The sequence below is a fragment of the Cynocephalus volans genome, chromosome 8 (assembly GCF_027409185.1).
Source record: "Cynocephalus volans isolate mCynVol1 chromosome 8, mCynVol1.pri, whole genome shotgun sequence".
Classification (NCBI taxonomy): domain Eukaryota; kingdom Metazoa; phylum Chordata; class Mammalia; order Dermoptera; family Cynocephalidae; genus Cynocephalus; species Cynocephalus volans.
The window spans coordinates 127,598,928-127,743,106 of record NC_084467.1 but is presented as its reverse complement, the minus strand read 5'-3'; the positions used below and the strand labels follow the sequence as shown (position 1 = coordinate 127,743,106).

Below are 144,179 nucleotides of genomic sequence, written 5' to 3'. Positions count from 1 at the left end.
CGGGCAGAGGCTGGAAGAATTTGGAGGACAGGCTAGGAAAGGCCTAAATGCTGATGAAGGTTTAGAAGACAAAAAGACTAGGGAAAGTTCGGAACGTCTTAGAGACTGGTTAGATGGTGGTGACCGGAATGCTGATAGAAATGTGGACAGTAAAAGCCATACCAAGGAGGTCTTAGATGGAAATGAAAAGGAGCTTATTGGAAGATGAGGAAAGATCACCTTTGTTATAGAGTTGCAGGGAGCTTGGCTGCATTCTGTTTATGACCAGAAGTTTTATGGAATATGGAATTTAAATGTACTAACCCAGGGTATTTGGCAGAAGAAATTTCTAAGCAGTAAAGCATTCAGGAAGCTGCATGGATACTAGCAACAGACTACACTGAGTTATGGCAGCAAAGGCCTGAGGTAAAGCCAAAATTTATAATTAAAAAGGAAGCAGAAGGTAAAAAATTTGAAAATTCTCAGCCTAGCCACATAAAGAGTGAGAAAGTCTGTTTGAGAGAGGAAACCAAGGGTGTAACCCAGCTACCATTTGCTAAGGAGATTAGCACAGAAGGAAGGGATTATCAGGAGAATGGAAGAAAGACCTTGAAGGCATTTCAGAGATCTTCAAGGCTGCACTTCCCATCACAGGTCCAGAGGCCTAGGGAGACTGAATGGTTTCAGGGAACAGGCCTGAGATGCCCTCCCCGGGCTTGCTGCCCAGTGCTGCCTTGGGATGCTGCGCCCCACACTCCAAGCTGCTCCAGCCATGGCTATAATGGTCCCATGTGCTGCTGGACCCTCAGTTTTGAAAGACACAAGTTGGAAGCCTTGGCAGTTTCCTTGTAGTGTTAAGTCTGCAGGCTCACTCTATGCCAGAGCTGTGAAGGCTTGTGAGACTCCAACCTGATTTCAAAGGATGTATGGAAAAGCCTAGATACCCAGGAAGAGATCTGTCAAAGGTTGGAGTCACTACATAGAACCTTCACTTGAGCAATGCCAAGCAGAAATGTGGGGTCAGAGTTGCAGTAGAAAACCCCCATCAGAGCCATGCTTAGTGGAGCCATGGGAGCAGGACCATGATGGAGACCCCGGAACTATGGAGCTACCAGTGTGCAATGCCAGCCTGGGAGAGCTAAAGCATGGCCAGAGACCAAGAAAGCCATAGGAGTTGGACTGCCAGATGACTTTGGGACCTAACCCCTTCATCAGTGCGCAGGGAATGCCAAACTTGGAGTCAAGACACATGATTTGCCAGCTTTACAATTTAATGCCTGCCCTGCTAGGTTTTGGACTTGTTTGGGGCTTGTTACCCCATTCTTTTGGCCTGTATCTCCTTTTTTGAATGGGAATATGTATGTCCCACCTATGTTTGTCCCACCTTTGTACCTTGGAAGTAGATAACTTGTTTTGATTTCACAGTTAAGACTTTGGACTTTTTGAGCTGGTGCTGGGACAAGTTAAGACTTTGGGGCTATGGGGACAAAATGAATGTATTAACATGTGAGAAAGACATGAAATTTGGGATCTTAGGGGCAAAATGCATTGCATATGTACTTCAAAGGTCCATGTATTAGCAACATAATCCCCACTGTGACAGTACTAAGAGGGTGGGAGATCTTATTATAGTAATTGAAAGGTGGGGCCTTGAAGAGGTGGTTATATCGTGAAGATTATGCCCTTATGAATGGATTGATCCATTCATGGAATAATGGGCATGTTTCTGATGGCTTTAAGTGTAGAGCAAGGGAGGAGATTAACTCTATCTTGCTCAGCCACACTCTGTGTCACTGTAGAGCCACCACCACCAAGGCTGTCATCAGATGTGTTCCCTGGACTCTGGACTTCTCAGCCTCCAGAACTGAAAGAGTAAATTTTATTTCTTCATAAATTACCCAGTTTCAGGTATTCTGTTATAAGCAACAGGAAACAGACTAACATCAGCCAAGCATCATACTCTCCAGGAAGGCTTCCCTGACTTTCATTGATGAGGTCAATACCTCTTCTATGTGCACCCATAACTTGCATGTCCTATACATAGGTCCAGTAAATATTGGCTCATTTGTCTGCATACAATCACTAGGTGTGGACCCTGTGAACACAGGGGCAAGGTCTGTCTCATCTACCACTCTACTCACAATATCAAACACAGTAACTGGCACATGGTAAGTGCTCAATCACTGTTTATTGAATGAATGTGGAGTGAGGGCCCCCAGCAGAGAAAACCACAGAAACAAATCTGGCTGAAGACAGAATGTTTGGAATAAAAACACGTACAACTTTACCAATGTCGAAATATCCTGGCCCCTTCCAGAACTTGATTGCAAAATATAGATGATCAAAGATTATCAGGATAATTAAATTAGAAGAGAGGCCAGAGAAAATTGAGGGTTATATAAAAGAGAAACAAAAATGTAATTTTATGAGTATGTTCAATGTGAAAAAAAAGAAAGAAAAAAAAATCCTCAGTAAGATCATAGCTAGTCATTTTGAGTGGGTAGTGATCATTATCAGCTCAGTGCAGGTGTGTGCGGGGGTGCTATGTACATGTGTGGTTATGCGTATGTAAATTCTTGAATGAAATTGTGTGATTAATCATTCTGTAGACAATCAGAATTCCATGTGCACTGGTATTTTGTCCTAAGCTATCCTCCTGAAAGTCTCACACTCATAGAAATAATATTGGCTCTTTTTTCGACATAACATTTTGATTACTCTGGCTCCAGCAAGTCTGGGGTTTGTTCTCTATCTGCATGCTTTTTGAAGAAAAAGCTTTTTGGTCATGACAGACCAATATATACACCTGAAACATTTTTTAAATAATCTAAGTGTTAGAATATGTGCCAAGAAGAGGGATATAGAGGAAGAGTTATAGGAGTCAAGACATGGCAGAGCAGAGTGAGCTGGAATTATTGGTGAAGTCCTCAAGTGTAGGAGAGGAGGGATCGTGAGTGCCTTTGGGGAGCAATTTCAGTGAGACGGTGAACAATTTGCTGGATGTTATGGAGTAGGCAGAGAAAGTGGTGAAAAAGCATAGCAATATGGCAATAGATGCAAGAACAGGGAGAGCATTTTGTGACATGCAGAGACTAGGACGGTGTTGACACTAAGAGTTTTTTAAATTAACATACAGTAAAATTGACTTTTTAAATGTAGTTTTATGAATTAACACGTGTACAGATTCATATAATCACTGCCACAATTAAGACAGAATTGTTTCATTGCCACAAATAACTACTTGTGATATTCCTTTTCAGTCACCCCCTCTCCCCTTACCTACCCCCTGGCAACCACTGATTTGTTTGTCACTATAGCTTCGTCTTTTCAAAAATATCATAACAGTAGAATCATACAATATGTAAAATTTTGAGACGGGCTTTTCTTCAGTTAGCAGATTGCCTTTGGGATTCATCCAACTAATGTATCAATAGTTCATTCCTTTTCATTGCTGAATAATACACCATTGCATGGATGTACCTCAGTTTGTTTATCCATTCTGCTGGTAACAGACTACTGAGTTGTTTCCATCTTTGGGGTATTTATGAATAGAGCCACTACAAACATTTATGTACAGGTTTTTATGTGAACATATGTTTTTGTTGTTCCACAGTAAGTACCTAGGAGTTCTGGGTCGTATGGTAAGTTTGGCTTTATAATAACCGCTAAACTCTTTTCCAGAGTAGCTGCACCATTTTGCCTTCTCAGCAGCAATATATGAGAGTTTCAGTTACTCTGTATCCTCACCAGCTATATAGAGGTATTTCTTCATAGTTTTAACTTGCATTTACACAATGGCTAAGGATGTTGAACATTTTTTATGTGTTTATTTGTCGTTACTATATCCTCTTTGGTGAAGTGTCCATTCCAGTGTTTTGCTCCTTTTTAAATTGGGTTGTGTTCTGGCTGCTGAGTTTTGAGAGTTTTTAAAATATATCCTGAATTCAACTTCTTTGTCAAATATGTGATTTGCACATATTCTCTTCCAGTCTACAGTTTGTCTTTTTATCGTCTTAGCATGTCTTTTTCAGAACAAATGTTTTAAGTTTAAACAAGGTCCAGTTTATCAATTTTTGTCTTTAATGGGTCATGCATTTGGTGTAATGTCTAAGAATTCTTTGCCTAATCCCAAGTTATAAAGATCTTCTGCAAGTTTTATAGTTCTATGATTCCTTTTAGGTTCATTTTTGTAAAATGTGTGAGGTTGAAGTTTATTATTTTTTGCATGTGGATATCTAATTGCACTATTTATTGAAGAGACTATCGTTTCCTTCATTGAATTGTCATTGTACCCTTGTCAAAAATTAGTGGCCAAGTTTGGGTGTGCCTCCTTCTATATTCTCTATTCTGTTCATTAGTCTATGAGTTTATCACTGCAAATATGACTGTAGCCGTATATTGTCTTAAATCGGTGGTAGTGTGGTCCCTCCAACTTTATTGCTTTTTTTCAAAATAATTTTGACTATTCTTGATTCTTTCCATTTCCATATATATTTTAGAATGAATTTGTCAATTTCTACAAAAGAAGTCTGTTAAAAATTTTATTGGAATTGCACTAAATCTCTTGATCAATGTGGGGAGAATTAAACACTGTTTGTTAATGTGAATAGACTGTACCTTCTAATAGAGCTATATCTCCAAACATTGCTTCCAACAGACTTTTGCCCCCTGTCTGCCTGGGGATGGATTGGGCTGTGTTACTAGTATGACTGGTTCTTGAGAAGACAAATCTCCAAGTAATCTCCCACAGGAGATCATGAACACAGACCTACAAAATTGTAGGAGAGATACACCAATCTCATCTCTTTATCCTATGCTGTCAGAGACACCTGAGAAAGATCCTAGAGTTTGCACTCTCTAGATGGAACCACTGATTTTCCACACAAGACTGAATAACCCAAACTTTGAAAGACAGAGTGAGGTCAGGTTACTGTGATTGAGTGGTGTTGGAACCCAAGACCAGATCACATTCTTATGGTTAAGAATTGGATTTTCACATATGGGAATGTTATGCCTCTTGCCAATCTGGGAAGAAAGTTTCCTTGGACAGTAAATATAGATTTGGGGGGCTATTCTTAGACAAAGAGAAAGAAACAAATTTCTTTTGCTCAGAGATATTGCTTAAAACTTAGAAGGCATCATTTTAATATCATAAAAGAATATCATTTAACAGGTCCCCCAGCAATTATTTAATTATCTAGAGAACGTACTTTCTTTGACTCACTATTTGTTATGAATTTGAGGTCCTAGATTTAGTGAAGTTGCATCTTAATTAATAGATTTTTGTTTGGTGAATATGAAGATAATTTTGTCTGTTAAGAAAAGATAATCTCAAAGTTATGGTTTATTCTTGGTTATATGTATATAACCAAGAAATCTTATAATATTCCTTCATTAAGTTGCCTATAAATCCCCAGCTTCTCAAATGCTCTTTGAACTACTCATGTGTATTAGTTTGCTAAGGCTACCACAACAGCATACCACAGATGGAGTGTTTAAACAACAGAAATTTATTTCTCACAGTTTGGGAGGCTAGAAGTCCAAGATTAAGGTGTTGGCAAAGTTGGTTTTCCTGAGGCCTCTCTCCTCAGCTTGCAGATGGCTGCCTTCTTGCTGTGACCTAACATGGTCTTTCTTCTGTGTGTATGCACCTCTGGCATTGCTGCACATTTGAGAATCTTCTTATAAGGATACCAGTCAGACTGAATTAAGACCTACCCTAAATACTTCATTTTAATTTTATCACCTCTTTTAAGACCTTATCTTTGAATACACCTACATTCTGAGGTACTACAGGTTAGAACTTCAACATATGAATTTTGGGGAGACATAGTTCAGCTCATAATACCATGTCACATCCATTCACGTCACTGAATGAAATCTTAGGCACATATTTATTTGTATGAGAGTGATTATTTTAATTTTTTGAAAATTATATTTTAACACCCTTCGATCTAGGTTTTGTGTGATTTTTGACCTTTATTCTGAGACACAGGATGCTTTGAGCATTTCTGTAGTGGAATGTGGAGTCAGGAGTGCGAGAAAACTAAGGATAACACTTTATAGAATAATTTTTCTAATGCATTTATAACTCAGTCTCCACATATCTCTCCAGTGTATGTTGATCAATAATAAGCACGATTACATAGACTTTTGTCTTTTGTTTCTGCCTGCTATTATAGGACCTCAGACTCTTAAAATGCCTCTTAGATGTTTTTCATTGTCCCCAGAGGATGTTACAAATGTTCTGTAAGTAATCACTCTACTGCTGGTCACTGTAGCCCAACTGGGCATTCTCTTTGTGCAGTAACATTCAGTAGGCATTAATGGCACTGCAGGACATCTGGGTCTCCCTCTGATACCTGCTACTCTTCTGAAAAATACTACAGTTTCTTCTGATGTCACCAGTGCTTCCTAGGCATTTGTCACAATTTCCTAGAAGCCCCAAGCTTCTAAAGCTGTAAGATGGCCTGTGGTATAGTAAAGGAGATGCTTTTCTTGTGTTCCGTCTGTCAGAGTAATCCCAACATAGCTTGTTCTGTGCCACAAAGTTCTACAAAGAACTTAGCTAACAGTTATTTTAGTTTTACTAAGGATTTGGTTTTAAGTTCAGTGGAGACTAAGTTGAGAGTTGATTTCTACTGATGAACACCACACTCTATTTATAATTTTTTCTCTTGTCCAATAATTAACTTTTTATTATTTGGCCAAATTTATTATCCCTGGCTCCTTTTTCCCTGAGCATGAGTTTTCCTCCTGAAGACTCCTCATTCTCCTGCAAAAGGACATACGTTGAGGTCATCTAACCATTTCCTCAGACATGCCAGAAGATTCTAAAGCACCTGTGCAGACAGGTTTCTGGTAGAATCCTCCCATCAGTTTGCCAATCATTTTGGACTTCCACTTAGACTCAAGCTAAGATATCCCCTGCTCTGGTACAATTTCCCATAACATAATGTCTGAAGCATCTTGGGGAGGAAGATATTATTAATACTGTCTATACTATAGGAAAGAAAACTGAGGCTCAAACCTATTAAGCAACTTGCCCAATGGATTCCTAGGCCTAAAATTTAAATACAGATCTTGTGACTAAAAATACTATTTCTTTTTCCAACAAACCATACACAAAGCCTTAAAAATCACCCCAGGTGATCACCTGCCAATCTGTCTACCTATTCCAGTGGAGTCAGCCAATCTTTCAAGCTCCTCCTGCATGCCAACAATGATAAAGGCAGAGCAAGATCTGAATACAAGTCTTCTTGACCACAGTATCAATAAAATTTGATATGACAAAGAAACTAAGTCCAGAAAGAACCCTACTTGAATTCTGTCTCTGCTACTTACTTGAATATGTTTCTTAAATTCTCTAAGCCTCAGTTTTTCATGTGCAAAACAGGAGTAATAAGAACTACCCTAGAGGATTCTTAAGAATAGAAAAGGACTCAACATGTACAGCTTTTAGTCCTCAAAATGTAACACTTTCTAAGTAAATAGCAATTGTTGCTATTGATTTATTATTATATTTTAAACATATTTGGTAATATGTTAAGTATATAGTTGAGCATTTTAAGTAAATTATATTTAATTTATCTTTTTTTGTGAACAAAAACGCATTATCCTGGGTAATGTTTCCACAGTTTGAGTGGTCTCCAACATTTGCAATTAGACCAATTTTTAAAACGGCACTCAGGATAGCAGCAAATTGAACTGCAGAGCAGAGTTCAGGAAATAAGATATAAAGAAGAGAGATTCTTCAAAGAAATGAATTAAAATCTGAGTAGGATTTATGCTATTCAGAATGTATTAAAAATAGAAGAAGATTAGATTTCAGCCATCTTTTCTCCAAAGAAATATATAAAGCAAAAAGTTAATTTGAGGTAAACTTTCATTTCAAGAGATTATTTTTAAATTTTTATAATTAGCATCTCTCTCTTTTTATTGCCAGGAAGTAACATAAAGCCATCAACCTTGTCCCTTGTTGCTTATTCTCTTTCGGTCAAAGCTGTAAGTGAAGTTTTTCCCCAAGGCACATTTTCTTTTTCTTTTCTATTTTTGGGAAGAAAAGAATAGATTAAGAAACAAAATACAACTTTTTCCAATAGTCATATTTAGAGACCATAATTATTATAGAAAGATAATGTTGAAAAACCAACCTGAAAAGAGTTTATCTGGTGCTTATTCTATGTTGAGCAACATGGTAAATTTAGATCAATATAAAACAGAATAATTGTCTAGTTAAGACAGGACCAAAACACCTAAAGTTGTAATAAGCAAATCAGTTTCATAACTAAGCCCTGAAGGGGATACGTGAAAGTGACACAGAATGATGGCATCAGATCTCTGTCAATCTGACTTGAAGAGACAGAAAAATTCCTTGACTGCCTATGATAAAACATATTCAAGATGTAACATTTATTAAAGGGAAATTTAAATCCAAAGGAACAGTCTGTTAGAATCATCGAAAGAAGTCAGGGCTAAAACAATTTATTGCATTGGTTTATAGATCAGGCAACAATGTCAAATGAATAACGACTACATTTCCAGCGATGACATTTATCATACTCATTTCTGTATCCCCAGTACAAATGCTGTGCTTGGCTCTGTGTAGGTGTTTGTTCCAGGCACTTTTGAAGGCTCTGAAGATTTATATGTATATGTGTGTGTACATATATATGCAGGTACATAATACTGGTAGATAGATGAGACATGAGCCCCAAGCACTCATGAACAAAGAACAGATCAGATAGTGATGAAAGCTGTGAAGGGCCATTATTATAAAGAAAAACTGAGGGGAGGAGGATGTTCAGGGAAGTCTCCTCTGAGCAGTTGACAGACATTTCAGCTGAGGCCTGAATGGCAGAAGAAGCCAGTCAATGAAGGGTCTGGACAAGCATTACAGCCAGAGGGAACAGCTAATACATAAGCCATACCAGGCAACAAGTTCAGTGTGGTGGTCCAACAGAAAGCAAGCCGGGATAAATTGAGTGCAGTGAGCAAGCAGCAACATGAAAGGGAGACATAGCAGGGGTTATATTATCTAGATCCTTATAAGCCAAAGTAAATTATTCTAAATGTGACAGGAAGGGATTGGTCATTGGACATTGGGCAATGCCCTGATATCACTAACATTTTTAAAAGATTACTCTGGCTGATGTGTAAAGAATGATTATAGAAATAAAAGGTAGTTGCAGTCGTCAAAGGAAAAGTTGGCAGTAATTTGGACAAAAATGATGGCCTGTTGGATAAATGCGGTAATTAACACTTACTGGTACACACATATATAAAGCAAAAGGGAGAAAGGAATAAAAGACCGTGAAAGGATATGGAACCTGGATGACAGACACCTGAAAGATTCCATGAAGGACAGAGTAATGAAATTTGGAAGACTAGATACCATCAGGGATGAAGGTTCAGCTTGGGGTATATTAAGACAAAAGTGGTGATACAATATATATTCCCAGGAATCTGTGGATAATATAAGACTGAAATTATTTAAAACTAAGAAAAGATGAAAATGGTTGTTGAAAGGTAAATATGGGACATAGACTTATCTCCCGTCCCCATGCATACCAGAGTTCCCCCTCTCCCCTGGGAAACTACTCCTGGCCAAGGTAGTTTACCCAAGGAAAGGCACATCTCCTTTAAGACAAATGGAAGACTGGAGGAAGCAGGAGCCCTGAGTAAAGGAATTAGCATGTAAATGTAGTTAGAACACTAGTGTAAACTACTCTGGCGCCAGGAGGGTAGCAAGTAAGTTAACTTATCTACTCAGCCAGATCTCCCACGCTCTGAGTTGGGTGAGGGGCACATAAGCTTGCAAATGATTTACACCTCTACTTTGATCTGTTCACTATATAACTGTTGTATGTATTCCATGGCAGTGCAGATTTCTAGGCGACCGGCCACCATCAGCACCTCTCATTAAGTCTAATAAACCAATGTCTCTACCTATTGGCCTGGGTGAGTTCTTTGGAATAGGTGAACACTATGCAAGTGCTCTTTCAGATCGAGGGCTCCTGCAATACAGTTGTTCACAAATCATTCTGATTAATATGATGGTAAAATCAGAAGAGTGAAAAAGTATAAAGGGACAAGAGGAGAACTTAAGAACCATTTAATAAGGAATGTTAATTTTCACTTATGCCTACAGTCTCATTTCTCTAGTAGTGAGAACTGCAGCTGTATAAACCAGGGTGCCAAACTGACCTTGAAAATGAAACCTGTCATTTGTTGCCTTGTCACTCCTTTACCATAGTCTAAGAGACAACAGGATCACATTACTCCCCAATTTACATCAAGGATTTCCTGTGCCCAATCCCCGCCCCGGATCCATGAAACGTTAAATTCTTTAATCTGCATTTTATTCATATTTATATGCTCTGAATTTTCTAGCCCAGGGAATTGCATATATTAGCAAATAATAAATATTTGCTGTCTAAACAGATCCAGTCTGTTTAAAACTTGTTTACTTATCTTTACATTGCTAGTATCACTTTCCTCTATTATGCTATAAGGAAACAACACACCTTTTATTTCCCTACTCCCCAAAGCATTTGTCACTCTTTGTATGGATAGTTCTCACTCTGGGTATTGTTGCAAACCTAGGCTAGCTTTGATCTGGTTTTCACAGCTGAAGCTGTTTGATAAAGAGAACATTAGTAGAAACCATATGAGATTATTATAGGGATCCTGAATAGTTGGGACTGGACAATACAGAAGAGGAATTAAAGGTCTCTCCTCCTAATGATCCCAAGAGAAGGTAAGAAAAGTATCATGTTAAACCAGGCAAAACTAGTAAACCAAGATTTTTACACACAAGAATCAATAAAAAGTCAAGTTTGCTACAAATATGAATTGATGCAAAATCTGAATGACTCCAATATCTTCAGATTAGATCCTTTGTGACTATCACTAGGGAAAAATAAATCCAAGAAATGCTCAGAAATGTGTCTACTGCTACTTAGAAGTGACACCTGACAAACAGATCAAAAATAAGCTACTGAGAAGAGACCCCAGCATCGCCATGAAATTCAGAGATCCAGATACTGAATAGGAAATGACCACAAATATATTGCCTCAAATCACAAGCAAACAAGAACCTTAAGCCTCCAAAGAAGCCTTATGGATTCCTTCTACCTTCACCCACATTCATTCCTGGCTAATGCCTCCCTTGGGGACCTTCCCATGATGAGGCAGGGAAGAGCTTATGCCTCCCTTTTACAGATGTGGCCTTAGTCAGAAAGCAAGCTGTACAGTTACTTTACTCCTCCTTGAAAGATAAGTGAGCTGAGATGCCGGGTACCGATCAAGCTTTATTAGAGGAAAAGAAACTGCCAGGCTCTGCTCAGAGTGGAGGGCAGCTCGGGGATGCCCTCAAAATGGGGGACAGCACCAGGTGTGGGGGTGCTAGAGCTTATATAGGGCACCAAAGGCTGGCTGATACCATCAAGGAGGGGCATTATGCTAATGCAGAAGCTATGTATCCGGGATGGAGAACTGCGCCCTTGCAGAAGCAAAAGGGTTTCTGTTTTGCAGAAGTCATGAGGCTTCTGCAAGGGGAAGGGGGGAGGGGTTTGGTGCTGGAGGGGAAGACAAGGCTGGCGGCTATTTTGTGCTTATTGTGTGCACAATGGCACCAGTCATGTCCAAGATCTATCACTCCTAAACTTGATAATGCCCAGGGGTTCGTTTGAAAATCAGCTCAACAATAATCTTGGGTCTCATAGTCACATACCTGCCGTCAGATGATGCCTTAGACACCATGCTCCTATCCTATTATAAAACATGTTTTACTTAGCTGGTATTTGGCTTAACTTCCCCTATTTCTCCATTTCAGGAGCAGTTTATCTCCCAAAGAAAACAAATAACACTGTCAGAAAGTTTATCCTAATTATAAGCTTAAATTTATTGCTTGCAAAAGCATTAAATCTTTCTCCTTCATAGACACTGGTAACTTTAAAACATTAGTGCATTATTCCCCATATCCATCTTGAATTATCATTTAATCAGGCAGGGTTTAATCTCTCATTATTTCCTCAACCCATCCTTAAAATCATTCCTGCTTTTCTATACATATTCTGCCAGACACCACCATCTCCGTTGCATTGAGAGCCCCAACCCAATGTGCAGTGGCATGTTAGAAAGTCCTTATTCCTTTTCTGGAACTCTGAAATGCCCTTATTTAGATATCAAATGTTGACATAATCTTTCGTCTAATACAATGATGGTTTCCATAACCCAAATTTCTTTCTTTGTATCAGGATAAGAGGGAAGTGTGCTATACTGTCTTGCTTTAGAAAACTAACTTCTTTTGATATACCTATCTACTTTCTTTTTTAATTCTGATGTGTTTATTTCTTCAGCAAGATTCACATCTATGTGTATCTGTAGCTTTGAAATATTTCTAAAGCAATTGCTCCCCTGAGTAATGTGAGTGATGCACTTCAGTTTGATTCTTTAACCCAATTTCAGGCTGTGTCAATAGACACAGCCAAGTTGAACTTTATCTTTAAGTAAGACTAAGCCATACTGATTGGGACAGACATGTGACAGAATTTATCAAATTCACCAGTATTCTTGGGATTCTACTAACTGTGACTTTTCCCATTTAAAACTCATCCCTTACTGCTGAGAGCTCATTCAATTGATTGGCAACACTTCCCGCTGGGACAATATTGCTTAGTTTTGCTTTGCTTGGCAGAAGCTCTCACATTGTTTGACACCATATGATCACTAATTCAAAAATTGCAGTCAGAGATAACGCACAAGGATTTAAATTCTGTAGCAGGCGGCTATAGTCATTCGTTTAGATCTTCAGTTTGTTTCTCTTGGAATTCTTCTAGTTCAAAATATTCTGACCAAAAAGTTAAAAACAAAGAAAAAATATTCTCTGTGGCCTTCTGTGCTTACCAACAGATAAATTTTTAAAGTGTAGGTTGAATAATAGCTAACAAGCCATGAGTGGAATGCAATCTAAAACACTTCAAGGAAAATAAAATCCGAGTATGATCAGCTTGTTATTTAAGACTGTGAGAACCTAGATTGTGCCAAATGTGGGACTCTTACTAACCCTTACCACACATCTGACATCAGAATAAGTTACTCAGAAAGAGTTTAGCCAACACCATGACTTTCTCTAAACATTTCCCCCAAGCACCCTTCAGTGGAAGTTTAAATTTCACATCTTCAGGCTAAAATGAAATTCCTTAAATCTTTCCTTGCATGACTTGTTTTGAAACAGAATAAGCTTTCTCCTGATTGACCAAAATAATTATGCCTATGTGCAGTTTCCAAGATTTAAACTGGGAATAAATCTTAGCAGGAAAAAAAAAATCTGGCACTGTTTCTTGTAAAGAAGTTGGGTGGGAAATGTGCCCTTAGAAGATTTTAAAGAGAATTTAGTGTTTTGGACACTAAATGCAGCACCATCACCTGAATACCTTCACCACCACTAACTGCAGATCACAAAAGCTTGGGCGACTCCTGAACATTCCTGTGCCCCAGCCAGCAGGGACATTTCATTGCCAGTACACTGTATTTATTTTTTACTTTAATTTATCAATATACAATGTAGTTGACTTTTGTATGCTATTATACTTTAAGAGGCTTTTCCATTCCTACATATTGCCTATATTTTCTTCCAAGTTCTTTTTCTTCTTATGGTTCCTATTTAAACAAACAAACAAAAACATTAACTTTTTAATGTATGTAGAATTTGCTTTGCTTTTTGATGTAAGGTAATAACCTAATTTGGGTTTTTTTTTTTTAAATAGTCAATTTCAACACTATCCTACCTCTAATTAAATAGTATTTTTACTTTATAGGTATTAAGGTTAAAAAAAAATCAATAGTTGGGTAATCAGATGTGTGATTACCCAATGTGATCTATTAATTTATATCACTCAAAGTCTTCACTAATAAAACAACCTAAATGACCACGTATTGACACAAAAATGGTTGAAGGAAGAGTAATCAATAATTACAAAGTGTTATATTACTGTAAAATTGTTTTTAAAATAGGGAAGCTCTATTCATCCTCTTCTCTCCTTTAAATAAAAATACTTCTCATCCCCTACTCATATTTCTACAACCCTAAACCTTCCAACCTTTCTTTTCATGGCCTAAAACTCTTCTCATAGATCAATTTTTATTGTTTAATGCTTTGATTCCTGTTAAAATTCTCTGAGGAGGGCATTTACTCCATCTTATTCTAAACCTCCAGTGATGGAAAGGAAAGACATGGTTTTAGAGTTGGACAAAACTGGATTTAGGCCTTAACTTGAATACTTAGTCATTGATTGCTTTGGATAAAGTACATAGCCACTCTGGATCTCATTTTTTAAGTCTGTTCATTGGAGATCTCTGCCACGTAAGAAGATCAGTACTAATGCAAATGCACTGCACTGTAACAGAAAGCCATGAATGTTTCGTGTTGTGTGATTTTACTTAATCGATAGGCCACCAGGCTCCTGAGACAGGTTGACAACAAACTTAGAGGATAAATATATGTTACTCAGAAATTCTAGACTTGGAGGTGGATGCAGTCTGGGGTCATTCATTTTTGGAATGAAGATGACTGTATTTTCATCATTTGTAGAATATTTACATTATGTTAAGTCAAAACACTAATGAAGGTTTATGTATAGGAATAAATGTGTGGATATCTGGATTCGTCAAAGGCATGGAATCTATGTACATTTGTCATTTTTTCATGTAGCAACTACCTTCCATCCTTTTCCTAAAAATACTATTCCACAGTTTGTTGGAAACATGGGTCAGGGTGTCTGTGCTCCTCCAGCTGATTAGCAAAGAATCCAAATTAAGCTATTTGGATATAAACATTCTAGAACTTGAATCTTGAGCACATTGGCAAAAGGCAAAAACTTTGGAATATTAGGTATCCAGAGTCTAGTATGCTAGAAAAACCATCCATTCTTTCCTGCTTCTTGGAGGTCTGGAGCTTCCCTGGTTTCTGCTCTTCCTAAGCCCAGTTCTACAGCCTTCCCTCTGATTCATGGACTGCCCCTGACCTCAAGTTGATCAGTCAATTTCTATAACTTGCAACCAAAGAATCTGAACTACCAGCATCCTTGCTTGATAGAAGTGGAAGCTGAAACTTGAGAAACTAAGTAAATTGCTCAAGGTTTCAAGGCTAGTTTGTGGTAGTGCCAGGATATGAACCCAAACTGTTTAGTTTTAGAACTATCTCCTTTTTCTGCTGGCTCTTGCCACACATGCTGTTTTTGATCTCCTGAGGTCACTGAGTTGTAAAAACCTCCTTATCCTTCAAGGCAGTGTGCTATATTAGTCTTTTGATTACTTATATTAAAATACCTGAAACTGGGTAATTTATGAAGAAATAAAATTTATTTCTCACAATTGCAGAGGTTGGGAAGTCCAAATTTCAGGGCACATATCTGGTGAGAACCTTCTCCTGGGTGCGAACTCTCTACAGGGTCTCCTTGTGACCAGGGTGTCACATGGCAAGAATGGGCTGAGCAAGAAAGAGTTAATCTCACTTGCTCCACTTACAAAGCCATCAGAACCACTTTGATGACAACTCATTAAACCAACATCTCATTACTCCATGAATGGATCAATCCATTCACTAGGGCATGCTCCTCGGATCCAATCACCTCTTAAAGGCCCCACCTTTCAATTACCGTAATAAGATTTTCCACCTTCTTAACCCTGTTGCAATGGAAATCAAGTTTCCAACACATAAACTTTCACAGGACACATCTGACCCAAGGTTTATAAAACAATAATAATAACATCAACAAGTAATGAAGCAGATGATGTTCATTAGAGAATTCCTTCTTAAGTAGCCTTCTTTCTGTCTGGTTACAGTAGATATTTTTTAATATCTACACACTGTTTTCCATGCCTTTTGTGTTTGAGGAGTTTATGTTTGATTTTTAGCCACAGTGGGTTATTCCCTGCTGGCTTGAGGCCTGTTTCCGAAGCATGAAGTAAAAAGTCAGAAAGCCAAGCAAACTTATCTGTAGGTGCACTTATTAACTCCCTTTTCACACCTCTCAATGAGAAGAGACTAACAATCTGGACCGATTTCTGCACATTCTATGTAAGCTAATTCCTTCTCCTGTATTAATTAACCAATTCATTCAACAATCACTGAGCACATGCTCTGCTGCAGTCACGTTGATATTTGTCCAATCACCATCTGCCTTCTCAGGAATATTATTCCTCCTCCTCTTCTCTCTATCTCTCTTTCTACTGCACAATTTTCTGAATCTTTTCAAGTGTCTCCTCTTTAAAAATGAAAACGAATCTGTCAATCTCATGTTCTCCTTCAGGTGGTGACATTTTTCTTTCTTCCCTTCACAGCATTTTCAACAGTTGCACTCTTGATCTATCTGAAATCGATGCTTGTGTATGGTTTGAGGTAGGGCTCCAATTTCATTTCTCTCCCATATGAATTATTATGTTTCCAGCTCCATTTATTCAATAGTTTCTCCTTTTCCCAGAAATTTTTCATGCCACCTATATCATATATCAAAATTCCACATATGCATACTCTGCTTGGTGAGCTTTCTATTTTGTTCTATCAGTCAGCAACCATCCCTACATCACATCTTCTTAACTTTAAAATAGCTTTGCAATCTTTATATCTGGACATAGGTCTTTTCTTTCTTTCTTTTTTTTTTTTTAGAAATAAATTGGCTATTCTTTGCCCTGTGCTGTTCTACATAAATTTTAGAAACAAAATGCTGCCAACGACAATGCTGTCGAGATTAATCCTTTTCTCTTGAGGATATGGAGCCAGTTTATCTGTATTTATAATTGTTACACACAAGTTATTTCCTCAGGAAAATTCTGATGGTTAAATTTACCGTCATCATTTATCACTAATTCCTCAGGACAATTTTCTAAGTATTGATATGTCTAGTAGAATATGTTGTCTCCTCCACCAAACACTGTGTTATGAAAAATTTTAAATATATAGAAAAGGTTGAAAGAATAGTAAAATATATCCCAAGTACCAAAGATCTAGGTGAAACAACTGTTAACATTGTTCCATTTAAAAGTAAATCATGACAATCCTAAAAGTAATGATATTCCTACATTTCTTAAAAATAGGACATTTTCCTATATAACCACAATATTATTATTGCCTTAGAGAAAATTAAATATAAATCACTAATATAACATAATGCCAGATCATATTTAAATTTCCCGCAATTGTCCACAAAATATCTTACTTAGCTTTTTTTTCTGAACAAAATTCAAATTAAGGTTTACCCATTGTATTCGGTTATCATTATTATTTTTTTTTAGTCTCTCTTAAATAAGAACAGTCCCAATACCTTTTTTCTTTTCAATAACATTGCATTTTTGAAGAAACCGGGCCAGTCATCTTGTAGAACCCCTACAATCTGAATTTGATTGACTGATTGTTTCCATCTGGATGCCACTTATCTAGTTTCTTTTATCTCCTATATTCCTATAAAATGAAGGTTTGGTTTAAGGTAATAATTAGCTTCAGGTTAAACATGTTCAATAAGAATACTTTAGAGAGAATGCTGTGCACTTCATATTGTATTACATCAGGTGGCACATAAAATCAGATTGTCTTACTATTGGTAATACCGTATTTGAGCAGTTGATTAAGACAGTAAGAGTCAGATCTTTCCATTGTAATTTTTTTATCCTTACAACTAGGAAGTTAATTGTTTGACTCCAGGTAAATGTATTATTCTTAATTCACCTTTCTTCTGATGTTTTTAGTACAATTGCTAGTCATTACAGCAGTTAGTAATTTCATTATGGAGTTGTAAAATGGTGGATTATTTTTCCAATTAAGTCATTTTTGAACTCTTGCTTTTCAACATGAAAAAGACCCAGGATAACTTTGTTATTTCCCAAAGCAAGACTGAGAATCAACCATTTCAACAGACCATCTTGATTCTTCTAGTAAGAAATTATAGTAGAAACAAAAATCTGGACACTAAGTTGCTTATTGTTACTAGGCAGTTATTCCTTTGGGTTTATTTAGTGAACAGAGCTAGAAAATATATTTTAAAAGAAATTATGAGTTCTAGACTTCTATTTTTGGCCAAGGTGGACTCACAGGGACCAGATTTACCACCCTGCTTGAAACAACTAAAAAACATACTGCACAATCCATATGAAACAATTTTCAAGACACTGGATATGAGGCAACAAGGGACAGTGTTCTCCAAGAGATGGGAAACGAGCAAGATGAGTTCTGTGATTATCCAAGCTTATTCCAGACTCCTGGCCAGGAAGTGGGGGCCAAAACAGAGTCCAGTGAACTCCCTGAGAGGAGAAAAAGATGAAAATCCAGAGAGAATAACACAGCTAAAGTTTTCAGTTCAGGTTACTGGAGAAGAAAGGGCTGGATGCACAGAAGAGTAACTCAAGGAACAGAGGGTTTTCCTCAAGAATGCAGCTGAGTGCACATATGTAAGATAACTAGCTGCGGCTGGGGAAGATCCTTGCAAAGAGTTAAAGATAACAGTGCCTGGTACACACACAGGGCTAGAAATAGTGCCTATTTCCACCAGGAAGACTGCAAAATCTCATATTTCATGGGTCATTAAATAAGGTCCTAAGAAGGGACTCATCTCAGTATTGGAGAATAATTAGCCCTAAATTGAGCACTTCTTCAATCTCATCTAACACAACTGAAAATTAATATCCAAAAATCTCAAACTCTTTTCATGTAACTTAATGCATACCAGAATAAACTTCAAGACTATTTATAGGAATGTTATAATTTTCACCACCAAAGTCAAAATTCACAATGTCTAGAATCTAATAAAAAAGAAACATGTCAAACATGCAAAGAAATGGGAAAATATATCCTCTAATGAGGAGAATCTTCAGTGAACCAGAATGACCCACAATATACACAAGATACTAAAATTATCAGGACATTAAAACAGTTATTGTAACTGCATTCCGTATATCCAAAATTTTAAGAAGAAATATAGAAGGTATAATATAGAAAAAAATCAAACTTCTAGAAATGAAAAAGACACTGAGATTGAAAAAAAAATGCATTGTATGGAATTAGTGGCAGATTAGGCATCAAAGAAGAAAGATTAATGAATTTGAAGACACAACAATAGAAGCACTCCAGAATGAAGTACAGAAGAAAAAAAAATTTTTTAAATGGTCATCAGTGCACTGTCGGACAACCTTAAATGGCCTTATATTTATATGATTGGAGTCCTAAAAGGAAAATGGGTGACAGAAAAAGTGTTTAAAGAAATAATGTCCAAAATTTTTCCAAATTTGATGAAGAGTATAGATTCACAGATCTTAGGATCTCAAAACAAACAAAACTCTAGCACAAGTCATGATGAAAATGACACCAAGCTACATCATAATCCATTTGCTGAAACCAGTGATGGAAAGTGTAAATTCATCCAAAGAAAAAAGACACGTTACAAATACAGGAACAAAGGTACAGATTTCCATAGACTTCTTGTCAGAAACAATGCAAATGAGAAGGCAACATTTTTAACGTACTAAAAAAAATTGTCAACTGAGGATTCTATGCCTAGTGAAATCATCCTTCAAAAGTGAAAAACATTCATTCAAAAAAGAAAGAGATTCTCAGACATACTAAAGCTGAAAGAATGCATCACCAGCATATGCACACTTCAAGAAATGTTAAAGGAGTTTCTTAAGACAGAAAGAAAATAACACCAGATGAAGTGTGTATCTACACAAGGAATAAAGAGCATCAGAAATGGTATCTGTGTGGATAAATCTATAAGAATCTTTACTTACTTTTAAAAAAATTTTTAATGTTTTTTTAAACTGACATATACTAATTGTACATATTTATGGGATACAGTGTGAAGTTTTGATACATATATACATTGTATAATGATCAAATCATGGTATTTACATGGCCATCACCTCAAACATTTATCATTGCTTTGTGATGAAAACATTCAATATCCTCTTTTGCAGCTATTTCAAAATATACAGTACAATATTATTAATTATAGTTACCCTACTGTGCAACAGAACATGAAAAATTAGTCCTCTGTTCTAACCATGACTTTGTACCTGTTGATGAATCTCTCCCTATCTCTGTTCCTTTCTACCCTCCCAAGCTTCTGGTAACCACTATTCTACTCTCTATTTCTGTGACATCAACTGTCAGATTTTACATAAGAGTGAGATCATGAGGCATTTGTCTTTCCCTGATTGACATTTCATGTAGCATATTATCTTTCAGGTTCATCTATGTTGCTACAGACTACAGAATATCCTTCTTTCTCAAGGCTGAATAGTATTCCATTGTGTATATATGCCAATTTTTTTTCTTTTAAGAGCAATATATGAATTTCTCTTTTCAGGATAATTACTATATTTAACATAACACAATGTAATCATTTTTTTGTGGCCCTTTACCAATTTCTCACTAACCCCCTCCCACTCCCCCTTTCCCACTTGTGGTGGCCTCAGTTCCATTCTCTCCTTTTGAAAGTTGAATGATTTCCTGCAATAGTTGCATCTCTCTTTCTTTTTTTGTTTGTTTATTTTGTTTTATTTTGTTTTTTACCTCCAACTTATGAGTGAGGACATGTAGTATTTCTCTTTCTGTACCTGGCTTACTTCACTTAACGTAATTTTCTCTGAGTTCATCCACATTTCTGCAAATGGCAGAATTTCATTTCTTTTCATGGCAGAGTAGTATTCTATTCTGTGTGTGTGTGTGTGTGTGTGTGTGTGTGTGTGTGTGTGTGTGTGTGTGTGTGTGTGTGTGTGTGGTGTATCACATTTTCCTTATTCAGTTGTCTGACTATGAACATTTAGGTTGGTTCCAACTCTTAGCTATTGTAGATAGAGCTTCAATAAACATGGGAGTTCAGGTATCCCTTTGACATGATGATTTTCATTCCTTTGGGTATGTACCCAGCAGTGGGATTGCTGGGTTGTATGGCAGTTCTGTCTGTAGTTGTTTGAGAAACCTCCATACTGTTTTACATAAGAGCTGCACCAAGTTACAGTCCTACCAACAGTGTAGGAAGGTTCCCGTTTCTACATATCCTCATCAGTATTTGTTATTCTCTGTCTTTTTAATAATGGTCAGTCTAACTGATATGAAATGATATCCCAATGCAGTTTTTATTTGTATTTCCCTGATGCTTAGTGATATTGAACATTTTTTTCATGTGTCTGTTGGCCATTTGTATATCTTCCTTTGAGAAATGCCTATTCAGCTCCTTTGTGTGCTTTTAAATTGAGATATTTGGTTTTTATCATTAGGTTGTTTGAATTTCTTGTGTATTCTGGATATTAATCCTTTGTCAGAGGCATAGTTTGCAAATATTTTCTCCCATTCTGTAGGTTGTCTTTTCACTCTGTTAACTGTTTCTTTTGCTGTGCAGAAGCTTTTTAGTTTGATATAATCCCATTTGTTTATTTTTCCTTTTGTTGCCTATGCTTTTGGGTTCTTATTCATAAAGTGTTTGCCCAGTCCTACTTCCTGAAGTGTTTCTCCTATGTTTTTTTAGTAGTTTTATAGTTTTGGTCTTATATATGTCTTATATTTATTGACTTGCATAAGTTGAACCATCCTTGCATCCCTGGGATGAATCCCACTTGATCAAGGTGTATAATTTATTTTGATGTATTACTGTATTCTGATTGCTAATATTTTATTGAGGATTTTTGCTTCTATGTTCATCAGAGATAATAGCCTGTGGGTTTTTTTTTTATTGTATCACTGTGTGGTTTTGGTATCAAGGTGATGCTGGACTCATAGGATGAGTTTAGAAGAATGTCCTCTGTTCAATTTTTTGGAATAATTTGAAAAGAAAAGGTAGTAATTGCTCTTTAAAGATTTGATAGGAATCAGCAGTAAAGCCATCTGGTCCTGGGCTTTTCTTTATTGGGAGACTGCTGAATATTGCTTTAATCTCATTGCTTGTTATTGGTTTGTTCAGGGTTTCTATGTCTTCTTGGTTCAGACTAAGTAGTTTGTATATATCCAGAAATTTATCAATTTCCTCCAGGTTTAAAATTTGTTGGTGTTAGGTTATTTAAAATAGTCTCTAATTGTTCTTTGTATTTCTGTGGTATCAGTTGTAATGTCTCCTTTTTCATTTCTGATTTTGTTATTTGGTTCTTCTCCCTTCTATTTTTAGTTAGCTTAGCTAATGGCTTGTCTATTTTGTTTATCTTCTCAAAAAAACAACTTTTTGTATCATTTATCTTTTGTATCATTTTTAAGGTCTCTCTGATCTTGTTTCTTTCTATCAAATTTGGGGATTGGATTGTTCTTGTTTTCCTAGTTTTTTTAAGTGTAGCATTAAATTGTTCATTTGAAATCTTTCTGTCCTTTTGATGTGAGTGCTTATTGCAATAAAATTCTTTCTCAGTACTGCTTTTGCAGTATCCCACAGGTTTTGGTATGATGTGACATTATTTTCATTAGTTTCAAGAAATTTTTTGATTTCCTGTTTAATTTCTTCTTGGAACCATATGTCATTCAGAAGCATGTTGTTTAATTTCCATGTAGTTATATAGTTTTCAATGTTTTTCTTGTTACTGATTTCTGGTCTTAATCTGTTGTTGTCTGAAAAGATACTAGAAATGATTTCAATTTGTTACAATTTGTTGAGACTTGATATGTGACCTAACATGTGGTCTATCCTGGAGAATGTTCTATGTGCTGATGAGAAGAATGTATATCTGTAGTTGCTGGATGAAGTGTTCTGTAGATATCTGCAATGTCCAATTGGTCTAAAGTGTGGTTTTAATCCTGTGTTTCTCTGTTGATTTGTTGCCTAGATAATCTGTCCAATGTTGAGAGAGGGGTGTTCAGCTTCCTTACTACTATTGTACTGGGGTCTATCTCTTTCTTTAAGCATTGGGGTCTATCTCTTTCTTTAAGCCTAATAGTGTTTGCTTTATATATCTGGGTGCTCTGGTGTTGGATACATATATATTTATGATTGTTATGTCTTCTCGCTGGATAGATCCCTTTATCATTGTATAGTAGCCTTCTTTGTCTCTTTTTATGTTTTTTTGGTTTAAAGCCTGTTTCATCCCATATGAAATTAGCTACCCCTGCTCATTTTTGGTTTACATGTACATGGCATATCTTTTTCCATCCCTTCACTCTTAGTCAGTGTATGTCTTTACAGATAGTAGGGAGAGTCTCTTGAAGACAACATATAGTTGTGCCTAGGTTTTAATCCAATTCATCCATCTGTGTCTTTTAAGTGGGGAATTTAATCCATTTACATTTAGGGTTGTTATTGAAAGGTATTGTCTTACTTCTGGCATTTTATTGATTTTCATTTGGATGTTTTAAATATCTTCTCTTCCTTTCTTTCCCTTTTATTGTTTGATTTTGATATTTGTTGGTTTTTTGAGGTGGTAAGATTTAGTTTCTTTCTCTTTCTCATTTATATTTTTGTTCTTACCAGTGGCTTTTGTTCTTTCATGTATATTCATGGTAGTAATTATTGTTTTTCAGATTCCAGATGCAGGACTCTCTTGAGGATTTCTTGTAGGGCTGGTCATGTGGTGGTGAATTCCCACAGTTTTTGTTTGTCTGGGGAATAAACTATTTCTCCTTCAATTCTGAAGTCTTGCTGGGTATAGTATTCTTGGCTGGCAGTTTTTTTCTTTTAGTATTTTGAATGTGTCATCCCATTTTCATCTGGCCTGTAGAATTTTTATTGAAAAGCCTGTTGTTAGTCTGATGGGGGCTCCCTTAAAGGGACTTGGTGCTTTTCTCTTGCTGCATTTAAGATTCTCTCTTTGTCTTTGAGCTTTCCCAATTTGACTATAATGTGTCTTGGAGAGGATCTTTTTGGATTGAATCTGTTTGGGGATATTTGGGCTTCCTGAATCTGAAGGTCTGTGTCTCTCCCGATACCTGGGAAGTTTTACATTTTTTCATTGAATAGATTTCAGTGTCTCTTTCTTTCTCACCCCCTTCTGAAACACCCATGATTTGGATGTTTATGTGCTCAAGGTTGTCTTCTAGCTTAGATTCTCTCAATTTTTTAAAACTCTCTTTTCTTTTTTTGTCTGCCTGATTTACAAAAAGACTTTCTTTGAGATCAGAAACTCTTTCTTCTGCTTGCTCTAGCTTGTTGCTTAAGCTCTTGGTTGTGTTTTTTATTTCATTGATTGAATCCTTCAGTTCCATGAGTTCTGCTACATTCTTTTAAAAGGTATTAATCATTTTGGAAATTTCTTCCTTCAAACCCTGGATATATTTTCTCATTTCATTATGTTGTCTAAGTCTTCTCACATCTCACTGAGTTTCCTTGATATTGTTGCTTGCAATTCTTTTCCAGTCATTTCAAGGATTTCCTGCTCTATGGGATCTAATAGTTTAGAATTATTGTATTCCTTTTGTGTTGTTATATTTTCTTGGTTTTTTATATTTCTAATATCTCTACATTGATGTCTAGTCATCTGGTAGAACAGTTGCTTTTTCTATTAATCTGGAGTGGGCTTTGAGAAGAGAGCCTTCCTCTTCTTTTTCCAGTCTCTGCTGGTAACTGTCCTGTGTCAATGCAGTCACATGGGCTGCAGGCCACCTGCACAGTGGCTGTGGCTGGTACTGTGGTGGTGAGCCACCCTTGCGGTGGTAGTGGCTGTGGTGAACCACCTATGCAGAAGTGGTGTTTTAGGCATGCTCCTACCCTCTCCTGGGTGGGGTGGGAGGCTGCTGTGGCTCCTGCCTAGGATTCCAGGTATTCTCCTGCCTTCTGCCATGCAGTGGGGCTGCTCGCAGCTCCAGCCTAGTTCCCCTGGTGTGCTCCTGCCTTCTGCAAGGTGGTGGGGGCTGACCGAAGTTCCTGCCTAGGACCCAAGCATGCTTCTGCCTTCTCCTTTTCTTATTATTTAAATGCCTTTAAAAGATTGTTTTAATTTTAAACACAATTTAAATGAAAATAATAAAAATGTAGTGTGGGTTTCATAACATCTATAAAAGTAAAACATATTATAACAATTTTAGAATGGGAGAAAGAGAAGGATACTATTGTAAAGTCGTTACCATATAAAGGAAGTGATATAATGTCCCCTGAAGGTTGACTGTGATAAATTAAAGATGTATACTGTAAGTCCTAAAGCAACAGCTAAAATAAAAAACAAAGTTACAGCTAGTAAGCCAACAAATGAGATGAAATAAAATTATTAAAAATATTTAATTAATTTAAAAGACAAAAAAAAAGGAGGAAAAAAGAACAAAGAACAGAGTAGACAGAAAATAAATAGCAAGATGATTCAGTAAAAACCCTCAGCTTTATACTCTTTCTGCTTTCTCATCACCACCCAGCTTCCCGATAAATCTCTAGTTTCTAAAATGTCTCCTTCTCTTCCAAAGCCTGTTTCTGCACACTTTCAAGCTCTTTCCTTTTGACTCCCAAGTATCCAGTGCTTTCACTCACCAAATCTTCTCTGTCTCTTTTTTTATTCAGTATCTTTCACTCAGAGTGGATCTGTGTCCTTCTGTGGTGGGCCTCAGTTGACGTTAATTGTGTTATGCCACCGCAAGGACTTCATTACATTGTCTTTTCTTCTGCTCAGTCCATGGCTGGCTCTCAGCTCCACTGTGAGCTCTGGAACCTGTTCTACTAACCTTGGATGTGTATTTCTCCACTTACATGTTAACTGGACTTCTCTGTTTCCTTACTATGGGGTAGGCATGGGCTATGGGTGATTTTATTTTCTCTCTTTGTTAATTTCCATTGTTTCTAGTAGAATGTGTGGATAGGTTTAGTTTTAGGCAGCCGCCATTATCTACAAGAATCTTTTTCTGTCTTTCCCCTCACTTTCTGTTCATTCTCCAATAGTAAGTAAGATGGCTTCCTACTCCACCACAGCTTTCTTATCAAGACCAGCAGTGCCTTTGTTGAAGACTTTAGTGGACAATGTCTCAATCCTTACCTTTTGTACATGTACCTTATGTAAACATACATGCATTTGTACATTTAGATAGTTTTGACTATTCTCCACTTCTTGAAACACTTTTTTCCCTTAGATTCTTTGATATAACACTCACTTAGTTTTCCTTCTATGTTCTTGCCCCCCTCTTGGTCTTTGTGAGCTTTTTTTCTTCTACATACCTCTATGTGATTCAGGGTCCTGTCCAAAATCCTAATCTCTTTACACTCTAAACGAGCTCTCTTCTTTTCATAAACTTACTTTTTATCTCTATGCTAATGATTCTAAGACTATTTTCCTAAACCAAGATCTCTTGCCCAAGCCTCAAACTATACACTTAACAGCCCACTGAATATTTCTATTTTATGTTCCAAAGACACTCACACTCATCATGTCTCAAATTCAATTCATTACTATTTAAACCTTCACCCTTCCTAATCCTACTCCTCCTCTTAAACAATGGAATCCATTCTTTATCACCAACCACATAATTATCCAAACTGAAAACCTGGTACTCATTCCTGGTTCTTTTCCCTTGCTCTTCCTCAGGGTCTTGACAATGCTACCTCTTTGGTATCTGCTGACTCTGTCCATTTACTACAACTACTATGATCACGACCTTGGTTCAAATCTTTATCATCTGTCAACTGGATTATTTCACAGCCTTCTATCTTCCTGCCTACAACAATTTCCCTCTTCCAATCAATTACACATACTACAGTTGAGAAAATTTTCTAAACTTTAACTTACTCATGTCTCTCAACTGCTTAAAATTTTAATGACTCAGCATGCTCTTGGGATAAGACTTAAACTCCTTTAAAATGGCTTACAAAGTCAATAATTTAACCACTCTCTACTAATTTTGAACCTTGTGTAACTTCATGAGCAACTCCAGGACTTTGTTCATACTTCTTCCTGTCCACATAGTTAATTCCTGGCTTATGCCTCATCTTAGATCTTCCTTTCTCTTTGAAGCCCTTCCTGATTTTCTCCTGCCTTGAGAGTAAGGCAGAAGAATTTCCCTTTCTCTCCATTATACCTGATACTTTCCCTAAAATTTTTCATACTGTAATTGTAACTTCTTCATTACAGGTCTGCATCCTGTATTAGATACTGTGCTATTTCAGAGAACTATTTCAGGGATCTTCACTGACTTATCACTAGCACCTAGCACAGAACTTGACATATTACCTGTGCTCAATGGAAAGTTGTTAAGTGAATAAATAAATTCATGCATACAAACACAAATGAATGATTTACACTCAAATTCTCAACTGCTAAGCTTGTATATGGATAATTCCCTCTGTAAAATGTTTAGAAGTATGAATATCATGCTCAGGTGGGTATGTTTCTAAGACTTGTAAAACTCACAATATCAATAAAATTTAAAGTTATCTTTATTATTTTAGACTGAAAGGTTTTCAAATCCCTTGAAGTAGCAAGTGTATATTATTTCCAAATTAAAGTAAAACTTTGCTAGGTTGTGCTTCGTAGATGATAGTAATAGGTTGTATTTATTGAACACTCACTGTGTCAGTCAGTGATCTGATACCTTTATATGTAGTAAGTTATAGAATCCTCGCAATACCCCAATGAGATTGCTGCTATCCCATTTTGTAGATTATAAACTGAGGCACAGTTATGTTTAGTAACTTCTCCAAAGTTATACAGCTTGTAAGTAGAGCTGAGATTTGAACTCAGAAAGTCTAGCTGAAGAATGCTATGAAACACCATGCTTCACTGTCCTTTGCTTGTCATGGTTTGTGAGCCTTTGTACATGAATGCTCTTGCTACCCTTTGATGTATCTCACAATCTTTATTATGTTCTCATGTGTAAATGTGGAATCCATTCCATTCAAACTCTGTGAAACCAGCTCAGAATTAACTTCATCTTTTGAAACCAAAAGCACAAATGCTAACACCTATTGTTATTATAGGGTAAAATATGACTCCATGTCTATGTATTTCTTTCCATAAATGTGAATAAGCATGCATGTAGCACTAAATTTCCTTTCTAAGTCTCAGGACCGACTATGTAATTTGCAGAGCCCAGTGCAAAGTGAAAACTCAGGGCCTTTGTTCAAAAATTATTAAGAATTTTAAGGTGTCGACAGCAGAGTATTAAAAGAAGTATGGGGCCCTTCTAAGGACGGAGCACTTTGCAATTGCCCAGGAAGCACACCCATGAAGCCAGTCCTGCTGAGGCTCCTTCCTGGGAGACACCGGACAACTGGTACCTTGTCTGCGGTTAAAGCTCGCTTGAGAACAATGCTACTTAGCTTTTGCGTATGTAAGACTAAAAATTGTATCCTCAACTTTAAAAAAACAGCTTTAAGTTGTTTATGATAGCAATCCTAACTAGCACTATTACAGCACAGAACTTTTATAATCAAAGAGGTAATCTAGCATATATAAATATCTATGTGTTTTGCTCAACATCAACCCCACTTATTTATAACTATGCAACAGAAATAACTGTTTTTATTTTACAGATGAACAAATAGACTGGGAGATATTAAGTAACTTCTATAAAGCCACTTAGTAAATTGAGGAGCTACTAGTTAAGCCAAGAGCCACCTGCCTCCAGAGCCATGGTTTTTCCATTATGCCATGCTTCTGCTTCTGCAGCAATGGAAAAAAGCACAATCAGTCATGGACTAATAAATAGAATTATGAGACATTTAGCTTTTGACCTAAGAAAATAAAAGCTTACTCTTCTTTTCTCTGTGTGTTTTCTCTGTTAATCCCAGATTCTTCAATTATGGGCACGGATGCACAAGATCATATATGAATTTTTAAAAAGAATAAGGCCATTTTCTGAGGCTTGGTGAGATCCCTACTGGGAATGCTGTCATGGTCACTCTCAAATATCAGGGGCAGATGCAGGCTATTAGGAATTACAAGGCCAGCTGTTGTGTTATATCATTAGACTTTTGCAACCAACTGGGAAAAATCTGCTTCTGCCAAAAGGCATGTCTCCAGGCTCTGTAACAAATATCAATTCCAATTTGGTTGAAGTTGTGCAGGGTTATTTTTTTTTTCCTGTCTTTTTTATGGTTCCAGAAGTGATTCTCTGCACATTGGTCGGAGCTCAACCTGAAGTATGTCACGTTTTCCATCTAGATTGAAGAAGATGTGCGTTTGCTCATGCCCTCTAAAACAGAGCTGGGTCATACAATTTCCATCTAGATTGAAGAAGATGTGTGTTTACACATGCCCTCTAAATCAGAGCTGGGGCATAAAACTTGTCTGGGACTTTGAGCTAATTACAGTGCATGATTTGTAGAACCAATCATCTTGCCTTGGACAAGGAAAAAAAAGAATTATAATTTGTTATTCTCTCTTGTGAACAGTTATATTGTCCAGTCTAGGTTATTGGCCATCCAGCAATTCACAAGTGGCTCAACTTGGCAAAACTTGATTTGGGGTTTGACAGCAACTCTGATGATTTCATAGCATTTTAGAATCATGAAGTGTTAGCATTGGAAGGGACATTAGAGATCACATAATCTAAATATCTAATTTTACAGATGAGGACACTGATGTTCAGAGATGTTTCAAGGTGGCTAAAGTCATAAAGCCGGCATACCAGCTGGTTTTGGAAATCTGAGCTCCTGATCTCAGTCTAGTTCTCTTCATTTCCCGCAGCTGCCTCGTTTTACTTAGCTGACATGTCAAACTCCATTTGCTGTTATTCTGCAGGCAGTTTCCAGTTCAGTAGGAAAAACTCTTTGAAATTGAAAGACTTACATGAATCAAGTTTTATTGAGCACATACTTATTGGTTTTTTTTTTTAATATTCAATACAGCATTCAGCATTGTGCCTTGTGCATATGGAGACTTCAACCATTCTTCCATTCATTTAGTCCATTAATGCTTGCTGTGCTTAAAAGAAAAAAACATAACAGGTGCTTATGAGGATGGAATGCATTGTTCATCTCTACTAAGATAAGGAAGACATGACCTCTGCCCTAAAAGAACTTATAGTCCAGTAGGACAGATACATAAACAATAATTATTTTATATATATACGTGCATATATGTGTATACTGAAATACCTATATGGCACAATAACAACACTGGAGGAAGAAAGATAAAACTTTCCAAAAGGCTTTGTTGAATTTGTGGCATATGGAATCAAGTAATGTTACCAGTAGAGTCATTATTTGATTGATTCTATTGTGAGGAATAGCACCACAGGCTGAGGCAAGACTATGAGTGAAGGCACCGAAGCATGAAGCGTCATGCTATATTCTGGAAACTTGGAAGAGAATAGGCTACACAGCAATTGAGCAGGATATAGAGGTGAAAAGGCAAAATTATGCCAGATCTTGGAGGCTACTGAACATCAGGGGATGTTACTATGTAATCAATTGGAATGCTGAGGTAAGGGAACTAAGATGATCCAATCTGTATGTTTGGGGATAGTGTAAACATTGTACTGGCAAATGAAGAGCAGAACAACAATCAGTAAATAATTACAAATTTATCTCTGCCCAATGTAAATGAATTAATACTATTAATTGTGTTCGATTATATCAGCTTCTCCTTTAGGATCCTAAAATGGCTCCCTATCATTAATCTTATAAAATCTAAAATCTTCAGCCCTTCACCAAGTACCTGCCCCATACCCTGTAAGCATGCACAAAAACAAATGTAATAACATGTTTATGTTTGTACACTGGTGCATCGTTTTCAAGGCACTTCCGGATACATTACCGCATTTGATCCTCACAATTGTCCCCAAAAGTAGGCAGGGAAAGATTACCATCTTCATCTGACAGATGATGAAATGAAGGCTCAGAAAAATAAAGATCTTTCATGTTACTCTTGCCTCCTCCAAAGTACTCTCCATTTAAGTCACATACCTGATTTCTTAGGCATTTTATATCTCAGCCACTTGGAGCAGTGAAATGAAGAATCAGTGCTTTTCTCAAGCGGATCAGCTCCTTGATGTCTTTTGACACTCTCTCCTTCCCTCCATCCATGCCTGCTCCTACTACTTTGACTCCTTTTAAAGATCAGATGGTTTGGGGTAGTGAATAAGGGTAGATAAATAAGGACAGTTAAATTGGGAGCCTTTCTTACAACCTTGATTGGGTTTGTTTTGTTTTGTTTTTACAAGTTTCCTTCTCTCCACTGAAATCCCACACCAATACATTGATTTATAATGTGGCCTTGACCAATGTGTGATGGTGTTTTGGTTTTGTTTAAGTTTCCCTTGAGAGAATAAGTGATAAGAGAGAACTATTTAACAAGGTCTTTGTTTCTTTTGCAACACAATAGCTTAACTTTCCTGCCTTTGCATGCACCTTTGTAGGGGTCAGCTCCATAGATGTTATCCTTCCACCTGCAGAGAAATGACACTTTGGTCTCTTGCTTGCAAGCCCTCCTCCTCACCAATCCTAGGTTAGACACTGTCCAGCCAGGCAGGGATGTTGGTTTATGTGTACTACAGCAGTGGGCATAGTGAATCATTTACCCAGTGGTCAAAAGGTGTAACAAGTGAATTAACTTTAAGTAATTGGCATTGATTGGCTTGTAACTAGGAAGTGGGCTTTTAGAGAGAGATACTAAAGGTTGAAAGGTTTTTTTCAAAAACCATTGATTGTAGATAATGAAAAGGTGGGGTTTGCCCTCTTCATATCTACTGTCCTTCCAAATAGTTGTACCCCCAAAAGCTGGTTTTTCCCACTCCCCTATTATGCCCCCCTGTTAAAATAGAAAAAGAGATTGATTTATGTCCCACTCCTGAATACATGTAAAATTTGTACAAAAATATCTTCTATGAAAATGATTTGTAATCTGTAGACTTAATATCTGGGAGACAGCTTTAGATGTAAAATCCTCTCCTTTGGGTTGTGGGTTTTTTGTTTTCTCCCAATAAACCTGATTTTTAAAGTTCAAAAAAAAAAAAAAGATTAAGGTCAATTCTTTGAGATCCTATTGAGCATGTTATTCTAGGGTTATACATCTCTACTTCTCTAGGGTTATACATCTAATAAATGGCAATGACCTCTCAGGTACCTTGACTTTTCTCCTCTAATGATCTTCTCCCTGAATTTAGCCACACCCTCCCACGGTTATTTCCTGGGCTTTGTCACTACTAACGACCTCAACCTCTCCAATTTTCTTCATTCTAATCCTGTTTTCCCCACTCATTCCCTTTGGCAATCCAAACCCAATAATCTTTCACCCTCAGCACAATTAACCCTACCATGTTCTCACTGGACCTCACTCCTCTGATGTCCTATTCGTTTCCCTTACACAACTTAAATTCTACAGCTAATTATAATCACTCCATTTATGTATTCCCAACAACCTTTTCTCTCGCCCTTTGTCAGAGCCTTGACCTTTGAATCCAATTCTCCATGTATTCCAAATCTGGACTCATGCAGCTGAATATCACTGGGGAAAAAACACACAGACATGTTGTCTGGTCTGACCTTAATTTTATGACCACAAACTTCACGTGGGCCTTAATGTTGTCAGGAAACCAAGCTACCCAGCCCATTTATTCTCTCACTGCTTTAAATGACTATTTAACACATTCTCTCTGCTCAAATGTCCCACACCTCCTCTCTTAGCCCCACGTTCACCTGATGACCTTGCTTCCCACTTTACTTAGAAAACTGAAGCAACCAGAAGAGAATATTGAGATTTCTATCATCACGCCAACCTACCTACCAGCATGTGCACACACATCCTCTGCCTTCCTGCCTGCTGTTACACAAACTCTCTTCATGCTCCTACCTAAGGGCAATTTGTCCACTTGCATAGAGCAGACTCCATCTCTCTCACCTGCTCAAGGGCATTACTCCAGGAGTTCTCCCCTCTCACTCCTACTACATCCGATTTTCTCTTTATACTAGAAAATTCCAATCAACATATAAGTGTTTTGTTATATCTTCCATCTTAAGCCCCCAAACCCAAGTTTTACCCACCAATTCTAGCCCCATTTGTTTCCCTCTGCCGCTAAGAGTTATATATACTTGCTGTCTCTAATTCCTCTCATTCCTTACGCTCATTTTAACCAAGCTGCTACCTCTACCTAATCAAAACTGCTCTTGACAAGATCACTAATGGCCACTCCATTTTGCAAGCACAATGGCCAATTCTCAGGCCTTATCTTACTTGAACCATCACCAATAACTGACACTGTTCATCCCTTCTCCTTGATGTATTTTCTTCATTTGGCTCCCTGAACATCGATTTTTTGTTTTTTCTTCTATGATTGCTCCTTCTCAACCTTTTTTTTTTGTTGGTTTCTTCTGGTCTCCTTACCTCGCAATGTTGCAGTGCTCCAGAGCACAGTATTTTTTTTTTTCTTTCTCAATCTATACTTGCTCCATCACTGATCTCACCCAGTTGCGTGGCTTTAAATACAATTTGTGCGCCAACTCCAACATTTATATTTTCAGCCAAGAACTCTCCCTCAGATTGCAGATTTGTGTGTCTACTCACCTACTTGATATCCCTATTTGAATGTCTGCAAAACAATCCCAAACTCAATTTGTCCCCAACTAAATTCCTGATCTTCTTTACTGCTCATCCTTAACCTGTTCCTCCCACAGCATTACATATGAGGGTACTTCCAAATGTTAATGAAAACATAGAATTAAGAGATAATACAAATCCTTTTGTAAACTTTTTGAAGTACCCTGATATCTCTGTAATGACAACTTCATTTTTCTGTTTACTCAGGCCAAAATTTTTGAGTTATTGTCCTCTCTTTTCTCATATCTTACATTTAATTCATCAAGAATTATGTTTTTCTCTGTCTCAAAATCTCTCCAGAATCTAATGACTATTCATCATATTTTCTACTACCACCCTAGTCTGAGCTGCATTATTGGGAGATATTATAAAATATCTCCCTATTTCTATTCTTGTCCTTTGATAGTTTATCCAAGTGATTCCCAAGTTGGGGAAATTTTGCCCTGCCTCCCCCACCAAGGGACATATGACAATATCTGGAGACATTTTTAATTGCCACAACTGGGAAGGTAGTTTTACTGGTATCTAGTAGGTAAAAGTCAGGAGTGTTCTAAACAATCTACAGTGTACAAGACATGCCCCCAAATAAAGAATTATCTGATGCAAAATATCAATAGTGCTGAGGCAGAGAAACACTGATCTTCCATCATCACAGTACTGAAATGATCCTTATTATTAAAACAAAGTTAATTCTGAGAACTACTCTGTTAAAAACTTTTCAGAGGTTTCTGTTTCACTCAGAGTAAAACCAAAGCTCCTACGATGACCCATGAGGCGCCATGTGATCTGGCCCCCCATTATCTTGCTGATGTCCTCTTCTCCCCCGTCCACCATGCTCACTCTGCTCCAGAGGCATTGCCTCCTTGCTGCTCCACAGACACGCAAGTCTGCTGCCACTCGATGCCCCTGCGCTCATCATTTCTCTCTGGCTGGGTTGCTCCTTCCTCAGACATGCATTTCACTGTCCCTCCCCTCTAAATCTTGCCTACTCTTTTTCTTTAGCATTACTATCTGCTCCTTCCCCTGATATTTCTGATCTTGTTCTGTTTTGTTTTCTATTTTTCACAGCAATTACCACCATCTAACATAGTAGGAAATTTCCTTTGTTATGTACATCATTTCCTATGTCTCTGAAACGTAAGCTTCATAAGGGCAGGAATCTCTGTTTGTTCATCAGTGTATCCAAGCATCTAGAAGTGCGCTTGCATACAGGAGTTACTCAATAAATATTTTTTGGACCGAATGAAGATGGTTGCTTGAAGGCAAGAAGCCCAACAGGAGAAACTGAGTATGTGGCATCAATATGTACATCAGGCTATTCTCACAGCAGATATAAGAGGAAGACATTCTTAACTCTACTGTCTATTGTCCAGGCGGACAAGAAGTTTAGTCGACTCGCCCAAAGTCACACAGCTAGTAAATCTGGGAATCAGGATTCAAATCCAAGTCTACTTGAGTCCAAATCCTCTGCTCTTTAATCAGTGTGAAACTGCACCTAAGTAGTCACTAGGAGGTTAGCATAGGGCTGGAGGAGGGGGAGTTTATATGACTTTTCCACTCAATAGCTGAGCAAAATAAAGGTGGAGAGGAAAAGAGCAGATAAATAAACAAGGCTGGCAAAATTCTTATCTGAAAGAATAGAGGTAATAAGAGTAAAATAAAGAAGACCAATAGGAGGAAAATCTAGTATCCTCGGAGAATCACAGAGCTGGCAGAAACTTAGAGCTCACACAGTCCTCATTTAACAGGTGAGGACACTGAGCTCCAGGGGGTAGGACTATTTTCTTTTTAAGTTTATTTATTTATTTTTGTCTTTTTCGTGACTGGCACTCAACCAGTGAGTGCACCGGCCATTCCTATATAGGATCCGAACCCGCAGCGGGAGCATCGCCCCAGCGCCGCACCCTCCCGAGTGCGCCATGGGCTCGGCCCCAGGGGGTAGGACCATTTAATCCAGGTCAAAATAGCTCTTATTTGGTAAAGCCAGAATGGAAACCAGGACGTCCTATTGTAATTGAATGCCCCTTTTACCTTATCTTCCTCATTTTTCTCTAAAAAATAGAGCTGCTATTCAAAATGAAATTGGCCACTGTGAGAAAGCATAGTTAAAACATGAATAATTTGATTTAGCTCAAGGGTGAGGAAAGTGATTACTCAAAATAATGAACTATTTTTTAACAGATTATTTTCAAATTTATATAATAAGAACAATTAAAAAGTGTTGTTAAGTATTGATGTTTCAGTAGTCTGTTTTAATTAGTAGACTATTATTAATATATTGTTAATATATAAATAGATACAGATATAAATAATATGTTGTTAAGATAAAGATATTTTGCTAAAGTGACTAAAAACGGTTTTCCCTATTAAATTTCTAAACATTTCCATAGGCTCTGATCCACACCTTTAATCTAACACACAGGCATTTATTTACATACATACACGTATTACATATGCATGTGTATTTACTTATCCCTGTCTCTGAGCATGCCAGGAATGTGTTCTAAGTTCCCAAATGATGACTCTACCCCACCCATATATACTTATAGCCATCAGAGTTGTGTAGAGGATGGGTGGGTTCTCCAAGCTCCAGCTTCTCCTCTCCTCAGTGGCCAGCATGTTTCTGGCATTAGGGATTTCATTCCAGCTGTTTGACATACAGCAACGGCAGCTACAGATTGGAAGTAGGGGAGAGTATAAATTGGATTCCAGAGGCCCTTCTCCTGGGGTTAAGTCTTTGGAGCTAAACTACAAATAAACTGTTAAGAAATATGAGTACCTCTTCAATTAATTTTTAATATAATAAATTAAAAAATGCTTTCCTCTTTTTACATTAAATATGCTAACGCATCGGAAAAAGTCATGCTTATGCTATAGCTGTAAGGAATGTTCCTTGACCCCAAAGCAATTCTGCTATAATATCTGCTTCCCTGGAATAGGACATCTGGTCATTTACATCATATAGAACATGACTGTCCTCAGGCCACACTTGAATTATACTGATACACGACTTTCCTGTATTTTGTGCCTACCTGCTCATGGGAACCACTGCCTTCCACAGTCTCTTCCAATTATGTCTGGAAATCTCCCCTTAGTTGCTGCCCCTGCTGTTCATGGTACTGTCACCTGATGCTTCTCCTCAGTCTGCCTATCCTCAAAGTTCCAGAGCTGTCTGTGTTCTAAGTAAGCAGGAGTAGAATACCTTTCTCCTCCATCTGAACCTTTATCTAGCATGTGAAAGTTTGCTATCTAACAGCCTGCACCAATTTCTTTCTTGCAGAGAAAAATGACTTTGTTCAGGAATATAATCTCATAAACAACCTAGGGTGGAAGGTAAGACTTTACAGTCTTGGATGATGCCTGGACAGAAGCCCGGGAAACAAAAAGGTGGCAAAATTACTCTGCACCAAACTGTTTTACTCTGGAGAAAGAAGGAAAGAAGGTAGGTGGTTTGAGGCTGGGAGTTATGCAGACCAAAGGACCAGTGGAAGTCTTCTGGAAATGGAGACATTTTAAGAATGGGAAAGCCTATTGTACTATTAAACATTGTTTTCATTTCTGCAGTGTAAAGCCTTCCTCTGTCTCCTCAAATACTCATCTGCATACTAAACCCATGCATGCATGCTCTGTGAGAACAGAAGCTCTGAGAGGGAAGGAGCTATGTTTTATATCTGAGTCAATGCAGTGTAAAACATAGACAGTTCAAACAAAAGCAGAAGTAATCATTAGAATATCAGTCCAACTCCCCATCTCACCTCTGCCAAGAAATTTACAGAAATCTTAAAGTGGTCTTTTGGATTTCTATGGCCCAGAAGGCTTAATGGTGGCTGAACTACCTTAGGGACAATGCTGAACTGCGTGTGTAACACTGTGAACCCCTTAATGCGGTGTCTCACCAAACCTGCATGAAGATTCACCTTTGCCCTCTGCCTCCAGCCTCCTTCTGTTTTACTGGCCAAAAGAGCCTGACAGGAAACAGAAGCCACCCTACCTATTTAAGAAAAAAAAAAATACAAAATGATATTGTAAAGGGTTATATGAGATAATAAAGTGAGGAGTGAGATGAATCAAATGATGGCCAAAGTGCTGCTAACAGGAGTGGAGTTACAGGAGGAGAGTCTGCTGGAACAAGGCTTTTCAACCTGACATAATAGACATTTGGGGCCAGATAAATCTTTGTTGTGTGGGGCTACCTGGGCATTGCAGGATGTTTAGCAGTGTCCTTGACCTCTACCCATGAGATGCCATTGTGACAACCAAAAATGTCTCCAGACATGGCCAAATGTTTCCTGGGAGCAAAATTGCCACAGCTAAGACTGTCTTGTAGGAAAATGGAAAAAAGATGAATTGTTGAATATAAATTGAGAAAGACTAAGTGCTGTAGACTGGATATACGCCCTCCCCCCAACCTCATTGAAACTTAAATTCCCACTGTGACTGTTAAGAAGGTGGGAAATCCTATTATGATAATTGAAAGGTGGGACCTTGAAGAGATGATTAGATTCTGAGTTCCATGCCTAGTGAATGGATTAAAAATGGTGGTCAGGGGGGTGGTTCTAAGGGCTTTAAAAGAAGAGCAATGAGAGGTTAGTCTCTCTCTGGTCCACCATTTTGTGCCATGTGAGAACCCTGGGTCTCTGTCACCACCACTGAGGTCTTCACCAGATGTGTTCCCTGGACTTCAGACTTCCCAGCCTCCAAAACTGTAAACAATAAATTTCATTTTCTTATAAATCACCCAGTTCCAGGTATTATGTTATAAGCAACAGAAACAGACTAATACAGGGGGAAAAATACCTACACAAAATTGTCTTTGTTGCCATTCTAGAACTTTATTTGTAAGAAATGAGCATAATATAATAATAGTATATGTTTCCTGAGCAACAGAGCTCTTGGCCCCTTTTCAAAAATTTTCTCTTTCCATGTACCACGTGTATCCTACAGGCCTATGTGCCTGGAATTATCCACCCACCATTGGTCTTGTCCATCTTTTAGATTCTACTCAAAGATCTATTCTCTGTATCATATTATTTCTTCATCAATTCAACAGACCATATAATCAAATGCCTACTTCTTGTCTACTGCAACCCAGTCACTTCATCTTAGGTCTTCCAGAAAAGTTTTATACTGGCTTTTTTGGCACTGATCTATATATTTTTACTTATCTTGCACATGTCTTCCTTCAACAGTAGACAGCGGTGTCTTCCAGAGCAGGATTTCTTTCTAATTAATCTTGTGTTCCTGATAAGAGTAGTAAGAGCAATAATTCTTAATATGAGAACAATGTTTCACAATTTTCAAATAACTCATATAGTTTGTCTCATGTTATTCTTATAATTTTGTGAAGTATATGTATTTAGAAATTGAGGTCCAGAGAGTTTCAGAGACTTACTCAGTATCTAAAACTAATAGACTGTGGCTCTTCTGGATCTAGAACACAGAACTTTTACTCTTTCCAATATTAAAAAAAATAATAGTATTTTATAACTCCATGAAATTTGGTCATTACAAAGTCATAGGAGATCTTCAAGAGAATGTTTAGTTCCTGCAGCATAATGAGTAATAAACCAGTTTCAAAAGTCTGTAGCATGTCTTCAGAGTGAAGAAACGGAAGGAGAAATTTAACTTGAGAATTTTGATAGTAGAATTGAGAAAGATAAAGACTAGGTTGATGAAGCTGCAGGACAAGGGAACATTTGTAAACCATAAAGCTATGAGCATCCTGACATCTGTAGCAGAAGAAGTTAAAGAGATGGGCTAGAAAAGCTGTATAAGCAGCTGTCTGGTTACCTCGGTTGGTTAGAGTGCAGTGTTACAGCACCAAGGTCATGCATGCAGACCCCCTACCTGCCAGCTGCCACACACACACACAAATTGGATAAGCACAATACAAGGAGTATCTTATCTTCCTGAAGAGGAGATAGGAGAAAAGATCAAAAGAAAGGACAAAAGTATGGAAGGAGAGAACTTTATTTTATCACTTCTTTTTATTTATTTTATTTTATTTATTTATTTATTTATTTATTTAAATTTTATTTTGTCGATATACATTGTGGCTGATTATTGCTCCCCATCACCAAAACCTCCCTCCCTTCTCCCTCCCCCCTCCCCCCCAACAATGTCCTTTCTGTTTGCTTGTCGTATCAACTTCAAGTAATTGTGGTTGTTATATCTTCTTCCACCCCCCCCCCGGTTTTGTGTGTGTGTGTGTGTGTGTGTGTGTGTGTGTGTGTGTGTGTGTGTGTGTGTGCACTCTTTACAATAGCCAAGAGTTGGAACCAGCCCAAATGTCCATCATCAGATGAGTGGATACGGAAAATGTGGTACATCTACACAATGGAATACTACTCAGCTATAAAAACGAATGAAATACTGCCATTTGCAACAACATGGATGGACCTCGAGAGAATTATATTAAGTGAAACAAGTCAGGCACAGAAAGAGAAATACCACATGTTCTCACTTATAGGTGGGAGCTAAAAATTAATATATCACTTCTTTTTAAATTGCACTTTTGAAATTCACATGTTTCAAAATGAAAAATACAAGCAGATGTTTTGCAGTTACATCTTATATTTATGCAACAACAAATGTTGATTGAATATCTGCTATATACTAGGTACTGTTCATCCATGATCTTATCTTCCTTGCAATGACTCTTTGAAGTAGGATTTTGATTCCCACTTTTCAGTAGGAAACTGAGTCTAATACATCAGTAATTTTTCTAAGATCATTCGCTTAACCCTGGAAGAGTGAATGAGGAAATTCAGATGTATGTCTCATGGAGCACTTGCTCTTCTACCGCAACAGCCTGCCTTTCACAGATGGAAGACAAAGCTCTGTCCTCAAGGAACTTACCACCTTCTGGGTGAGGAAGACAAGTGAACGGCAATTATCACACACTCCTGTCTGCCTGGGTGACCATCAGGGAAGGATTCACAAAACATAACACCTGAAAATACTTCTTTTAAATTTTAAGAAACCACTTCTGATATTCAGTAAATTTTCTATTTTAACTGCATCTGTTTTTGTAAAATTCACACAATGCCTTGGAGAAAGGCACCACAGGAGGGAAAACTGGTTTTAGACATTTTACATTCTCAGTGCAGTTCTTTCTGGAGCCACCGTGTGGTATCATTGTGCAATTAAAATAACTGCCTCTTTTAGCAATCTGGCCTTTACCTTGACTAGTTCTAATCTTGGCATCTTTTCTGAATCTTACGTGTCAGTTCTATAATAGGTGCTTATATTTGCCCCCTTAAGTGGGGCTTTTTAAGTGTCTATGTTGGTTTGTTCAGAAAAAGCCAGGAGGGCACATTTGCCCATCTCATTGTTCCCACAAAGAGACAATTCTATATTTGTTGGCTGGTCACTTTTTATCACAGCACCACACAGGATTGCGATGCTTGGCCCCACATTTCCCTGTGGGGAGAGACCCCATGGCCTGTGCATGGGATAGTATGACTTGGGCACACCAGCCTGAGCCATTTCTTTGACATTCTCCATCTCTTCCATCATGAGAGTCATATAAAAGCATATGAAAAATTGTCTCACTTTATAAGTCCCTAAGGGAGAACTATTACTGAGGGAGAGCAGTGCAGGAGAAGCAGCACACTGAGCTTTGCAATTTGCACGAGAAGTCCTGGGAGCTCCTTGGAAACCTCTGGAAAGTTTCAGGCCTCAAATTTCCCATCTGTGCTTAAAAGATTATCTTTGTTTTCTTATCATCACAATCATCATCATTAGTGTTTATTAAGCTTCTATTGATTTTCACTATTTTGCTGTTACATCTGAATACCCTAAAGACAATTCCTCAGACTTCATCTAAGATTGTGTTGGACGAGTGGCAACTCCTCAAATCAAATATAAAAATGCACTTAAGGCAAACAATAATAATCCCTAATATTTTTCTATTACTTAGGAGTTTTCACAGTACTTTCCCTAACATTATTTCATCCATACAGCAACTCTGTAAAGAAGGTATTAATAATCACAAATCAGAAAACTGAGCTTCTGAGAGGTTAAATGACTTTCCCCAAATCACCAAAGGACAAAGACAAGGTGGCTTTTGGCTCTTGGTGCACTGTGTTTCAGCTACCTAAGCTAAGTGGCAGGATATTACGACCAACTAACTGCACATCCAATAAATGGAATTTGGGATCAAAGGCAAGGACAAGTGCATAACAAAAAGTGGGAAATTGGGAAAACAGAGAACTTCCATGAGGTAAGTGAGATTAATAATTAAATGTAGTACGGGCTTTGAACTCTCTTTAGGCAGAATTCTTATAAAATACAGCTTGGTAGGCAGCCGGAAAGTTGATTCCATGGTTAAAAAAAAGAAAACCTCTCATCAGCTAATGTTTGTCATGGTGTCTTTCATTTGAAAATGTGCTTTGCACATGTGAATGCCTAATAAATGCTAGTTGATAATGACAATGAGGACTGATGAACTGAAATCACCTTTGGCACTGAACTTGTCAGCTTTCACATGAGTAGCAAATGAAGAATGCTGTGTCCCATTAACAGCTTGCTGAGTACTTGGTTCTGTCATAGTAACTTTTTGAACCCACTGTGGTGAGGGTACAAGGGCTAATAACACAAGGCTATATACACACGATGCCAACCATTCCAATGAAAACTGAAAAATGTAGTCAATCATCTGGGGATTTACCCACATGACACCAATCATCTGGATGACTGTTTCCAATTTTCACCAGAATAGTGCCATGTAGATGCTTACATTTACTCTTAGAGACCCATAATGCTCCAAGTTCTCCCTTGGAGTACTATGTGTTGCCAGTTACTCTTTTGTTATAAAAGACCAAACGTGCACAGAGCATTCAGTCTAGTGGAGGAAGAGAGTGATTATAATGCAAGGTAATAAAGGCTATCACAGAGGCCAAATAAAATGCCAAGGAAATGCAGAGCAGTAAGTAACTATCCCTGCCTAAGAGAGTTTGCAATGCTTCAGCAATGAAGTGGTATTTAGACAAGGCCCTACCATACTTGAATAGAGTAGGCTTGGGTGTTAGTCAGAAGTAGTGACAAAGACAAAGAGACACTCAAAAACACCTTTCAGGGAAGAGGAGAAATTGGGAGAGCAGTAGAACATAAGGTATATTAGCAGTACTTGTCCTAGGTTCTGTGCCAGTCTTCAGCTCTCTTCCATGTACATGCCTTCCAAGAAACAATAAGTCCACTAGCAAGAGGACTGGCTCACCCAGAGCTACCCCCACTCCTCTTTGCAGACCACAATCAGTTTCCTGGGATGAAGAATTCCCTGCCCACTTAAGGGCCCGTACAAGTCTTTTCTCAAAGTCTGTCCTCTCAAAGGCAGATCATGTGGCTGATGTGAGCATCTCCACACTGAGGTGGACAGCTATTTGTGCAGTTGTTCATGAGCTTGGATGTGTGAGCTGGAGTCCACATGGTATGTATGAGGCCCCTCACACTGCAGGCTGGAGACAGATAGAAGGAGAGAAGGCAAGCAGATTGTAAGGCTGGGGCTGGGAGCCAGCTTTCTCCACCCCATCATGCTCAAGAGTAGAACTCCCAGGAGTCCAAGAATTCTAAATTCGAAACCTAGCTGTCCAGATTATTATAAATGTAAGATAATCAACATAGGGTAGTACGACGTGTTTTATTTCACAGTTTGTTACCCTGCTTTATAACTTTTAAATATCTAAATACATGGGATGTGAGCCTCCATTGATACTCTTGACCTGGGTTTCGTAAATGTGAGGGACAGTGCTATCTTTGGGGAGACTGGTCAGAGATGAAGCTGGAGAGAGTGGTTGGGACTAGACTGTGAAGGGTTTTATATAACAGGCTTAGCAGAGACATTTCTAAAAATAGATATATGAGCAATTAAATGGCTCACATTCTTCCCTTTCCATCTTCTCCAACTGCTCCTGCCTTCAGAGATGTCTTTCTTTTCTAAACTACTACTATAATCATTACTCACAAAGTAAAACCTAGTTCTTAATTATGGAATATCTAATTGCTTAATGAATATCAACTTCATTTCCCCAACCTAACTATAAGCTCTAATATTAGATAATATCTAATGTTTTCTTTTTTATCTTTCATGGATATCTTGTATAGTTTTAGGATGGTAGTTTTTCTAATAACTACTCAATAATGTATTGTAAAAAACTTTTGATGAAAAACAAATTTCAATACCACAACTGAGCCATGTTCTGATGCTAAACTTTTTGTATTCTTTTACCCCTTCAGGACTGGCTGTATAATTTGCAAGACCTGGTGAAAAATGAAAATGCGGGGCCTCTTGTTCAAAAATGATTAATAATTTCGCGAAGGTGACAGCAGAACATTAAACCATGTGTGGGGCCTTTCTGAACACAGGCCCTGTATGTCTGCGTGGGTCTGCTTTCCTGTACTTGCGTAACACAAGCTGCCTTTCCTTTAGGCTCAGTTACTAAACTCAGTGCGAATGGTCTTTATAAGTCTTCCCAGAGTGTAGCCCAGTGGTTAATGAGATGATTTTACATGGTACCCAGATGACACACTGTTTAGTGTCATAGTTATGTACCAGTGTGTTGTGATATTTGTAATAGTTATGAAAATGTGCTTTAGGGAAATATAATTTGCACATCAATCAATAATTTCATGTTTATTGTTGTTTGGGACAAAGCTAAGTTAAACAATGGGCCGAATTAAAGAAAGATATTAAGTAAATAAGAGTACGGGTGGTATGCAGATGTTGTAGAAAGTAAGAAATGGTGCTTAAATGGCTCATATTTGGAAACAGTGGAAAAACTGAATAGTTAAGGTGTCCTAATGACCTTAAGTATTTGGAAACAAGCTTGGGCCACCCCTGACCTTTGATTTTCTCTTCTGGCTGATACTTTTTCTGTGTTTTCCCATTAGGCTGGTAAAAGACTTTCCAGTATTGAACAAGGAAAGGCCACTGAATTTGGAGCCAAGTTAGAGCCAGTCACTGATAATCTCCCAGACCTCAAAGTCATTCAGCCATTTTCCACACCTTATCTTGCTCATATTTTGTAGACTGGGAAGACTCTCTACTATGGGCAGAATACTTGGAACTGGCCACAAAGCTGTTTCTACCAATTTCCTAGTCAGCCTTAAAGTATTTCCAACATTCTTTACACTCTTTATATATTATTGTGGATATCTAAAAAAATGTGTTTAATAAATAATATTTATTATTCATTATTAACCCCAGTTATTACCCTTCCCAAATTTATACATAACACACAAAATTTAGGAAAGATTACTTGAGATATTTGCCTAGATTCACGCCCTTCATAGCTTGCATAAAAGGGTACAAAGTAGGGCCTAGCCTGTGGCGCACTCGGGAGAGTGCGGCGCTGGGAGCGCAGCGATGCTCCCGCTTCGGGTTCGGATCCTATATAGGAATGGCCCGTGCGCTCACTAGCTGAGTACCGGTCATGAAAAAGACAGAAAAAAAAAAAAAAGGGCACAAAGTAGAATTCCTAATCTGATCTGTTCTTATCAACAATCCAGTTAATATTAGTATTTCCATATCGTAGTTGAGTGTCAAGAGACCAAGTGGCTTGCCCAAGGTCATCTAAAGGTCATGTTTCTGAAGGAGGGCTTATTTCTAGCTCTTCTGAGTCTCACGTTTTCACCATTCTTTGCTCGGGTACTTAACACTGGGGCCCCAGTCTTCCATTCTAGAATGATGTTTCTTTCTAAATTCACCTAGTACTAGTGCTCCAAATTCCAAAAGATGTTAATCTTAGGGATTTAGAGTAGAAGAAATCAGATTTTCTGGAAATTCTCAGGAATTCCAAAAGTCACAGGTTATTCTTAAAGTACTTCCAACATTCTTTACACTCTTGACTCATTATTATGGATATTTTAAAAATATTTCTTTAATAAATAATATTAATATTGACTAATAAATATTGTTTGACAATACTAAAAATAACTATATTTTATAGCTAATATCTGAACACTGGAAAACACCAGAAAACATTACTGGGAAATATTTAAATAATATAACACTCACATCATCTAACAAGGTTAACAGCAGTACAGAGAATCACATGTCAATATTACCAATTTTAGGACTTATTTTGCTTCCCAAACACTTTATTTCTTGAAACACTACTCATAGGATTTGTATAAAATATTCCATGTGGTTAAACTTACTAATATTTATTTTATTTACAAGAATGGATCACCATTAGCAGCACACAGGGTTGATTTCTGGATTCTCTATTCTATTACATTGATCTGTGTATCTGTTTTCATGCCAGTACCATGCTGTTTTGGTTATTATAGCTTTGTAGTATAGTTTAAAGTCAGGTAGTGTTATGCCTCCAGCTTTATTTTTTTTGCTCAGGATTGCTCTGGCTATGCATGGTCTTTTGTTATTCCATATAAATGTCTGGATAGTTTTTTCCATTTCTGAGAAAAATGTCATTGGAATTTTGATAGGGATTGCATTCAGTCTGTAGATCACTTTGGGTAATATGGACATTTTCATAATGTTAATTCTTCTGATCTAAGAGCATGGGATATCTTTCCATCTTCTTGTGTCCTCTTTAATTTCTCTCAACAGTGGTTTGTAGTTCTCTTCATAGTGATTTTTCACATCCTTGGTTAATTTTATTCCTAAGTATTTTATTTTTTTGGTGGCTATGGTAAATGGGCCAGCTTTCTTGATTTCCTTTTCTATGTGTTCACTTTCGGAGTATAGAAATACTACTCTTTTTTGTGTGTTGATTTTGTATCCTGCCACTTTGCTGAAATCATTTATCAACTCTGAGTTTTTTTTTGTAGAGGCTTTAGGCTGTTCAATATTTAGGATCATATCATCCACAAACAGGATACTTTGACTTCATCTTTTCCAATCTGGTTGCTCTTTATTTCCTTCTCTTCTCTGATTGCTCTGGCTAATACTTCCAACACTATGTTGAATAGGAGTGGTGAGAGTGGGCTTCCTTGTCTAGTTCCTGTTCTCAATACCATCCCATTCAGGGTGATATTGGCAGTGGGCTTATCATATATGGCTTTAATTGTGTTTGGATACTTTCCATCTATACCTAACTTGTAGACAGTCTTTATCATAAACAAATGTTGAATTTCGTTAAACACTTTTTCAGCATCTATAGAGATGATCATATGGTTTTTGTCTTTGCTTTTATTGATGTGGTGTATCACTTTTATTGATTTGTGTATGTTGAACCAACCTTGCATCCTTGGGATGAATTCCACTTGATCATGGTGTATGATATTGTGTATGTGTTGCTGTATTCTGTTAGCTAGTATTTTATTGAGGATTTTTGCATCTATATTCATCAAAAATATTGGCTTGTAGTTTTCTATTTTTGATGTATCTTTGTCTGGTTTTGATATCAGGGTGATGTTTGCCTCAGAGAGTGAGTTTGGGAGAATGGCCTCTGTTTCAATCTTTTGGAATAGTTTGTAGAGAATTGGTGTCAATTCACTTTGAAGGTTTGGTAGAACTCTGTTGTGAACCCATCAGTCCTGGGCTTTTCTTTGTTGGGAGACTTCTGATAATGGCTTCAATCTTTCTTATTGTTATTTGTCTGTTCAGATTTTCTATATCTTCTTGGCTCAGTTTTGGTAGTTATGTGTGTCCAGAAATTTATCCATTTCCTCTAGATTTTCAAATTTGTTAGCATATAGTTGTTTATAGTAGTCTCTAATGATTCCTCATATTTCTGAGGTGCCAGTTGTAATTTCATCTTTTTCATTTCTAATTTTTGTTATTTGAGTCTTCTCTCTTCTTAGTTAGACTTGCTAATGGTTTGTCAATTTTATTTATCTTTAAAAAAACCCAACTTTTTGTTTCATTGATTTTTTGTAGCATTTTTTGCATTTCTATTTCATTTAGTTCTGCTCTGATCTTAATTATTTCTTTCTGTCTACTAAATTTGGGTTTGGATTGTTCTTGTTTTTCTAGTTCTTTAAGGTGAAGTGTTAGGTTGTTTATTTGCCATCTTTCCATTCTTCTGAAGTAAGCATTTAATGTGATAAATTTCCCCCTTAGTACTGCTTTTGCAGTATCCCAAAGGTTTTGGTTTGATGTGTCATTATTTTTATTAGTTTCAAGAAATTTTTGATTTCCTGTTTAGTTTCCTTTTGGACCCATATGTCATTAAGTAGAATGTTGTTTAGTTTCCATGTGTTTGTATAGTTTCCAGAGATTCATTTGTTATTGATTTCTAATTTTAATCCATTGTGATCAGAAAAAATACATGGAATAATTCCAATTTTTTTGAATTTGTTGAGACTTGCTTTGTGACCTAACATGTGGACTATACTGGAGAATGTTCCATGTGCTGGTGAGGAGAATGAATATTCTGAGGTTGTTGAATGGAATGTTCTGTAGATATCTGCCAAGTCCAATTGGTCTAAAGTGTTGTTTAGATCTTGTGTTTCTCTATTGATTTTTGCCTAGATGATCTATCCAATGTTGAGAGTGGGGTTTTCAGGTCCCTTATTATTATAATGTTAGTGTCTATCTCATTCTTTGGATCTAATTATGTTTGATTATAAATCTGGCTGCTCTGACGTTGGGTGTATATATATTTATGACTGTTATTTCTTCTTGATGGATAGCTCCTTTTATCATTATAAAGTGGCCTTCTTTATCTCTTTTTATGGTTTATGGTTTAAAGTCTATTTTATCTGAAATAAGAATAGCTACTCCAGCTCTTTTTTCATTTCTATTTGCATGGTATATATTTTACCATTCTTTCACTCTTAGTCTGTGTGTCTTTACAAGTGAGGTGAATCTCTTGAAGACAGCATATAGTTGGGTCCATCTTTTTAATTCAGTTAGTCTGGGTCTTTTGAGTAGGGAATTTAATCCTTTTAGATTTAGAGTTATTACTGAAAGGTGTTGATTTACTCTTAGCATTTTATTGATTTTTGTTTAGATGTCTTAAGTATCTTTTGTTCCTTTCTTTCTGACTTTCTGTTTGTCTTCTGTGTTTGTTGGTTTCTTGGGGAGGTAGATAAACTATTTTTCTCTTTATTGTTAGCATTTTTGTTTTACTGGTAGGTTTTATTCTTTCTTGAGTATTCATGGCAGTGATGGTTATTTTTCAGGTATCAAACCCAATACTCCCTTGAGAATTTCTTGTGAGGCTGGTCATGAAGTAGTGAACTCCCGCAGTTTTTGTTTGTCTGAGAAATATACTATTTGTCCTTCATTTCAGAAGGATAGCCTTGCTAGGTAAAGTATTCTTTGCTGACGATTTTTGTCCTTCAGTATTTTGAATATATCATCTCATTCTTTTCTGGCCTTTAGGGTTTCTGATGAAAAGTCTGATGTTAGTCTGACTGGGGTTCCCTTATAGGTGACTTGCCACTTCTCTCTTGCAGCTTTTAAGATTCTCTCTTTGTCTTTGAGTTTTGCCAGTTTGACTATAACATGTCTTGGAGAGGACCTTTTTGAATTGAATATGTTTGGGGATCTTTGGGTTTCCTGAATCTGAAGATTATGACTTTCCCTATACCTGGGAAGTTTTCTGCTATTATATCATTGAACACATTTTCAATGCCATTTCCTTCCCCCCTCCCCCCCTTCTGGAATACCCATGATTCGAATATTTAAGTGCTTAAGGTTGTCTGCTATCTCTTTTACATTTTCTTCAATTTTTTAAATTCTTTTTTCTTTTTTGTGGTCCACCTGTGTTAATTGGAATAGCCTGTCTCAAGGTCAGAAATTCTCTCTTCTGCTTATTCTCACCTGCTGGTTAGACTCTCTGCGTGTTTTACATTTCATTGAATGAGTCCTTCAGCTCCACAAGCTCTGCTACATTCTTTTTCAGGGCATTGATTTCTTTGTACATTTCTTCTTTCAGGTCTTGTATATTTTTCCTCATTTCATTGTGTTGTCTGAGTTTTCTTGTATCCCATTTAGTTTCCTTAGAATTGTTACTCAAAATTCCTTGTCAGTCATTTTAAGGACTTCCTGTTCTAAAGGACCTAGAGCTTGAGAGTTATTATTTTCCTTTGGTGTTGATGTACTTTCTTGATTTTTGATATGGCTGGTGTCTTTCCTTTGGTGTTTAGTCATTGTGACAGGGGTATCATGGTCCACTCATTCCATCCTGAAGTCTGGCCTGGATCCTGAAGTGACTGCCAATTCTGGGTGGTGAGGACTAGCCTGGGCTGGGGGTCCTATGGCACCTGTGTGCTCCAGCATGGCTGACTCAGGGTGTGTAGGCCTGGTGGCTCTCAGGCATCTCTGGGCGGCTGGCACTTGGCCCGGGCTGGGGGTCTCGTGGTGTACAGCTCCTGCCTGTTTCAGCATGGCTCTCAGGCCTCCTGTTGTTGCTTTTTAATAGTTGCAAATTGGTTGATTCGTGGGAGAGAATGATGCTAGGAACCATCTACTCTGCTGTCTTGACCAGAAGCCTCATTATATTCTTTATTAAGTTTAATTCTGTCAGATGATAATACTTTTTCACATTTTCCCAGTTTCTCAGCTAATTTTGCTTGGGATTCAGGATTTAGAAAAGCATATTAATGTAAAAAACAATGCTGGGAAGAAATATCCACCTGGAAAGACTACCTAGGACAGGCAACCATCTGGGATCATAAGCATTTGGGTGGAGCAGTTAGTTCAAACTTTTATATCCCAAGAAAGAGAAGGGCAACAGCGAACTAAGGTTTTGAACAGCACTTCCTCCTTTCTGAAATAAAGAACCTTCTAAACCTTATGTTAGGTGATGAGTGTTCTACATAGGATTAAAATCTGTTATCTTCCCAGGAACAACTATTATTTGGGATTTAATTGCTAGTTGCTTGTTTAGTCTTTCTGTGGCTGTCAGATTATTGTTGAACGGGGGCCTCATAAACAAGAAGCTGCCTAGCCTGTCCTCTCCAGACCAAACTGACATGTGTTTCCCATTTAAACATTTCATTGCCCGAACTGAAAACAAATCAGCTGTGTCTTTAGGATCTTAAGGGGAGAAGGTTGGGATTTATTCCTGGACAAGCCTGAGGAAAACATTACCCTAATGAATGAAATATGTTTGTATTAAAGACTTCTTAAAAGTGTTGAATTGGTATTTCCCAACCTGATCTCCTCTTCCTTGAAGAGAAAGAAAATGCAGAAAAGTCCATTGGTATTCGTCTAGCTTTGTCTTTAAATGAGCAGTAATAGATAAATCTTGCATTGGTATAGATAAGCATCAAAAGGAGTACTCACTGTCTCTAGGGATTATTCACACACCTTCTGCAATGTGGTCTAGAAGTCCCATTCTCTCTTGGCTGTATATTGCAATAGAAACCCACTTCCTGTTTTCTCAAGCCAAATTCCTCCATCAATTCAATTTTTCCCAAGAAGGCTCTCACCAATTTCTCAATGTTCAATGTGGTCAGCAAGAAAATTGCTTCTGGAAAAAATATTTGACTTTCTGCATAGAAAATAATGGTCTCCTTAAGATTGCAAGCCCACTGTGGAGGAATTTTGGCTTATTTTATGTTTTCTACCCTGATGGAGCATAGGAAATGGGAAAATAGATTATTTTCCTTGGCCAACATGGAATATGTTTGGTTTAGCAATTAGGATAATTTTTAGAGTTCAAGCTGGGCAGCACAGCACGAAGCCACCCTCAAAACGATGCAGGGCTCTCAAGCATGATTAGGAAAATTCATCATCACTAATGTTTTTATTCTAAAATCTATGTAACAGGATTGCCCAGAAAGCAGAACTTGTGTGATTTTTCTTTTTTTACTCTTTTGAGTTTGCTTTCGCCATAAGAAGATTTAGAAGCTCAGAGAAACTTGAGAGTTGGCAAAGTCCACAGTGAACCCAAAGAATAGCACTGTGTTAGATAACTGAAACTGGCATCTTGCTCATGTTGGCGCCATGCCACTCAGGCACCGAAAATACGTAAGAATAGTGTAAAAAGAGTATTTAAAAATTATCCTTATATAGATCTGATTCAAATTTAGTATGAAATGTAGAATTTACTTTTCCATCAGTCAAATTGATGAGCCTGCATCTGGAGAAGAGTCCAGTAAGTCATTCTTTTTATTTTAGGTTTGTGCCTAAAACCAAAAGGACTTGTGTCTCTTAACAGAGAAAATTTTAGCAGAATAGATAGGAGTCAGAGTATGGTTTTATCTAAATTATCTTCTGGCTCTCATATTCCATGGTATGATGTCTATCTTTTTTAATTTTAATTTTTTTAAAGACTCTAGGTTTGTCTTATAATTGTCATTCTGTGATGTAGAGTGAGGTCTTCCTTGACAGGATAATTCACATTCATGCGAAATGTAAGAATATTATCTCATGTTAGAAAAATCGTATTCAGTTTGTATTTGGTTACCCACATTATACTCTTCCAATATGGGACCATGTTTAAATTTCAAGAAATTTCAATGTGAACATATAGATATATTATTCACCAAGACAAGTATAAATATCATAAAATATAATAATTGATATAACAATGATTAACATTGCTTATTTGCAGACCCTTGTCAATGTCCTTTAGGCCTTGAGGGCAATTCTGAATATATGATATTCACTGAAGTCATACTGTGAATTTTGTTTTTGGTATGGATGTTAAATTAATTGAATTAATCAGCATATACCAAGAGTTTGTTCATTGATTTGTAGCTCAAGCCATTGATTAACTTCTGTTCCTAGATCCCACTTCCAACAACTCAGATCATTCATCACAGGGACTTTCTGTTTGAGTGGAGTTTCTACTACTACATACTTTATTGGTGTCTCTTACTTTTCTTAGAGCTCTACAATCATACCATTTTTTTTTTTTTTTTTTTGTGCATGAGCAGTCTGGGGTTATAAACCCTTGACCTGGGTGTTACAACACTGCATTCTAACCAACTGAGCTAACCAGCCAGCACCACCCACCATCATACTATTTTTAAATCAGCTTTATTGAGGCATAATTTACACACAATAAAATGTACATAATTTATGAGTTAGTTTGAAGAGCTTTGACAAATGGATCCCAGTCAAGATAGAGAACAATTCTATCACCTCCTTTGCAGGCAGTCTCCTCAACCTCAGCCCCAGGCAACCCACTGAACTTCTTTCTATTCTTATAGATTAGATTTGTAGTTTCTAGAGTTGCATATAGTTGAATCAAATATATGTTCTCTTTTGTCTCTATTTTCTTGCACTCAACATAATGTTTTTGAGATTCATCTATGTTGCTGTATGAATCAGTAGTTTGTTCCTTCTCATTGCCAAGCAGTATTTTATTTTATGTGTACACCACAAATACATTTACTCATTCACCTGTTGTGGGCATTTAGGTTGTTTCCATCTAAAACTATTATGAATAAAACTGCTGTAAATGTTTGTGTATAAGTCTTTGCAGACAAATGTTTTCACTTCTCTTGGATAGATACTTAGGAATAAATTTTTTCTCCTAGAGCTTTTTTTCAGCTAGATAAGAAACTGACAAACTGCTTATATATCACTCCAAGTTATTATATAATTTTTCATTCCCACCAGCAATGTATAAGATTTCCAGCTGTTCCACATCCTCACCAGCAGTTGATATAGCCAATCTCTTTAATTTTAGCCATTCTAATTGGCATGTAGTGGAAATTAGACAAGTGAAGGATGTTGCTTCAGGGAGGTTTTGTTTCTCCTGGAATTAGGAGCCCACTAGCCCATTATCTAATATATATTTAAACTAGTTATTCAGCCAGTCCAAATTTCTATCCAGTTGTACCATATCATTATCTATCTCACACGTCTCTATTTTTTTCTGCTGAGAACTGAGAAACTTAATCAGAAATCCTCTTGGACATTTTCAACTTTCTAGCTATCAGCTTGAGGATAAAGCCGTCAAGTAGAGAAGAGTACAGAAGCCTTCCATAATGAATTTTCTAGTTTTTTAAGGCTTCCAAAAATAAAGATGAATAAGTTCTTTAGACTCTTGTAATCTACCAGTTTAGCAATCCTACCAATTTAAAGGAATGTAATAAACACATGCTAGTCTTTTGTGTTCATTTTTTTAATTTTTTTCTTCTTTTCTTGAAAAAGCATTGACAATACTTTTCTGTAAAGCAAAATCAGACGCAACTTAAATTTCAGTAAGGGGCTTCAATTGGCCAGAAGACCAAACATAGACATTGCTTCAATAAATCAAGCTGCATTCACTTTTTGAATGGATCTTTAAGGAAGTTAGTGCTGTTTGGATAAACAGCACACTTTCCGGGACAGATAGAAGGGCAAGTTTTCATACCCTAAGATCCTGTACAGTCACATATTTATAATACCTAAGTGAATGAGGGTCACGCCAGCCTTCAGGAAGCTCAGCTGCTATGCTCCCTCCGGCTGTCTTATGTAAGGCCAGCGTGGGCCTGAGCACAGGCAGGTCTGAATATATATGCCTGAGATCATCAAACTTACTGTCATACAATATACTATATGATTACTGGGTGCAGTTCAATATAACATATTTAGACATCTCCCTCAGCCTCCATGGCTAATATTCTTGAACTCAATACAGTGGGTTAAGAACAAGGGTCAATGGCTCTGATATCTCCAGAAGCCAGGCCAGCAAGGCTGGCTGTAGGGCCTAGTCCCTGTCTGCATAGAGGTATAATACCTGCTATCTCCCTTCCTTAAAATGTTGAAATATCTTCCTGGGTCCCCTCTTCTGTAATCTCTTCTGCTGTGAATGATTTTTCAAACATGGCCTCTAATGTTTCCCCCATCATGTTTCTTTTGTTAATGATATTGTATTTAATTAATTTACTATAAAAAAATGGTATATATGCGTTCTTTGAAATTTAAAAATTACTTTGTATTATCAATATTTATGATGGTTAATCTTGTTAATTTTCCTGTTCAACTCTTCTGTAAGCTTTCTAATTTTTAATCTTCTTTATCATTTACTGTCAGAGGTATGTTAAAATTTTCAACGGTGATCTGTGATTTAATAAATTTATAAATGTATTTTTATAATTCTATCAACGTATGCTTTATAAATTTTAAGGCTCTGTTACTAAGTGTTGTTAGGTGTTATTTCAAATTGTAATAGCTTTGTGTTGAATTCTTCTTTCCACCAGTATGTAATTATTCCTTCTTATCCCTACTAGTGGTCTTTGCTTTATTGTCTACATTATCTGTCATTAATAGGAATAGAACAAGTTTCTTTTGATTAATATTCATCTCATGTATATTTTCTCATACTGTTATTTTCAAAATTCTGTCCTTGTGTTTTATGCATCTCCTGTCAGGGGCATATTTGCAAGATTTTTAAAATCCCATCTTACCATCAGCAATTTATTTGGTGTTGGGGTGAGATGAAGAAGTTGCATTCTTTCCCTGAATGCAGGGCTTGAAGGCAGGAAGAGGTTGAGATCAGACAGCAGGACTTATGGAAGGCAGCCCAGATATTGATTTTCTGGGGCTCAGAGAAGAACAGTTCCATACCCATTCGTACACGGTGCCTGCTTTCTTCCTCACTGACATCAGCTGCAAGTGGATCCTGTGAAAACTCACCTGGAGCCAGGAAGCAGGGTGGAGTTTCAGTAGGTCAGGAGAAGTAGGGACTGCTCTTCTGGATGAGGAAAGTTCTCCACATCTGACTGGCTTCTAACACTCCATCCCTGACAAGAAGGGGCATCCCACAGACAAAAAATAGTAGAGAGAAGGGATTGAGACAAAACACTTACAGGGATTTGTCTTCACTCAAAAAGTTAACTCTGTACTACTGCTTTGGGGCTAGGCTATTTTATTACCAAAGGGAAAACAGAAATTCTTAAGACGTCTCCTCAGTTACTGTTGTGTAGAGTTTCTGTTGTGCTGGGGAAAGGGGCTTTTAAACTTCTAGGTGCCATTTTTGTACTGAAGGGAAATAAAAAAGCCAAAACTCTCAATTTTAAGAGTAGCTAAGCAACAGGGAAAACATCTTGTACATACTTCTGAGAAGAGCAGGACAGTCACACACATTCCATACCCTCCCTCTTTTCCTTTCTGAATTTTTCTTCCTCCTCTTGCTGCCACATATCCTCATCTTTGAATTTCTTCTGCTGTAATGCCACCTAGAGAGCCCAGGGCTCCTGCCACTATAGCTGAATTGTCCCTTAGTAGTAAGGAAGGAAGAGAGAACGCAGAGCATGATGGGGTAGCATGTTAATGCTTCATGTATGTTGTCTCATGTAGTCCCCCCACCAATCTATGATGTAGGTATCATTTTACAAAAGAAGGGGAAAAAAAACTCAGGGGATAAACAACTTGCCCAGGAATACACTGGAAATAAGTAGCTAAGCAGGGACTGGAACTAAGGTCCATCCATGTTTTTCTTGTGACATCATGTGTCTACTGAAATTCCCTTCTGTAGAATTCCCATTAATGTGTGCAGCAGGACTCCCAGATACTTGCACACATACTTCTCTTTTGCCCTCCATTCCATGCCTCAAAACTACATTCTATTCCTTTACGAACAAGCAGTAGTGAAAATGGCTAATCATCTCAAGGCATGGATTGAGCCCATGCCTCTCTCACAGTAGAGATAAAGGAAAACTCCTGGAACCCATGAAGTGAAAGCAGGAATAAATCTCTGCTGGTGGGTAGTAAACTGAGGAACATATTTTTGGTAGAAATCTTTCAGAGACACTGACTTCTATGTCTGAAATCCTGATTGGGTGAGTTGAGTTATGCACAGGATTTTTTCCAGTTTTCTTAAACATGTATCATAATATCCTGTCCTCCCTGCTTGGCTAGAGCAAAGCCAAGGATTACGCAAGTCCACCCACCCCAACCCCACATCTCCCCATGCCCAGCTTGTAAGATATACATGACTATTCTTTTTTTCTACATTTAACAAATTTTGAAATATAATAAGCACAGAAAAGTACAGAGATTAATATCATAAACATGCTGTGCTCACCACCCAGCTTTTGTCAAACTTTGATATTTTGTCATATTTGCTTCTCATATTTTTTAAGAAATGAAATATTCCAGATGTATTTGAAGCACCCAGTATACCTGTCCTAATCCTATCCCCTGCCTCCTTGCTCTGAAGTTGCTTTTACTGAAAGTATTTCTGAAACAGTTCAAAATTTGTCTGAAATTGTTTCTCATTCCTATGCATCTTTTCGTATTTTTACTGCGTACATGCGTGTTTACAATGTATGATCATAGAGTGCATTTTTAAACTTTACACAAATTGTCATGTATCTGCAACATGCTCCTCCCTCTAAGTTGTTTCTGAGAGGTATCCAGGTGGATATGTGTAGCTGTGGTTCATTCATTTTTTATTTCTGAATTGTATTCCTTTGTATGAACGTATCACAGTTCGTTTATTCTCTCATTGATGAACACTTCGTTTCCAATATTTTGTTATCGCAAATCATGCTGCAATGAACATTCCTGTTCATGTTTTCCTGTGCCCATGTGTGAGTTTCTTCAGCTGTGCAGGATTGCTAGCTCTATTTTACCTCTGCTTAACTGAATGACACTAAGCAAATAAATATGCAACTCCTAGAAATAGTCACATGCCTTCAATTTGTAGACGATCTGGCTGTCTTCCTCTTAGAAGTGCTGTGTGTTTATAACTACAATAACATTTTGAGATATTTTCCAGGAACTCCAGAGTGATGGGTGTTAATTACTCAAAATTGTTATTTAGTGTATTTATTTACTATAACATTCAATTACTTTACTATGTTATAATCCAAAGGGCAAAAAATATCACAAAACTATATATCATATATTCAAATGTCTGATGTGTGAGAATAATTCCTCTTGATTGGTGAGAGCTATAGGTCTATGAGTTACAACAGGAATCTTAAAAATCTACTGATGGTATGGAAGAAAAGAAAGGAAGGGAGGAAAGAAGGAAAGAAAGTAGGTAGGAGGGAAGGAAGGAAAGAAGGAGGAGGAGGTGAATTAGTTAGTTTGGGCTGAGCTGCAGTAATAAATAGACCTTGCCAGTAATGGTTCAACACAACAGAACTCTATTTCTCTGTCATATAACACTCCAGGAGGGTTCTAGCTCAGTAAGAGTTGAAGCTTTTCTTCATGCATTTTTCTGGTTCCCAGGTTAACTGCTGCTTTAACATCTTTAAAATGTGGCTTCCAAGAGAAGTGAAAACCTATGTCCACACAAAGACTTGTATGTGAATGTTCTCAGGAGCATTATTTATAACAGACAAAAAGAGGAAACAACCTAAATGCCCATCAGCTGGTAAATGGATCAATAAAATGTTTTATATCCGTAAAAAAAAAAATAAATAAAATAAATAAAATGTGGCTTCCAAAGTAGATCAGAGATTGTCATCTCAGGCAGCCAGATGAAAGAAAAAAGGAAGAGTGTAAACGGGAGGTCTGAGCCAGAATTAAAATTGTCAGATACCACTTGTGCTCACATTTCATTGGCTGGAAATTAGTTATGAGACCATGTCTAATGACAAGAGATGCAGGGAAATGAAATCTACCTTTGTGCCCAGAAAGAAGAGTATTCAGACTAGCATTTGCTGGAATGCTAGTTGTGTCTTCCACAGGAAAGAGGAAAGGAGTAGGTATGGTTTTAACTGAAGTCTTTGCAGCAAATATTTGCCAACATTAGTTAGAGGGGATAGTTAATACCAATTGAGCTGGCAAATAATTTACAGTCAAAAGTGCCCTCTCTCTTCTTCCTTTCTCTGGTGGATCTGTGCTAGTTTTGTCTACCTACATTTCATTTCCTCTTTCTTCTGATAGCAATAGATACCCACTACTCAATACACATAGCTTTGATGTGGATGCCCCTAGCAAAAGAAAATAGGGTTTTATCTTAGCCTGTCCCCACAAAAAAAGCAGGGTTGAAAGAAATGACTGGCATGCGGTTTATTTGGAAAACGATCCTACAGAGCAGGAATGAGGGACTGAGGGAATAATATAGGTGAAGAGGATGCCTTGTCAAGGTGGCCACCACTGCTACAAGGACTGATGCTCAATAACTGCATGCCCATAGACGAAAGTGGCGAGCATTTATGTAACGGTTTAATGGAGGTTCTGTCTTTAAGGCTGGTGGAAATACCCTAGGACCAGGTGCTGCAGTAGTGACTGGGCTACAGGTAGGGACAAGAGGAGTTGCACTGGTGCTCAAGCAATGTCTAATATAGACAGGCAGCCCTGGTCTGGCTAGTCAGTACACCTCCTCCTCCAGGGCATGGTGGTCAGGTCATGGATGTGCATAAACCAAGTCAAAGCAATAGAATCCTCTCCCAGGATTATTATAACAGTTACTTATTTCTAAGATTCTTCTTCCAAAGCTGAATGACGTAAGTTTGCATCTTGCAGAAGCCACTTTTCCTACTACATGGAGAAAATTTGCCTGCAGAGATGGGAGACAGAGTCCTAGTGACATCAAGTCTCAGTTTCAGTACGTGAGGTTCTCAGAGTTACTCTGATTCCTATTACTCTTCCTTTCATTCTGAGACTACTGCCTCCCATCTATCTAATAAATCCTCTGATTAAAACATCTTAACCTAATTTGAGTTGGGTATCTGCCACTTGCAGCTGAAATGTGCCTGAACTGAATTGTAGAAATTGATAGGTGAAAACGGAGTGTTTCTAATTTTAGGCTTTCAAATCTAGAACTAGATGACCTGTGGTAGTTTAGAGAACCCAGAGGATCTCAACCCAGCTCTCCAAGACTGCTCAGGGTCAGATCGAGGGTCAGAATCTGCCAAATTGCAAAAGCATTTCTTCCTTTTCAAGCAAAGGCAGAAAGTACTTTGGAAAGTACTGAGGCTTGAGAGGAGCTAGATAAATGACTGGAAGTCTCCTCTCTTGGCCCCTTCCCAAACCTCTCCTGCTGTCCCCACTCCCCATCCCCAGAGGCCTGTTACAACGTAAGGCTGTATATGTATAATATCGTCTGTAAATCACAATCTGCTGGGAGCTGCCTGAGGATATGGGCAGATTAACTTTGCCCCAAACTCTTCTATCATTCTATCCAGAGGCAGAAGATTAGAATGAAGACTTTAAATTGAGGTCCTTGGGATGAATGGATCTCTGAGTCCTGTCAAGAATTTTTTAAAAAGTGGGACTGGGCTGGGTTCATATTCAAGAATTATGACTCAACAACTTTTGGCATTGGTTTCTAGTTATGGAATCTCTGGAAATTGAATCAAAAGGCAGCCAAGCCAGGTCTTAAAGGAGGTGTATGTCATTCATCCACTGGAATGCCAGAGCTCTGCAGCTCTCAAAGGAGCCCACCCCCAGGCCTGGTCATGGAGGGCAAATGCTGAAGAGCAGAGGTTGAAGTAGGAAGAAGCAGGGGCAGGTGGATTGACTGGCCAAGGAACTCACTGTATTGTCAAGGAAGTGAGTCCTCAATGTTCCTAGTGTCATCTGCAACAGACAAGTGAACACTATACATCATTTCCCCTTCTCTTTTCCCTAAATGGTAATTTTATTGTGAGCCTCTCTTCTCCACGCCTATTAGGGATGGTTTGAGTAAATTTAACTGTAAATTACAGGATCATAAGAAACCACCTACAGATCTGATTGAAAAATACTTGTGCCTCAAATTCCTGAACAAGTGATTTAGGGTGTTACTAGTGTCAGGTTAAGTGAAGGAATTATGAATGGGAAAAGGTGGGGTATGTGCTGGGAAGCCCAGCATGGAATGTGTTGGATCCAGATTGTTTTTGTTAGCCCATTGTCCCTTCCCTTCTGGTAATAGCATTTCCTGTTCTTGTAGTAGGCTGCTTCTGCTCCATAACCTTTTGCACAAGGTACTAATGGATCTGCCGATCAGAGGATCCCATATGAAACTGTCTGGCAAATCAGAGGACAACTCCCTGACCACAGTGCTGATTTGGAAAAGCCAATAACCCAAGCCAGGCCAATCAGAATCTTTCCCCTGGATTGCTCTACTTAGAACCATCATGGAAGATTACTTGCCCCCTTGCAAGAATGTGAATCTAAAGCTGCCATTAGCCATATTTTCTGTCTGCTCAAAGACTGATCAGCTGGTAAGAATGAAGAGAAGAATGAAAATAAGGGGCAAAAACAGGTGGAAAAGAGAGAATCCTGGAACATGAACGCCTCTTCAAGTCTGGTACCCAGGGAGCAGTACAAATTGAAAGTCTGCATATTTATGTTATTAAATCAAGCTAACAAACTGCTAAGCAAATTATGTTCTACTCTCCTACTTTCACAAACATACCTTCAGAATGACCTGCAAATCCAGGTTTGCAGTTAGGATTATTAGGCTGTTTGGAGTTCCCTTCCAGAACATGGCAGCATGGGGAGGGTCAGAACCTCCCCCCCCGACCTGCAGTCTGCCTACTTCTCTTCTCACCCCAGCCCATCCTGCACCGAAAGTGTATGTGTGTGTACGTGTGTGACAGCTATAGCATGCATATGCCAGGTCCATCTGTACACCTCAACTCCCACAAATTGACCCCTTGGCTGCCCCTCAATAGTATGAACCAGGAGAAGGGGCCTATGTATGCCCTGAAAGTGGGCTTGGGATAATTTGTTTGAAGAATTCCAAATCTTAAGTGCCTGTATGGTGGTCTAGAATTGAGGGTACAGGCTCCATGTGGGCACATTCAAATGACCCCACAGACTCTTTTCCCAGGGGAGGGGCACAATCAGAGATGTAGGTGGGACTCAGGATAGGGTGCACGCAAGCCTTAACCAACCTCAGGGTATGACTGCTCATTTGTGTCCCTCCCAAATTCATATGTTGAAACCTTAACCTGCAATGGGATGGCAGTAGGAGGTGGTGTCTTTGGGAGGTAATGAAGTTGAGATGAGGTCATGAGAGTGAAGCCCCCGTAATGGGATTAGTGTCCTTATAAGAAGGACTCTCTCTTGCAGGGCTCACTTTCTCCACCCTGTGAGGCTACAACAAAAAGAGGGCCAACCCAGGAAGAAAGTCCTCATCAGATACTGAATCTGCTGGCACCCTGGCCTCCAGAACTGTGAGAAATAAATGTCTGCTATTTAAGCTCCCCAAGTCCATGGCTTCTTGTTATAGCAGCCTGAACTAAAACAAGGTATGGGCTTTGTTTCAGAGTCTAGGATCCCTGTAGCTGTTCTGGCTCTGGAAGCATGTCTTGGCTGTGTGAGCTGTTCTTCAAATCAAGCCTCTTTATAATTCTAACTAGTTGAATAGGTTTCTGCTAACTGCAACTGAAAGAATCCTTATTAATAAGCTTATAATGGCAAGCAAGTGGTCTAGAGCCACTGCTTCCATTTCTTAAAGCACTTATTCTTACCATAACTTGCTAAATCAATCTTCTTTCTCCAGCACTCTAGTAAACTGTTCTCCTGAAAGTCATTAATCCAATGACCTTTTCTTCATCCCCAAGTAGCTGGTCTACTGTACAGCACTTGAGCATATTAAATATCCTCTTCCTTTTGAAAACTTCTCTTTTACTCTGGGATAATAAATATACTTGATTTTCCTCCTATTTTTCAAACAACTCCTTTTAAATTGACTTCAGTCATCCTCTCAGTTGTAGATGTTCTTCAAAGTCTGATATTCCTCTCTGACTGAAATTACTTCCAAAAGCCATTTATCAGAAATAATTATTTGAGTCACAATGACACTTTCTCATCTCAAAGAACCCATTCATTGTTATACCTCGAAGTGTCACCTCCTTGAGATTAATCTCAAACTTGTATCTCCAACCTTGACTTTGGAACCAAGTCCCATTGCCATGTCTTCACTCACCAGACACTTATATTTGGAATTTCAGGTTCAATAAGACATCTAAAACTGAAATTATCTTTTTCTGCATCTGGGTCTCCCATTTTTGTTGGGTTTTGTCAGTCTTTTCAGTGATTCATCCTCCAGGTCTCCAGGTTTCACACTAGTATTCTCTTTTACTCCATTCTTTTTTTCTTGCCATGAAGTCTTATTCTTTCTTTTGCAAAAAGTTTCCTATTCATCCTTTGTTTTCTGTTCCCTTTGCAGCAACTTCTATCTGATCTGCTTCCAGTTCCTGTTCTGCTCTAGTTTACCTTCATTCTTTTACCAGAATAATCCTGCAAAAGTAGCATTTTTTGCATGGTATTATTTTTCTGCATAAAAACCTTCAATGGATCTCTGTAACATGAGGAAAACTCCAGACTCCTTTGTCTGGCATGCAATACCCTGCAAAATTAAGGCTAAACTTCAGTCTCCAGTATTTTCTTTCTCTCTGCTTTAAAATAAACTCTACATCTCATCAGGGCCCATTTTGCCATGGTTCCCTGAACACAAATTCGTCACTCCTGTATCCCTGCCTTCATCTCTTATTCTCCACTCCCCCATTTGAAAGGCTATCACCTCTCTTTACCTGTCCAAATCCTTGCTGATGAAACTCAAGTCCCAGTTCCTCTGTAAAACACTTCATCCACTCCAGCTCACAATGTTTTCTTTCTTCCAATTCTGGATGCCTTCTGTCTGCACTATTTGTTTTCCCTTATTACTTTATTGTCTTGAACTATTGCATAAATTTTTCCATGCCAGAGTTGTCTTTTAAACCAGATTTTAATTGGTGAAAACAGAATCTGTGTCTCACAATTTGGTTTTTCTCATTCTCTCCATTGCCGGTCACACCATGCTATGCACCATGGGTGTTTAAATTTCTTTTTTATTTTGCTACTTCTTTACTTTAAAATCAGTAGCTGTGGCTTATATGAAGTCTTCTGTCGTATGGTATCTAAAATTGTGGATGCTAAAGAAGTTGGTCAAAAAATTGCTAACCTCATAAAAGTTCCACTCTGTACTTGCCCATTATACTAATAAATGTCCCCTCTTCCTCCCACCAGTGTATTTGTTTTCCAGAAACTGTAGATTATTTTCCTTTTTTATAGGAAATATCAAACTCTGATAAAAGTTCTCTTGTTTACAAACCTTTCTTACCTTCCCTCCTCTGAATGTAATCTCAGATTCTAGCAGATCTGTGTTTTTGAAGTTCAAAGAGAAAAGAATCAGCAGACACAAATGTACATAACAAAGGACATAGTAGTATCCTTCTTTTTATTGAAAAGGAATCATTTCTATTCTAGCGCAAACAATGTACATTTTACATCATAAAGCAAGATATAATTTACATATTACATTTCTTATGAGATCTTTATACCCTAAATGTCATTTCCCTTTTTTTATTAGGTCATCTCTTCTGGTTTAATTTAACCTGCCAAGTACCTTATAAATCATCATCTTGTTTGGGGAGGTATTGGGGACACAGACAGTTTGTATGTATTCATCTGTGTCTGGGTATAATGATATGATGACGGTGACTACCAGGGGTATGCCTTGAAGCTTGTGGCCCTGAGGCCCTCTGCTGACAACTGGCGTAAGAGCTAGAAGGCAGTTCCTCCAAATCACATATCAAACTTGTATTTTTTAAAAATATCAATAATAAATGAGCAAAACTGAGTGCTTGTACTATGTGCATACTTCTTGATCAAGTGCTTAGATAATAGAAGCTTGTGGTGCTGGTTCACCAGCAATGAATGTCCCTATGTGTGACCAGCACTGGTTACTCTTTGCTATTCCCAGACATCACTTGCCCAAGGCATTGGATAAAACCACCTAATTTCACCTACCATCCAGGTTCTTGGGTTTAGGCTTTTCTGCTCACCATTGGAAATGAATGTTGGATAAAGTTTCAAAGGACTTTATTTCACATGACTCTCTGTCTCTTTACTCCCTCTCCTAAGACTTCCCTTTTTTAAGCAAAGCCTTTTCCTGTATGATTTCTGTTCCCTGCCTATAACCCAAATCCTTTTTTAGCCATTCTCCCCAAACTCCAAACCTACAAAGTTCAACAACTTGTTGGATTGCACTCACTTCACAAACCAAATAATGTTTAAGTCTGTAAGGATGTACTGTTCCTTTGAAACTTGATAATCCGCAGCAACTAATGGGACAAAAGAATGTGTCGAGGAACTGTCTAGGAACCAAGTAATGTGTGTTGTTCAGCCAGCCTACATGAACCATTCAGTAAGAAAGCTTTTAATAGTGGGTTAAAAGAAGAGGGAATCAGTTGGTGAAAGTAAAATCGTAAGATGGGCTTTCTTTTCACTATGGAAAGAAATACAGAATCAATATTTGAAACGCATTTTCAGATTGGTGGCTGCTAGACTGAAAATATATCACCATTAGCTCAATCTGATATGCCAAGGCAAATACACATATGTGCTAAAAGTGCATCTTAAAACAAAAATTCCTTGCCTGTTACTCACAGTACAAAGTTGGCATATTTGGCCAAAATCAATCTAAAGCTTTTTAATCACTGATAACTAAAATTATTAGAACCAACCTGGTCAGGAAGAGAATATAAGTTAAACATATGACTGCTCTGTGTGTCTTAAGTTATTCTTCAGTCAAATGATGTGATTATTGAGAGATATGAAAATGTAAACCTATTTCTCATTTCCAAATTCAAGGTGGTAAGTACATATAGCAAGGTAGCATTTCCTTACTAGAAAACAAGGCCTCTAGGTACCGTACCATTCCATTAACATTGTATACTTTTAGAGTCCCTTTTCTCCCAAGGCTACAAAGTGCTGGACATCCAGAGAATACAGGAAAAAATAAAGGAGCAAATGAATAGAGCCTCACAACACCCCTGTGAGGTAGGTAAGTATTATTAAACCCATTTTACAAACAGGTAAACTGAGGCACCGCATGGTAATGTGGTTTGGTCAAGTCCACCTGGCAAGTTACAAAAGCATGGCTGGGAACAAAGAGGAAGAAGGAAAGAAAGATCAGTCCTGGCTCCCAACTCTAGATGCTCAAATTTAATTCAAAACATTAAAAAATAAAAATAGCCTATGATCGCCTTTTAAAGTTTTGGAATTTAGATCAACCTTTATGTTTTCCACTTTAACAGGTGTCTTTTAGATTCTTGTTGAGTGGAGAAAGCAGATGACTAAATGTCTTTCCCTCCTCTCTCTAAGTTTAATTCCCACGATAGATCAGGATGTAATTCCCATGACAGATCAGCATTCCCCAGAGCTCAGGCTCCAGACTCAAAGACATTTTTGTAGTCTCAAATAGCTTTTTAATTCATTGAAAGTCTTAATGTGAAAATAAAACCTGTTCTTAAAAAAGGTGCCCTATCAATTGCTCTGTGGCCTTAATGAGAATTTTGCATAGAAAAAAGAAAATTAGCAAGATCCATAATTAGCAAGTCTCATCATTATAGAGATAAGAACAGTGGTGATGGTATAAAATTTGCTTTTTGTAGTGTTTGAGGAACTGCAAACAGCTCGCAATATTTTATATATAAAATATATAAATATATACAGTATATATATGTGTGCGTCTGACTACTGTTAAGGCACCAAAGAGATGTAGGCCAACTTAGTCTTTGTTTTCCTGGAGAAATTTTTCTCTCTCTCAAGTGAAAAATAATTCTTCTGTCAAATAGCCTGTGACAAGAAATCTTTCAGTGACAACAAATCATTCAAAGACAACAAATACCTTTAACTTAAGATGTTTGGATGGGGGTGAGGGGTGGTGACGATGGTGATATTATAATTTATAGCTTAGAGCTTAAATCTAGACCTTAGATCTGGAGCTTAAATCTAGAGCTTAAATATTAGAATTAGCCAGACACAGCCAACCACATTGAATCAGATAGGCCAGTGACCAGATGTTGTACACAATTTTTTCTTTCCCAGTAGCTGGTGGAAAAACCTTACCATGACCAACAGAGATGAAGGCAATGAGAAAGGGAATCATATCTGGCACAGATTCTTCAGAAAAACTTTGGCTTTTCAAAAGTTCCTGGAGCTTCTACACAGAGAACTGGGAAGAGGACAGGGAAAGACACCGAGTTTCGAACAGGTCAGTGAGGAACTATAGGCAATCATTCTAAATATATATATGGCTTCTTGACTGCTGCAGAGTTTTTTAAAACATAATTATGGGGGTGGGTGGGCTGAACCTAACTGAAGAAGCTCAGAGTATATTAAGCAAAGCATGAATAGAAGGAAAAACAAAATAAACACACACAGAAACAAGTGGTGGTGGTATCCCAAAGGGAGGAGGAACACTTGTTAACTAATTTTCATTTTGCTCCTCTCCTGCTTTTCTCTGCCATGGTCCCAATATTTTAGTTCTGTTTTTCATTTGTTTGTTTTTACTCTTTTTTTTTTTTCCCAGCAGATGAAGAAATGATAGAGCAGGATAGGTGTCTTATGGTTTTTGATTTCTTCTTAGGCCTGTTTAATTATTTATTTTCCTCAGTTGACTGTTGGCACCTGGTTCCTCTGTAAACTATATTCCTTGGCCTTCAGTCTCAGGTTGGCAATGCTGTTGGCCATGTTGATACCCTGTGCAGGGCTATTGTTGGCACATGTGGCAGAGTAAGTAGCCATGGCACTGTAGGGACAAAGGAGAGAGCAGGGAGAATAACAGGCATTAGTTTCACAAAGGTGCAAGTCCGTGCCCCAGATGCATGAATTCTCAGGATGGGGGCAGGTGGGGGCGGGTGGGTTTGGACTGGATGACCTCTAGGGTCCCTTCCAGCCCCAGCTTTCCATTAGTCTAAGAACCTTGGAAAAGAATGGCCGTGTTTTGAAGGGCAGGGGAAAAGGGTGGAGAGTGAAACAAGGGGAGGGAGAGGTATTTGCTGTGCTGGATACTGTGAGTAATGATTTATTTCTGGGGTGAGAGAAGAAAGTTGCTGAAGTTGAATAGCAGGTGTGTCACCAGCTGACTAATTAAAACAGCATTTAATCTCTCTTCCTGACTACATCGCCAGCCTCTGCGAACAGTGAGGAAGAGAAGCAGGCATCTGAAAATTAAAGAGAATTTTGCTTCTTCATTCTAGGTAGCTGACCTTAATTCTACCACATTTTAGATAATCAGTAAATACCATAATAAATAATTTGCTTGGAGAACCAGTTAAACAACCTAAGGTAACTTCTCTGCCATTCTTGATTAGTGCTCTATAGCACCAAGCATTGCTCAATCAAGAGGTTCCTATCCCGATTGGCCTTGATATCAAAACCTCTCCTCAAAAGTACTTGAGTAGCACGCACTGCCTTTTGGGTCAGTTATTTTGGAGATGTTTAAATCTCCTAGATAAACTACCAAAGGCTCCAGTTTCAGCATTCCTACCTCAGAGGTAACTGTTTCTCACTGTACTTATTGCCGAGAAAACCTGAAGTTGTTTTTCATTGTCAGAGATTGTAATTAAGACCTAGGGACACTGCTGGACACAAATTTATCATTGGCGGATTTCTATTAATTGCATCCATGCATCTCTTTTGAAGGAAAAAGAAATGGTCTCATAGACTTAGATGCAAATTATCCTTTATTTTATATGAAACAGTTAAAAGGGGACTCATTTAATTAAATGAAAATGTTTCTAGTTGTTTCCAAGATTAGCAAAATCCCTTTCAACTGAGGGCTGGAATGAGATAGACTTATAAATGGAATGACATGTGCTTTTTGGTTGCCTGCATTCCAATGGAATTTTGTCAGGCACACAGGAGTTTGTGGTTCTGGGGATCAAGTGACAAGATCAGAAAGAGAGAGGACTAAAGCTACTCTGCAAATAGAATATATCATTGATCCTTATTTGGGACAGCACATAGTCAAGACTCATTTCAGCTGAGCATATTTCAGCTCAGTTACTAGCAATTGCTCTAGGAAAATTAATTTAAAGAAATATAATTAGGCCCAGATCACTTGATATTTCCATAAATATGCATCTTTAATTTAGAATCCATAGCACTAGTGTGTGTGTGTGTGTGTGTGTGTGTGTGTGTGTATTATGTCAGAAGAAGAAAGATTCAAAGATTTACAATCCTACTTTCTTCTGTTTTATATTTGCCTGCTTTACTCTTATCATTTCTAGATAAAGGATCTTAACCCTTTAGACAAGACTAGGTTCTCCTAAAGCACCTAAATTCAATTTTAATTAATAATTTGTTTTAGTATCTATCCTTGTCCTCAATTATAACTCCATAGATCAGACACCACATCTGCCTTGTTTACAACTGTATACTCAAGTATGGTTGACACCATATCTAGCACAGATTTGGTGTTCAATAAGGTATTCAATAAATAGACATATAACTGAGAAATATCCAGATATAATATGATTAAACTGATTCCTGTTCAATGTCATTAATCTCTGTCATTCTTCTGTGAGTAGTGATTTCTTTAAAAATCTTACCAACATGCTTTTATTCTTAGAAACTAGTCCTTACTGTTAATTTTGTATCTTAATAGAAAGAACAAAATCAGGAGGACATGACAAAAGCAGGGGCTGATGATTGCATATTCTTGGATCCATCGAAAAATATTTTTTCACAGTAAAAAATGAACAAATATTAGTACAATTATGACTTATAGAATAGACTATCACTTCTACCACTGTCTATCAAAGGACAGGGGCACAGTTAAGGTAGGTTTAAATTAGGAGTGAGATAAATGACCATAACAACCCATTAAAATAGGGCAAAGTTTTTGTTTTTGGTTTTAGAATGCATGCACCAAGAAATGTCATTTATTTTCAAAACCCATATACATATTATCATTTGGTTCCTATATGAATTACATGCTTGCATTCAAAACTCTACCAGAAATATATTCAAATCTGTAAAACCTATACTTAGGAAATTTCTGGGATATATCAAGAACCCAAAGGTCTAAGTAGCTAAGAAAAGAGACTATTGGATTAGGGAAATGTACCTAAATCATGGATTATTATGAAACCAACCAAATCAGCCTTTCTCAGTGAGGTTTCTTTGAGAAAATTGAGCCCTAAGAATGGTACGTGGTTAGTACTATTTTAAACACATAAGAAAGAGCCTGGAATTGTGAGTTATCTGTATTATTTATGAAGTACTAAGAATAAAATTGGATAGCTTCTGAAAACAGAAGGCTAAAACTTCATGAGAGAGCATAAAGAACAAAATTCTCTGATGGTAATAAATTATAGACTGTCGTGGATTATGGAGTGTTGTACTTTTATATACTTAGCCTGATTTTCTGAGGGATGTGTTCTCTATTCTTTGAGATTCTGGACAAGCAAAGTCCTATTTAATAGAAATTCACACTTTCTTTGATAACCAAAGATACATTCCATTTTCCTAGCAGACAAGGGAATTGGAATCTTAAGGGATTATTTCAGTTAACTGAAGATGTTGTTACTATTTTCCAGAAATATCTACTATAGTAGTGATTGTAATTCTGTTTATTATATAACCATTTTTGCTGTAGTTACTTCATAGTCCATCAACTTCATCATCTGATATTCTAGTCTGAGGACTTAATATGGTAACACATTTCCTGGAAATATTGACTTTCTTCCTCTAACACAGGCCAGACAGTAATACCTCAAATAAGACGAATGTTGATCTACTTTCTAACTCAAAAACAAATTAACAGAAATTAGAATCATATATTGCACAGGAGATTGTATAGTCACCAGGGCATTTTTCACATAAATGGTAGTCTGCATTTCCGCAATAGAGAACAGTGCCTTTGTCTGATTCTATGGTGGTGCTGTCATAAGAACACCATTGTATTAGTGAGTCTGTGACAATGCCTTATAGGTATCTCTCAAGTTAGTGAGGTTTGAGGATAAAAAAAGCAGTTGATATTAATGAATGAATCTTGGAATTCCCTAGGAGCTTGATAAGTGATAATATTTTCACTTGATAAATGTTTAGGAAAGTTATAAACACCCCAAAATTGATCTAACTTATTACAGCATACCATATCCCTAAGAAGTAGGATAAAAGGACAGAGGTCATCTTAACTCACAACCTCTTAACAAATGCTTAGAATATATACTACTGCAAATAGGAATTCCAATGATGTTTTGTGTACATATTAAAGAATTACAAGTTTTTTTCTCCCTCCAGTAGTTTAACATGGTTCTAATTTCTCAATTTAAGTTAAAAGTGACATTTAGGAAAGCAGAAGAGCAGTCCTTTGACATACCAGTGACAAGCAAGACTTGTTACAGGTCAGAAAAGGCAGAATTAATGAGCGGGTACTCTGAGGGTAGCTTAGTCATGCTTTAAAAATGGCATTAGAAGAAAGATGGAGAGAATCTGCTTCCTAAAGTGACAACAGATGCAAAAGAGCCTTGAGCGGCTGCCAATCTGAAAGACTATTCATGACCACCTGTCTCCCACGTCATGGAAACTTCTAAAGATCTGCTTCAGGAAAAGAAAGAGAACCCTGAAATGTTTTCTCACAAGGCATAAACTGATGAGGGTAGTTAGCTGTTTTCAACCAATTTACAGGGCCTTTCAGACCATATAAAATGACCACTCCTTAATCCTTAATCCATACGGGATTAAGCTTCCTGGGACAAAAAAGTGAGGTTGAAAGTAGGTGATCTGTATAGATTAAGCACATGACAACAACCGAGAGCCTGCTGAACAACACCCAGAGGTCCTGCCTGTTGGTCTTGCCTTCTGAGTCAGAACCATTTATTTTTGTAAGCAGGGTACAGACATGAACTGAGTCCTGGGATTGAGTTTATGGGGTTTGACTAAAGCACCATTTAGTTTTTAATAAAGCTCTTTGTGCTTGTGACCAAGAGACTACATTGCTGAATAAAGCACACTGAGAAATTAGAGATGAAAAAGAAATGCTTGTATCCCATCTGTTGATTCAGCAAGTCTGCACTGGGACTTGCATAGAGCTGACACATTTAAGTCAGCCTGAAATTTTTCCATCTCCTTATTTGGAGATCCCTAGCAAATGCAGCTCAGCCATAGACAGCAGAATGCTAACTGCCAGCAGGGTTAGAGTATTGTTTTCACTGGGGACAAATCATTTTTGATCATTTCAACTTATCCTGAATAACTGTTGTGAGGGGAAAAAAAAGTGTGTTAAAATGATTGCCAAACACCAAGAAAGTTCAGAAAATACTATTCATGGTATGATTTTAAAGCCAGGAAACTTATAGACATCTGCCCCTCTGCTTTCTAAACACCCAGAGTGTAAATCCCACAAATCACAAGACAATTGAGGATTGTTTGGGAAAAAATAATACCTGACTCAATTTTCAACTCTAACTTTGTTTTCTATTTGGCCCTTTTGGACAAATGATGACAAGCTGTTTAAAATTTCACCCCAAAGACAAATCTGTCAGCCTAAGAAGTCTGGGAGTCTTCCTGAGATCCTAGGGTTTCACCAGCTCAGGATTTTTTGAAAGGCTGTAGAGTTTACGGGTTTTGAGATTGTGATGCATAGAGGTTGGAGGTCTCTTTTGGTTTGTTTTATTGTCAGTGCAAGAGCAATGATGGTACACTTGCTTCATTTAAGAAAAGTCAAAACCAGATTTCCTAGGAAAATTTACTTTTAATGACAGATCCCATAAATTCTTTCAGAAGTCATCTTTTGCAATTGAAATAATCATTTCTAACTTCTATTCTTGATTTTTTTACATGTGTATTTAGCTCCTAAAGTGGACACACATGGACCATGTTTCTCTAGTAAGCTTTCAGTTTGTGCTACATTTTCAATGATTCTTCTGCTCTTTTTAACTTTACTTTCTAGAAATGTTTTTATATATAAAGCCTCTTGCTTCTTCCTATTGTCATAAGAATTTTTGTATTTCTTTTTTGAAATGTACACTGTTTACCTAGTGTTCTAAACACCCCTGTGAGATATGCAATAGGGAAACTATTGCTAGCTCAATTTTAGATACAAGGCTATGTAACAAATCAATGATCTGACTAGTCTGAGGATCAGCGGGATCCAGGACAAGAACACAGTTCTTCCAATCCCTGCCCCCATACCGTACCGTCATCTAACGCCTCACTATTGGAAGTGTGCACCGAGTGTCAACAGCACGGGCATCACCTGGGAGCAAGTCAGAGATGCAGAGTCCCAGCCCTGCCTTCTACTTAGCCTGCACGGTAACACGATCCTGGTGATCCATGCGCCCAGCAAGCTTTGAAGAGCTGTGCTCTACACTTCCACACTACTCTTGATTTTATGGACACATTTTCTTGCAGCTCTGGTTTCCAACAGTATTCCCCACTTGACGACCTCACTGCTTACACCTTTCTAGGACTGTAAGCCCCACTCTCTCAAACACACTGAATTCCCACTTACACCCTACCCCCACAGCAGCCACCCTCTCCCCCTCTGACAAGTTACCTTTTCAGTGTCTTCCGTTAGAATCCGTTATGAAGTCCCTCGTGTAAACAACATCTTGGGAGGGACGAGGATCTATTTTTGAAAGTGTGAAAGGGAGAAATGAGCCAAATGCGTTCAGCAGATGTCAGGCAGCACCATGACCGCAATCAAATGAGGGGGGGAGGAGGATGGGGGAAGGGAACTGTGGACAAGGACAGTTGGCCTCTCTTTCCCTTGTCCCTAGTTTTCTTTTAAGCCCAGCCCTCCCTCTGTAAATGGCACTTCAGACCAATCCTATAGAGCCAGGCCATTTGCTTTCCACCTTTTATAGGAAAAGATGTCTCTGGGGAAAGAATTCTTGGCTACTTCATCTCACATACCAGTCAAAAGTCCAGGACTGGGTTGATCACAGCTACCCAAGAGGCAAAGCACTACAAGATTAGTGAGTCTTAATAATTCTGGTGCTTGTGTGTGCTGATATTCTCACAATTTGCCTAAGAAAAACAGTTCTGAGCTAAGCAGGGGGTGTAAGTGCCAAAAATGAGCTTCCTTCAACCAGCCATGGGTAGATAAAAAGACACCTGCCGAGACAGATGTCTATGTTGGGGAATGCTTTGTGGTGACTCAGTTGCCTGCCTGACATCATCATCTCTAATGTGCTCAAGAGAGTGAACAAGGTTATGATGTGCTATAATTAGAGTGAACCATATGTCCCTGTTTGCCAGGGATGATCCCAGTTTATACCTGTTGTCATAGTGTAATTATTAATAGCACTCTCCTTTCACTTTCAAAAATGTCCCACTTTGGACAATAAATTATGCAGCCACCACTATGGATATAAAAGATACCCAGAAAAACATATGTTGGCTATTTCCCAACCCATAATTCTAACCATATGCAAATAACTGCTTTTGCGCCTTGGTTTCCTCCTTTCTTCTTCCCAGGGAAAGTTCTGGAAGTCAGAAAACTGTCCTCTCTGATAAAACTTTCTGCTCACTGTTCCTGGGATGCATGACCAAGCTACATCAGTCATGCTAACAGGATGCCACACATCCCAGAATGTGGTCCTCAACTGCAGACATGCTTCATTGATTGGAGATAGACCTTGAATCAAAAAGGGATATTTTGATAGTTTTCCAGTCTAATACTTTTTACTACTTTCAATACAGTGCAAGGTTTAATTTGAATTAAAATATGGTCATGTGGCCTAATATGTTAGAAAGAGAGATTATAAATATTCATTCTAATTCTGCTTGCTGAAGACTTAAACTTGGGCAAGTGTTCAGTCTCTTCTTCTTTGGAACCGGAGCAAGGACAGAGCTACCACACAGGAATGTTCCAAGGATTCACCAAGAGAAATGCTTTTTAATGAATGTCACATGTGAGATAACTAACTTGACATAATAGCACCAACAGGAATAGCAAGTTAAGTTTCCATAACACAAAAGGTCTATCATTTTCTTTGCTTTTCATCACTTATTTTTCTTTTCTATTTCCTTAACAAGAGTTATATTTTCTACGGAGTTTCAAAGTATGAAATCATAATCTATTTTGATTCTAAACATAGCAGAATAATCTCCAAGTAACAGAATAGATTTTTGCCACTTTTAGAAATTAACCAAAATATAAACACTTCAGTCAACATTGGGTCAAAAAACATTATTATTGATTAAATTACTTCTTTAAACCATCACTTTTTAACTTAAATTTGGAGATTAATTTATTCTTCATACAAAATATGAACAATAAAATTCTGATACTGTTTTAATTACTTTTTACAAACTCTGTATCTAAGAGAAAAATGATATAAAAGCATACCATGAAATGAGTAAAAAATACTAGGTTATATGATTCTAAGTGAGAAGAGCAGAATATAAAATAATATGTACACTAAGGCTACATCTATATAAAATATTGAACTCTAATCACAAAAGTGAACAAACTAACGTCAAGATGGTGGAATTATGGGTGTTTTTGAAAATGCATCTAGTATTTCTACATAATATTTTCAATTAAAATAGTATATTTCAAAAAAAGGCACACATAAATTGCCATGTTAATTTCAAATATATGCCCATATACAAAATACATATGATGCAGACTCTGAGGCTTGAACTTCTGCTGAGGTCCAAGTAATCTAATTCTATATTAATTCAGAAAGGATCACATCCCCATTCATGCAGTGTGCTGTGCTCAGCCTCTCACTGGTAAGGACCACGTGGCAGCCATCTGGACTTTATATATAGCTGCTGTGAAAAGTTCCTAAGGAGGACCCAAGCAGAAAAAGGAGCAATACTTCCTGGTTGTGACTAAATTCAGACCGTAGATCTTGAAGCATCAATCTTCGAACCACACCCATTTCCCAAGCCATTTGGTAGGTCTTCTGACTACCGATATTTATGAGAAAGAAAACAGACTTGCACTTATTTAAAATATTAAAATGAATATGTTATTTCACAATGATCTTCAAAATGTGTTTTTCGTAAATCCTAAGGGAGAGGAGTCAAAATTTTAAATAGGACACGCAGACATAATTAATCTTTCAAAATCAGCAAGGAATACCATGTCTGAAAGCAATGGGGGCCCAGAATAGGACATTCCTATACATAGGGTCTCTGCTTACTAATACCAAAGTAATTTAGGTTAATTTCACAACAGGAGATATAAGAGAAATTTCCAAATGCATTTATGGTATTTCGCTCAAGAAATTGATTTGGGACAGGAAGAACATTTACATGAGGTTTTTGCTTTGATTAGAGTTATCAACCTTTGAAAAGCCTTGGCGTGTCATGAGTGTGGTATCTCACATCAGGAGTTCAGCTTCAGCTGAACATTATCTCCTATAATTAGTTAAAAGTCTCTCCTTAAACCAATAATTAACTTTAAGAATAAAAAGGTGAACAGAAGCATAATAAATAAATTTGTGAATACTTCTTCCTTCACTGAAATCAGCCATAGAGAACATGTAGCCTTGACCTGGTTTCTCAGAGTACTCAGGTTAAGGTTCAAAGAAAGGCACTCTAGACTGATCACAATGTGTTAGGCACCTTGGGTCTCAGCATTTTTTTCTGGCATTGACCTATCTTTTCTGAACAACATAAGAAATGGAGGTTAAAAGCCTCTCTATGAGGTTGGAACAGTACTCTGTTATTTGCTTCTTCAAAAATGCTTACCTTTTTAATATAAAAGTTTAGTGTAAATTATACATTCTTTATTTAAAAGAAACACACACACACACACACACACACACGATGACCCCCAAAGAAGCCTTTAGACAAGTAGATCAGAATTAGCGATAGAACAGGAAGGCATTTGGAAACGTAAGATATTCCCACCCACTGACAAAGAACTGTGGCCATGAAAGTGGTCAGAATGAACTTGAATTTTCTTTCCTTCTCTGTCAGTCTTTCCTCCTCTGTCAGTCTTTCCTCTCTGTCTCCTTTCCTTCTTTCTTTCCTTCCTCCTTTCCTCCCTCCCTCCCTTCCTTTCAACTTGAAGTCAGTTTTACTGTGAAGTTTACCTTTGGTCCTACACTTAGAACCTTACGAATTAAGTCCCTACTTGAGCACAATAAAACAAATCTATTGTCAATTTGGAAATGGGGTAAAGTATTGCTCCAGAATGGTTGCAAGAGGGACTCTGGGCACAGCTTAATGATCTTTTCTTTTAGATTCTTCCCCATCTTTAAAACCTTTGCAAGAGTTCCTGAGTCCAAGAGGAGATGCTGATGGCCTGCCTCTCTCTCTTCTGCCCCAAACCCTGCTCCTGGGGCAACTAGGAATCTCCTGTGAAAATCTGGGATGTCAGCAAGTTGAATGTCTCTGAAGAGGTTAACCCAGTAAGAAATGTCAGCCAGCTGCACAAGCAGCTTTGAACGTGACCAACCGCTGAGAAACATGTGGAAGTGGAGCAAGGGAATGTGGGCCAGTCATTCACCTGTACGGAGAGGCTGTCCCCCAGGAGAGATAATCGGTGGGCCTTGGAGCAGGACGAGGTACGATGGGCTGCTCCACCGCAGTCACGTCTCCTGAGTAGGATTTGAGGAGGGAAGCATTTTTATTGGCCAGCATGGCTCTCTCGTTCCTGCGGAACTTGGCTCTTCGGTTCTGAAACCACACCTGAAAGATTGTTGCGAGGAGAAAAGGGCATGATGAGGGAGAGAAAAAACACAGAGGTTACATGAATGAAATTCTGTTTGATTTTACTATATGATGCCATCCCAAGGAAGATATAGAATGGGTATGGAAGTCTTCCTAGAATAATAGAAATATGCCACAATCCTCCCCCCCCGTAGGCCATGCTATAGAGCTCTCAAGGGTTAAGAGACTATGAAGTACTTTTAGAAATCAAACCCCCAGAGATAAGATCTGGAACGAATCCACGGGACAGAAAAATATGGTTTATAATCCCTGTTTTAATTGTAATCAAGAAAAAGAACAAAAATCTTATTTGACTTCTACCACAGACAAAATGACTTTTCTATAAGCTTTTTCAAAATTCTTCAAAAATGTGAGAACTTCATCTGCTTTCATAATAGTAATCGGATGTTTAAAGAAAATTCTCCATCGCCTCTGACAAAGATTTAAGAAGAAAATGGTTTATTTGGGAGTTGCTAGGAACACCATTAGGGGAGTGTAGAAGTAACAGAGTAGAAAAAGCAGCCATTGAAGAGTGTGCTACTGAGCCAGCTACCTCGGTGGTAGCTCAGTTCTGCAGAGATTCCAAAGACTAAGACTAATGTAAGTCACTTACTTCAGAGGTGTCCCCACTGAGGGGTGATGGGTATTTGTATATTGGCTCCAGTCAGTCACTGATTACTAATATTCCAGCCCTTCTGGCATGCCGAATACAAGCTGGACAGTCTCCTAAAATTCTAAAAAGAAACTTCTGGCACAGAAATTCAGATCCTAAAGGTCGGAAGTTGACTGGACCAAATTTAATTGCGGGGTTTGAGGGACATGGGTGGCACTGACAGCATCTGCTACAGCCAAGAATAAACTTGTCATTTCTTAAGTGCTACTAGGGCTAGGAAATTATATAGACACATTACACATGTTACTTCTAGTTATGATGACTGTTCCACATATTAGCTTTTATTATTTCTATTTTAGAGTTGAGGAAACAGGTTCAATGAGGTTATACTAGACTGCAATGGAATTTTATTCATTTGTTTACTCATTTAAGAAATCTTTAGTGCCTGCTGTGGTCCAGGCCCTGTAACAAATGCTGGGAAGAGAAAGATCAGAAAGATTTATTCTCCACTTTTAAATAGCTCACAATCCATTAAAGGAAGACATGTAAATTTTTAAAACTGCAAAACAAGTATTGTACGTGCAATTATAGAAATATATAACAAGGTAAGGGAGAAGAAATTCTGTGGTGTGGAATGAGCAGTTGCACAACTCTAGGGGGCACCATTCACATAAAATACCATGTGACTGGTGCCCCATAAAGTTATGCGACATGAAGGGCCTGGGTGGAAATTGGTAAAGGTGGAATATGGATGTCTCTTCTCTGGCCTCCCTGACTCCCAACTCTTCTGTTTCTGATGTGCTCCTTACATTGCTATAAGAGCTATCATCTTAAACATAAATATAATCATATCATTGCCCTGCTTTGAATCATCTGCTGTCTCCCCATTACTCACAGAATAAAACTAAAATTTCTTATCATAGAACAAAAGCTGTTCATAAATTAGCTCTTTGTCCATCGATACAGCCAATCTGTATCACTCTGACTTAATGCACTGGCCCAGTATCATTCCAAGTCCTACCCTGGGCTCAAGATTACTTGAAGACTTCCAAATGCCTAAGGTTAGGCTATTTCCCACCTTGCACCAGATGCTCCCTCTGCCTATGATATTCTTCCCCTCTTTGTACAGGTGTCAAAGTCCACACATTTTTCAAAATTCGACTTTTCACATCACCTCCTCTGTGAAATATTGTAGTGGAAACAACATGACCTTAAAGTCTAAAAGAGTTCAAGAAAAATGCTGACTACACTTCTTTAAAGACTTATCCTTGTATATTTATTTAGTTTCTCTTCTCTTCTGTCTCCCAATCCACTGGAGACAGTAATACCTACTTATAGGATAGTTAGGAGAGTTGGCCCAGAATAGGTGCTTCATAAATATATATTGTCTCCCTTTTTCCCTAGACAGATTGGATCATACCTTCCTCTGGTCTATCACTAACTCTGGTACATTCCTTTAATGTAGGAATCATCTTACCGTATCACAAGAATATGGTGCACATCTGTCTTCTCTGCCCCAGTCCATAACACTCTTAAGGAGAAGGCCAATGTCTTATTCATCCCCAGCAAACCAAAAACAGGTCCAAGAGTATAATAGGTGCTTGACAAATGTTTGAAGAAAAAAGGAGGGGGAAAATATGAGGTCTGCAAAGATGAATAAAACATGGCCTCCATCCAAGAGGACTTCACAGTCTAGTGGGGGAAGTTGGCTCACATACAACTCAATATAATACATGTCATGCTATGATAAATGCCATAAATATAAAGAAGCCCAGAGTCAGAAGTGATTGTTCAGACTGGGAAAGGGTAGACTTCACAGAGCAAGATTAAAGTCAGGGAGGGAGAATTCTATCCTGCTCAGGAAATGCTCACAGCTCTGAAAGTTATTAGGACTTAGTAGGATGGGAAAGAAGGAAGAAAAAAATAGTTTCAACATACAAAAAAGGCATTTGCCTATTATGATAGGGGCAAGATAGTCCCCCAACCCCAAAATTGTTCTTTCACATTTTAATGTCCACCATTGCCCTATCCAGATTCCCTTTTTAAAATTCAGATCAAGTGAAATAAGCCAAGCTCAGAAAGAGAAATACTGCATGTCTTCACTCATAAGTGGGAGCTAAAAAATAAACAAATAAATAAAAAAGGAAAGGAAGAAAGATACAACAATCACAGTAATAAGTTGAACTTTCAAAAGGAGAAAACAGAACTGAGGTTACCAGAGGTGGAAAAGGGGAGGGAGGTAAGGGAAGAATTAGCAAAGGAAGATGAAATACGATTACATTGTATAATGATGAATATACTAATTATACTGATTTGAGCATCACATGTTGCACAGAAGTGTGGATTTTCAAAGCTGTACCCCCCCCCCACAAATATGTACAATCGACTATATTATATTTATGTTTCAATTAACAGAAAAAAATTCAGATCATCATAGCAAAAGTGGTACTTTAAGGTCCTGTGGGTTGCTGGTCTAAGGTTACTCATGACACCACTGCAGACTGAGGTTGGGGCATAAAAGATATGTGGGGTTTTAAGAGAGAGGAAGGGATTTAAGAGTATGGCTAGAGCGCTGTGGTAAGCAGCATGGAGGAAGAGGATCTGGGAAGTCAAACTTCATGGTTGTGCATTGGATGGTGGGATGGAGAGAGCAGAACTGAGTGTTGTCCCTTTGGATCACCTTCACTGGAGCCCTGAGGAATTGCCAACCAGTCATGTGGCACCTCACTCACACTTCTTCCTAACCTGTCCTTGGGGGCCCCATGCAGCCCAGACACGTTTCTTCTTTTGTCACTGACCTCAGAGGAAGTTCCCTCCAGGACCTCCGCATCAACTCAAGTGTTTCTCACAGTACACTGTGCCTTGTGACACAGACATAATCCTTGTCCTGGTCAACACCCTTGAGGTCCAGCTCAAGTCCCCTTGATCAAGAGGGTTATTTGCAAAAAGAAATCCCTCAAATCCAGACTGAACACAGACATACAAATAGTAATTTCTTAAGGAAGGCAAGATAGATTTGACCCACCATTCTTATCAAAACAAGAGCCTGCCCCTGGCAGTATGAAAGACAATAGGATCCTTCAGCACTACCTGAAAAAGCATTTAGCCAGGACAGTCTTATTTATCCAGTCTATTGCAATGATTAAAAGCATGAACTCTCAGTATGCATGTCTGCATTCAAATCCTATTTCAGCCACCTCCTACCCGTGTGATGTTTTGCAAGATACTTTCACCTCTCTGTGCCTCAGTTTACTCATTTGTAATATAAGGAATACTATTCACATCATTGAACTGGTGTGAGGATTAAATAGATTAGTTATGTAAAGAACACTACTTGGCATATAAGGGCTCAATAATGTTAGTTATCATATTGTTATTATTATTATTATTATGATTACTACTAATCACAGGTTGTATTATTTTCTAGATATCTGGCTTGATGTTGATGTATGGGATACATGTCAGAAAGAATCACTATTCTCCCTTTACTCTATTTTACATACTCTTACCCTTTTTCACTTCACAGAGATATTAAGCATAAATAAAATCATCTCCTTGAACGTGCTCTTAACTCAGTTCCTACGTGTTCATTTCCCACTCCCACCAATGTTCATAATTATGTGTATTTATAACAAGTTTATTGTACATTCCAAAGGCTGGGGAGGAAAACTGAAGTGGGGATGGGAAGGAAAACTGAAGTGGGGGACGGGGACAGAGAATTCATCTCGTTGGCCACCCTAGAGCTCCAATGGAGAACTGAGGGTGCAAGTCAAATAAACGCTCACATGGTCGACATATATAACTTGAATCTGGAAGGGTCGGAAACAATGGAGAGGAGAGAGACCTGTGGCAGGGTATATTCCGCCCTACCTAAAGGCAATCAATTTGATTTTTAAGAATACTATGCTGCTCATGGAAACACAGCTGGAAACTGGATTCTGTTCTCGTGCTGCCCATTCGTAACCCTTATCAGTAGCTGCTTTGTTCTGAAACCCACAACCTGTACTTTTAAACAGTTTTCAGAGGTGGGCCTCTGAGGACGAGCCTACTTGGAGCCAGCCTCCCACAGCCTGCGTTACCTGCACTCTGGCCTCGGTGAGGTTCACCCGGCGGGCCAGGTCTTCTCGCACAAAAGCATCAGGGTAGTGTGTCCGCTCAAAGACACGCTCCAAAGCCTGCAGCTGGCTGCTATTGAAGGTTGTCCTGTTTCTCCGCTGCTTCCTCTTCTTCTTTTCCTCTGAGTTCAGCTGGTCATCTGGAATAGAAGAAATTGATGATAAGGAGCCCAATTTGCTTGAGGGGTCCCAGTTAACACTTTTTAACAATGTATCTATAGTGAGAAACTGCTTCATTTGCTCACATCCTTATCAAAGTACTATAGAAAATGCCACGTTCTGTGCGCAAATGTGGACATTGAGGCTCGCAAGTTCATATGCCAACAACCTCCAGGAGTTCTGATGCTAGGTGGTTGCTTCCAAATGTAGGACTAGACCTGAACTGCCAGACAGACATTACTTGCACTCTCCTTGAAGCCTGTTTTTGTCAAAGGGCTCAAGGGAAATCTCACTCCTGCCCACGTTCTCTGGATTTCTCTAAAGATGGGGAAAGAAAAGTAGATCATTGTGTGCCTTATTTGTCTTAGGTGATGTATTTCCCTTCACATAGTTTTATAAGCAAGTAGACTAACTAACCTTGTGGTTGCTTCTCCCCAACACGTACACATGAATACAAATGCAGAGATAGAGAGAAGACACCACGTTCAAACCAAATTAGAAGGATTTCTGTTTTACCCTGCATTCTCTCTGAAGCAGCAGGTAATTCCTAACAGCATTCACTCAAGGCTCCATGCTGTTGCTCAGGCAGGCTTCTGCCTAGGTCAGGGCTAGTGCTACAACACCATCAATTCATGCTAACACTAGCCTGGGACTCACCCTATGAGAAGCCAAGAATGAGGAACAGTATCAAAAGATTCCCAAAAGAGTTTCACTCAAACTTGACTTCTAGGGCCCTGAGATCTTAGGGACCTTTGGAAAATTACAACCCCACGTTTTCAACTGTCAAGAGTTCACCTTGATTTTCTCTGAGTTCCCCTGAAGATATCCTGGCAAGCTAATCATCAGTAGTATGCTCCTGACCTGCCGCCCCCAACCCAGCCCCAGTCAGGAGTGATGGATGCATGAAACTGAGCAGAATACCAGCTGTGCTCACACCCCCTTCAAACCCTCACCCCGTGGCCTGAGCTGCCATTGAGCCCATGGAGCTCCCGGAGACGTATAGCACTGAGCCAAGGCCCAGGTCACAGGCTCAGTCTGAAGGAAAGTTATGAGGAGTTGGAGTGAGGATGGGAAGAAAAGAGAGCTTGGCACTTGTTCCACATGCAACAGAAATAGCTGTCAGCCATTTTTTCTAATATGCAATGTCTCCTGATTCTCTCTGATTATGAACACACAACATACTCAACAAAACTACTAGCACAAGTCACGATGTCCTAAGAGTGACAGCACCTACCTTAGCTATAATATTATTCTTATTACAAATTGAGGGCATTTTCTACATCTGGGGGGGGGGGGGTTCGAAATGTAGCTTAAGGCCAGGAGATCCTAGTCCAGATCTCTCAGTGCCTGACAACTGAGGCCTTTATGTCTTTTTGCTCAAGACCCCTTCTTTGTCAATGCTGCACATTTCCTCTTGAAAATTAAAGCACCCAGATATGGTAAGTGCTTGTTGACTTTGTTTTCAGGGAGAACATTAAATTTGTCTTGTCCTTAGAAAAGTGTGTCTGTAGAAAAATAATCATGTGATCTCAAGCAGACTTCTCCAGCCAAGGAGCTGCCGATGCCTGTTCCTTCTGTGCCTCTTGGTTGTGCTCAGTTGTTCGCCTCTCTGGTTTTTCACATCTGTGGTGCTTTGATGGCACTTCTCTGATACTCTCAGTAAGAACATCAGATCAGCAGCATCTTGAGAATGGAGCCAATTTAATAATAATTTCTGGGGTCTATCAAGGCCTAGAATATTCCAACCAGCATAACTGATTATACCATTAATTAGCTATTAGCAGAATTAGTTTACAATAATATCAGTGCTAGAATTCAAACACCTAGGACCAAATAACTTTTAGCAGTTGTCTTGCATTTGGTTCTCCTCCCTGTGAAATTATTTGGAAACATTCCTCTATTTCCCACTCTTTTTTCCAAATCCTTTTGCCTACAGTTCTGTGTCTTGCACTACAGGTCTTTCTAGGTCATCCAGGCCTTTGTGACAGAACCATAACCTGAATTTCATGCCCCCATTAAACAGAAGTCTACAAAAAATCCTTAGCTTACACGTGTTCTCCAAACTAAGGCCAATTAGACAGACCCCAGGCTCTTATTTTTAATCATATAATGGAAATTCCTTATTAACCCAATCCCATGATTTGTTTTCTTCCCTTGAAGAAAATTCTCTCTCAGGTAAACCACAAATTGTAAATCCTTTATGCTGTTCTATAAGCCTATTTCTTTTTGTACTGCCAGACTATGATCAAGACCAAGCATAATTTTATGTTTTGCTCTTAGTGCTACAACCTGCTACATAATCTCTCAGTATTTCTTTGAGATCTTCCACTGTTCCCTCAAATTCCACTACTGTCCACCATAAACCACCAACTCCCCCGACGTGGGAGTAAGGGAAACAGAGAATTACAGTTTATGACAGAGAATAAATAGCTATGATGACCTGAAACGATTCCAGCAAAAGTTTCCCAGTAAATGTTCCTGTTGTTTTTAACAAATGAAAACATCAGTCCAGATCATGTTGAAGGTGAGAAAAGACACTCAAAGAACAAGGGTCCAGAGAGTCTGGATCTGGCAAATGTCCCTCAAAGTGCAAATGTAATAGAAAGAGACAATGAGCGGGCAAGAGGCCGCTTGAGCGACAGCCCTTTGACTCTGTCTTTGCTCACTAGTCACAAACTGAGAGCTGCCCGTTTTCCTCCAAGAACTCAGAAGAACAGGACCCAGTACAGTATCTTCAGCAGCATGAGAGGAAACATAAACAATGTGGAGGTTTACAAATGCAGGACATCTGAAGAAACTGCGATAAACACATTTATCAGATTCCGGGCTCCGCTTGAATACATCGAAGAGAAAGCAGTATATTTGTATCATTGCAGGAGGATCATGTTTCTTGTAAAAACAGCTGCAATGAAGATTGGAAGCATGCTGTCCAAGGATACTGACATCCAGGTGGACATTAGTGTGCATCTCTTTGGCATTCTGAAGTGGGTAGGATTCATCAAGCTGCTGAATAACCACAGGAGACATGGATGCATTTTTATCAAAACAATAATATTTCAAATCCAAAGGATTTGTAGATTTTACAGTTTTATTGATGACTGATTGAACTGCAAATATGCAGTTATTGCCACTCTTTTAATAAAACAAGCAAAATGGCCTTATGAACAGGTGCAGGCTCACTTGGAATCGTGAGTCATAAAATACTGGCACCAAATACAGCCTGAGAAATTGTCTAATCCAACCCTCTTACAGATGAGGTGTACGAGTCCTAGAATGATAATGTGACTTGCCCAACATCACAATGTGAGCTTGGGAGTTCTAGGCAGAGCTAGAAGCCAGGACTCCTATTTCCATTTCACTCAAGTACAGATGACAATATACATGCCATGCAAAAGAGAAACAATAAAGCATCAGAGACAAAAATAGAAACCACTAACCAGGGAAAATATTTGTGGAAAAGACAGATTATTTTGTGCTAGCTATTATAAAGAGGGTCTAAGACGGAGGGTTGATGTGTATCACACGTTGTCATTCCTGCCAGAATAGCCATTTAAAAATGCAACAATTCTCATCTAGAATGGCTATGTTGATCCAGATATTTTTATATTTTCCTTATCAGTGGCCTCCATAAGTCCTCGCTTTATCAGTTAAATACATGCAGGATTATTTTAGCACAGTAGTATACCCCCATCTTCCATCTTCTCCCTATAATCATTTTGGTCCTTCTGTTTCATTTTAGGACACAGTTCAAAGTCTCTCTTTTTCCCAAGACACTTCTGAAATCTTACCTCCTTTGTAAAACTTTGCTGATAGCTCCCATTCATATTGATCTCCCCACTGTCTAAATTCCTATATATACTTTAGTATATTATCAAATACTTTTGTAAAATTATGGTCTAGTTCTTTCTATGAAAGTATTTTTTTTTTATCTTAATGCACTCAGGTAATCCTACAGAAAAGAGAGAGGGTCCCTTGATAAATTAAAGGACAATATAAGTTGAAAAAGTTAGAGTAGTGTTGTTGGTATAGAAGCAGTCCCAGAATATTAGAACTTTAGTGATTCATCCTAAGTTTTAAAGGGCTGAGTAATTTCTGAATTTCAGTTATTCTTTTTAACAGTGCAAACCAAATAATCAGGTTAGCATTATCTTCTGTTTCTGGATAATTTTACCTGAAGAGGGGAAAAACAAACTTCAGTGGTATTTCTTTTTCAGATAGATTAGTCATCACATTTAGAGATGGGAAAGCTTTGTGGTCTGATTCCTTTGTAAATGCAGAAATTAGTCCTTCATTTTTATCCCTTACTAGAAAAGTAGCTCAAAGGTAAGTGAATGATTTTAACACACTGGAACACACACAAGAAAGAAACGCTAAAGAGAACGTGTTTCCAGTAGATCAGGATGCTGGAATGCATATGAAGGAAAGAAAGCCATAGCCCCAGGTAGGACAGCCCTTGTGCATTCAGATATGAGCTAAAGAGAACAATTTCTATCATGAAATTCGCTCTGGACCCCTCGCATGCTGCTGAAGTTACACTAGAGGGAGGGTGGAGAAGAAAGAATATGAAGTGCCATCCTCAAGCATGGGGATCAGGCAGCATGTGGTTGTCCTTATACACCAAGGCCTTGCCCTCACCATGCAGACTACAGTTAACTCCAAAAGTCCCTGACCCTCTTCTGCCTTATGGCATGTGGAGGAACCTTGGAGATCCCAAATCAGTGGTCAGCCAAATGTAATTTAAAGGTACAGTAAAAACATATTTTAGGAATAAAATCTGAAGAAAAAAATGTGTTTCCTATGCTTGAGTCACATCAATTTGGAAAAAAAATCTGATGCAAGAAGATAAAATGCCAGCTTCAGTAGCAAAAACCAACAACCACATCAAAGCTTGTCGTCTGCCTTTTGGTTGAAAGCATGGCAGGAAAGCGGATCTAAAGTGCAGCCCGCTGATCATTTTATGGGCATTGAAGAATGTTCTCAAAGGAACTTACATTGCACAACAGCTACTTACTTTAATGGGATTTGTGTGGTTCAGGCCCTGTAACCTTTGGAAAATTGAAAGGAAGTATAATTGCAAAAGCCACTAAAAACTGCTTAGCTTTTATTGCAAGACCTATGAAAAGCAGCGAAATACAGCTGTGGCATTCATTTGAGTTTCTTTGGCTATACTTAACTTTAACTGAAATTAGGACAGTATCCTTTTAATATGTGTTCTGATAAATGACATACAGGTCACTTAACTGGGAAGACTGTTGCAATATAATCTGGCTTAGTGCATCACAATGACCAAAGCCAAGTTTAGCCAACAGCCACAACTTCTTCTCAACAGCATAGTCCCCACCAACAAATTCCAGCATCTGTCAAGAGTGATGAGATCTCTGACAATATAAATACCCAACTGTGTGGCTTCTGTTCACTTTAGGATATATTATCACATTATAGCTGCCAGACCCTGGACTTTGTATGGTGGTTTTAGATGTGTGTAATTTTTCCTTTACTGTCACCTTGGCATAGATTTGGTTTATTTTCAGTCAAGTATCAGTCGAAACCTTAGAAAACAGCATTACAACACCCTCAATGTAATTTTGGGAATGACACGTTCTTTGAAGAGTAAAACGCTCGAAAAAATATGAAGTAACATTAATTCAAATGGTTTTGACCAAAAAGATGATGCAGTGGCTCTGTGTAAAGATGCAGTGGTTCTATGCAGATACTGGTCCAAGTTTAGCTCTCTTAATATAGCCAATTCTCCTTTGAAACAGAAAACACTAAAGAACACAAGGTGCCATAATGCAATTTGCACTGCTTTTGACTTCTTCATCTCATGTATTTCCTTTCGTATCTCTAGGACAAATACTCTTCCACCGAGCCAAAAATATCAACACAATCCATATTACCTTATCTGCTTTAACTTCCATAAGATGCTTTTCTTAAAAGATTTCTGATCAGGACCCCTGAGGATATCAACACAAAGCCTTCCCACGTAGTCCCATGGAACTCTAGCTCTCTTCTGAGACTGTGTTGATAACTTCCCCCACACTGGCATTGTCCATGTGACTATGAGTCTGTTTTAGACCATAACTCCAGAGCACCTTGTTTGTGCTTGTATTTAATTGAAACTTTTATCAATGCTCAGATAAGAAATACAAATACAAATTAATAATCAGACATGGAATAGTCATACATTAGGATTCTTATTGTAGGAGTTGAGCTATTGGACAGAATACCTTCTTTTTGATAAACATATAAAATTCTGGCTTTAGATATGTAAACTACCCCCAATATCTCTGTAGATGAATCCACTGATATACTCATTTTTAAATTTATTATAGGATGTCCAAAAGAAGTGGAAAATAATGTTTTTATCAAACTCAACTAACTGTAATTGGGGAGGGAGCACAGAGGAGTAGAGTAGAAAGTAAACCAGCTTAGAAATCAAAACAACATGTGTTTTCCTATAGATCCTGCCCCTTACTAGCTCTGTGAACTTGGACAAGGTGCTTTACTTCTCTGAGCCTCAGTTTTCAAAACAATAAAATGGGAGTATGACTACCTGTTTCCTGGTCAATTGAGGATTTCATGACACATAATAGGCACAATAGTCTGGCACATCACAGGCATTTGGAAAGTGGGGGATTTTATGGCTACCACTGATGCTGTAATTTTTCCTTGGAAATGGGCAAGTCAAAACCATCACTGCTGTTCCTTTTTTTCCTGCTCACTGTTAGTATTTAGCTATTCAGTAAGATTCCTATCACAGAACAACTGGAGAGAAAGTAAAAAAGCCATACAAATATGTTGATATGGCTTAGTCATGTTTGATGGAGAACATAACTGAGAACTAGAGAGCTGGAAAAATGAATGAAATCTTTAAAAATCAAGAAGAACTGAGACATGGTAGTAGACTTAAAATTGCACAAGGAAATCACACACCTAGGTTCGTCCTGAAAGCTCCGTTTGGGACGCTTTTACGCTGTTAGTCAATTCCTGGCTTTCTAACAAGCCAATTTTCCTTTCTAAATTCAGATTTTGCTAAGAAACATTCAGAAAGCAAATAGATTCTAGCACTCTGACAGGTAAGCAATTGGTAACTTTAACAAGTAATCTCATTAGAAATTAGTTTAAAATACACACAACACACACAGGAAAAAGAAGGAAGGCCAAGGGCTAAAGACAGGCTATGAAAATTCAATTACTGCCCAGCCCATTTGCTTTGGGTTAACTAATTTAGTTGCCACATGTTTAAAAACACAAAAGTTGGGTCACATTACTCAATATTGACTCAGTGACTTTTTTTTTTTTTTAATGTCTGAGCACTTTGGTAAATTCAAAAGGATAAAAAAGAAACTAAAAAAGGCAAAGTTCTGGGAAAAGAATGTGTTCTGACTGAGATTTTTAAAAGCTTTCTAAATTTGCAATATTCCAAGAGTGTGGTCCCCTTGGAAATGCCTGGTATTTGACTAGGATGATAAACTAGGATACGGCATACACTCTCGTGAAATTTTTCCTTTGTCGTGTCTGTTGTCACTTAGTAAAAGACACAACATCAGTCTTGTCATTACCAGTAGAAATTGGCATCTTCATGTGAGGCAACTACCACATGGCATTTTATTTTAACAATTCCTTTTTTCTTTTTGGGGGGGGTTATAATTTTTAGTATTCTAAAGAAAAGTCAAAAACAGATTTTAAAAAAAATTACTGGAATTGGAGAGCAATAAAGGAGATGTATGTAATTAATGAGCAAGCTCAGTTCTTGGAAGGACAGGAGGAATGAAACAAAGATCATCTACGCACATAAAAAGACAATTACAAGGTATTTGTACTCTTGAGAGTAGAGGCGTGACTTACATTTCCTCATAATTTTTAATCTCAGGTTAAAAGGACAAGATGGATATAAGGGAGAAGGCCACAGGGAACAGAGAATCAACTTTTCATCACAGTACAAGAGAAGAACCACAGGTAATTCTGTAACACTATGTAGAGTAAATGAGCAGTCTGAAGAGGAAATTAGAGTCCCTCTCCAATGTTACTCTGGTCTTGGATTTCAAACTAATCTGAAGACAGAAACATGCTGAAATGATCAACCAAAGAAGCTTGATATTTTTAAATTCTGTTTCAATGAAAGAAAATTAACATGCTCCTTAAAGAACATGAAAAGCAAAAGTATAAAGAGTGGCTTAAAGCTTGATTTTCTTTTAAGGAAAATAGCACTCTACCATCTCTGGGTTTCAACTTTCTTATCCATGAAATGGGTTGCTGTCTTTGCAGCTCAGGCTGCCATAACAAAATACCATAGACTAGGTGGCATAAGCAAAAGAAATCTATTTCTCACAGTTCTGGAGGCTGGGAAGTCTTAGGCTCTGGATGCTGGCCTATTTGGTTTCTGGTGAGGACTCTTATTCTGGCTTGCAGACAACTGCCTTCCTGCTGTGTCTTCACATGGCAGAGAATGAGTGAATAAGCTCTCTGTTCTCTCCTTATAAGGGCACTAATTCAATCCTGAGGGCCCCACCCTCATGACCTCATCTGAACCTAATTACCTCCCAAAGACATCACCTTCAAATAGCACTGCTTTGGGGATTATGACTTCAACATATGAATTTGTGGGGGATATAGTCAGTCCATGACAACCGCTTTGAGATACAAATGATACATATATTTTTAAATATATAAAGTGTAACAACTAGTTATACACCCATCCGTCTATTTTGCTTTAAAACATATTTTGTAGTAGGTATTATGATGCAATTGTGGAAATTGCTTTGGACTGGGATTCTGGAGGCTCAGATTCTAATTTAGAGGAGTCACTGATCAGGTCTGTGATGTCAGCCCTTATTGTCCTAACTGGCATAATTATAGGTTAGACTATGTGACTAAGATCTCTTTCAAATCCAGCATTCTGGGGTTATAGAATTGTTTTTACATGTTTAGTACCTAACCAAACAGAAAGTGTTCAATAATTGTTTATTTAAGATGATAACTGAATTATGTCCTTTTGCTGGTGGTGGTGGTGGTGATGATGTTTTTGATTTTTTTTTTTTTTTTTTTAAGAAAAGCTTTGGCTGGATTATACATTGGATGAAGACTGTACTGTAATTACCATGCCTGGGAAAAGCTTAGATGATTGCCGTATTCCTTCACACCCACAGCACTCTATAGGGATAACTCTCCAGACTGAAATCAACCAGAATCTTTACTTTAGAAGAAATAAGTTCACCTATAACCACAGACTAGAGAAAGAAGAGACCTGAGAGGATTGTAACAAACAGTTATTCTATCCCCTAAAAGTACTGAAAGTAAATAAAAATAACTATGTGCTTCTTTTCTTTTCCTCTACCATTCTTGACCTCCCAACCATGAGTTGGGCGGCATTAGCCTTACTGCTAACACTGTCTTATTAACCACTGTAGGCTAATCCCCAAACTGATGCCACTGTTAATGGTCACACTCAATTTTGACCTATACATCCTCTTACTATCACCTTATTCACAAATTTGGACAAATATCTGTTGAGCATCTACACACATCCTAGGCCTTGTCATTATTCACTCACTTTTTACATTGATGGCTTCTTCTCCTCTTCCAAGTCTCAGCTTACCTGTGAGCTCTTTGCAGGGACCTTTTCCTGATCAACAACAGAGGTAGCCTTTTCCTCATTATTCTCTATCCATCATCTTAACCCTCTGCTTTAGAACACATCAATCTGTAATTATTTATATTGATAGCTTCACACTAGAATATGAGCATCACAAAGGTAGGCAGCTTGTCTGACTTGTTAACTTGTGGTATTTCAGCATCTGGTATTAGTTCCCGGCATATTCTAGGCACTTTTCTTATAATAACTGAATGAATATGTTAAACTATGCTTGGTGAAAATGCCTATTCTGGACATACTGGTCAATTCGCACTCAGCCACCAAACCTGATGGCTCTTTCAGGGATATGTTTCTGTTATGAGCTTTTGACGCACAGATTTTTCTGTGATGAAGCCTTACTGCATTCTCTATAAGGCATGGAAATTCCAGGATCAGGTGTTATCTTTCATGTACAAGTCTTTCATGTACTTTCTCAGTGCATGACTTTGCATCAGTAATTATCTAATTATACCAGTGGTTATCCTCAATTAAAAGGTAAGCCTTGAAGGCAAACGAACAAAGCATGTAGAACAGAGCTCTGTACCTCTTAGTAGCACTTAATAACTGTTTGGCTTTGATAATGACGATATATATTGAATTATTGACCATATTGCTTCCATTAAAGATAAAGGAAGTCTCCAAAGACATGACCTGGTACAGTTACCTCTATGTTGCAAAGAACTATGTTTAGCTTTAGGTTGTATTTTCTTCTAGTTAGTCTAGTCACCGTGCTTTCTGCCCCCTTTTGCTGGCCAATGAACTTGGGCAAGAACTTGGTTAATTCTTTCTTCAACATACAGGAACATTACTGCCTGTCAGCCACACCTAAACCTTAATTATATGATGATTTCCTCTCCAGGGATATGTGACTGTTTTAACTAGTAAGGAAGCTGGTGCGCTAAGGTCACAGGAGGAAAAAAAGTTAAATTTGTGCAAAACTCCCCAATTCATTTGGAATAATCTTATTGCATTGAGTCATGTTCCTTTTTGTTGAATAGCCCTAAAGAAGTCCTTGCTAATAGGTGATTCTGTCTGCCTGGACTGGAAACCTCTGAGTAATCTATGTGTCATTGTGACTCATGTCATGGCCACCACTTCCAAATCCCCATCATCTGCAAGTTGGCAAGAATTCACACTGCTCAACTCATAACAGGAAGTAGCCAGGATGGAGGAAAGACCTAATAAAAAGTTTTATTGATTAAAAAGAAAATGATAACTAGAAAAGGAGGATAACCAAGGATAAGGACCATGACTTTTTAGTCACCTCCTGGGTCTTTCTCTTCTTGGCATCTGCTTTTAATTTTCCTTCAATGCCAATTACAGGTATTCTTATTCCAATATCCTTGTTTCTTTTTTGCAGATTTCTCCCATTTTTAAATTTTTAAAGTTACTTTTGAGAAAGGACTTTGATAGTAATATGTTGAACCAAGAGCAGGGACATACTGAGACAGGCTGGTATTTCAATCCACTACAAGACCATTCCCCAACCATTGATAGAACTTTCATTTACTAGCTTTTTTATTTCTTGTCTACCCCTCCACAATTCTGATTAAAATAGCACGGGGTTTAATGATATGGTTAACTTAGAAGTCAGCACCTTTAAAATAAAGTATTTTAGGAAGAAACATGAAGATTTTATGATTTCAGGAAACTCTTATAGAAAACATATACTGATTATGTAAGTAAACAGGAGAAGGGATTTTGGAATATCCGATTATATAAACATAGTGTTTGCCATAAAGCAACTAAAGAAAGTGTGTGTGTGGTAACTGATTTGGGCAAAAGTGGGAACATCCTATATGCTGCATTTTAATTATTATTATTATTATTATTATTATTATTATTGAGCCAAAGAGAGAGTTATTTAAGAGGAAATCTTGCCCGTTTCTTGGTATTCAGCTGTGTTCTGCAGATCCCTGCTGGGCTCCTTCACCTTGTCCTATTTGGTTATTTCCATGCTAGTGTTTTCTAGCATTAATGGTCACACCTCCCTTGATAACATCATTAAACTTCTTCCTTTACTACAGATCTGTTAGTTTGAGGGGAAAGCTCCTTGGCTGAAGAATTGTTATGATTTTCTTTCCTGGAGACTTCCAGTTTTAGTAGCAATCCAAGGTCTTCCCAAGGCCAAGAGGCACTGAGCTTTCCTGGCCATTAAGCCTAGGTGGTCACCAAGCAATATAAATATAGTTAACTTCTTGACCTGAAAGAGCCCATTTATTATGTCAAAGCTTAACTCTAATTAGTCATAGCCCCAGACCAGATTTACGCAATCGTGATTTTGTACCCTTTCCCACATTTTCAGCAATCTAGTATTGGTAAATGTTTTTCATAGAAATTTATGAGAAAGACAACTTTACATAATGAGGGATGGGGGGGCAACTCCAGTGGATTAGATGTCAGACAACTTGAGTTCTCACTCTGTCTCTGGCCCTAAAAAATCATGTGATCTTAATGTAACTTTGCGAATGTGGGTTTCTATTTCTATTGCCAAAAAGAGCATAGTATTAAATTGTTTTTAATAACTCTTTCTGATTTTAAATTACAAATTCCTATTCAAATACATGACCAGTAGATAAATCTGTGCCCTCAGAGAGATGTATAGTAAAGAACAATATATTTATTTACTAATTATCTCTAATTTTGGAATCTATGAATTTCACAATGGATTACCTAGATATTGTGTAATTCCATGAATATGTATTTCTGTAGTCAAATCTGCAATGTCTTTAACGTTTAAATTATATTAGCAATGATCTTTGAGGTTATCAGAGTTATTTCAACATTGCATGAATGCTTATTTTCTTTTAGATAATTTTTAAAGAAAATGTTCAGGTTTAGTAGTTGTTCAAGCATTTGAGAGAGAGCAAAGATGAAAATCTATTTTATAATGCTCTAGAGTTTTAAAATAATCTCACCTTTCTTTAAATGTGGGGAACATAATTTCTTATAAAATGTCTGTGTGTGTGTCTATCTGCATACAGGTATAACTCAGCTCAGCGAATCCTGAGTCTAACTGATAATAGTGCTATAAATATGAGAACTAAAAGCAGATCCAATTGCCAATAATAGAAGGGACCAACTTGTTGCATTGTGAAAAATTTACTTGTTTGGTCTCTCTGCATAGCTTGCCAAAACTACTGAGACCTGTCTTCATTACCTAGTCCAGTACTAACTATATCTGGTAATTCACTTTGAAATATTAGTTTCTTGTAGAAGATCCCAGACAATGGCTCACATGATATCACTGCCAGCTGGACTTAGCTGTAAACAAAAAAATATATATTTTAAATAGATATTTCAGATGTTTAAATTTTAAATAAACCAAGGCAGAGTATGTATGTTTCCAAGTGAAGTCAATTGCCAAGTTGTGCAGGTTGGCACAACTGAGTACTACATCAATGGTGTCTTAAATTGCTGCACAATGCAAATATGGAGAGGGAAAGTGGAAAACAAAGGGAATGGGGTGCATTAAAGATGAAACACTAAAGATGTTCTTCCATTAAACTCTGAGAGTTTATACATTAAGACTATCCCACTAGGACTAACTAATACGTGCGGCTTTGGAAACATCTGCAGTGTATGTTTCAAAGTCCAGACCAAAGCCACTAGGTAAGTTTTATGGGTCCCTCTAGAAAAACAGTTCTTGTCAGGGCTAGAGAAATGATGGCTCAAAGCATCCAGTAACAACAGAATCTAGGCCTGTTAGTTAGATTCCAAACTTATACTTCTTCCAAAAGGAGAGGATCCAGAAAAATAATTTATTCCCCAGACTGAGTGTGAAAGTCTAATATTTAAGATTAAGAAAAGTTTGGTGTCTGGTCTCTTACACACAAAGTGAAGATCTGTTGGAGAAAATCTGCTTCCTATTTTGTTTACTCCAACAAAGACTATCATAAAGTTGAGCTTCTCCAAGATCATCATTTGTGTGAGCCAAGCAGAAGAGACAGGAAGATGTATGTCACGGGCTTCCCAAAGCATATCTTGCTTCTCAAGGATCCTTTAAAAAATATGCTATATCTGAGAAGTCAAGGTTGCATACAGTTCTATACAATGACAGCAGTGACCAATGACTAATAAATCAATTATATCTCGTGTACCCTACTTAACCTATGAATATGATGAATATTTGAAGTGTGTTTTTTGTGGTCTTAAGCCAAAAGTTAGCCACAGCCTAGACATTTTTGAATCTCAGAAAAATAACTAGAAATCTATGTTCCCCACTTTATTCTCAGTGCAGCTGGAAGGAACAGAATTCCATAAGAGAGAGACCATGTACTTGTATTCATAACTTCTGAGGGTTGAGAGACTGCATTCACATAGTGCCTTTCTTTCAAAGATCATAAAACACCTCACATATGTTATTTCATTTATATTACAAATGTCTCTATGGTATTAAAAAAGGGCACTTAATACAATTTTAACAAAAATTAAGTATTAATAATTTAATTCATTTCAGCAAAATTCACATTTATCCAATTTAATATATAGTACATGTTTAGTACTATTTCAGAATAAAAAATGGTCAGTAGGTAAGTTCATTAGTTTTACCTTTAACTAAAATTTTTATTTTTACTTTGCTTTCTAGGCTACATTTAGGCCATAGCTACTCTAAGCCACAGTAATTACTCTCTTTTCTTAACTCTGAGCTACTTCTTGATTCACGCATTGATTTACACATTGTTGTATATTTTAATATTGTCTTCTTCATTTTCTCTGTATTTTAGTCTCAACTAGCGACTCAGAGAGAAGGCTCAACTAGGGAAGTGACACTAGCTAGAAGACAGAAGAACCCTGAGAGCCAGACCTGGCTCTGTCGTGCACTGCCTTTCAGAAAACTCACTGATCCTTCCTGAGCACCAGTTTCTTAACTAACAAATGAAAAAAAAAAAAAAAAAAAAAAAAGAGTTCCTTAATGTCTTAAAGAATTGCTGTGATGATCAAATAAGATGATTTTTCTAAAAACACCATTATTATTAAAAGTTCTGTAAAGGTAGAGATAATATGTTGTACTTTTCTTACATACTTTCCAGGATCTAACGTGATGCTGGGTCAATATGATTTCCCAAGTAAGTACTTAATAAGTATTTCTAAATGACAAACAATTACTAAGTGCTTACTAGTTGCTGAGAACCACTGTTGAGCGCTTTACATGAACTCTTTTATATACACTAGGAGGTCATATCATTATTATCCCTCTATTGCAGATGAAGAAATCAAGGCTTAGAGAGTTGAGTAGCCTAGCCAGGGGCACACAGCTGACACCTGGTAGTTGGGCTAGAGGACCCAAGTTCCGAAATACTGTACTCTACTTGACCCTGATGGAACTGGTGATCCTGAAAGAATTCAGAGGTTATCAAATTATTTTCTAAACACTACTGAGAAGTGAAAAAATTTTTAAGAAGTGGATAAAAATTTGTGAGAGGGTGTTGGGTATAATTTTAACTTAGAAATTGAAATAGATAAATAGGCCAACTTCTTGATATGATTGGGTTGCAATCTTATGATTTTCATAAAAAGTGTTTTCTTCAGAGACGTGCTTCTGAGCTTTTGATTTGGCTTTGAGAATTGAAGTTCCAGCCTGCACAACATTTCTATTCTTCTCCTGATTGACCAGTTACAAGTCCCTCTGAGAATTGTGAGAGGATAAGTCTGGTGATGCACAAGGCCTCTGGGAAGAAGATAATTGCACAGATCTAGTACCCATCCATTGCACTCAACACCATAAGTCATTGAACTGCCATAACATCAGCTTTCCGGAATCCCCAAGTTGTTTAAAATACTGTACTATTGCCATTTATGGGAAAGTCATATTATACTGCCTTGGTCTTAAGTACTATATAAATAAATTTTAAAATTCATGTGTTTGTCCTTCAAAGGGTGCTTATGTGATAGAATATTGGAAAACACAAGGAAACAAAGCAAAACATACTCTCTTCTTATGTGAACATGGGCAAAGCCTCAATTTAAGGAACTGGTTAGTCCCACACTTAAGAAGTTAAGTTGGATAGTTCTCTTTTTAGTCTTTTTTTGATGGAAATTACATTTATAATTTCATTTGTGATTTTTTTTGGACTACTGGGTACAAAACTATCCTATCTACCCTAAGTGAATTGTTGTGCAGTACATGCGTGTATTGAAACAATACACTGTACCCTACAAAAATAAATAAACTTGAAAAAAAGAGAAAGTGCAACTCCCTGAAAAAAAGGGGTGGAATTATATTTGTTAGCAGAAATGTGGATCTACTTTTCCCTCACACACACCTATCATACCATAGTGACAACTCCATAGCAGGAAGTCTGACAAATCCACTTACCCACTTCTTAAAAGTTCTTCTATTTCTTAATAGTTTTCAGGAAAGAAATTTTATAACCTCGGAATTTGTAATTCTTGAACAAAACAAGCAAAGCATTTGGCTTCATTAGAGATGGAATGATCAGATCCCACATATTAAACTGAGTTCATGCCCCAGGCTCATATGAGCCTTTAAACCATGGAATTCAAATTAAGTTGCAATGACAAATCACAATTTAGATCTCTTATCTTGTGTTTTCTTTCTATTTAAAGTAACACATGTTTATTGAAAAACTATTGGCTGGTGAGTATTAAAGCTCAGTGGCCTCCACCCCCACGAGGAGCTCACAGTTTAGTGAGAAAAGCAGATATATAAGCAAGTAACTCCACAAAATGATTTAGGTAAAATAAGAGGGTATATAGAGTAAAGTTGTAGCACACAGGAGGGACCAACTGTACCTTAACAAATGACATCACACATGAGAAAAGAGTCACAGAAAAAGAGAAACTAATTGCACTTGATTTTGAAGGAAAAAATACACATTTTGACCAGTGGAAAAAGACTATTTGTAATGGACAGAGCAGGGGGATAAAAGTTAATATTACTCATTCCTAATAGTGGGTTGTCACTTCATTTATTCGTGAAGAAGGGTGTCATTGTCCTAATTTTAGAAGTTCAGAAAAGTGGACTTCTCAAGAACGCAGTGCTGGTAAGTGATATGATTATGATTTTCCTGCGTGGCCTCAGCTGAGCATTTGGGAACTTTCAGAAGAGAAAAAAGAGGATGCTGTAGTGGGAAAGCAGGGCTGGAGGATGAAGGGTCTTTTACAACCTCTTCCTCTATGCAGGGACATCAGAATGAGTTTTCAGCAGAGGAATGGGTGACAGGAGCAGTTTTGCCTTTCAGGTAGCATCCTGCTCATTGCATGGAGGTTGGTTTTGGCTAGGCATGAGACCAACATTGACGCTTTATAGATTCAGAAGGTTAGCACTCATATTATGGCCCATCCTGCTACTTTAATGGTCAGGATGCTTGAAGCCTCTTTGAGTCCTAAACATTCACCATCAGATCTCTGTCCATCATCTCCCACTTTTCTCCCCTGCCTGTTCCGTTTCTAACTATCCTGGTCATCTTTCTTTCAGTCTGTTAAGTGTATGTATCTTGAAGTTACTAATGAAGCAAAGTGCATTCAGAAGGAGAGAACAGAACTGTGGTTACCAGGGGCTGGAAAGGGAGAGGAGGAGGGGGAGAGAGAGAAATTGGTTAATGAGCACAAAACAGCTGGTTAGGAAAAATAAGTTGTATTGATGTACAGTTGAGCTAGGCATCTGTAATTCACATTAATTTACTGCATGTTATCCAATGGCTAGAAGAGAGGGGATCAAATGTTCTCAGCACAAAGAAATGATTATGTTTTGTAATGATGAGTATGCTAATCATCCTGATTTGATCATTACACATTGGACACAGGTATTGATATTCAACTCTGTACCCCACAAATTCGTATAAACAATTATGTTTCATAAAAAAAATAAAGATGCAAAGTACAAAATCAGGACATGAGGGCATGTAATTTTTTGACATATGGGAGAGCTCTGAAGGACTTTCCAAATGGCCCAAATATATGTCCTAAAGGTTTATTCACCTGTGTTAACACAATTCATCAAAGGCTCTGCACTAGCTGAAGCACCTTGACCCTGCAACATTTCGCCTGAGACCTACTGAACTTACTGGGCTCCTGGGGAGCTTCACTTTAAGCAGTCTGAGTCATAAAAAAATAATTCCCAAAGCATAAAATCAAATAAATGAATTCATTTGCTTAAAAAATTGACCATAGGATTTTTTTAAAAGTGGCTCACTCCACTGAGACATTTAAAAATGATTGTGTACATATGTGTGAAAACCCTAGAAATCCATCCATTTGTACTTTGAGGCATACTGGTGTTTCTCTGCCTATATTTGTGTCACTTTGTTTCATTTTTAAAGGTAGTAATGTCAATTTAGATTCAAGCAAGCCTGTCTCCTTTTGAGTCCTAGGAGCCCTATTTCTCTCCTCTGTGCAGTTCTCCAGCCCTTTTAAGGTGGGCAGACTCTTGGGGAACCTCTTTCCTAATCCCATTGCCCAGAATGCAGTTTTCTGTGATCAGACTAGAGATACACCTTCTTGCCTTTTATTTGGAGAAGCTGTGTGCAAACCATAGCTCCTGAATGGAACAGAGAAAAAAGTGAGACAGTTAAAAATGCAATGAACCTTCTCATTTCAAGGAACCAAACATTTACCCTCTCAAAGAGTGTAGTAAAAGAATAAATACAAAAAGTAAAATAAATAAATATGTAAATAAGTATATAAATAAATAAAAAAACTTATTAGTGCTGGAGAAACAGAAAAGTCTTTTTCATGAGAGAAGTCCCTTCTGTACTGAAATTGGCAGCCAGACGGCCTGAGCATTTATCTCCTGCATAGAAAGTGCTCTGTCAGGCAAGCTGTGACTAACAATAAGCTGAAAAACATGCCACAGACTTCCACTGTATTTTATTTGGCAGAGAGGAATTATTCCTCAGCACAAAGTATTTGCAACTGGCATCAGTTAAACAAGAAATTACAACCTTTAAAAGCTCTATTTATCATTAGCTGCAAAAGTGCAGACTTCACTGTCAATTACTCTGACAAAGGATTACAGACCATCAACACCACACACAGGATAACAACAGTCTTGGCAGCCATGGCCTTGCTGAAGGGAGGATTAGAAAGTGAATAGCCAGGGGCCCCTTCTCTAGAGATCCCCTCACCCGTCCTCACCGCCCCCTTCCCCTTTAGGGATCAACTCTACTTCTCCAGCACTCTCTCTCCCTTCACCTCATGTAGTGGAGGCTGGTGGACCAGCAAGCCTTCTGCAGAAAGATGTAATAGTTCTGCAACAGTCATTCCTTAAGAATCATTGGCCAAATCAAGTCAGCAGCACCTTTACTCAATTCTGCTCTGAATGTGTTCTGTCGATTAAAATGGAGATTACAAGAATGATTTCTGAAAGCTAAAGAAATAATATATGGTGTTATTCCTCTCACTGCTTCAAAAGGCTAACTAGTGAGAAAAAAAAAATAGTGTATTTTAATAAGCAAAAGGCCTCTACTGTGATTCTAAAACAACTCCCCAGCCCCGAAGGGTGCTTATGTATTCTTAGAAGTTTTTTTGCATCACCCTAAGCATTAACCCATCTTTAAATGCTTTCATTCCTTAGGAACAGAAAAACAAAGAGATGCTTTGTTTTCCAGTCTTTGCATTTTTTTTAAATTGTTTTTTTCTCAAATGTTTTTCTAATGTTTAGAGATTATCATTTGAAAAAACACAGGTATATATATGATAATGATGATCTCAGGGATGATGTTGATAAACATAAAGGTGATAATGATGGGGAAGGGGAAAATGCAGTATTAAACGTTACATGATATAAAGGCTTTTTAATAATACATAATAATGATATAATTTAAAATAACATTATATATATACACATATATATGAAGGATCCCAGTTACATTTATGGTATATTCTTAACTATATAAAATAATAGTCAGCAGAAAGACTAGAAGGAAATAAATCAAAATGTTAAAAGAGTGTTGACCTCTGAGTGATGAAATAATAAATACTTTTTTCCTTATCTTCCTTTCTATATGCTTCTCTAATTTTCTGTGATGAGCTTGTCTTACATTTATTATCAGAAGACAAGAGAGAAAAGGTCAATACTGGCAGGGAAAACAATCAAAACTAAAATATTACACTCGCAAGATGATTATGAATGTATAAACGTTTACACACATAATATTATAACCCTTCCAGGGAGATCACTGTTCCTGTTTTACAATACAGTAACTGAGGTTCAAAGAAATTAAGCAGTTTGCCCAACAGAAATCAGTTCTGCGTCACAAACAACTCTAAGACAGCTTATCTCATTTCCAGGCCTCTGGGCTTCGCGTTCCTCCTGGCGGCCTCCTGGACGGCCGAGCGTAGGCATGTAAATGTGCGTGCTCACATCCTGTATCTTTTCCAGTTAATGTGTGTTTAAGAAGTGGGTCTATTCATGTATGAGGCCCCTAATCTCTCCAGGTTAGAAAACGTTCCTTCACATTCGGTCTGCAATGTTCATAAAAACTATCACAGGACTATTGCTTGAGGATGACCTCTTCCAAAAATCACAGGAGCTTGGATAACTTTATGTAGCGCTATTAAGTTCAATGAATGTGCCAGGCAGATTCTCAGTCCAAAAATAATCTCCTTTTACTGGTGCTCTAAATTAACTCGTGGAGGAGTAAGATGAGCTAAATTCAAGCTTTCATACAGCGAGTCCCAGGGATTTTTACTGAGTGGTAAACGTTTTCTCTCTCTGTGCGAACTTTACCATTTCCTTCCTGTAAGAGAGGCTGCGCTGAGAGGCAAAGAAAGTAGCTCAGAGCAGATCTTGGAAAATTCGTTTTATTTGACAAAGACTCTGAGTGTGAACATTTAAAATTATATAGGTTTTCCTAGCTTTCAAAGTAATTTGCATGTAAATAAAGGATACTAATCTCTAGCACAAATAGCAAAATGTGTTCTTTGCTGTTTTTTAACTGGAAAATTGGATTTGTAAGAGTCATTGGGTGAGGTATTTTTACTCACACAAGATTACAAATAGCTTGACAAATCTTAACCACATCCCTTCTGGACCTCCGGCTGTACCTTATGTTGTCTTTCCGTAACTATTGGAATACTGTGGTACATTCCTCTCTGAGAGCATTCACTCATGCTAACATGAGATATCTTGCAAATCAGACCTCCCAAAACCTCCAGGGACCCTTCCCTACCAAAAATGGGGAGATAGACTCTTCCACTGCAAATTTTTGCAACTACAAGGTCAACTAAGGTCAGGTCACCTCAAATCTCTCCCAATGTACTTGATTGTTAGACTGCTAGTTTCTTACTACATGAAGGGCCTGCATGACAATTCTTCTAATTGATGCCTTTAGCCTCCTCCTAATTCCTAGCTCTACTGTCACTCTAACAAAAAGGCCTGCAATAAAAAGAAATTATCATACTTTTAATTTTCATCCATAGGAATACTTCAAGAACAGCTGTTACTCATTAGACTTCAGTGGCTAAAAGCATTTGGTTACTAAAGGGAAAGAAAAAAAGAAAATCGGTGAAATTTTATTTACAATCTGCTTTCATTGTAAAACAGTTGAAATCCTGAATCAATTAAAAGATGTGCTTGGTACTAAAAGCATAATATGCTTTCTTACAACAGCAATAAATACTGTGGACACTTTATCCAGTTGTAAGGACTATCGGCTACTAAGTCTTATTTTCCCCATTAGTACACTCACATTTCTTAGTCCATGTGACTAGCTTTGAACAAGAAAATGCAATTATATAGGGAATATGCCTCTCCTAAATGGGCATATAGATAATGCATGCACACACACATACACATTCACAGAATTTTCATATGAATTGTATAACAATAATTTCCACCCTGCAAAGGAAACAGCTATGCTGTGAGATAGACAATTCCCTGTGAAAATCTTTAAGGAAAGCTGGATTCTGTCTGCCAGGAATATCAGAAAAAGAATACCAGCTCCCAGAATAAGTTTGATTTGATCACTTATAAGCTCTCTTTCAACTCTGAATTGAAAGATTCTGTAAGCTTCTATTTTTTTCCCCTAAATTCAGTTTTAAAATTGATCCAATCTTTCTACCATGTTTCATGTGTTGACAGGTACTCTAACAAATACAAGTGAGAAACTGAAACCTTGTGGTGCTGAAATTTGGATATATTTGTACCTGGAGTTTGGACACACTTGCACCTGGAAACCAAAGTATGTGGTAATAAAGTCCTTTGTGGCATCAACTTTACTCCAAGAAAACTGCAACATGCTTTAGAAAACTAGAACTCTATTTGCTTCATAGAATCTCTGTGTGGTGAACAATAGTATTCCCACCTCTCACAGGCCAGAAAACATGAAAATTAGGTACCAAACATATGTAAATAAGATAGAATTATTGCTCCCAACCATTTTACTTTGTGGGCACATATCTCACCTGAGTTTTATACCACGCAGACTCACTGCCTTGGCACTACATGTCACCTTGCCCCACTCAGATCAGATTTCTCAGAGAATAAGTTTCCCTTGATCCCCTGTTCATCTTGTAAATTTAGTCTGATTCAAGGTCTGAGCTTCTCACCTTCTTGATTCAATTTTCAAACAAATTGCAAGTAATAAATTGCCACACCGACCACATTACCCACCTTCCATCATACAATCTATACTGTCAAACTTCCTATGCCTAAAAATTTTCCTTTTAAGAGTCTAGCTGAGCAAGTTTTACCTAAGAACCCATATTTTCAAATTATTTACCATGGTGATTATTGAGTTTATTGGCAAGTCAGTGATAGGGAAACAGGCGGACAGCCCAGCCAGAAAGTCAACCATTGTTCTTTCCTGGTCCCCTTCATAAGTAAGGCAGTACTGCCATATCGAATATCCTGTTTCCTGAAAGCCTGCCTCTGAGATTGGTATGTGCAGGAAATTACATCATAGCACAATTTGGTCACACTGACCCTAAGTGCACCCATATTCCAGCATTTGCCCTCTGACCTCACCTCCCTAATCACATTTGCATGCTGTCTCCACTCATTATAGTATATATAGAACCTTTCTACAACATATTCTATTTTGCAAGTCATTTATCAATGCTAATTCATCCCTTCTCACCCTTGTTCCTTTGAGGTAGAGCCCTGTGATTAGTAATAATAACAAAACCATGGTATTTGACTTTTCCATAGCTTCTGTCTCCTGAGAACTCTACAAATTATAACAGCACACATAGCAGTCTCTGGAATGGCTTAGGTCACAGAAGCAGTGGGGAAGAAAGCGAGGACTAGCCTAAGTGAAATAAATTGAAGGTTGGGTTGGAACTGAATCAAGATGCTGGTGTTAACATGTCTGACTATTTAGGAAAAGTTCCAGGATCACTTAATGATGAAAAGCAATAAGGCTGTCAAAATTTGTCTGGAATATATATAGGATTAGCCTGGGTCCTAAAATTTCCCAAGGTACATCGGGGTCAAGGGCTTTCTGCAGAAGGTAAGCCTTGTTGACGATATAAAAATTCCAGAAGTCTCAATTGTAGAAAAATGAAAGAGGTGCGTGCGTATGTGTGTGTGTGTGTGTGTGTGTGTGTGTGTGAGAGAGAGAGAGAGAGAGAGAGAGAGTTAGTTAATAAGGCTTTCTATTGGACTCATTTCAGTCCTCAATATTTGTCATTGATTATCATTTATCTTGGGAAAAAAAATGATTCTACAACTAGAACAGACCTGATTCTTAAATAATAAGAGAACTCTAGTGGCCTGAAATTTTAAAAAAAGCTTTAATTTTTCATCAAATACACTGAGCAATTTAATAACATAAGGTGACCCTTTAACCACATTCTAGAAAGTTAGCTACATTCTAAAATATAATTTAATAGTGAATCAAAGAAGGATATGCTGACAAGCTTACCAGACCCACTTACCGGAATTTTTTAGGCCCTTCTGTTGAGTTAAACCCTTCAAATTAAGAATCTAATTAACAGTTTTGAAACTATGGAAATATAAGAAATTGAATTCTTAACCCACAAGGATTTATGTCAGTTACTAGGAAAGACTTTCTGATCCTGGGCCATTATTAATATAAATGCATATTATGGTCTGGAAATGTAAACCTGAATAGATCCTCTTCCAGGTTTGGACAGCCAAGATAACAACAACTCCTGTATTATGTAATTTGTTCCTTTCTCATGGCCTCCCTTTCCACTTGATATTATATCTGTTTCTATGTATAGCTAGAGTCTGGATTCTAGAACCATCCATAAACTCTTAAGCATCAAATACATGATAATCATGCATTAAATATTTCTTGAATAAATGCTGTAATAAGGCAGGCTTAGAGAACACTGCTTTCCCTCACCCCAACAGAAAGTTCTGCAGTTCTCTGAAACCTGCTGCTGGAACTCTGTTAACCACCCAGAGCACAAGATTAATATTTTCCTACTTTGCATTAAACCTTGGGACTATGCTTCTTTATTTTATTTTCAGTGCTATCTTCATCACAACATACAAGAGCAGGGAAGGAAGAAGGGGGCAAGAAGGGGAGAAAAAGAAGAAAAGAGAGGGAAAAAGGAAAGAAGGGGGAGGAAAGAATGGAACTAAGCAAAACAATTAATATATGTGAAATTAAAACAAAAATATGAAAAAGATTGAAAATGAGGGAGAAAAGGAGTGAGGGAGGAAGAAAGGGAGAGAGGGAAGAAGGAAGGGAGGAAAGAAATTTCTTCTCAGTAATTTCAGAATCCTTTTGAGGCTGGCCAGTTAGTTCACTTGGTTAGAGCATGGTGTTGGTAACACCAAGGTCAAGGGTTCAGATCCCTGTACCGGCCACCAAAAAAAAATATTTTAAAAAAGCGCCTACTCAGAGTCCATTTTAGAATTCATTTGAGCGGCATCTCTGTAAAACCAAGTTGGTTCTCATTAATCCAATCTTTGCTTGCTGGCACCTAACCCATCTACTGTATTTTGTTTATTTATTCAACAAATATCTTTTGAGAAAGAATTTTCCAGGTCTGTGATTGGCACTGGAAAAACAATGGTAAATAAAATTTGACCCTCACTTGAAAGGCTTACCCTGCTCTCACCACGGCCTCCTGTAACCTAAATCAGTGCTGTTATCTATCCCCCAATTTCGTCAAGCACCTTTTGATCCAATTATTCTCTTTAGACGCTTTTGGTCTGCCTAGACAAAACCATTAGTACCTTCTCCCTGCAGTGGAGCCTTCTCTAGTGGACTACATCTGACCAATTCATTCATTGCCTTGTTCTGATGACTGCAGCAGTGTCCACATCACACTAACTTACTGTTCTCTCTCTAGTCTTTTACATTTTCTGAAATTTCCATTTCTCTGAATAGCTTCTAAATTTCATTTTATCCATACTCTTCCCAGAGTCACACTTCCAAGACCTCTCTGGCATATAATCCGAGCTGTCCATATTTAAGTGACTCTGGCCCATCCGAATCTTTACAGCCCAATTTATATTATAATTACTGTCCTCACACAAATTCTCATATGGGGGAGAGGTGGGGAAGTTGAGTTTTACCGAATGTGTGTTTTCTTACATTTTCAAATTCAACAACTAGGTTACTGGTGTTAACTATTGATTGTGCTCATGAGCATGTCTATGAACAAATGCCAAGTTTTCTCGCATGTACCACAAACACTTGAACTGTTCACGGTAGCAAAATTGACAATTATTATAATTTCCCTTCCCCAATCTATTCTGAGTGATGACCATTTACTCATTTTCCACTATTTAGCTCAAAGTTCATATCTCTCGTAAAGATGGTTTTGTTTGTTTTTACCCATTGATCTGACTTCACCATCCTTTGTGACCCTTCTATATCCTGTCTTCATATGAACTCCATTCTGGAACCAATAATAGGGGGCTGATTTAGAGTTTACATGTGTGCCTTTGCTAAACTATGTGCTCCTAAGGGGCAGAGACGAGAGCTTATCTGACACAATGTTTCTAGTGCTTATTACAGTGCATGAGACATTGTAGGTGCTCAGTAAATGTTGAACGGGAGGGAGGGGAGGAGTAAGGACCTTATACATAATGAAATGCTAATCAAAATGGCTAGCAGGAGCTAGAAACCTGGTAGCTCCTGAATTTTCCAAGTGATATTGTATGGGGTCTGGTAAAAGAAGTGTTTTATACAGATAAGGAATGTCAATCTAGTCCTTCTGCACCAAAATGTAACCACATCTTCACAAAGTTTTCTCTTCTTGATTTGTCTGTTTGTCTCTCAAACACACACACACACACACACACACGCACACGCACGCACACACATATGCACACACACAGAATATTAAATCTGATCAATTTACTCTAACTATGACAAAATCCAACCTCTGTGCCCCATGCACCCCACATCTCACCCCATGTCACCACCTGGTGCCCCCAAATTTAAAAGAATACCTAGGAAATGAAAATGATTTTTTTTTTTTAAAGCAGATACATATCAGGACCCTGGTGCCATATACTGAAAGTTAAAAAGAAAAAGAAAAAAAAAAAATTCATGTGTTTCTTGACATAGACATCCAATCACAAACAAAGATTAAATACACAAATCTGCCTCAAAACACAGCCTTATTTCCACCACAACTTTACAAAAAATATGAATTTCTCAATCATTTCAGCCCCATACTTCCCCCAAAGACTGCCTTCCTCCATAGATTCCACGTTTTAAAACTTTTTCTACTAAATAAACCATATTTTTGTCATTTTCATTAAGTAAACTCAAAATTGTCAAGTATGATGCCATTTAACTTGTGATAACCAGTAATAGCATTCATTCATTGATTCATTCAGCTCTTTAATGAACACCTGCTTCATTCTAAGAACTGTACAAAGCTCCACAGAAAAAGCCACACTAAATTAATATCAATCCAATCAAAAAAATCTTAAAGTTTATTTTTTTTTTCTGTAGAGAGTAAACACATTTTCATTAGGCTTTTTGAAATAACAGGGGAGAAAATAAAGGTCCTCGGTTACTGCCCCCCAAGACAATGAAGAATATGAGATTGGGAACAGATGGATTAGGAAAAGGTATATGATGGCAGATTAACTATGATTTTAAATCAGTAATTCCCAAAGAAAATGTCTCAAATATCTACTTTTAGCTCAGATTATCTTTCATCTGGTTTTAAATGTTCTACCAGTTGCTAAAGTATATTGATGACAATTTTATTGTCATAGAACTAAGTATCAAAAGATGCATAGCTAAAGCATAATATGGATTTTACTTACACTTGAGTCACCACAAGATCATCAAATGAGTTTCAATAATAAAATTAGCAATTATAAAGTTAAGGCAGAGGAAGCAAAAAATATTTCAACCAGTAAACAGTTCTCAGAACAAAAACAAACTTTTCAAGTTCCACAATAAAATAAGGAAAAAGTAAGTACAATGCAACAAAATGAAGAAAAATTAAGTACAAAATAAAATGAGAAAAAAATAAGAAAATGCTACATTTTTCATAAGTTAAATGTACCCATATATTTTATTTTGAGATTATAGTCATTTTATTATTTTGGTGCTATCATGTCTTTTCTTTTGTGAAATGATATTATCAGCAGATGGTAAAAGGTTTATTTAAAAATCCTTACTTAACTAAATAAGTAAGGGTACCCAATTTTTTTAAAATAAAATTTTACTGGTAAATAAATTTCTAAAGTCTGGATAATCCTGAGCATAAATCTGAAATTAATTTTCAAGGAAAGTTAAAAGTTGGAAATCATTGAAATATACCTGACTTAATGCTATCTTTAAGAGCAAATTTTTAAAAATCAAATTGCTATTCCACATGGATTGGTTAAATAAAATCAGTTTTTAAGAAAAACAGAAAAAATCAGATACTTTAGTTTTCTGCTCCAGTATAGCCCAATTCCACAGATATATATTAACACTATGTTGTATTACATTTTTCTAACTCACATTGTACTTTGAGTGTTAGTGTTTCCTTAAGTTCTTAGTTTACACTGCTTTCTGGGTCCAAAGTCAACAGGGAGCTCTAGGATTTATTTCATCTCCCAACGTCTCTAGATTAATATAAAAATAATAATAACAGCAATTTTTAAAATAATTATAACAATCAATTTAGAGATCACACAGCAAATGAATAGCCTAGATGCTTTGACTTCTAAATTACAGAGTAAGCAACACATTGCTTCTCAATCAAAATATTCTTGATGCTTAGTTTTAAGCAAAATCTATTCCTCTCTCCCATGCCTTACCTTTCTCCTTCTTTCTTTTTCCCTTTCTCTCACCACAAAACTTTTTGGATTGAGTAAAAGTATTTGGTCACTTGCTCTTTGACCTCAGAGTCTCTTGAGACTATATATTCATTTTAAGAATGAGTCCCTTTAGTTACCTAAAGTGTCCCTCAGACTAAATTGTTTCCAGATGTTTACAAATATTTTAAGGAAATATCCACACAGTTTTTATGGCTGAGTGATAAAGGACTCCACGGTGTCTGTTCAATTGTAAAATAAGGACCAAGTACTTATTATAAAATACTTAACTTCCATTTGGCATGGATTTGCTACATGCCAGGCACAATGCTAACCACATTTAATACATTATCTCATTGAATGTTCACAAAAAACCCTATAAGGAAGGTATTATAATCCTCATTTTAAAGAAAAGGAAAGTGAGGCTCAGGGAAGAACTTCACAGAACAAGTAAGAGATGGAAAAAATCCACTAAGTCCACATTCTTTTTCCGTGTGTTCTGCTCCTCTCTGAGAGCAAAGCTCTTCAACTATTGTTTTAAGATGGAAAAGAAAGAATTCGCAAAAGTCATGGGGCATCCTTGAGCATTCAAACGCATTGCCTTTAAGAGACTGGAAAAGGAGGCTCATAAACCAAGAGTCCTTGTTTAGTTTCAACAAGTACCTCCAATGGACTTGTTTACTGAATATGCTTTTAACAGACTGTAAATATGAGATGCCAAAATTTTCTTATTGTTTAAAAACAGCTTTCACATAAGGCCTTTTGAAATTTGCCTGGTTAGTGTTTATATTATTCTTCACTCACAATATTCTGACTTGTAAAAAACAAGAAACAAAAAAAAGAAAAAAGAAATTCTGGATGGTCAAGGTGACCTTTTTTAAAAAAGCTCTTACTACCATCAGAATCATGCTTTTTGTTTAACTTTGTGGTACTCAGATAAAAGGCTACTATTCATAAGAAAACGTAAATGACTTGCATTTGGGGTAGGGGTGGGGAATTGCCCAGTCCATCCTTGTTTATTCTAACTGCTGAAGAGAAGCAAGGCATAGCCATTTACAAGGCACTCGACAGTGTTAGTTACCAAACAAAAGACAGTCAAAAAGCCTCCTGTATTTATGACTGAAAAACATTACATAGTTCCTTCGTTTTCATTTACCTAGGAGGTGTACATTTCTAATGAGTTTTGCCTAGATTTAGTTTCCAAATGATTTTGGATTCTCGAAGTATAGACTCTGATAATGAAATGAAGAAACTCTGGAGTGTGCAAGCTACAGAGAGGTGTCAACTGTAGATTTAAAAGAATCCACCAAGTGGGAAATCCATATGCAGGCAATTAAGAGGTGACTCTGTTTGTTCTGGACATGTTCCTCCTGGATTGACTGCAAAAGCTGCTGCAGCCGCCTGTCTCCTACCGATGTTAAATGTCATCTATTCATGCCACCTCTTCCCCTGTTCTCATCAAATTGCTACCCCCCTAAGGCTAGAATTTGAGTCAGTGTCAGAAATTGCTGACCTTGGCAAGTCACATTTTCCTTAGTCCCTCTCCCCAAGGCACTCCAGAACTCTCAGACTTTTGACCTTGCTGAAAACCATGGGGTTATTTGAGTGAGAAATTTTCTTCCCCACTTCTCTTTCCTCCCTTCTGCTTCCCCCACTCTCCAGTGCTGCCATAGCTCCTTTTAAAGAAAAGCTGGGTTACAAAACACAAAGCTGCCCACTTTTGCCCTCTTAGGTTTTTGGCCCTATAAGCCTGCACTTTTTCCAAGCTGCCATTCTCCACTCACCAGACCATATATTTTTAAAATATCTGGAACACAAACAGCAACTTGTTTTTTTGTACCGTCAACTAAAAATCTACCAGGCTTTTTTTTTTATGTAATGTTGTTTCAAATCATTTTTAAGTGAGTTTAATGCTGGTGAAAGGTGCCGGATTGACAGCCTTGGAGGCGGAGGGTCTGTATTTTTAACTATAACAGAGTGAACCAATGTCAACTACTGCCAAGGAAATTCACAGGCCTCACCCTTCAGCCCTGGAAGGGTTCTTGTGGGATTGGAAAGCGCATTTCCAATTGAATTTGCTTGTTTAGTGCTTATATTGTTCTTAGCTTATCTCAAAATATTCTGACTTGTTAAAAAAAAAAAAAAGAATTCTAGTATACTCAAGTCCCACGCAAATGCTGCCTCCTCCACAAAGCCTTTCCTTATGTATCCCTCCTAGATATGAAAATTCAGCCTTCTAAATCCCTAGCAGTTTGTTACCCTTTCATTACACTAGAGCTTTATAGCTGTGTTCCTCAGATCTCAAACCATGTATATCCTTTCCTCCCCATTGTGCCCCAAGCAGACATTATCATTTCTGTTTTACAGATAGGTAAGAGTCCAAGACGGGCACACATAAGCAGAAGAGGCAGGATTGAAATCTAGATTTTCTGACTCCTAATTCTTTTATTTTTCCATCCATTAAAATGGATACTTTATACTTTCAAGTTTGGGTGAAAGCACTTTAATTCCCAAATCATCTTCCCTCTAAATGTGTCTTGCAGATGGCTGAACAAATCCCCTGGCTCTGAGTCAACCTAAAGAGGGCTGCTGAGTTGTCCCCTAGTCAGTTGCTGGTCCAGACCTGAATCACCCTTTGACAGGAATTCCCAAGCCTGAGCCCACTCTGACTGGCTTCCCAGGCTGCAGGCCTTACCCGCAGTGTTCCGCGTACCGTCCTCGGTGTCCTCCTGCATCAGGAGATGGGTAGGACTAGTGGGTCCAGTCACAATTGGTGTAAACTGGCTTATTCTGACCCAATTTCCTCCGCTCCTTTTTCCAGATCATTAACTAAGACATTAGTGAAGGTTCAGAAGAAGAGATAAGTTTCAAATAACCCCCAAATAAGCCTTGTTTTTTCAGCCTCAGGAAAAATATTGATTAAATTTCCTGTTCTAAGAAATTAATCAACTGATAGGCTCTGAACTGGAATTTGGAAGTCAGATGACTGTCATCTTGTTTCAAGGTTCAGTCTCTATGAAGTCCAGTTTTTCTTTTCAAATACTGAACCTCCGTGCATGGTCTCCTTAATTATATAATTACAGGTTTATGTTTATTATAATTTATCATTTGCCAAATTATTTTTAAAATGATGAAAAGTGTTGGAAGGTTGCTGAGGAAGATGAGATGGTAAGACATTTCTTAACTCTCTCATGGTGCTACCAACTGCAGAATGTTTAAAGTATCTGCGGTTCAAAGTCTTCTTTAAAAGCAAGATGTATCTATTCAATTAGTTTCTTCTGATAGTTTTCCAACTCACGGTTTTTTACAGGTTTGAAATTCCCACAGTCTGGAATCACTTCGGGGTCATAGAAGGTTCCACGTGTAAGGAACTATGAGGAAAGATCTGATCAAGCCTTAGTAATACAAAATATCTGCCCTAAAAAAAGAGAGGGTAGACCTGTGAAACAGGCACAGAGAATGAAAGACAGGAAGGAGTTGGGATTGCTGTTGAAGTTTTGAGCTGGTGCTGCCTGGAAGCTGGAGGTACCATGGAGTGATAGAGAAAACAGGAGGAGTAGGATTGGAGGACCAGTGGTCCCAGGATTATACATGTTAAAATTACACTAAATGTGAGCTATGTGAGGCAGAGTAGTGGATTCATCTCACCAATTAGATGACTGGCTCTTTTGGCAAGAGGCCATGACATCCCCTTCCTTAATATCCTTCAAAGTGCTTGGCATGATGCTGCACACAATAAATATTTATTAGCCAAACGACTGGCAGCAGGTAGTTTTCTGATTTCAGCTCATCTGAACTATGATTGCCATTTCATTGTTTGGAGAAAAGCCCTGGCTGATATTTGACCTTTCGTTCCATTAATGTATACACACTAAGGAGCAGGGACCCAGGAAACACAAATAACTTCCTAAGAACTTCCAGTTACACAAGTCTTCACATATCTGAATTGCAGTCTTCAGCAATGCTGTCTTCTGATGTATTTTGCTAAATTACAACAGGGCTGCTTTTACAAAATTTAAAACAGAACCCTTCCTTTCTGGGAAAATTATAGACCGTGCCTGAATTATAGGCTCTAAATTTTCAAGTAATTAACTCAAGAAAAAGTTGCTATCATTTCACACCCTGCAGCATGCAACCACTCCCTCTCCTCTATCACCTGCTTCCAGGGAGCCCACCACGGAAAGGACTGGAAGTTTGAGAAAAAACCTGGTACAGAAACAGAAAAGATGAGGCTAAGAAAAGTGAGCACCCTGGGTCAGTCCTTCCAGGCCTGGATGCACAGTCTCATTGACAATGTCTCCTCTTTTCTTTCTTCATCTACTAAGCTCAGCTGGCTCCCTTCAGCCCCCTGAGTCCCTATAGTAAGCACACTCTGGGTGCCCACCACTTTGCTCAGCTCATCATCCATACGGCCAGTTCAAAACACCATCAGGTCTCACCTGGCCTGTTGCAATAACTTCCTAACTGCTTCTCCTTCCTCCTCTAACATCCATTCTCCATACAGCAGTCAGTCTGTTCTTTTAAACACTTAAATCACATTACAAAACTTCCCAGGTTAAATCTCTCCAAGGGTTTCCATTGCCATTACACTTAGAATATAAGCCCAACTCCTCCCTATGACCTACAAGTCCCTGTCAACCTGAACCTAAATGCCTCTCTGACTTTGTCTTCTCTCAGACTCCCATCTCTGTTTGCCAGTCACATTGACTTTCTTTCTGTCCCTTGAACATACCGAGCTTGCTCCTGCCTCAGGGCCTTTGCACTTTCTGTTCACGCCCTCTGCGTGGGAGGCTCTTCACGCTGCTCTCCGCGTGGTTAACTCCTTCTTTCCATTCATTTCCCTGTTCAAATAAGTCTGTTTCATTTTCTTTATGGAACTTATTATTAATCATAATTGAATTATTTACCTAGGTGTGTGTTCATTTACTTCTTCATTGCCTCTTTCCCAGGAGAATGTGAGGTTTATGAAAAAAAGCAATTTGTCTGTTTTGTTCACTGATATATCCATAGCACCTAAAATAGTGACTGTCACATCATTGGTACTCAAGACATATTTGTCAAATGGATGAAAAAATGAGTGAAAGAGAAATAATAGAGTGGAGTGGGAGTCTGTTCTGCAAACATAACAGATTTAGACCTAGGCCTCTGACTTTGTTATATCTGCAAATCCAGAAGATGGGGGCATAAGGGGCTCAGGGTTTATTAAGTGTTTGTCCAGATGAGGACAATTAAGGACATTATTTCTCATTCAGCTACTGATCTCTGTGTTTATCTTCCTGGCAGGGAACTATAGATAAGGGGGATGAGTAGGATGATTGAGTTACCGAAACCTCACTGGCAACCTGAAAGAAACCATGCAATGTGCCGGTGCTGGAAAGGGGGATGTGAGAGCACCGGGAGCAGCACCTCATGCTGGCCTTAGTGGCCGGGGGGAAATGGGGTGTGGGAGAAGGCTGCCCAGAGACTAAATTCATCTAGTTCTAAATTTTGCTTAGCACTGGCCCTATATTAGTAAAGAGGGAAGGATCATCCTTTTTCTCCTCACTATTGAGGAGATTAAAAAAAAAAAAAAAAAGCCACTTCCTTCTGGGATGCAGCACTTCAGCAGCTTCCGTCAATACTACAGTTCAACCATATCATACATTTACTAATCTTCTGGAGGCTTCCTGGGAACCTAACCAGCACTTAGAACACTGCATTTGGACAAATGAATTTCTAGTTCCAGACAGCCAAATTACAAATTACTGTCTGAATCTTTCAAATAAAATTCTATTCTTAACTTAAACAAACAAAACTCATTCCCATAGCAAAAGAAATTTTGAACCAGCCACTTTTTTTTTTTCAATGTTTTACAATCTAGTATTAGACCTGATGCAAATTAGGAGATCACAGATGGATCCATATGTATCTGATTTAATCTTCAATAGATTTGTCAAGATATTTCTTTTATTCCCGTTTCATAAGAGTAGAGCTCAGAAGGTCTTGGTGGCACGTTCAAGGTCATACTGTTGGCAAGGGCCATAGGCAAATTCAACTCCTCACCTTCAGGAAAGCTCTCCCCAGTTTCTTTTTTTCCAACTTACTCCATTAAATTCACTGAGCCCTGTAATTAACCTCAATTTTGCTGCATAACTGACATCAAAGTATCTAGTGCCATCGGGGGATTTTCTTTGCAAAGATACCATTTTCTAAAAGATGATTTTCATTTTTTAATTTGTGATCCCAATACACTGCCTGGTACCACAGTCACAGGAGCTCAGTGTTTCACTGAGTAAATGCCACAAAAAAGCCATTTGACTCTACTACCTTCTTCCAATTTTCTAGACACTGGAGTGTCAGTGACAGGAAAATGGAATACAGTATACCAGAGGGGTCAAGACAAGTTCTGGTTTTATCAATAACTAACTTTGAGACTTCACACAAGTTGCTAAGCCTCCTCCAAATTTCAAAGCCCTATTTGCAAATTGGGGTGACAATATCTACCACTCAGCATTATTGTAAACATTTAAACAACACAACTAGTATAAAACACCTAACACCAGATGGTCCATGATGGGTGCTCAATAAATCTTATCTTCTTTCTTTTAGCTCCTTTCTCCCATTGAGAGACTCAAAAGCACTAGTTAAGTGGAATCATTTCTGAGCTACAGGGCCAAACACAAAAGAAACATGGAGGCAAATCCAAAGTCTCCTTGCCTATCCAGAAACCTTCTTTGTTGTCTCATTGATACATTTTACATCCGCATAGGTTAATAGGACTAGAACCACACTTCACAGTTACTTTATAGAAGTCAGTGGGGAATCATGGGGAATTATCTTTTTTTATGGAAGCAATATGCTGAATATGCTCTCTATCCAGAAAACTGTACTTAAACTAGGAAACCCAGCTCTTGTTGGTAACTGTTTTCCCAAAAGGAAAACTCACTGAGAAGGTGAGTCAGCTGCGATAACTAGCAGGACAATCACAAGAGACCAGCATCTGCAAGGTCTGAAATATGGGATGCTATGACACTTGGTGAATTACTTCTGATGTACTTAATTATGCAACAACAAGATTTGCAGGAGCATAACCACATAGTCCCCTTGGGTGTGCTGCCAGTGTGCTCCACATATGATTAAATATAAAATAAACAAGAGCTAACTGTGAATTATGAAGTTGTAATTCCACCAAGGGGGTTCCAGTGATGTCATAAACCACTAGAGCAAAGTTCATGTCACCAAAGGATCCCAGATGGGCTTCTCTAAGCCTGTAACTCAGTCGTGGTCTCTGCTGCAGATATGGCTCCAGGAAAGCCTTCCACCTCTGTGTTTTGCCCTTTCTCATTTCTGCGAGGGTCTTCCCTTCTTTTTCTCTTCCTCTGAGCTTTCTAAAGTCACACCCATCCTGCTTTTCTAAATGTAGTTCCTTTTAATTAGTTCAATGGTCTGTCATTTAGGACAGACCAACAAATATACCCTTCGGACAGCAATCTGTGATTACATATGCTTAATTAGAAAAAAAGAAAAAAGAAATAAAGTCTGATATTTAATAGGAAATCCTTTTAGGACAAGAGCCCCACAGCATACCTTAAAAGGGTATATTTGAGATATAACTGTAGTATGTACCAAGACCAGTACCTCACTAATTGAATAAATTTAGTTGTTTTCAAACAGGGTACATTTGGAAAAGTTGTGTCGAGATTTCAAATACAACCTTTTCACAAGTCAGCATCTGAAAATGAGGTAAATTAAAACTTGATGTTATCAAACCATAGAAAATAAGTAAGCAAAATTTCAAAATATTAGAAAAATTATGTTTTATCAACCACCTGAAAGAAAGTACTCTGTAAGATACAAAATATTGTAAATTTAACTGCCTAAATATGGCATAGTCACATCTAAAAACTTACTTATACTTAAAACTGAAATTAAATTGCAACTATTAGTATCTGTGTGATAGATGGCCATTTTGACACTTTTTTTCTTCTGAGATAACAATCACTTAAAATTAGTCTTAGGATTTTTACATCCTCCAATAGTTGCAAACTGTTTTTCTTGGTTTTATGCCCGAAGTGCTTAGAACACTGCCAGGCACCTAATAAATGCTATCGTATGCGTGTGTGCTCTTTATTTTTCTCTTGTTTGTTCATATATTCATTTATTCAGTAACTGAGTGTTAAGCCACCTATAATATAAAAAGCACCATAAGTGCTCTGAGGCATAGAATGTCTGCCTCTCTGCCTTGTCTTCAAAACTGCATGCACCTGGTTAAAAAGATAAGACTGGCACCGAGGGAGAACTAAATTCCAATGAAACACATACAATGCAGTTGATGTCACAAGGAAATACATTATCCTATACCAATAGTAAGGGAGAAAAGAGGTCTAGATCAGCATTTCCAAATTCTGATATATAAAATTATCTGGAATATTTAAAATCCATGTATTTTGAAGATTCTGATTTACTGGGTATGGGTGGGGCCCTGGAATCTGCATTTTAAGACACCCCAAATCATTCTGATGCAAGTGAACCAGGCAATACACTTAAGATACACAGGATTAGAGTAAACGCATTGTAGAAAGAATCAAATGATCTGTTTTTTCTCTTTATCTCTTTTCTTCAAATTACTAGAAATGAACTGCACATGGGAGAGTCATAGACAGAAGAAAGAAATGACAAAAACAAGGACCAAAGGAAAGTTTTTTTTTAAATGAGGAAGGACATCATGTTCTCCAAGGGAGAATAATGACCCAGAGTTATTTAACCCCCCAATTAGAGACTCTACACGATATAGCAAAGCATAGACAGCCTTTTAATAAACACGTACAAATACTTTTCCATGTCAGAACAGCTATTTCCAACAGAGCTGTGATCCTAATCTTTGCCTAACACCCACTTAGCTTATTTAGATGACCTGCCTCTCTCTTGCACAAGGCACATAGGAAGCTGCTTCTCTAGCACACTACCCTCGCAATAAACGGCTGTCAAAGTGATCCGCTTTCTCCACATGTATCACAATTAGCCATGTCGATCTATTACCCAAGAATGCCAGGGAGATTTAGTTTTTAATTGTTTAGCAAAAAATAAGAGTCCTGGATGCTTCATGATATAGAAATCCAGTCTGTATGTGTTCCAGACTGATCAGATTTCAAAGCGATATGTATGAAAAGAGGTCACATATCAAACTTAGGACAGAATGTTTATCTTATTCAACTGCTTAGGGAATTTAAGTTGGCAAAAGAATGGCAGCTTTATGTATAATCACAGTTAACATGGTGAGTATTATTCATTTACAAAAAATTAAGTAAACCCTACAGAAATCTCAGTGGAATAGTAAGATGGTGCTATGTTAGAGGCATTATACTACAGGGACAATTTAACACAGTTGGCCTCCTGCAAACTTACTGTATGGGTCAGGTCAGGGATAAAAAGTCTTGACACCTTGTGTCCTAACCATATGTCATGTAGTCTTCATAAAATTCGGAAGGTAAATAGAGGGAAGGGATTTGTCTTCTTCAATCCCTGTAAAGTCTGCTGTGATGGATGATGCAAGTGGAAATATAAAAGATTGGTCCCATTTGAAAGTTTCAGAAGATTTGCTTTATTGTTTCATGATGAAGAGAGGAAGAGTGGCCTGAAGGGGATGACCAGAATCAGGAACTTCTGAGCCAAATTCCTAGCCCTGCCACGCACTCATGGTGGCCTTATGAGAGTCACTAAAAGTCACGAGGCATCTATTTCTAACTGTAGATAAAAAAACAAATGAATGCCTACTTAGTCACTCAATGTGTGACATGCTGTAAAAGTTTGGCTTTTGGAGTATGGGAATATTCCTAATTTCACTGGCATTAAATGGCCTCCAACATTGACTGGGCAACCACATTGAATATATATCCGAGCCTGCAATAAGTGATACTTGCCGAGATGTTGTGGAAATGGAAAATAGGAAAAGGGCAAGCAATTGAGTGCTTCAATGGGCAAGGTAGTTTTGCTTGCGTTATCTCACTATTCCAAACAATGGACCTGTGTGATAGAAATTAACGTGCCAGTTTTATAGATGAGGAAATTGAGACTCAGAGATTTGCCTAAAATCAGTTGGCAAGTAAATGGTAGAACCATAATTTAACATGGAATTCTCTGAATCCAGAGTAGAAAGGGTGGAAACTCCTAATGTCCCTGTAACTAAATGAAAGATTTCTCACTTTTTGAGGGCTTGGTAGAGACCGAATAAAATGCATTCTTATTGTTTGATCTTTACTTGGTAAATTAATTTAGAAAACTCTCCATTTGATTTGTTATGGTATAATAATGCACCTACGTCTAACCCTTTATTTCTCAAATATTTTCTCAAACGCAGTCTCTTTTTGGCCTGTTATACTCCCATGAAGAAAAGAGGTACAGCAGTCACATACCCACTTTTAATGAAGAATATGAGCCAGAAGTATCTTAAAAGATTTGTGCAGCATGGCAATGTGTTGGGAACTGACATGCTAGACCCCTCGTTTCTAACTCAGTATTGTTTGACTAGACAATAATGCATTTTTTAAAAAAAATGGTTCACATCAAAGACAGTGGGATACAATGAAAAAAAATTAAAAGATCAGAAGAGCAAGAGTCAAGTCAATTCATAGCAGCCTACTAAAATTCTCCAAGCCAGTTTTCTTATCTGTAAAACAAAAATAATTATGCTAGCCTTACCTCCTTCTTAAAATTGGCTTTATAAAGTATAATGACATTTTTGTATGTTCTTAAAGTTTGTGAAACAGTTTCATGTCTTATCTCACTTTATCTTTCATATTATTAATGTTAATACTTTATGACAAAGTATGTCATCGGTTCATACAAGTAATCAGGGAAAAGAATTAAATAAACCAACAGTTTGAGTATATTAATTCAATTAAAATGACTGTACTTCAAGACCTACCCAAACACAGATTGAATTTCCTGGCTGTTCAAGGTAGCCCTGAATCTCCAAATCAAAAAATCCAAAACAGTGCAGAAAATAAATATTCCTACCACCTTGAGAACGAAGAATGTTGGGATAAAGAAAAAAGAGAGAGAGAGAGAGAGAGAGAGAAAGAGAGAAGATATAAATTTAAGTAGCAGTTCATATATTCTAAGTAAAAATGATCACACTCAGAAAAAGCTCTTCTTCCCTGAGGGAAGCTAAGAACAGACGGTAACAGTCAAACGTGCAGTGATATTATTTTCTGTTTCTCTTGTCAGAAGGGATTTCAGTCTTTGAAATATGTCTAGCAAAACTGCAGATTTCAGTTCCATGATTAATGAACTAAATTACATTTTATTTCTTAAATGTGTTGAGGATTCATCCTGCGGTCTTACCCCAGTCTTGAGGATTAGAGCTGCTGAACGGCACATCTGGTTACAGGCAAAGTGCTCTCTGGGTGGTTCTCTTCCTTTCTTCCCTTAGAAATAGGCAATGTGGGGAATTACAGAAACTTTTATTGGGAAAGTGTGGTTTTTAATTCTCAGAAATGGTGATTACTCTCTGTACTCCCTTTCTTGTGAGAACAAGAAAGATTTTAAGGTATATCTAATTCCTAATTATAAAATTCTGTTCTACATGATATCACTTGCTAGTACTTTCCCTAAATAAAAGCTGTTTAGCAGGCAAATGTTTTAATATCCATTTGCCTGGGAATATTTTTAAATAGAATTCATAATAATAATTTATATTTTCCCTATGATTATCACTTTAAATAAAAGCTGGAGTACTGTAGACATTTATGTCTAGATAAATGCATTGTCTTTGATATTTTAATAAGTGCTTCTTCCTCTGTCAAAACACAACTACTGTGCCCTGGAATATGTCACTGTCCTACCTAGTCATCATTCTACAAGATACAGAGATAAATGTTGTTGTCCTCTTTCTTTTTCTACAAAGGCATGTAGGAGTCTAAAGACACTTAATAATAATATTTTTTTAAAAAATCAAGATCCAGGGATCAACAATAATAGAAAAATTTCAGTCCCCTATGATATTTTCTCTCCCACTCATTTTGTGAGCTCTTCCTTACCAAACCATGTAAAAATTAGTTTTTTGAGTAGCAGTTCTCTAACTATGCTCGAGGAACATCCTTTAGGGATTATACAGGCTTTTCCAGTTTCAAAAGGAGACACGTGCTCATGTCTAGGGAAGGTTCCCAGCTAGAACAAGCAGAAAAGGAAAAGAACTGTTTACTCTAAAGGACTTTACTGCTGAAAATGTATACACTGGAACTTGAGAAAGCTGGGAATTAACTGTAATGCCACACCTCTCATACTCCCTGGAGAACTTTTGTTTGTTGTTGTGTGTATTTGTTTCTGTAATCTTTCTGATAAGAACAAGAGGGTTAAATGTTTATGTATTTTTTTTAATCTGAGAAAAACATGATTTTGGAAAATGGGATTAAAAATTCCTCCACTGAAAAATCAGCAATCAAGAATGTTAATAAACTATAATCCAACATTTTGTAAAAAATTAAAAAGAAAAAATTGTAACACCAAGTTATTAACTATCTCTACCTCAGAATGATGGAATATAGGTGATTTTATTTTCCCATTTGAATTTTTTAATGTAAAATAATCCATTTTCTGAAAATAAGTATGTATTGAACTTTGGTATTACTCTTATAATTAAAAAAAAAAATACTTGCAGCTAGAGATTACAAGAACAGTAGAACCACACTAAACAAACAAACAAAAAATCTAATTTATTTGCTTATTGCAGCTGTGCTATACACTGTAGAATATACCCTCTCCCCAAAAGTCTCTAATTTTAAGAAAATTCTCAAGGTTAATTAACAATCATAAAATATTTAGAAAATAATTGAGCAATACCTGTGGAGTCCCTGATTATTTCTAGAGTAAACATTGAGAAAATTGAGAAAAGGGATTTGCCTAGTCTGGAAAGAAGCACTCAGGGAAGGTCTCACAAAGTAGTGCAGTGGGAGCGGAACCTGGGAAGGTAGCATGGGTAGATTTGGAAAAACAGGCGCAGAGTAAGGACATTTCGGATGAGAAGTCAGAAAAGCAAAAATGAGACTAGAGCACGTGAGGAAATACACTAGCCTGACTAGCATACTAGGGAACAGTGGGGAGACAGTTCCCATCTGCACTGCGTGATGATGGTCAGGCAGATTGCTGGAACGGGGATGGAAATATGACTCTAAGGGATGATTTTTAAAAAACAGGATCAGCAATTTAGTCTTGATGTAGAAAAGAATGAAAAGCAATTGTGAGTTCCAAAGTAGGAGAGAGCATTGATTCAAAAAAAAAAAAAAAAAAAAAAAGTGTTGGTATAAGAAACTAGCATTTATCACTCAATCATTCAACAAATATTCTTTGAGGGTCTATTATATCAACTCTGTCATCCCCTACATGTAGAAGAAGGCAAGCATGGATTCAGGGAGAGTCAATGAGTTAGGAAGGTGGTAGAGCAGTGCAGGTCAGATATGGTAGAGATTCTAAAAGCAGACGGATTTAAGTGATTTTAGAAGGAAAACTTGCTGGAATTTGGAGATGACTGTTCAGAAGCATACAGGAAAGAGAGCCAAGGATGAGTCTGAAATGTCTGAGTTTTGAATTCACATGTTATCATATAGGAAAACAGGAAAAGCTATAAGAGGATCAGATTGGAGAAAGGGAGCTAATTACTTGCATATTTTGTTTTTTAGGTTGAAGCACAGTTGTGACTTTCAAATGGAAATGTCAAATAAGTAGCTGCATATATGGATCTGCAGTTCCAATGGAGGGTCTTGAAACTACAAACTAGGAGCTGTTAGTACATATATGCTTATTGAAGTGGTGGGACCAGAGGATAGCTCCTAGGCTAAGAGTATAATGTGGGAAGGAGAGGATAAAGTGCCCAGTACTTTGACCAGATTAAAACGGCTTTCAACTAAAGATGGAGAGGTCATTCTACCACTTAATAAGCATTAACTGAATACAGGCAACAGTTTGGCAGCTATCCCAGTACTATATAACTGCTGTAATCCAGAACAGTATTTAGAGAAGTAGCACTGGTAGGAAATAAAAAGGAAAGTCACAATGTACATAATTATTTAATGTTACCTCCCAGTCTGAATTAATAGTGATATATGAAAATATATATAGGTATATATTCAATACCTATTTCTATTGGAACTTTCCATTCCATATATTCATGAATTATTTGAAAAGGAAATAGAATGATAACCAGTCTCCCAAACCTCAATCCCCAAGAAGTCTCTAACTGGGACATTATAAAATGAAACAGCAGAGAGGAAAAATACATGAAGATACCTGGTATATTACATATAATAGAGCTCAACAGCCCTCTCCTTTTCTAAGAATTCTAGAAAACATCATTTAGGGAGCTTTTAGTTCCCAGTTTTCTTTGTAGCACACAGATCTTGAACAGATTTTTGGGGCAGAGAGAGAGTAAAAAGAAGAAAAGGATAGCAGACCAAGGCAGGAGGCTGGGACACTGACTGCCTCACCACGCACTAGACCCAAAGCAATTTTACCTACCTCTTTGTAGACTAGCACTGAATTTGCATGGAAAAAACAATGGAAACTTGAGAAAACTGTGGTTCTCTGTACATATCTGAAGTGCTGGCTAGGTCTTACAGTTTACCCAAAGTCAAGCTGATTGAGCTTAGCACATCCTGGCTCAAATTTTGATTGAATTGGGTCCCTTGGCCTTCAAGTTGTATATCTGAATCATCTTGGAAAAGGTTTGGCCTCACGATATGTATTTAGAGTACTGGGAGAGCACCCGTCTGTTTTTATGCTTATTTCTAACTATACCACCTTCTAGCACTATGAGTGCTTTAAAATATAATGACATAACTGATGATGAGAAATTAAGTGTACAGGGCGAGTGTTCTTATTCTCAGACAAACGTTTGTGGGAAAGCAATTTCCCTTACAGTCTTGGCCTGGTGCTTCTGTCTCTAGTGAACACCCCAGCTCGGATAATCTTGGAAGAAGGTATGTATTAACCACCATTTATGCTAAGAAGACAAAATACTCATTCTGTCTGTTTGTTGCTCCTAGTGTTGCCTTGTCTTGTTGACCTCCAATATCAGGGTGTGGTAAGAAGAGAAGTAGAAAATCCCAAAATTTACAGAGGGGCTTAAGAATTTATCCTCATCTGTCCTGTGAGTCTCTTGAAACTCTTGCCCATAAAGGGAGGATCAGTGGAGGCCAGGAGTCAGATTTGGGGATTCGAAATTGTGCTGGGTGCTGGAGTTGCAGACACATGCAAACTTGGAGCAGATACTGTTCAGCCTTTGGTGGAAAGAGTGTTATCCTAACCCCAGGGCCTAACTCTAGTGTGTCAGGTTTTCTACCCTATCTAAAGACTCTAGATATTATGAGGGTTTCCATGGCAGTTTTGTAGCATCTCACTAATACCAGCCAGGTCTGTCTGCATCTCTCAAATCTGTCCCTCTTTCTTTAAACACCTTCAGTTCATACTCAGAAAAATCGCACCCATCTCTACAGGCTCATACCTGCTTTTACCCCATGGAACCCAGGCACCATTCCTAGCACCCACTGACTCCAGGGTCGTCTTGCTCCACTCTCCTCCAGCCCCTTCCTGTTCACCCTGGAATCCTGACCGCCCTTATTTTAAAGGAGGAAAGGAAGGCGTTGCGCCTGCCAGCTCTCTTCATGTCTCCGTTAAAACGCTGTGTGTAGGATATATTCATATAGTCCCTGAAGTGTCTTCACGTTATTGGTATGTCCCATGTTTTGCCACGTGTGTGAAGGAGTCTTCTAGCCTGTCTCTCCTGCCCTGCCCTACCCGAATCCAAGGGTTTGTGAAGAGACAGGACAGGTCCCAGCCCCGGCCGAGGAAGAATGCGCCCCCTTTCGACCGCAGAGGGCAAGGGGGCGTGCGTCCGCCTAGGCTCCCCCGCACATCCCAGCGCCGGGAAAGCGGCGCCTCAGCGTAGTTGCCGCATGCAGGGAAAGGGCGGAGGTGGGATAGGGGCGTCTGCATCTTTGCAAGGGAAGAGATCGAGACCGTTAAAACCAAAGATACTGTGGGCTCTCTTTTAAAGGTTAAAATTCTCCACTGAATTTATTTTTCCTCAACCTACCCCCTCCAACCTCCCATCTCCCCTCAAAAAGGTGAGATCCAAAAAGAGCCTGCTGTCCAGGCCCCCATGCGAGGTCCATTCTAACTTCTGAGTTTCTCCTTGCCTATTAAGAAAATTTCCAATCACTTGCAACTAACTCCATGAAAGCAAAGTAGGAATAGGACCTGCCTTTGTCTTTTCTCATAACTTGGATCTTGGGGATTCAAATTAACACACATATTTCAAATTTATTCCTCGCTTGAAGTTATGCCCGGGGGATCTATAATGATAAAAATAAACCCCAAAATTCTTGAGAATTAGAGATTCCTCATTACATGGTGCAGCAAAGGGCTGAGACATCCAGTACCCAAAGAATGTATTCTGGTCACAACTCAGACTCTTATTCCTGTGTTTGAGAACTGGGGGGACAGCAGAATCCTTAAGGTTCTGATTGTCCTTTAACTCTTCTGAGAAGTCACTTGTGCACGAGATTGATTTGTTCTGACATGTGTTCTTTATTTTCTTTCATAAAACTTCCGTAACCAAGCACCATTTGTGCCTTTACTCCCTTCCCCTGTGCTAAAGTGGCCATCGCCCTGCAATCGGGTTCCCAGATTATATATATATATATAATATTAATATATAATTAATATTATATATATATATATTTTAATCAAAAGAAGTGGTTCCAGGGCCAGCGGACTATAGTAATTTTTAGTCTTAAACCTAAAATCGATAGTCCGTAACTGTTTATATGACTACTTACTTGAGGCTGTCTCACTAAATTAGACGCCAAAAATCTACTAATATTCGGACCATGATGGAAACATCTTTCTCAAGAACGTCCACATGTGAAAAACCCGCTGACTCTGAAACACCGAAGACTGTTCCGCCTGTTTTCTCCGTAATGTATCTTCACATTTATTGATTTAACAAGAAACAGCATTTAGAGAAAAGGGGGATTGTGAAAGTTTAATGATATTATTATTACTGTTTGAGATTGTTGGTTTTTGTTCGCCTGCTTACCAAGCTATGTGATTTTACAAGAATCCAAAGTCTTGTGGATACATAATAATGAGGTTGACATATGCATCCTCTTTGTAATTCTGAAAAGGGAGCTAAAGGACACCGAAAAGGTGGAATGGTACTCGGGTAAAACACAGAAATCGACCAACGAGGTCCCAATCAGATTACAATGGTGTGCACCCACAGGTAGTTTTGTTAATATTTAGACACGATATGGACACACAGAGTTGGCCCTCTTATCCAAATATTTCTTGTATATGTCTATCTCTAGGTCCGAGGAATACTTTGAGAGCCCTGTACAAGGCTTGGTTAGAGGATGCGAAGCCCCACATTTTACTTTTTGTGTGTGTAGTGGGGGTGGGGTGGGGGTGGGTTACTCTTCCCCCAAAAACTCTTCCACCACATGCAAAAAATAAGCAAAACGCAAACTTTATCTCCTCTACAAACACACTTCCGATTTCAAAAAGTTGTTTCTCATGTGGTTTCTGCTAACTCCATCTCTTCTAAAGGGTAAAAAATAAATGCATATTCCCAGAGCGGTTGAAAGTGGGCACGGGCCAGGAACTGGAGACACGCAGGGGGTCGCGGTGCAGGGACAGACGCGCGCAGACTTTTGCAACAACAGGGTACCCGGGGCGCTCGTGCTTTCGCCAAAGAGGAAGTTCTCCAGGAACTAGGGGTCAGCTTTGGTGGCGTGTCCGGCATCAGGAGGCAGCAGGTAAACAAGGAATAGGAGAAGAATTGTAAAAGAAACACATCTTTTAAAATAAAAAAAATCAAAGTGGTCTAGGGATCCTTGTAGTTGAAAACCTACAGCTGTCAGTTAATAGAAAAGGGTCGCAGAGGTGGCTGCTGGCCCGGAGCGTCTTTCAAAGCTCAGATTAGAGCAGATCTGGGTCAGCGGAATAGAGAGGCATCGCTGCTTCTGAATTAGCCTTTTTCGCAGAGGGTGTGTGTGTGTGGGGGGGGTGACATCTTGTTGGTTTGGAGATGATTTATTCACTCGTGTTGTAAAGTCTAAGATGACGCCCTTGGGAAGACGAAAGAACTACAGGAACCCGTGTGACCCACCGCTGCCCGGCGCTCTGACCTGAGTGCACCGGGGAAAGGTCGCGGAGCCAAAATGCAGGACTGCGCAAGGTCTAAGGCATGGGAGAGGAGCTCAGGAGTCTTGGAAAGGTTTTCATCCTGTCTTTGGAGTTGGAGCCCCCGGGAGTATTGGCAACCTGGAGTCTTGGACTTTACAGGCCCACCTCCCTGACACTTCAAACTCGAAGTCGTGCTTCTCTCCAAAGCTGGCGGGAGTTACTGGACGGTGAAGTCCTCCAAATTTTAAGAGAAGGGGGCCACCCAGCCTCCTGCCCCTGAATATAAAGCAAATAGGATTCACCATCTTTTCTCTGGCCTTGACATCCAGCTTTGGGGACTCAGTGACCTCCCATGATCCTGGATTTCACTTCCCTCTCTGAAGAGAAAAATGTCCAGGCTACCCTTAAAACGATATATGTTTTTTTGTTCCCCTCTCGAATAGAGATAATTGAGGCCCAGATTCAGAGTGCCAGCACGGGCTCCAGAGTCTCAGGGTGGGGCCGCGTAAGAAAATTTCTGGCGCCATAGCTACTGCAAACACTGAGACTAGGGGAATTGATATTCTGATGCGAATTCCAACTGGGAAGCGCCCTAGAAAATGTTCCCGCTCTCCTGGGCGTTTCTCTGGCAAAGAGCAGTTGGCGAAGCTGTGCCCCAGAGAAGGTGGCTGGTGGATTGGGCGGGCAGTTCCTTCGCGCCGCGTTTACACCTCTCCCTTTGTGACAAATCGATTTCCCGCGCCGCTGTTCTGCATTTACGTCCCGCCGCAGCCCGGGACCCAGCTGTGCCCCGTGCACACTTAGCACCAGCTTGTGAGTGTGTGCGTGTGCGCGCGCGTGTCTAATTGACTTTCCGTCTACCTTTTTATGACTACATGTGTTTCCAACAAAAGGTCTTATTAGGACAATCTGGTTTCACTAATTTAGAGGTTGGGAACGTGGAAGGCAGGCGCTTTTTTTTTTTTTTTTTTTTTAAGTTTGCCAAAGTTCGGATTAAGAAATGACAGCGGGATGCACTGTCTTCATAGGAGTAGGTCTGCCTGTTTTTGTTACCTGTTCCTCTTTCCTTTCGCTCCCTATCTTGGTTCTACCACCACCTCATTTACACTCCACATTTCCCCGTTAGCCATTGGATTGCTAACAATGTTGAAGAACCCTTTCTTTAAACACTTAAGGTATTTGAACTCAGAAGTTTGAGAAATTTACTGGGCTGAGAGAATCAGTAAAGGGGGAAAGAAGTCGTTCTCTAGAGAGGAAAGTGGAGTGTGTATCAACCGAGGGTGGGGAAACAGAATTGCAGATGGAGAGTAGGGAGGTTAGCCAGAAGCCCGCACTTTGGAAAATGCCTAGCTCTTCTTTGCTATACTCAGCCCAGGTTGTAATTTAAAATTCTGCTAAATTAAGAATATAGTATTGAAGGTGCAAGTGGAGTATGTTTTGCTACTTTTGGCCAAAAAGGAAAATTTAGAAAGTTCAGAGATAAGGACTTTCTATATAGCTGGAAGAGTCAAAGGCATCTTTTCAGTATTCCTTATCTCTCTGAAGGAAATTACCATTCCCTACCCTGCAGCAGACTCCCAGACAGCTGCAAAAAGCGCTGGACTCCTGGTGTTACCCCTCAATCCCGTGCAGGCCGGGAGCCCTGCTCTAGCCCTCCTCTGCCCCTAGACTCCCTCCTTCCCTGATTCACATTCTGGGTCTCTCTGTCCACCGCAGGCTGGAGGCCCACTGTGGCCCCGCGGCCTAACCTCCAAGTAGCTCACAGCAGCTTTCTAGGCAACTATTGGTGGGAACCCAAGAACTAAGGCTTAGGGTCCTCTGGGCACTTGCTATCACTGATCTTATCAGGGTCTCCTGTTCTCATCCTGGAGGAGAGGAAGGAGTTTGAAGACATGCTGCTTCTAAAAGCAACAAACGATTTGTTGGAAGAATAGGTCCCTTGGCCATCTCTCTGTGAAGCAAGGATAGGTGCATGTGTCTGTGTGTGTCCTCGGCAATTTCCCCAAGCCTGAGTGATGGTTATTTCATTCCTATCACCTTGCTGTGCATTCTACCTTCGCTCCAAGCTGTCTGTCGATCTTCCTTCTGCAGAGGATCTTCTTCCTGGCTGGCCTCGGAGCCTCAGTTTCTTTTCGGAATCCTCTCCCCAGAGGACCTCTGCTTCTTGTAACTCTCAGATGCGCTGGAGTATCACGCGGGTTCATTTCTAGACTCTCGTCCCCTTCTCCTGGGACACACGGTCCCCACTCCTCCGGCAACCCTGAGCTTGTCCTCGCACGCCCCAGAGGTCGCCACGTGCGCCGCGCTGCCTTGGCGGCGCCAGGCCCAGGTCTCGCTGGAGCCATTCCCCAGTCCCCGGCGGCTTCCCAACCACAGTGCGTCGCCTACAATCTGCTCAGGGGCTCTCCACAGCCGGCTTTCTCTGCTCAGCCTTGCTCCATACCAATTACATGGCCACAAGGAATCCCGAGCTCCTTTCTCGTGGTGTCTACTTGGAGCCAAACAACGGGTACGGTTCGCATCCTTCTAGCCCTGCGGTATCCGACCGCTGCCGCGACTGACCATGAGCCCCGGGCTTGCTGAGGCCGCAGGCCTTGGCTCTGTTTTTCCCAACCACTTGCCTCCTCTTGGGGCAAAGAAACACTGTCTCTTCTCTCCTGCCCACCTTGAATCTTCCACGCAGCAGTTTCTTCGCCTCCCTGTTTTCTATTGTGGGTATAACCTCAGTTCTCCGAATAGTGATAAATGTTGCAATTAATATTCAGACATGGGAAAACGAAAGGCAGAATGTGCAGAATTGGTGGAGCTGAGGTTCCAAATATTATTCTTCCTACTTTTTGTATGTTTCACATTTTCCGTAGTAAAACGTTTAAAAATAACCATAATATTTCGCAGTACATTTTGTTAGAGCTAAAAGTGCCCACGCAAACACTTAACTCATACTGTCAGTGCCTGCAGCAGGCGCAGTCCTCCCAATCAACAAAACCTTACTTTGAACGCCTCTGCCTCTGCATCTAGCCCTTACCCAGGATTTGGGGACACAGGTTCCTGATTCCTCAGAGTTGGCTGCCTTTCTCTAGTAAACGGCCAGGCCAGACCTTCTCAAGCAGCCCGTGCTGCCCTCTGCGAGTGTGTAGGGCGGATGGGCCCTAGGTCGCTTTTGGCTAAAAACACTGAGCGACGCCCAGGCCCGGACTAAGGAAGCACCGGGGGTGGGAGGGCGCTCTGCGATGGAGAGGGGCTCTCCCCGCGGCCTGCTTTAGCGCGGGCTGCTGAGCTCCCACCACGGTGCCCATGCCCTATTTCCGGCTGTTTCTGAGTCCAGCTTGCTTTGTGTGTCTATTATTTGAGTGTCTGAGATGGGCAATGCTTTGTGAAAATCATAGAATGCTGGCGGGCCTTCTGGTTCTACAGATTCCAAATTTGAAGACAGAATAGCGACCAGCTAATGATATGGAAAGCGATCAGCCTCGTTTTAGGAATTCAATCCAAGTTCAAACTCTTGCAACCTCGAGGAAAGGAGGAAATATCTATGTGTATCCGGCCCTGTGTCACCTGTGATGAGCCAGGTAGCAAGTCTGTTACACGTTCAGAGCTGGAGGGATACACTTGCAGTCATGTTTTAAGGCACGGTTAATAACTCGAGGAGAGCTTTTCATGGGGCGCGATATCAGACCGGGAGGATGGGGCAGGGAGATGTGCGTGGACTCTTCTGGAGGTCTAGGTGCCCAAAGGGAGAGCTCCTCGAATATGACACTGGCCTCGGCTTTGAAGCCCGCTCTTCCCGGGTGCAATTCTCTTGTTCAGGATCACAAGGGGCAGGATCTCTGGTTTCACCCCTAAAGGACAGTCCCTTTGCTTTGCCTGAGTCAGCCGGGCTTTTGATTGTGGGGGTCTCAAACCCATCTGCAGGTGGAGGCGACAGCAGGGGGCAGAGAGCAGCTCTGGCGACTCCGGCTGGGCGTTCCAGCGCGGCCTCTCCGGCGCGCCCGGGCCTTTCGTGCCCACACGGGGAGGGCAGCCGGAGCAGCCGCTGTCCCTCTCTGTGAGCCATGCCTTCCCCAGAGCCTGCAGACACCACCCTGCAGAAGCCCTCCCAACCCGACTCAGCATCTTTAACCCGCTGCTTTCTCCAACAGGGCTATCCCCCGGAGTTTCTGTCCCGCAGAGATTCTTTCTCAGCCCGGCCCCGTCGCCCCGCCCGCCGGATGATCAGGCAGCCGCGCTCGCCCGACACGGAGCCGCAGCCCGATCGGCTTAAGCGAGAGTCTGCGGCGGCCAGAGTCCCTCCTGCGTCTCGGGGCCTCGGAGCCTCTTCACCAGCGTCCGCCTCAGCTACTCCCTCAGCCGAGCCCTCCTTTTCTCACCCATTTCTACTTTCCTGTGACTGGCCCTTCCTCCGGTGACCGCCACCACCTCTCCTAGTCCCCCGACCTTCAGCCCCCTGACCCCCGGCCGCTCCGGCCGCTCTGCCGCAGGACCCCCGCCCTCTGTCCCAGGCACACACACCCGTGGGCACGAGCCCCTCACTCACTGTCCTGCTGCGGAGTGTCGCTGCCACTGGTGAGTCCCGGCGACTCCAGCAGACTCCGGCCTGCCTCGCCCACGCTCTCGTCCGCTTGTGCCGCCACCATGTCCCCGGCTTCCTCCAGGTCTAGCAGGTGACTGACGGAGAAGTTCTTTTTCGCTTGCAGGGTGTCGAGGTTGCCCGGGCTGTCCAAGCGGCCGCCCAGCGCCGGTTGCCGCTCCAGAACGTGCCCGTAGCTGGAGGTCATGGTCTCCCCCTCCGATCCCACCCACCCCCCTCTTCCCGCTCGAATCAACACCAAACGCTGTGGGCGCGAGGGGGGAGAGGAGCCGAGTGGGGAAGAAAGAGGGGGGAGTGGAGAGGGAGAGAGAGAGAGGGAAGAGAAAGAGAGAGAGAGAGAGAGAAGGAGGGAGGGAAGGAGAGGAAGGCCCCCCCCAAAAAAAAGTGGAAAAGAAGGCGGGGGACCCCCTTCTGCAGAGCACGGCGTTCTGCACCAGGAGCCTTCGGCAGCCTTGGTTGCTTTCCTGAAGCCAAATCCGGCGCGGTCCAAAGAGATAATCCACACCAAAAAATAAAATTAAAAAGTCACCCTGTGTTCAAGTCAGGAGAAAAAAAGTCCCTTCCAACTCTTCAAAAGCGTCCACACGCGCACACCAAAAATAATAGGAAGGGAGAGAGAGGAAAGGGGAGGCCGGCAGGGCGGGGGAGTTAGGCAAACAGAAGAGGAGAGAAGAAGGGGTGGGAGAGAAGAATCAAAGTGGTATTTTTTTTTTAAAGGGGGTTAAAAAAGTTATTCCCAGGCAAGAGTTCAAGCATCAACAGAAGAAGGCTTGTTCCAGCTTTAAAACATCTTCAAGCAAACGTGTTCCCCCCTCTCTGCACTCCTGTGGATTCTCAGGAGTGACTAAAGTTTCAGGAGGAGAGGGTGATGTCTTGCAGATGTATTAGAGAGCAGGATTCTCACTTTACTTTTCGTAAGGAGTAAAAAAATAAAAGATAAAATAAAAAAAAATAGGGCTTCAAGAGTACGAAGGAGGGTGGCGCTGGGTTCCCCCCTTTCCCTTCTCTCTCCCCCTCTTCTTGCTGAGCTCCTTTTTCCTTCTCAGTTGGATCAAGAAGCTCTCTGGCACTTCAAAAGGCACAAACTGGCATGCAGAGGAGGCTTTGTAGGGAACACAAGAAAATTGGAGACCCCTGGGAGGGCAGATCTCGACTTAATAGGAGCCTGTAATTACGTGGCAAAGCCTTTGTGCCGTGCCTGACGTTTTACAGACCCCCTTTCTCCATCACAATCTCCTTCTTCCTCCTTTCCCTCGGACCGAAAAACAGTCTGATTAAGAAAACCCCCTTTGCCAGCATCAGAGCAAGAGAGAAAGGCAGAGGGAGGGAGCAAGAGAGGCAGAGAGGGAGGGAGCGAAGGGGGAGGGGAGGGAGCGAGAGAGCCCCTTTGGATTTTTAAAGTCAAGGTCTAATTATCATTCCCTTGCAATAGTATCACCGGGAGACAAGACAAACTGAAACCCAGAGTCACTTCAAACGGGCTGATTCTCTTTTGCTTCGGCATTAACTCCTCCAGATTTGTCTAAGAGCCTGTTGAAAAATCTCATTTGCATGTTTCGGTAACAGCTGCGGGGAAACTTGCTGGAAAAAAATCTACAACTATCACAATCAAAGTTTTTCCTCCCTCTGCCCCCCCCTCTTTTTTTTTTTTTTTTTTTTTTAAAGTTTCCTGCTATTCTCATAGTCTTGGGGGAGTGGTGGGAGCGTCTGAGAGAGGCTGAGCGAGAGAGCAAGCACATTAAGGCTACGTCTGGCTCTGGAGAGACAGCCTATTAAATAATGCAATAAAATAACAAGAGCGATAATAATCGGAGGCTCTCCCACGCGTCTCCGCGAACTAAAGGCAGGTTGGGGAGATGTAGAGGGCACCGAATCGATTCGAGGCTTATCTCGCCATTAGGAATCCTGGGGCCAGGGCAGTAGGAAATTTACATATTTATTAAGCGGGAGGATCAGACTCTAGGGGTATATCATCATCGTTTCCCAACCCCCGCCAATTTCGTAACCTCTTTGGGGAGGCCAAGGTCGCTTCCTCGGGCGATGACGCTAAACCCGGAGGGTTCCACTGCCCAGATGGGGAGCAGACAGGAGCTCTCCTGGAGGGAGCGATGGAGGGGGCTGCTGCTTGGCTCTGGGTCCACCCGGGTGCGGTCGGGGGCGGAACAGAGAAGGGCTGAAGTACCCCCTCTAAGTCTACGGGTGGTGCTCAGTCGTCCCTCCGCTGAGCCCTAACTGGACAGAGGACAGAGAGGTGCTCAGCGGTTTTTTCATGACCTGTTGGAATTTGGTAACAGTTTAATAGTCTCATTAGAAATGAATTACTATACTACGGGTAAGTAAAATATTAAGTGCTTATTTGTGGCGTTTTACGTTCTTTAAACACGCACACACAAATACTCATACATACGTGCTCCCTCACTCCCGTGATTGCTAGAAAGGCCCCCCACCCCCCCCACCCCGAGCCAGGAGGCTCGACTGCAGAGAAAGAAGGGTCCGAGTGTGTGTAAATGGTTTCTGGGCTCCAAACGGCCATAGTTAGCCCAGAACTTCCAGCCCTGATCTGGGAAAAGAACATTTGATGCCATCAAAGGGCTGAAGATTGAAACCAGATGTGCTCGCCTCGGTTCTTTCCATGCATTTAATTAAGGAGCCGGTATGGTGGAGACTTTTTCATCATTAGTCCACCCACTCCCCCTCCTCTTTCCAGCCCCCTTGCAGCTCCCCCCCGCCCCGGCCGCTCGCACCCCCGACGGGAGTCCAGAGCCCCGCCAGCGCCAGGAGGTGCGCCGTGTCGGTCGCTCTGTCCCCCCAGCGGTACTGGCTCTAAGCGGCGATCATCTGTCCGCGTCTGAGCCAGGGCGAGCGGGACGCGCGTTGGGGGCGGGCGCGCCCTCGGGTGGCGGGCGCAGAGTGGGAGCGTGTGTGTCGGGGGTGCCTTCCGCTGGGATTATCATGTCCTCTGCCTCCAAGAGCCTCAGCTGAGCGCCCCAAGTGCTAGTGCCATCCCCTGGAGTGGATGCGACTCAATCACGCAGAGAGGTTTCCACGGGGCGTCCTGCCGGATGTGCTTAGGTGAAGAGGGGCCGTTTCTCCCTTCCAGACCATGCCACGGCGATTTGTCCCCGCAGCCGACTGGCCTCCCCGAAACCTCCCCCGATCTGAAACAGCTCCTCGCCCCGCCTTCCTCCCGCATTCTCCACTCTCATTTACACGGTTGTGTTTGGACGGTGCTTTTCGCCCCCAACACCGACCGAATTGTCCTTTATGGCAAAGGGGCTTCTGGCATCCCTGAGACAGGACCTCCGTCAGTTGGGAGGAGATCGCCCTTCGAAGCAAGTTGCCTTGTCAGCACAGTTGGTGACTGAGGAATAGCGACAGGGAAGAGAGGTCACAGACGGACAGCTGGAAACATGGTCAGACGTCTCCACCTATATCGGGCGTGTTTTCCAGAGGGTTCAGGCGCTTCTGGAACATCACTCACCCGATTTGTGTTAATATCAACCAGTCGTGCCAGTACCCACGAGGTTGCTAACGGTTTCAACAAAAACATCGGACGTGCTTGATAAAATATGTTTATGTATACTAGAAACTTGCATGCGCAATATTTTCCCGACACGTCTGTCGGACCGAGAGCTGAAATGCGGACCGACGGTGCGGGGCTGGGTGAGCCCGGGCAGCGCCGCTCCCGCCTGCGTCCTAGAGGCCCGAGGCCGGGAGCACCGCTTCAGGAATGGGGATGGCCTTTGAAGACCGTGGGGACGCAGAGTGTCCTCCGAATCCTACAAGTAGGAACTCAAGGACAGCGTCCCTTCGTGCTCCGGGAAAGGAAGAGGCCGGCGTCGGGGACCCTATTGCGGCCCCCGGGGAGGGCGAGGCAGGCTGCAGGACCCGCTCCCGCCACCCCAGCGCGCTTTTTTTCGGAATCCCGAGGAGGCGCCCGGAGAGCGAAAGGCTCGCGGGAGTCCTCACCGCTCGTGTGAGGCTGCTCCTTCCCGGGGAATGACACAGGCCTCAGATGCAGGGACCAAGCCCCGGTGTCCCCAGACATCACCGCGGGGAGTCGGGCGGCAGGGTGGGCTGCGGAGACGCATTGGGAGAGTCCCCGAGGAAACAAATCCTCGAGGCCAACACCCCGCAGAATTGCATTGCATTTTTTGTTTGTTTAGGTCTTCGTGTTTTTTTTTTTTTTTTTTTCTTTCTTTACCTTTTTCTGTATTAACGATTACAAATGGATTGGATCCACACTCTGATTATGTTTACTCATTCGTAATTTGTTGAGGTTCTGTATTGTAATTAAAAGCCATCGGGACAGCCTGCAGGGAAAATCAAGAGGGGGCAGAAAACGCATTCGCCCCGTAAACGACGAAAGGCTGCTCCCGCTGCAGGCTGGTGGGGCGGGAGAAGGCGCTCCCGGAACCCTCGGAGCCCGCGCTCCACCGAGGGCACCCAGAGGCGGGCAGGGGGAGCTGCTTCCCAGAGTGCCGAGAGTCCCCGCGCCTAGCCCGTCCTCGACGCCCAGGCTCCAGTCCGTGCTCACAAGAGGGGTGGAGCAAGGGGAAATCGGTGGACCAAAGTTCTCTTGGCTCAGGTTGCAGGAACGAAGAGAGCCAGGCACCCCCAGAATTTGAGAACAGCCATCTGGCAGAAAGATGTCAGGAGAGGAGACTCAGAGATGCGAAGCTGTAGCTGAGAGCACCCGCTCATCTCCCAAACAGGAGGCAGGCCGGGCCTGAGAATTTAGAAGGCCCCAGAGGAGAATGGTCTGCTGTAGCCCCTGTAGTTCCTTAATCACTGCTTCGCTTTCCCCATGTGACTTCCTTTGGGGCAGAGTTGGAAGGCGAGCATTTCTAACTCAAAATCTCTGAACACGTGTAGGCCTTCCCTAGGCTTTAGCTTTGACTTTCATCCATCAATCGATATTTATTAGTTTGAAGCCCCGGATAATGTAACTAACCAAAACCCTCTTCCTCACGACCTCTGCAGCATCTGAGAGTGGCTTTCCAATCATTCTTTCTGTCCCGCCCCCTTTAACTCCTGTTTTTGGATTCTTCCCCAAGTAAGTGGGAACAAAGCTGGGACTAGCAAGGAAACTTGCCAAGAGATCAGACCAAGGTAGGAAGGAGGTTTGGTTCCTAGCCATGTGCCCTTGGGTGGTCCTATTCGCAGTTAGGTTTGGTATTGATTACCATCCAGGGTTTCACTGGCACTGGCAACTGGCAAAACTCTGCCTCATCTGGCTAGCAGAATGTCCCCCACCCTGAGCAGTTTTTTTTTCCTCTGAGGTGGAAGCCACGAAAGGAGTTGCACTCCCTGACATGTTAATAAGCTGACATGATAATCACACGTAACAGGTCACAGGTTCCATGACACATAAAGAAGACAATATCACCCTCATACAAATACCATGCTGTGGGGGTGGAAATGTTCCTCCTCCTGGCTGACAATATAGTACATATTCATTAATAATGAAATGGGGAAAAAGGTGAAATGCAAGATAAACCCTGCAGGGTTCCCATATTTTAATGTTTTTGAGAAGACTATGCCAGATCTGAAGGAAACCCTTCTTTGCCCTTCCAATTCTAATTCTTGTAATTATAAATGGTATTTTAGGAACATTCCCCCATGCATCCTTTCCAACTCCATCCAATAGCCCTGTTAAATTATTTTGAAATTTTGCAATAATCAAAGGAAGTGGGACTAAAAACATTTCCAAGCAGTGAGCTGGTAATGGGTCCATTCTGTTACATGCTGGGAGGCGCAACATATTTAGTTGGGACCGAGCATAGTTTCACTGGCCCATATGCTCCTCAAACTACTGGACACTGACTTTGTATACACCATCGAGACAGATTTAGCTAAAGACATAGTGACCTGCACATTGGCAAATGCAGTAAGTACTCCTCAAGTCTTACTTTGCTAAATGCCTCTGCTGTAATTGAGAGTGCTGAGCACAGTCTTTTTAAAATTTCTTCTTCTGGTCCTCTACCTATTTCTCTGACCACATTTTTTTTAATCCTCGTAGAGTATCCCCTTTTCTCTGCTCAGTCCTTAAATGTTGATATTCTCCAGAGGTCTGTCCTTCATCCTCACTGTCTTTCACAATAAATAGGTTGTCCTTAGAAGATTACATACATTTCCAGGGTTAACTACCACCTGTGTGTCAATGAGTCTAACATCTAAAACTTAAACTTGGTCACCTACTCACTGGAAAACTGGGCAAATTACTTCTCCGAGCCTCAGTTTACTCATCTTTCAGATAAGGCTATTCATGGCACCTACCACATATATTTGTCAGAATTAAATAAGAATGCATGCTAACTATTTAACACAGTGCTTAGCATATAGTAAAGGGGAGGGGACACTGGGGGGGTGATAGCTATCTCCTATTGAACATTTATTGAAGAAATTTAAATTTAATATGTCCAAAACTGAACTCACCATCTTCTACCCATGCTTCTCCTCTTTCCCCAGAAGGAAACCTAGGAGTTATCCCAAATTCCTCCCTGTCTGGCACCACTTCCAGCTTATCCAGTTAATCTATAGGGTGACTGTTATATCTAGCTACCATGGATCCTGTCACAAAATAGTCAATAAGTGCTTGTGGAATTGTAACTGAAGATAAAGTAATACTGTAGCAGGTGAATAGGCAACATTACCTATGAGTATGTAGGTATGATATTATAGGGTGTTCATATTATATAAACATAACAACAATTAGTAGTCAAGGTGCCTCACCAAATGCCTTCAGAGAAAATATGAGTAGCAGATGAGATACCTTCTCTGTCTTAAGGAATCCAAGCCTTACTCACCAGGCAGTTTCAGATATGCCACAAATGGCTGTTGGGAGGATTAAGAAAGAAAACAAAGGGAAAGTGTCTTATCATAGTCAATTTCATCATGTGTCAATTCCCTTCTGCTTTTTCCCTTGTGCTGAGATGACCAGGTTATAGTTTCTTCTGGGCTCTACAGAAGATTACTATCTCCCTATTTTAGAAAACTCCTTTAAGGATGGCCATATGCTTATAACTAAGATGCTAAAAACTGGGAATGGTTCGAAGTAAGTAGCAGCACACAGAGCTACCAGGGAAACCACTGCTGACCCCCGCCCCCCGCCCCATCCTTTGCAGGAAGAGCTCATGCCTGGTGTATGTTTTGTATCTCATTCTAAGAATGCTCATTCTGAGAAATGTGAATGCTCACTGGATTCCTGGCCCTGCATAAGGCATCTGAGCTGAGATTTCAGGCAGGCTTGGTGACTCTGCAAGCTCCCCAACGTTGGAGCCTGGAGCTCTGTCTCTAGGCCAGGCGGAAGTGAGGCATAATCTTACAGCATAGGTACAGAATGCTTTGGACCTGGGAAGTTTGGCTGATTTGAAACCTGTGAGGTCCTTCAGCTGGCTTTAGGGCTTATTTATAGCATACCCAGTGGGTGTGCCACTTTGGATAACCTTCCTTGGCTTGCTGCTGCCATAAATCTGGAGCCAAGAACAGTCCACTTCTCCACCTGCTTTCCTCCCTTAAATCCTTCCATAAATCTCTAATTTTCTAAAAAGGTCACTCTCTTCTCTTCTCCAGTTCTCCACTTTTCCTATAATTCTAGCTCATAGGTAAACAAAAAAGCTGGTTGCAACTTCTGTTGTCTGGTTATACTTGTTAGGTATGTATTTTTTCCTGTTTTTATCCTGTTAAACTCACCAGAATCTGCCTTACTTCAAGTTTTGCTCAACAGTAAATAGTGGTAAACAAAATTTCAGAGACATTTTTTCTCTTGACTGCCTCAGTGAAGCTCTGAGATAATGTGAACGTGAAGAACTTGGTGGAAAAGGCATGAGTGTACTCGTGTATAAGACCAGTTGCAAGTGTCATTACCTCCACTTGTCATCTTTTCCTGCCATTCTTGTCTTGCCTTTCATCACTACAGATAAAAGGGAAGTATTTACATAGTGGAATTGAGTACCCTGATTTTTTAAACGTCTGAAATAATGTATTATTTCAACAATTGGCAGATTGCAAACCTATTACCTCCACACTTCAAGTCATTATTTACCTCTCTTAATACAGTATTTCCTTTTGTAAACCTGGTGCTCGGCTCTGCATTTAAAAACACCAGAACCACCTCTCCCCAACATACACTCTGAAAACAACAACAACAACAACAACAACAAACCTTCTCTTGCCACTCATCCTTTTATCCTTTTCTCTTTTCTGACTTATTTTTTGAGCATCTTCTGCTCCTTTAAGCCAAAAGTCTGAATTATTTCCTTCAAAAGTTGAATGGCGAGATTTAGTGATCTAATATTCATTACTGTTGCATATCTCAGTATCTCCATTAAAAATTATTACACAGGATCTTAGAAATCAAAATTTATACTCTATTTTGGACCCAATGACATGAAGTAGGAGTTCACCATTAATCTTAAACCATTATCAGATAGTCTATTATATCCCTCTTTGAGCTTAGTATGACAGAAAGAGTAGAGGCTTTAGAGGCTTTGAAAGTTTATTTCTTAGTACTGCCTCTTGAAAGCAATGTGGAGCGAGTTACTTAGCCTCAGACTCTGAGCCTCAGGAGCTCAAATTTCTTCTAAAAAAAAATGTATCATAATAGGAAAGGACCTAGCAGAGTGCCTGGCAAATAGTAAAAATCAATAAAAGTTAAATAAATTTAAATAGTTTAAAAAGTCAATAAAAGTTAGTTCAGAATTTTCATTTTGGGCTATGATATAGTAGCTTTTAACAGACCATCAATGCTCCCTCCAAGAGCAACTAGAAAATTTGAAATATTTATATCCTCCTCACCCCAAATATCAGAGAGCTGCCAAAGCAGCTGGGACTTGAGCAACCATGTTCCAGAGAAGGACACTCTGAGGTAAACAAAACTTTTTCTTCATTCCCTCCTATATCCTTGGGTTATCTGCAACACTTTGGCTTAGAGCAAGAGGCTAAAAAGGGAAAAGTACTTGTCAAGAAAAGGATAATCCAAAAAAAAGAAAAGAGGTTGTAAAAACATTTTTTAAAAAGGATAATCCAGAAGAGAGGATATAACAACATTTTTAAAAAGGATAACCCAAAAAGAGGGGACATCTGGAAAACACTAGGCCTAATTGACACATATAGAACACTGGAGACAATATAACAGAATATATATTTTTCCAAGAGCATATGTTACATTAACCAGTATGTTAATGACTATATGCTGAGCTATTAAATAAGTCTCAAAATTATTCAAAGCGTTGAAACTAGTCAAATGATCAAGCAGGAATTCAAGTAGAATTAAGTTGTATATCAATAAAGACATAATCAGAAGATACCTGAATACTTGAAAATTAAGCTATTCTATTCTATAAATCATTAGTCAAAGAAGAAATTAAAATAAAAAACAGAAATATTTTGGACTAAATGGCAATGAGAATCCTACATATCTAACATGTAGAATGTAGCTAAGATAATATTTAATGCGAATTTTAAAGTCTTAAGATATATCAGGAAAAAGGACTGAAAATCTGTGATCCAAGTTATCTATTTCAAAAACCATAAGAAACTTCAAATTAAACACTAAGAAAGTAGAAGGAAGAAAACAATAAAGAGTTGAAATTAATAAAATAGAAAACTGAAGATACAATAAAGAAAATTCACAAAACTAAAAGCGAATACTTTAAATGCATCAAGAAAATCAATTGGTTAGCAAGTCTGAGAAAGAATAAAAGAGAAAAAGAACAAATTACTGACATTGCAGTAAAGAAAAAAAAGGAACATCAATACAGATTTCTGGATATTAAATAAATACTAATAGTGTATTATAAATGTTTTTATGTCAGTAAGCTTGAAAATTCAGAAGAAATAGATTCCTAGAAAAGCACACTTATTAAAATTAGCACAAGAAAAATTATAAAATACAAGCAATCTTACAACTTTTAAAGAAATTGAATGTGTAATCCTCCTCACAAAAAGATCTCAGGCTTAGATGGCATTAAGGGTCAATTCTTCCAAGACTTTAAAGAAAACCAATAGCAACATTATAAAAACTCTTCTAAGGAATAAAAGAAGAGAGAACACCTCTCAACTTGTTTTATGAGACCAGCATAATCCTGACAACAAAACCAAAATAGTTACTAAAAAAGAAAATCACAAAAAAGGAAAGTTACATGTCAGTTTTCATATGTAAACATATAAAACTTCTATACAAAATATTAGCAAATCAAATCAAGTGCTATACAAAAAACATATTACTTAACAATCAGATTGAATTGATTCCAAGAATGAAAGGTTGGTTTAATATTTAAAAATCAGTCAATGTGATTTGCCACTTTAATGGAATAAAAGAGAAAAATTATGTTTATCTCAAATGATGAATGAAAGGCATTTGTTAAAGTTCCACATTCACAATTATAAAAACCGTTAACAAACTAGGGATAGAAAGCAATTTCCTTTGTGGAGTATGCATAAAGCAAATGTACGTCACAGGGCCTGGTTTTACAAAGCCTTGTAGTTTCAAATATTGACCTTGCAAAGGACAGGAAATTTCCCACAGGCTATAGTCTCTGTTGTAAGATAAAGAATTGTAACACAGCAAGGTTGCTGGCTCAAAGACAGACAGGTTACTGATTGATATGTAAAGATACTGGGAAATTGCTGTAAGAAGAGAATGTTGCTAAAATCAAGCTTGTGTTCCAAATTGCATTATGGAAGGTCACCTTGCTTGTCTTACTGAATATTACCAGCTTCTATTGTTAAACTTGTTAAACTGTACTTAGCAAAAACCCCACCTGTATTCTCTTCCTGTAACTTCCTGGTCCAGAGAATAAATGTGGGAAGAGAACCCCAATTCATGGTTAATTTCCCAAATGGAAGGAATGTGTCTATCTTGAGGGTTCTGGGAGATTAACCCCTTTTTGGGGCTTCTCACTGCTCAGAAGAGATGGGCTTTGAGTAATCTTTGGCAGCTCCACCACCCAGGGGAAAGGGGGTGACAAATCAGTGGGAGGAATAGCTACAAATGCTGACCCTGATGTGACAAATTCTGGGTCCATGGAAAGGAAAAGAAAGAGGACATTCACCACTCATCCCAACAAAAGGGAGGCCCTGACAAAAGTGGGGAAAAGAAACAGGACATCTGCCACTCATCCTGACAAAAAGGAGGCCCTGACAAAGGGGGGAAAAGAAACAGGACACCTGGCAAAAGGAATGGGATGCCTACTCATCCTGTCAAGAGGGAAATCCCGGTAAGGGTGACTCACCCTGATATGGGGGAATCACAGAGGTGGCTTTCAATTAAGTGATTGCACACCTGCTGCAGTGTCTAGCTAGGGCTTTGCCTGGAAGTTTTGCTTTCTTACTCTCTCAATTTTTCTATCTATTCTTGCAATTATGGGTAGTTTACTGTCTAAGAGGGAAGTTCAACATAGTTCACTACTCCTATGTCTCCTTAAGGCAGTAGGTTTTAAAGTAACTAACCGTCATCTAACTAAATTATCATTGATTATAGTGGCTTGGAAATTTTGTCGAATTGCTTTAAAAATTATTCAGAACTTTAACAAAAGGAAAAAACGTGTTTATGCCATTAAAGAGGATGAAAAACAATCCTTGCCTCCTCCTCCTCCTCTCCCCCCATCTCCACCTTTAGAAGCAAACAATTCATTTGTTCCCTTGATGGAGTCCTGTCTTAAAGAAGGACATAACATGGGAATTGATGCTCATCGTGTCTTTCCCATTGTAAGAACTGGGATTCAGTAGAGACATGAAAACCTCCCATTCTCCTTGTTTGAAAGATTTAAAAAGAGCATAACAGAAAATGGTTTACATAGTACTTTTACTAAGGAATACTTAGAATCAATTGCTAATGGTTATAATATGACCCTTTGGGATTGGAAAACACTTGGAAAAACTGTTTTAACTCCTGCTCAATATACTGTATGGCTACAAGAATATCAGGAAGCCTTATATGCTACTTCACTCAAAAATTTATGAAACGAGGTTCAAATTAGCATGGACGTGTTACTTGACCAAACAACTAGAGCAGCCATAAAGGCTTGGAACAAAATTCCTGAAACAGAATCTAAACTTCAACCTCTTGCTTCCCCTGATGTGTTTTGGATACAAAGATTAGATAAGACTCAGCCACTGTTGACATTATCTGTTGAACAAAAATTAATTACAGATTTGG

The 144,179-nt window shown here is 39.0% G+C and overlaps 1 protein-coding gene across 2 annotated transcripts; it reads right to left on the bottom strand.

The window, feature by feature from the left end:
• Window positions 1–63,326: 63,326 nt before the first annotated feature.
• PRRX1 (paired related homeobox 1) lies at window positions 63,327–133,279 on the bottom strand. 2 transcript variants are annotated; one of them, XM_063104521.1, is made up of 5 exons: window positions 131,963–133,279; window positions 81,284–81,459; window positions 76,389–76,570; window positions 72,474–72,545; window positions 66,630–66,716 (listed from the first exon to the last, which is right to left on the bottom strand). In XM_063104521.1, the coding sequence occupies exons 1-4, from the start codon at window positions 132,201–132,203 to the stop codon at window positions 72,491–72,493; spliced, it is 654 nt and encodes a 217-aa protein (XP_062960591.1). In that variant the 5' UTR covers window positions 132,204–133,279; the 3' UTR covers window positions 66,630–66,716; window positions 72,474–72,490. The 2 variants fall into 2 exon arrangements, with proteins under 2 accessions (XP_062960590.1, XP_062960591.1); XM_063104520.1 differs by lacking the exon at window positions 72,474–72,545 and having other exon boundaries at window positions 63,327–66,716; window positions 131,963–133,277.
• Between the last annotated feature and the right edge of the window lie 10,900 nt (window positions 133,280–144,179).

Coding starts and splice junctions, on each gene's coding strand:
- PRRX1 (XM_063104520.1), bottom strand. CDS start 132,203: ATGACCTCCAGCTACGGGCACGTTCTGGAGCGGCAACCGGCGCTGGGC. Junction 76,571..81,283: donor TCACCGAGGCCAGAGTGCAG/GTAACGCAGGCT, acceptor ACAATCTTTCAG/GTGTGGTTTCAGAACCGAAG. Junction 66,717..76,388: donor GGGACAGCCTCTCCGTACAG/GTGAATGACTGG, acceptor TTGTCCCTACAG/TGCCATGGCTACTTACTCTG.